The sequence below is a fragment of the Lutjanus erythropterus genome, chromosome 2, assembly GCF_056507025.1.
Source record: "Lutjanus erythropterus isolate fLutEry1 chromosome 2, fLutEry1.hap2, whole genome shotgun sequence".
NCBI lineage: Eukaryota > Metazoa > Chordata > Actinopteri > Lutjaniformes > Lutjanidae > Lutjanus > Lutjanus erythropterus.
This window is the reverse complement of record NC_139318.1, coordinates 5,785,298-5,929,476: the sequence shown is the minus strand read 5'-3', so window position 1 is coordinate 5,929,476 and position 144,179 is coordinate 5,785,298. Positions and strand designations below refer to the sequence as shown.

At 39.7% G+C, this 144,179-nt stretch overlaps 1 protein-coding gene across 1 annotated transcript; it reads left to right on the top strand.

Annotated features, from left to right (window-relative positions):
- Nucleotides 1-27,026: 27,026 nt before the first annotated feature.
- On the top strand, nucleotides 27,027-137,764 carry fbln2 (fibulin 2). Its single transcript, XM_084726864.1, has 17 exons — nucleotides 27,027-27,187; nucleotides 31,624-33,774; nucleotides 75,922-76,051; nucleotides 78,051-78,180; nucleotides 80,378-80,564; nucleotides 91,456-91,665; nucleotides 95,868-96,011; nucleotides 100,111-100,212; nucleotides 115,681-115,815; nucleotides 121,233-121,370; nucleotides 122,952-123,096; nucleotides 124,636-124,763; nucleotides 126,688-126,813; nucleotides 129,173-129,289; nucleotides 131,156-131,284; nucleotides 133,604-133,727; nucleotides 136,989-137,764. The coding sequence occupies exons 2-17, from the start codon at nucleotides 31,731-31,733 to the stop codon at nucleotides 137,347-137,349; spliced, it is 4,350 nt and encodes a 1,449-aa protein (XP_084582990.1). The 5' UTR covers nucleotides 27,027-27,187; nucleotides 31,624-31,730; the 3' UTR covers nucleotides 137,350-137,764.
- The last annotated feature ends 6,415 nt before the right edge of the window (nucleotides 137,765-144,179 follow it).

Below are 144,179 nucleotides of genomic sequence, written 5' to 3'. Positions count from 1 at the left end.
AGTGATGGCATAACACATCCAGATGGTGCCGCCCGGAGTCTCATTCACACTCCTGCTGCTGCTGTTTCACAACTTCCATCTCAGGAATTTTGGCAAGACAGAACAGAGGAACCTGAGCGAGAGAAAGCCCTGTGATGAATTCAAGCTACAAAGTCAGGACTTACAAATGAGCCGGAGCAGGGCTCAGAATTTAATGTTGTTTTACCTTCACAGCAGAATACATGCTGACTATCAGGGGATTATTTGAATTTGTCAAGGATTTTAATCAAAAGTAGGTGTGCACTCGACCGACTCAAAATGTTAATGTGCTGACTAAAGTTGGATGAATAGGATCAAGGACCAAAGTAGAGTCATTTTGTATGTACCTTGCAGAGGATCTTTAATTGCTCTTCTTTGACTACTGACTTGACAGACCTTAGATAGGATGATCAAGAGTGAAATAAAAAGCACAGCTGTCAATATTTGGACTTTTTTATGCAACAAGTGCTCCAAATTAAACATTAAAGAAGCAGCAGTGGACACCAACTGGTTGACACGGCTCTGAATTTTCATGTGTTTTGGAGACCACAGAGAAGAGTTTTACTTTTACTTGATGTGTCCACTATGTAGCGCTAAAGAAACCCAGTAATTATAAGTTATACACACACAAGCCTTACTTCTTGTTGCCAGTAGATGGTACATTGACCATGACTACAAATTAGAGTTTAGATAATCTGGATCTGATCAAAGTGCTATCAGGAGCACATCAAAGTATAAAACATGTCATTTCCTGTTGCCAGCAGGTGGTGCTATGACTGTGTCCTTACGCAGGGATGCTTATCAAACATATGAAAAACATGTTATCAAACTTTTAATAACTTTTCATCACGCTTTCTATATTTCTTTGACCCGATATGAAGTCGATCTGATGAATTCTGTAAGAGGAGTTCCTTAAAGTATAACGCCCATAAATAGCAAAAAAAGATATTCCAACTAAATTCAAAATAGCCGACTTCCTGTTGGAGATAAGCTATGATTTGAAGAGGCGTTTTTGAACATCTGGCCATGATGCATGTGTCTATCGATATTAGTACATGTAGGTAAAACTTGCTGCTGGGGCTTCTCTTTCTTTTTAGTGCTATCGAGCCATATCAGATGTTAATGTCTGCCACTTCTGATGCTTGTGCCCGGTTTCATGTTTAGCATATAAAAGTGCGATTAATTGGGATAAATAATAATAACTACTATTACAGTAGGGTCCTCTGGCCCTAAAAGAAGCACAGTGTTTGTAAATGACATGTAAGTGTCCCAAAATTTTGCTGCAAACATAAAATGGTTTTCTGCTTCAATTGGGTTTAAACACAAAAACAACTTGGTCAGGGTTAGGAAAAGTGTTCTGGGTTAAAATAACTACTTGTTTAAGATCAGGGAATGATTGTGGTCATGCTTAAAAGAACTGGAATGGTCTGACTGTGAATGCTTGGGGTGCCAGTTAGGTCAGCACCTAACAATACTAGTATTTTTTTAAGGTTGTCAACTGCATATAAAGTATCAAAATAAGAGCATGTACACAAAAAATCTTTTTTTTTTTTTTGAAAGATTATACAGCGATCAACAAACAAAACCACAAACAACACGATACCACTGCATTTAGGATTTAGTGCAGTGTATTAACAGTGTATTAAAGAAGAGCAAACCAAAAACAGCAACAGAGAAATCAAACTGTAAGTCCCTTCCAGAAAACTCAAAAAATCCAGTTCATTATTTCCCCACAAGAAATCTCAGTCAGAAAGAAACAATCCACTTGATTTAAAAAAAACAAGAGTTCAGTTCAATATTTTCCACAAAAAGGGCAGAGGAAAAGAAATAAAGAAGAACAAAAATAAACTCACGGCTGCCTGGAGTCACCTCGCAAGAGGTCAAGACGTCTCAGTCAAGTCAGGCGGGAGTCACTCCAGCAGTCGCTGCACCTTGAGGAGGTCAAAGAGGCTGTGATCCACTGCTCCATCTCTCTGGTGATTAAACAACCAGGCTTCAGCAAAATGGCCTCCAGTGAATGCGCGGACTATTGGGGACGAAAAAAAAGATGCACAGCAAATGGCTTATCTTCCGCAGATCGGCCTCACTGCTCCCTCGTCGGGCTGCGCACACGCCATCTTGGAGAATCGTCATCAGTATAAGACGAAGAGGTGTCGGTAGCCATTGGCTCAGGGGCAGAGGTGTGTACATGATGGCAAAGGGGGTGTGTGCGTGTGTGGGGATGAACTTCAGTAACCTCCTGTGGTAGCACTAGCTGATCGCTACAACACCAGCATGCCCTGGTGCCTGGAGATGTTTCCGCCACATGGTACGATTCGACTGTACCTGGTACTTCTTATGGTATCACCCCGGTCGAGGTTCCATGGCAGCTGAGCCAATTCTAAAAGGTGACATTAAAACACTGATTGGTCAGAAAAGTGTTGCGTAGTCAGTGTGTGGTTGAGCTTCAGAGAGAACTAAAGTAAGTGACAGTGACTGCAGCTGAACAAAAGAAAAAGTGAGCAGTGAAGTTGTCAACCTGGCAGTAAAGGTACAGTGTAGATTACAGTTTGTCAGTGAACTAAGGCTGCAGCTTCTTATGACCAAAGTAAAGTGTAAAGGAATAGTGTAACTCTGGCAATCATCTCCGCCCACATTGTGGGAAAACTAACTCCAGTGGAAAATGAAGCAGAAGTACCAAAACCAAAGTAGTGTCGAGGCGAGCTGAGTCATACCATGGAGTGGAAAAACAGTATTAAGGCCTACCATGAACTCTAACATCCCATGTGTCCACATTTCCTTCCCATCTCTCTTTTCCCTTATTTCCTGCCATTGCTCTATTGTGCGAGTGTGAGTGCCCAAAAAACAAAACAAAAAAAAGTTTTCATTCCTGTGGAGGTGCCAAACACTAGAGGTGTTTGTCACTGGAACATAAACTTGTCTTTGGCATTTACTGAAACAACTGATACCCTGATATGATGAGAGGTGAGAGCTAGTATTGTGATGCAAATACGATATCATAGAAATTGACAGCAATTATTGAATCTGCTTTATTTTCTGCATTCAGTTGTTTTCTACTGCATTGCATTAGCAAAGTATTACTTCAAATTTTTTTATGTTTTCAGAGCACATTATCTGCACGTATCTGAATGATGTATATGTATTCAGGTATATCCCTCGTCAGCACTCTGTTATTATAACTAATAGAAACAACTGGAAGAGCAACAAAAATAAAAACCCAAGATGTAACAAAAGTCCAATCTATATTTCAAATAAATATGTCTAAAGGTATTATATTTATGGTCATCACTGCTACTGTCTGCAGCTGCTCCTTCTCATTCAATCATTATTTTCTTTCTCTGCTGTGTCTGTTTCATAACTCCTCGGTGTACCCAAACATTTTTCTGGGAGAAGAGCCTGAAAACTAAAATGAGACTGAATGAAAGCTGCATGAGGCAGCTGATTGTGGCTGCCGTTAAAAAGAAAGATAAGACTTGAAGACAAGAAGGTCAGGAGGTCTTTTTTTATTTTATTTTACTGGACTGTGTCAGTGTTGCTTTTTTCATAGTGATAAATTAATGAAGAAAACTGTGTGTCGCATCTTTAAGAAATGAAAACGAGTTCCCTCCTCGACCATTTGTCCACCTCCCATATAAGAATGGCCAGGGGATTAATCAACAGAATTGGTGAGCTCCTGACTCAGCTGTCTCACTGTCCCTGCAGAGAAACCACAAAAGCACCCTGCTGTTCCTGCCATCTTTGAAAAATCCCTCATATTGGCTGGAACAGAGGGACAGTTGGGGACTTTTGTGGAGGTTATCAAAGTCAGTGCTGATGCCTGAATACCTTTAAGGAAGAGATCAAATGAAAATGAATGCTTCAAGCGCTTTTTGTCATTCTGTAGTGTATCCTCTTGGGTGTTTGAACTTCTTTTTGTGCCTCTTCTCTGATGCATCCCTACTTCTCCTATAACAAAGATAGAGGAGAGGTTAAACATCTATCAAGTTTTAGCTGAATAAAGAGTTGCAGATGGCCTGTGCACTGTCAAGCTTGAGCAGATGTCATCTGGACAAAAGGTATTTCTGCAGGGAAAATAGCACCTTCAGAGGAGAAAAGCCTCCGCAGACTTCCTGTACGTCTCTGCTTTCAACTAGAAACTGAAGAAAGGAAAGCGCTCAGTCTGCGGGAAGTTGTGAGACACTGATTAGCTGCTGAGACAGATGGAGCTGCATTTCCAGCGAAACCCTGCAGACTGCCCACAGCCTCAGCTCCCAGCGGGATTCTGGATCACATGAGATGCACCCTAACAACATGCCAGAGGGCAGTACAGCCAGTTCTGAGGACCACATTTAGGGCCCATGCAATGAGAGAATTGCTGTAATATCTCTCTTGTTCCATACTTTGGAAGTTAACAGAATGTCTGATCAGTGGAATCCAAATGTTTTCTCCATGTTTTCACGCCATTTGCTAGTCAGACATGTGCAAAAACAGCAAGGTGCCTAAACCAATCTGGAATTAGCATTTGTTTTTCGCCGTTGCGGGCAGCTGAGCCAGTGCAGATCAGGAAAGAACCCAGGGCCTAAAGTCTGTGCCATAGAACCTCCCAACTCAGTATTAACCAAAAATACACTCAACACTTCCAGGTGTTGGACTGAACAGGACTCCACTCTTTCATTTATAAAGTGTTCCAGATGCTTCAAACATACTAGTTCTGTCTTTTTAGAGAGCATCATCTGAACGTACCAAAAGCTTTGTACTGACCTCACTTGAAGGTCCAGACAAAGGACGATGTAATGATTCATGTAAATGGGTACAACATCATGAATGTGCATTCATGGGGTTGGACTTGGTTGTGCACATAGAGCTTCAGAGAAAAGTTCAAGCCATGCCTACTGTCTCACCATGACATATCTGGTAAATTGCTGTATGAACAGAGAGTGCAAGGAACCTGTTGTATTTGTAGAGATTATTATTCTGTAGCAGAAACACGTTTTTGCTTGGCTTCAGAAATTTTAGTAAAAATTGGTACAGATGTCAGAAGTGGCGGAAATCGCAAAGTTGTGAAGCAGTGATTGGGCCTGGCTGTTGCCAGTGGGCTCCCCCAACAAAATTTCAAAGTTGAAGCCTCCACATTTCAGTTTCACCTGGGTGTGTTAAAGTTAACAGGCATGTGAATTATATCCAGACATTAAAGTAGGCTCTTACAGTAATCCACTAAACCAGGGCTCTGCAACCTTTACTCTCAAAAGAGCCATTTTTGGCCAAGAGAAAAAGGAAAAAATCATCCTGCAGCTGAAACTCTTAAATTCTCCACTTTTCCTGGGAGACTTTTCTTTTTTGGGTTTTGGCATCCATAGCTAGTTGAGGGAGACTTAAGACTAGCCACTGGTAAAATTTAGAGAAATGGTGCTCAGCCATAAACGTAGGATATGACACATTTTTACAATTTTTTTCCCCCCAAAATATTACTGTTAAAATGATTTTATGGTTTTAAAAACAATTTCATTGATCCTCCAGAGTCTGTCTGTCTGTGAGAACTGTGTCTGTGCTGAACTGTGCTGTAATTGACCAGTCAGAATGGAGTATTTAACAAAGCCATGTAATAAAATATTATAACTGTTATTTATTTTCATATATTTCTTTGTCTAAGCCACAAGGGAGCTTTTGGAAAGGGGCAAAAGAGTCACATGTGGCCCACAGGTCGCAGACCCCTGCCCTAAACTCAATCAAAAAAATCAGATTAAAGAATCAAAATCAAAATAATCTCAGCCATTTTGAAATTACTGTGCAATTTTTGCCATTTTGGCCATTGACAGACATTGTACTTTGACACAGTGTTTCCCAAACCTGGTCCAATGGCACCGTGGCCCTGCATGCTTTAGATGTTTCCCTGCTCACCTGATTCAAATGAACAGGTTGTTATCAGGCTTCTGCAGAGGCTTGATGACGAGTTGATCATTTGAATGAGGTGTGTTGGAGCTGGGAAACATCTAAGACATGCAGGGCAGTGTGCCTCCAGGACCAAAGCTGGGAAACACTGTTTAACAAACTCCAACCAGAAACAACGACTTCAAGTTGCATCAGTGCGTTATAAGGACATTTGTGCTGCTACATTGCAAAGCTATTGAGTTTCTGTTGAATGGTGTGTTTGTGGCAGAGCAGCATTTCCAAGTTGTCAAATATAGATTATAAGTCACCACCCCTCTGCAACTGATACACATGTACACTTTCTTGACTTTTGCCATGTGACTTTCATCTTGCAAACTGCTTCAGTGGCATCACATGATGTATGTAACATAGATATTGTAACCCCAAACATGGTCTTAACTCAAACCACACAGTTATTGTAACTTAAACCTACCCAAACTGCGAGAAACATCTGTACTTGAAAAGTCTTAAGACGCTGATGATGCTTCATAGTGAAACCTGAGTTTTCATTGAACGACGTGAACTCATTCACCATGAAAGTGGAAGCTGTTGTACATTGTCCAGCCTCCTACAAATGTCACCTGTTTGATAAGAGTGAAGTCATTTGGATGCCAATTAGAAATCATGAGGTGCGTTTGAGATAAGCCAGGCCTGTGCAGATTGGATCACCAGCGATCGCTGCACTGACTGTGTCCAACTTGGTCCTGACTCACTCTGACATCCGTCATGCATACATGGGCAACAATAACCTCATGAGATCAAGGCAACCACAAATGCCAGGCTGTCACCTGATCAATGACGTGACTGGTTCCGATCAGCTCTTAATTTTGACAACAAACACCACATGTAAAAAATTTAATTTTCAGTCTAATTGTAATATTTAACGCTAGATATATTAGTCCTATGTTGTGCAATGAAGTTTTAATCTGTTAACAAACCGATATTTTGGGGCTGATAATAATAATAAAAGTTATATACATGAATTATCAAACAAACAGTTACAAAGACCAAAGAACAGAGGACCATGGGACAGTAGGGGGATCTCTTCTACTTCAATCAGCGATCAAGAACAAACTTTATTTCTTCTGTGGTTTGCAGACTACAGGAAGCCTACAGGTGATCTAACAGGATGTTAGTGTCATTTCCTGTAGATTCTCTTTAGTCTGCTAGAAACTGTTTGACTTGACTGCAGCGTTTTGTTTCCACCTCTTGCTGAAGCCTCCTGATCTCTTCTACTTTCAAGGCGATGCACGGTTAATCTTGAATGACCCTGTAGTTATTGCGCCACCTGCTGGCAGCAGGAATTAAACCTCATTTGACAATCATCATTTGATTAATATGACATTTTCATGGTGTGGTCTGCACTTGATATACTGGAACATAATGCATAATTAGTGGCTGTTCTCTAGCACCATGTTGTGGGCACAAGACGGGACATTTAACTCCTTTGTACAATGTTCAATACAAGCTGCAGCTTTAATAACTCTTGTATTTTCTGCTTTGTAACTTCTACACAAATAAAGGTAACTGAGCTGGACTAATACAAACCCCCCCCCCACACACACACACACAAATGTAGATGTCAGTTGTATGTTTAAATAACCTTGGTTACCCCAGTGTTGTCATCAGCCCTCTCCCAGCAGAACAAGCAGCTTCATTAAGACACGAGGCCCTGGAAAGACTTCCACATAATCTGGTGCTGAAATACATCGACGCCGAGACTGCTGGTTTTTCTTTGTGGCCGATGTTCAAGGATCTTTGCCTTTAACAAGAGCAGAGCTCGTTACTCTTGAATTTTATTGGGTGATTCTTTGTACAAATGCAAACTGCGATTTGTAAGGTTTTACAGCCAATCCATAATGTTTTAAATTGTCTCAGATACTCAGCTCTGCCCAGCCAGCCCTGCCAAACTATAGAGTGACATATTATGAGTAATGTATAAAACTCTCCCTATAATGTAACACATGGTTGGCACTTTGCCTGAAGCCTCTTGCCTCCAGCTCAGCAGACACTCAGACCATTCACAGTGACTGAGGCCCAGATGCAGCGCTGGTGTCTTTGCACTTTTAGCAGTGGGTTTGTTCCTGTGTGTGCGCTCCTTGTACACACACAGAGATGATTCCAAGGCATCTTGGTTTCCAAATCCAAAATTGGAACTACTTCCTAATGAAATCAGTCCACAGTGAGATCTGTGATTTTCCAGACTGACTGTTTAAAAAATGACAAGAAAAAACAAAAGGCTTTCAAACTGTTTTCCATGGCAGCCTTTCTGTGTTTGTGTTTTGTCTATGTGCTTGTCACTGGTTTGATGTGGGCTGGTCTCAGTTATTAAAAAAAACAAAGTGATGTCACATATTTTGTTTGCACCAATCAAAATTTAACAATGTGTTAGACAAAATCTGATGACAGTTGTTGGTGAATAAATAGAAAAGAGGGCTCTATTTTCAGCCTCTTCCTCGAGTCACTTTGTGCCAAACCATTCATTTGTGTTTATGGTCCACTGCAATGCAATGTGGGAAATAAGTGGCAGTTAAACAAACTGATGAAGGCCGCTGTCTGACCAAACAGAAAAAAAACAAAACAAAAAAAAAAAAAACAGAAAATTGCATATGCAGCTTCTTTTATTAAAAAAACTTGACTGCAATAATTATATTATATATATTCTTCTTCCTGGACAGTAAGAGAACAATATAATAAGAGTGTAATTTACTGGCCTCTGCCACTGGATAAATGTATTTTATTGAGACAGTTGGAGGGAACAAAAGACACTATAAAATACATATAAATAAATTTTTAAAAAGTAGAATAAAATAGACGATAAACTAGAATAAAACTGATGAAACCAGAGAATAAGAGAATAAGTGAGAGATATGAATAAATGAATAAATTACTTGCGCAGAAATTGAACTCGTTTTTTGAGTCATAACTTGATAAAATCTGAACACACAGACGTGATGCACATTTTTTTAGATTCAGTGTGACAGTGACAGCAGAAATTAGGTTGGCTGAGGAATGATGTGTGTGTGATGTATACAGTGTGTGTGTGTGTGTGTGTTTGTGTGTGTGCATGTTGAGATGTTTAGTAATCTTGGGCAGATCAGGGAATGGCATGTGTGGTGGAGAGAAAGAAAATGTATAGTCACAATGTTATAATGATTATCTAATGATAAAATAATCTAATAATATAATATTGTCATTATCATCATTATGTGCAAGATAATGTAACACAACATAAGATAATGCAATGTGATTCAATACAATATAATATAACACAATATAATATGTTACAATAATGACCATTAGAATTACATTTATACAGCAGTGAGGGGGGAGGCCAACCGGAGAGCCCCCCCCCCACCCGGGACCCCACAGTGCAACTGAGAGCCCCAGGGCTGGGGGGCCCTGCTGTGTCAGACTTTAGTAGTGCTCTGCTGTGATGATAGAAACATTGTGTCTCCAGCAGTGGCGATCACCCTCTGTGCTGTAACACTAGAATCAGAGAAACCACAACACTGTACTGCTGCGGCTCTGGAGAAATGAAACAGACTACGGACAGATTTTCCCCTCAGCCGATCAGAGTTAACTGGAGGTTTTGTAAAGTGTTGGCTGGCTGACTGATTTTAGTGTGTTACTCTCCTAACATTATTAGTATTCACAAATTACTTGACCTTTGATTGACTAAACTAATTATTTGTTCATTAAGTCTGGCCAAACTCTTGCCTTCATTAAAGATTAACTGAAGATAGAGGAGGGTTCCACCTTTTTTGTTCCTTCAACATAGTTTTATTAATGACTTGACTTTTGCAATCTGTGAATCAATCCTTAATTGTAGATTATCATTGCTATGATTATGTGACTATAAAAAGCAGATTGAAGCCTGAACATGCTCCCAAATGGAGACGTATATGGACAACTGTGGACACCACAGATGTGTATTAGTTCTGTTAACACTACTTTCTTAGGTCTGCTTGTAGGAGGACGGGTTCCACACATAGATGGTAGTCTGTAGTTTGTTGTAGCGTAGCAGCCCTGTGGACTAGTCTGCAGTTACGAAAACTGGAGGTGCACAGATGTCCACACAGAGCCTACTGGCACACCCTCTGATGATGATATTTACATTACACAGACCCTAGCACACCCTTGCAGCCATGGAAAGTATGAATTCGGCTTAACTGTCCTAATAAATAATTGAACAAACTTTAACTTTTAATATTTACCATTTAGTGTTGAATATTTAATATTTTACACTACATTTTCAGAGGCGTTAATACTGTTAGTACCACAAACTAGGTGGATTTCTCAAATTATTAGTAATGTTGGTTTTTTTTTGTGTGTGTGTGTGTGTGTGTGTGTGTGTAGTTTTGCTACACACTTTGTTCTCAAAGTTTTGATGTCTGAGTGCCAATTTAGTGACCCAGCACCAGATTGTTAACCTGACAAGCTAGATGGTTTGTTATACAGAAACATCAGGGAAGTCGTCTTTTGAAACAGTTTGGAAAAGGGCAGGCACTTTCAAAAAACCACTTGGCAGGTAACTGGATGAATCATCTGTCTATCACATTTAACACTTCAACCAGTCAGATCAAACTCTTGCTGAAGCCAGTCAGAGAAGAGCGAAACATCTTTTTCTTTCAATGAAGAAACACTCTCCAGTTCTGATATAATTGATGCTGTCACAGTATCTACGCTAACCTCTTCAGGAGCCGCCATTGTTTGTTCGAGACGAGATGCTTTCATAGACACTTCTCGCTGTTGTCTCACGCAAAACCACGCTCATAGCTGCTAGTAGTCCCTCCTAGGATGCTGTTTGGCTGCATCACTTTTGATACAGGCACAAACAGATAACTTGAAGCCTGGCGAGATGGATTCTGTGTCTGACAAAGTAAGAGTTGATTCATTTTTTTTCCTGAAACCTCCGTTTCTCCTCAGTCACACAGTGTTATTTTTTCCATTGTTGGCTTTTCCATCTCACCTCCATGGGAAACTGCCAGTTTGTTCAAAGTAAAGCATGAGGAAAAGAACATAATGCCTGCAAGATGCACAAGGTGCCACTAGCTACACCTTGTTGCTTCATGCAACCAGGAGCTTTCAACAAGTGGTCATTCTTAATCCTAACCTGACAGATGCTTGCTAGGGGACACAGTGGTGCACTGAAACAAACCAATGATTAAAATGCATGCATTTAAAGACATGTCTGGGAGCTGCCGCTGGCCTGCAGGCCACACTTTTAGAGTCCCTGCATAAAACTGTCTTCATCATTGAACTCCCACTAATCACCGGAACAAAACTATCTAATCCTGCTGAGACAACAAAGATGTCCATTTAGAGACACGAGCAGATGTTCCGTGTTTTAATGCCCCACAGCTGAGAACCTCCAATATGGCTGCCTGGGGTTGCATTATGTCATCCAAAAGCCCCTTTTCATCATCATGTTTGAATGTCCCGGAACAAATACATCACATCAACATGTTCTGAACTCACATTAACCAGCAGCAGTCTTTAAATCTGATGGAATCAGTTCAATTGGACAGATGTGTTTGTGCAGGCACCTCACAGCCAGTTTGTCTGCTACGGCACTTTTACTCATCTGGGATGACACGGGACAGCTATGCAAATTTCACACATCATTAAGCCGAACACAGACCTAAGATGGCCTGCGGGACCGGTCAGGCAGAACCGATCTGGCCCATTGGGTTTCATTGTAAGACTCTAAACTTTACGCCATGCATCCTCAAACAGTTTGAGAAACGGGACGCGCAGAATGCCAAGTAAATTCTTCTTTGGGGACTTTGTGTTGTGCTGATGCAACGCAGTCGTCACATGCTGGTGTAATAACACCACTCTGGACGAGAACAACAGCACTTTTAAGAGGATATGTTATTGTTTCTCCCCGGAGTTCCTGCTGGATTCTCTCTGGCAGGCGGAGGTGTAGCGCTCCAGGCTGGCTCATGCAGATCTGCTGACCATATGGGGAAGAGATCCGTTGTCCTGTTTCATACACAATCACTGCTTTTCAAACAGCGTTAGGGGGCTGCATGAAAAAAAATGGTGCACTGTCGACATTCAGCTGATTGGGTTGACATTTGTAGAGTTCAAGGGCTACTCATTTGAATAGCTGTTATAATACTGTTAAATGACGAGAGAAAAAACTCACGCTGGCAAAAGCAAACAGTTCTTTACAAATGAGCCAAAATGGCACAGCCTTATGTTTCCAGTACGAGATAACAACAGGGCTTCAACAGCTCTCAGCAAATCAATGCCACTGCTCTCTGAGAAATACAGGGGCTAACTAGAACCATAAAGGGTTCTGCAGCTTGTCCCCATAGAGGAACCCTTTTTGTATCCTGTTCGAACCTTTTATAAAGGTTCTGTCAGAACCTTTCCACCGTCTAAAAGGTGCCAACAAGAACCCACCCAGGAGATTCTCCGGTGAACCTTTTTTTATTCAAAGGGTTTTATCTAGAACCCACCCGGGAGGTTCTATGAAGAACCTCTTTATATTCTGAGGGCTTAATCTAGAACTCACCTAGAACCTTTTTTAAATTGCAAAGGTTTTATCTAGGACCCACCCATGGAGTTCTACAAAGAACCTTTTTTAATTGCAAGGGTTTTATCTTGAACACAGTTAGGGGGTTCTACCAAGAACCATTTTATAATCTAAAGGTTTTATCAAGAATACTCTGAGGGGTTCTACCATGAACCTTTTTATATTCTAAGGATTTAATCTAGAATCCACCCAGGGAGTTCTATGAAGAATCTTTTTATATGTGAATGGTTTTATCTAGAACACACTCAGGGGGTTCTATGAAGAACATTTTTATATTCTAAAGGTTTAATCTAGAACCCATCCTCGGGTTTCAACTGCGAATCTTTTTGTAATTGCGAGGGTTTTCTCCAGAACACATTGAAGGGGTTCTACAGAGAACATTTTTATATTCCATGGGTTTCATCTAGAACTCATCCAGGTGAATCCATTGAGAACCTTTTATATTATAGTACAAAAAACTCTTGATGAACCCTTGATGAAAGAGATCTTGAAAGATCTAAACAATCATTGAAGAACTCTATCTTCTAAAAAGGGTTCTTTGATGAAAAGGGTTGTTAATGGAATCCTTAGTCTTACAAAGAACCCTTGACAGACTTTTTCATCAAAACAATAGCTCTGCATAGAACCTCAGCCCCTCAGGAAGAACCCTTTTGGAACCCGTATTCTAAGAGGACTCAATACTGTTGATTCTGATTACGTGTGTATTATCTGTAAAATCCATTGATGAGGGTTTTAAAAACTGTGAGGAGGAATTTTCCCGAGCAAACAGGATAATATCTGACATTTACACAACTCATCCACCAGCAATAACTCTCTACTGGTCTCTCTTTTAATTCAAGGTAAAGGTCAGAGTATTGTGACACGACGAACCGCTCCACGCTGCAGCTGCGTTGTTTTTCTGCAGCTGAGAGAAGGAACAGCTGACTCTACTTCAAGTGTTGTTTTTTCATGTTTAAAGGCCGACTTTGTCTACCGGATTAGCGTCGGCTTCTATGAGCACAAAGGGAGATGACAACAGGGGCCGTGGATGTTCACTTTAGCTGAAGGTCCATTCATCAGCTCATGACAGGAATGCATCTCCCTGTCAACACCGGTGGTTGAATCAACTAGCCTTCGCAACCAGCAGAGTTAAAGGGGTGTGGGAACATTCGAGGTCCTGTGTATCACTTGATTTCAGAGTTTCACAGTCTGAAACTTTTGGGCTGTGATGCCATGGCGGAGTTTTTGCAGCGGTGTAGAACACTGAAGACACAGGGAGCCAATTTGAAGCAACGCATAATTTGGATGCCTCCTTCATATCGAGCAACATCCCCTGGAAACCAGAGCTCCCCGCCGAGCGCCTGCTGGTGGCCCATGCATATTTCATGAAATCAGAAGCTGATTAACTGAATGGGTGTGAATAGTTGCATTCAACAAAACAATCACCGATATAAAGAAACATCAATTTTTTTTTAAGTGAAATCCAGGTGGAACAAAGTTTTAGATGAGGCATGACCGCACTCTCCATGACCTCTGCTTTCAGACGTTTAATATGCCTTAAAATCATTTTATGACAGGATAAATGTAACACCAACTTCACACTATAAGAAGTGTATTTCAGTGAAGTAACATAATGTTTTGAATGATTTTTGTGGATTAGAACAACTTGAAATTTCATCCCATTCCTTTAAACCCACTATTCTTCTTTCAGGAAAAGTGCATCAGTTTGGTTTCTCTTAGTATTGTGTTTCTGTCTTTTTCAGACTTTTCACCCCTGCAGCTGAGCCACCATTTTCTCTTGATGCCTTTGCGAGATAAGGTTAAATCTAATTCAGGCCAAAATGATGTTTTGTTATCAAATAATGTGTTATGTTAGACATGAAATTGTCCACCTGAATTGGTCAAAGTTTTTGTAAACTCATATTTGACAAACAGACATAACACACTAAGGTTACTATAAAAATACATTTTTTCTGAAACCTCACTATTAGGTTGTTAACTAGCAGTGTTTTACTTTTGGGTAAAGCAAATGAATGAGTTAATGTTAATGTTAACTTTGCGCCTGCTGGATGTACGTACATGACTGTTAGGAACTGTTTCACCTTCAGAGGTTTTCAGCTTGTTGTGGAGCTCCTTCGCCCCTGATTGGCAAAAAAGATCAACTAATGCAGGTTTAAAGTAGCACTAATCTTTTTGTCTTTGTTTGCTCTGACATATGATGGTCTAATAAAGTTTATTATGTTGTATTATATGAATACTGTATAGATTCCTGTTATATGTTGCACGCATGACCACATGAGCCATGTTCAGTAATTCTAATAATTGTCCAAATATCTTTTCACTTTTTGACGCTTCCCTTCTCACTTTATTTGTTCTTCACTAGTCAACAACATGCTCTTAATCCCAATTAGTGTGCGGAAGAGAAAAGTCTCTCAGCATCCTGTTGACTGGCACAGGCATCAGTCAGAGCACATGTCTGTCAATGGCCAGCTCTTTGTTCACTCTGCTCCGTCCAAACACACCGTGCTGCCAAACAAGACAGGTCAGCCAGCAACTGAGAGAAGCTGACACACTGTAAACACAGACAGAGGCATTATGACGCTCATTTGCCCAATTTGGCAAATTTGGTTCAGCCAAACTGCTTCGGATTTAGTCTGGTGCGTCATTGCTAATTAATCTAAGTGGAAAGTTTCATTCCATTGGTGCACCACAACAGCCCGAGGGGCAAAGAGGTGATCAAGGCATTAGGCTTTTGTTTATCCGCCCAGGTAACTGTTTTGATTTAACTTGGACTTTAATGCTGTTGCATGTGCAGCCAATTCTCAGATAGATGATGAAATACAGTACGTGTGCAGAGGCAAGTACAGATGGAACGCAGCATGGCTCAGGTCTTTTAAAGTCTTGATTTCAGCACATATTATTCTTATAAAACAGACCACTGACAGTGCCTTTTGCATTTGCTTTTTAAAGGGCCCTTGGTTACCTGAGCCAGTGTTAAGAGAATCACTGACACGGGGCCGGGCCACTCTGTCCCCCTGCAGAGCCGAGCTAATGGAGATTCCAGAGCACGACACCACCCACTTCCCTTCTCTCTTCAGAGTTCACTTTTGTCCTGCAAATCACTGCTCTGGATCTCTCAGATAACCCTGTAGACTGAGGCTCATGTGAAGGTCACTCCTTCAAGCATATGGAATGACGCACTTAAGACAATATTTGTTATTTCTGCAGAGGTAGGTATGATTTTGACTGTAGACTCTGTCATTTCAACCATATACAGCAAGTACAGAGTGAAATAAAACAGTGTTCCTCCAGGATCATAGTGCTTCATAGAACAACAAAAGAGGCGGGATAAAACCAACTAAGACTACATAGAATTACATGAGCCTGCATAAACCTACATAAACCTACACAGGACTACATGAAGTGTGTAAGCAACCATGAAAACGTTTGTCTTTGTGTGGTGGGTTTCCTGGGTCTGGCTCATACACTGGGCATAAAGATGTGCAAGGCCATGCAAATTTACTGGTATAGTAGAAAATGATTACTAATACAGTGCAAAGTTAAAAGACTGTTAAAAATAGTTTAAAAAAAGTTTAAATAGCTGCTGTGAATGTAAACAAAATTAAAAGAGGTAGATCAATATGTATAAACTGCTGTAGGTGTAAACATATAGTCTTGTAAATGTAAACACAACTGTTGTTTATGTAAACATTACGGCTGCAAATGTGAAAATACCTGCTAAATGTAAACATAATAGCTGTAATGTAAACACAACACTGTAAACACTGTAAACATAACTGCTGTAAATGTAAACACAGCTGTTATAAATGGAAACATAAGAGCTGAATGTAAACATAACTGTTGTAAATTTAAACACAATTGTTGTAAATGTGTAAACATAAATGGTAAATGTAAACATTAGTGGTAAATGTAAACATAACAGTTGTTATTGGTAAACATAACTCTTGTAATTTTAAACATAACTGCTGTAATTGTAAATATAGGCAAATTGTAAATGTAGACAACAAAGATTAAACATAAAAGAATACAGAAAATAAAGTCTGTGCTGTTGGCAGACAGAATCAGTGATTGTACACTGATGCTTTGACCAGGTATTAACATCTCCTGTACATCATAAACTGCAGAGGATGATATGCAGTCAGTGTCTTGTGTTCTGGAGGGAACAGGGATTTTCACTTGAACCGACGCCAGAAGTTAATTGCAACATGCTGCACACATCATAGTCACAGAAAGGCAGATATTTCCAAACTTTTTAGTCTCCCAGTCAGTCAGCGATGGGAAAAAATGTTTCTAAAATATTCTATTTATACTTTCAATACACATTACTGTCTGAACATAGTTAGTCTGGAAGTAATTTCATGCATTTATCCACCAAAATGTTTTAGGCAGAAACACACTGACTGAATCAAGAACATTCCACAAATTAAATATCTCCATTGTGTTTCACAGAGCTTTATTTCCTCTCACAATTAAATAGTGTCATTCAAGGACAAACCAAAGTGCGTAAGTGGAGGCATCAGCTGTACATTGCATCATGGCACAACTACCTAACACGGTACACCACAAACAGTTTCCTGTGTTTAAACACAATTGTGATACATATGTAAAAGCCAGAATGTGCAAATCATTTGCATGATAATCATGTCAATTGCAGCCAAACAGGATAATGGTGACCTGTGTGTGAACTGCTCAGCAGATGGAGGTGGTATGTTGCATGTGACTTGCCCTGTGTAATGAGGCGCCTGCATCATTAGGTGGCTAATGTGCCCCATCCTGCCTTTTGTGTGTTGTCCTGGCAAAACTTCCACTTTTACAGTCGAAAAACAAACAAAACACGGATATGTTGTAGCACGAGTAACAATAGCTAGTTAGTCCCCTAATAGGACGTCCACAGACATGACAGGACAAAGAGATGTGTATTGCAGTTAAGGCCTGAGAGTGCTTCAAATGAAGTGTTTGTTTGATTGTTAAATGACGTATAACATCTCCTTTCCTGTATGTAACTTTTGTAACTAAGTGCTAAGAATGAACTTAAATGAGAAAAAGTCATTGTGATGAAAGCAGTCAAGTCTATCCTGATCCCTACCATCTTCAGCATAACTGAGGACCTAATCTATAATTTTGAAAGGTGATCTATATATTTTTAGACATGATGAGATCTTGGCCCAGTTTACACCTGGTATTAACAAGCGTCTTGGCTGATCTGATCACACGGGGACAGCTTTAAGTACAGGTGTAAACGCACCAAAGACGTATTAAGATCCAATCGCTGAGACCACATTCAGAGGTGGTCTGGTCTGCATGTGACCACGTTCTTTCAGCGGTGTTGTCCTGGGCCACACTGAAGCACTGCCCACTCAACTGACATCCTGTAAGCACGCACGAAACATCTTTCTGATTTCATTTGGTTCAGTGTGTTTGAGCTCTCCGAACTGCCAAGATAAGCAGCAGATGATTGAAAACACACTGTGACCAATAGGCCACTTGTTAGTCTTCCTTTAAAAAAAAGTGCCATTTTATGAGTTGTTGAATGAGGAGAAACTTTATAGAGTTTGCGAAACACTTCCTTTGACCAATTCTTAATTATTTTGGCAATCTTGTAAAAATCGGCATGTTTACTACGTGATGGTATTTCCTTTTTTGTGTTAAAACGTCGTGTCCATTAGTTTCAGTGTGTTGGCTACTAAAAACAACTGCACATTTGGTCTTTGCAGATGGAAATTATGTAGCTATGTGTTTATTTGTATGTACAGCAGGGAAGTGATCACTTGAGGCGCATGTGGAGAGGCACTGGAACATCTTTTGTAACAGGGTTACACGAGCTGCATGCTAATTCCAGGTGTAAACAGGCAAATTATGATGAAAGCAGTTGAGTCTAATTGAAAAGAGATCATTATGAGTAAAAACTGTGGGTTTTCAGTTCCAGAAAGAGAGGTACATTAAATCTTGGTCAGTTACCAACCGACTCTGTGAACCTAACCTGCTCGCCAACATGTTTTCTTTTTTCTGTCTCCTCCCTCCTACAGAGACAGACACGTTTGTTTCATTTCCTAATTCAGGAAATTCAGTCCGAAGTCCAAATCCAAGAGCATTAATTAGTGGAGGTTTACTGACCATCATAATCAAAATCCTGGTTGGATACTAGTTCAGAGCTGTCTGAAGTTACTGCTTTTATGTGCTGTCAGTCATTTCTTCGGGTGGTTACAAGTCACACTCAGCAGGATAAAATTTCTACATATCCTTCTTTTTTTCTGTAACCCTGTGACTCTGTGCACGCAAGCAGCTGCCAGTTTGTTTGAGCAGTTCCACTAAAATGTTTCAGTCAGACATCTCATGTTTTAAAATGTTTATTTCAGCAGTAAAACATAGTCAGAGTTTGGCATCGAGGCTCCGACTTCATCACTCCCCGCATGTTAAGTTGCACAGAGATATAAGGGGAGGGATGAGCAAATTCGGTGGGGTTAAAAGAACAGGCAGTGACACTAGTGCAGGGCAGCAATGCATTGGCAGGGAGAGGGTGAGATGGGAGGTTTAGCCATTTAAACTGACCACCGGATTAGAAGGGTGTATTTGGTATGTACCACTGAGAGTGAGGCGAGTCACATGTGATTGGCGGTGCAGCTCGAGTTGACTGCCTGAACTAGCTCGCAGGTGTCGCCACATTGATTGCACATAATGCATAAATTTAGAAATAAGAAAAAGCTTTATAGGATCAATGTATAATCATCTTTATCAGTTGTCATGTGATCCTGAAATACTGGAGATTATATGTTGATTTTCCAGATTGTGCAGAACTGAGTTGCAGCTGCAGGATGTAGTTTGAAAATGAGATTTTTAAACTGGCTGTGCATATTCTCATTCTAAGCCACGGTGCTGAGTCCATATCCAAATAGATGTCTAAAATTAAAAATTAATCTCGACAGCGCTTCAAGTGCAAATCACCAAACATAGCTAACAACCAGGTCTCTGTCTTTCATCTAGACAAATATATTAATATATTACACTTTATGTAACACATTTAAAATGTAAAATGATCTGTTAATGGACAAGATTGAATAAAATCTCATTGTGTTAACTTACTGACACTTTCCTCACTTCCTGGATAAAAAATGTGTGCAGTCAGCAAACACATGCATCAATATCTCTTTATCTGTCCACTTGATTTATTTGCCTGTGGACAGGATGAATCATAGCATCGGAGCTCCACTGATGATGCCTCTTTTCATTAACCATGCAGCAGCATAACTTAGAGTGAACGTGAGTTGACTGAACGGACTCTGATCAGCTGTTCTGGAAGCAAACATACATCTCAGAGTTCATCAAGTCAGAGTTCAGGGTTAAACTCAGAGTTTGTTAAACCTGCTTTCTTGATAAATCTGTATCCTGATACCTGCAGTACATCTCAAACTTTGCTCTAAGGACCTAATCTATAATTTGGCCATTTTGAAAGATGATCAGTATACTTTTTTATTGATAAGACATGATGACACCTTGAGGCATAACATAATAACCACATAACCTGTCATTTTTTTCCCCTAAAGTTCTCATACAACAATACAACTGATAAGCTCCTATTTTTCATGCATCTTGTCGATCTTATTATGTTGACTAATGAAGCAGTATCTCATGAGAGGGAGTGCTGTTGTACTAAATAATCAGCACGACTGTGATTATCTTTGAGACTTTGCAAGGACCATTTATTAGTTAACAGTAATAAGTAACAAGAGATTATGACTGATTGATTTATTTACTCATTTATTTAGCTCTGCCCAAACAAATATACTTCCACAACTGGATTGAAAATGGATTGCTGCCGAGCAATACAAACATTTTCCTGCACACAATGTTAGCTTGCTAGCTTCTTGTAGGTCAACATGTTACCACAGTAGAGCTCTCCTTCAGGGGTCCTGATGCACTGTAAAAAAAAAAAAAACACATCTCAAACACAAAATGTTTTGCGGACTGATAATCTTTAGTTGAGACAATTTACTTTTCTTCTTTAGATAAACTTGAATCTTTGAGTTTTAGAAACTGAAAAAAGGTCACAGTGGGCTGTGAACCTAATTTGTCTTATTTTGAGTGCCTGAAAAATTTAATAATTTTAATTGAAAATATCTAAATTTTTCAATAAAAGATCAGTAGTTGGTAAAACTACAATTTGAGTTGGGCTCAAAACTCAAACATCCATTGCAGTCTGTTGCTTTGAAATTTTGAGTTTCCTCAACTTTTTCATTTTTACAGTGTGGATCCATAAAACTGCCTCCAGACTGTCTTCAGCTGGTTCTTTTTGACAGGCTGAATGTTGAAGTTTATATGAACCAAACCAACGAACCGAGGCTGCTTGAAAAGGCTGGACTTGCCGTGCTTTTGAACAGACTCTGGTACAGTTTGTTTGTGGTGTGAAAGCAAATCAACCAACTGCAGATTTGATGACAACAGATGTGTAACTTTAGCGCGATTTCAAAGGCTGAACTTCTAATAAATCCATCTGCTGATTGTGAAATCTGATCAAGAAGTGATCGTATAATTGATCTGTATAAGCCATGCATATATTTATGCAAATCATTTTGTAACAATGGTAAGAGCAGGTATTTGTTGTTGTTTAAACTTGTATCCTACTCTGTGTACTGTCAGATTAAAAAGTGTGACAGTGATCCCACAGTAATGCACCCTGAATCACGAACAAGACGCCTCCTGTCTCCGTCTGTCTCTGTGGTCTCCATCTGTTAGTCATTGCAACGTTAATGTAGACTAACAGTTATTAGAACACCTGTAAAGTGAAGAGACACATGTTGTTAAAAGTCCCAGTGCTGTTGTTCTCTGTATCAGCAATCATGGAACGCCTCTCGTCCAATCAAATGACTCGGTCGGGACTAACTATAGCTTGTGTGCTTTGAGAAGTTTTTCTGTGGGAGCAAACACTCCCTCCAGCTGCTCAAACGACATTAGGTGAATATCATCAGATCCATCTTGCACATATATAACACGATCTCACTTTCCTCAAGCTCCAGCTGCTTTGGAGAAGACAGTGATAGTCATCTCAATTTCCAGCCAAAACTGGAGAGAAGAGTGGTCTGAAGAATGTTCCATTTTCCTGTAGACCTGAATTTTCTTAGAAATGTACTGAACTGATACTCACCCTGAGCTGTCTTTATGTAGGTACAGAATGTGTCACGGTCTTTACTCAGGTAGAAATACAGATAAAAAAACCTCTAGTAAAAGTAGAAGTACTAATTCAACTTCTTCACAGCAGTACAAGTAAAAAGTACAGGCTCTGAAATGTACTCAAAGTATAAAAGTAAAAAGTTGAACTCTGAAGGACTGACTGTTTGTGTGCAAAGTTAACTGACCTCACCTTCTCCATGCTTCATTTTGTTACGTATATTTTGTCTTGTTACATCTTTTATATCTGTTACATCTCTTAGGTTTTGTTACGTCTTTTATGTCTTGTTACATCCTTTCTGTCTTGTTTCCCTATATCTTGTTACCTCTTACAACATTTTTAGTCTTAATAATGTATTTTTTGCCTTGTTATGTCTTGTACATCTTGTTACATCTTTTCTGTCTTGTTACGTTTTGTTCCATTTTTTTGTTTTGTGGGTTAGGGTTTTTTTTTTTTTAATGTCTTTTATGTTTTGCTACATCTCTTATGTCTTGTTACCTCTTTTACATTGTTTTTCATCTTATTATGTATTTTTGTACTTTTTATATCTTCTTTGGCTTGTTATGTCCTGTGGCATCTTTTTAGTCTTGTTACATCTTTTACATCTGTTTTTAAACTTTTTTTTTTTTAATCTCTTTAATGTTATTTTTAATCTGGTTACTTATTTTTTAACTTTTTTTTTCTGTTTTTTATGTAACATCTTTTACATGGTCTTGTTACATCATTTTCATCCTGTTACATCTGTTGTGTGTGATATGCACTGATGGAACCATCTTTTCTATGTGTTACTGCCCCATTAATTTAGGTTAAAATCAGTCTTGATGTTGGGAAAGTGGCACACGATGCAAAATAAACATAATCAATAATTCCCCTCAGATGTATTACAACTAGTAATACATATAGTAAAGTAATAAGCCTATTTTCAAGATATAAGGAGTAGGAAGTGCAGATATTTGTGTTAAAATGTAGGGAGTAAAAATGAGAAAGTACAGGCTCGGTATGTCTGTATAAAAGTAAAAAGTCTCCCTCAGAAGGACATTTCTACTAGCTGTTTCTCTCTGTCTGTTTCATCTTGTTACATCTTTTGTCTTTTTACTTCTTTTCATGTCCTGTTACGTCTTTTTTGTCTTGTCGCATTTTTTATGTCCTTTTACATCTTGTTACCTCTTTTATGTTGTTTTTCATCGTTATGTCTTTTTTGTCAGGTTGTTTTGCTTTTCACATTGTCTTCTTACTTCATTTTTGTCTTGTTACATCTGTCGTGTGTCATATGTACTGATGAATACACAAAGGAATCATCTATTTTGTATTATTGTTCCATCCGTTCATGCTGAAATCTTGATGTTGGTAAGGCAGAATAAAGACAATCAATAATTCTCCTCAGATGCATTAAAACTAAAATAACGAGCCTGTTTTCAAAATGTAGAGTTGAGAAGAAAGTACAGATATTTGTGTTAAAATGTAGGGAGTAAAAGAAAAAAGGTGTTAGAAAAATAAATACTTCAGAAAAATACAGTTACCTGAAAACTAAGTATTTGTACTTCGTTACTTAACACCTCTGTGTTGCTCACATGTTATATCCAGTATTGACAGATCATTTGCAGCTAATTTCCATGTGGGACTCCAAAGTGGCCCCAGACATGATGTCAAAGCCATTTGCGTGGCTCCTGCCAAGCCTCTCTTCACTAAACCATACAAGAAGGAGTCTTGAGCCAGATGCTTCCCACTGACCCCACACATGAAGCCCGAGGCCTCCCCTCCCGTTTCAAAGCCTTGTCTGCGTCTGACGGTTCTCGCACTGGGATTCCACAAATCTCACCCATGCGTTGTCGAGTCCCACTCAGTGTTTTACAGCCGGGCTGAGCCTGATCCTGTTATGCGCATGCAAAAACCGAGTTTGTTCATGACACCATGGCAACCCCACTCTGATCTTGTTATCCTACACTGTGTCATCTGCAGACAAAAAAACTGCACTTAACTCCAGGGAGCTGTGCTGTCACAGACAAGTCTATTTTTATATGTGAAAAATAAGTCAGCTGGGCCGCGGCACAGTGGATTAAATGAAAAATATGGCCCTACAAGCGAGTTTTGACATGTCCTTCCACTGACCCAGCCTCCAACACTGTGAATGCGAGTCCTCTCTATTGTTTTACCTCATCTCTCATCTCTAGTTGGAAGCCGTCCTGCTCCCCCAGCAGCGGTCTTATCTGTGATCAGAGCCGATGTGTTTATCACAGCAGCGACCACCACTTCACCCTGGGCCCCGACAGCTCCTCATTAGGACCTTTAATACAGGCTGCTGGGAGGGGTCCAGACTGCCGATCAGGTCGCTGCGCCCCGACATGATGAGTGAGTCCATTCAAACGTCCAGAATGCCTCATTTTATTCCAAACAACACTCATACTCCCTACGGTCTTTGAACTCTGGGGGTGCCGTGTTGGGTCAAATTTACGATGCCCTCCAAAGGGGCCGCTTCAAATAAAGCGAGACACAAGATTGGTCTCAAGTTGTAAAGTTACTTAGTCTTCAACCATTTGCTGCTGCAGGGTCATGCTCCCTAAAAGTGTATGAAAATGACTGAGGTTGAATTATTTCTTCAGCACATGTGAATTCAAAGACATGCTCTGCTCACTTGAAGGACATACATCTTTATCCCTCCAGGGAGCAGGGCTCAGCGTGGGATCAAACAGGTAATTAAAAACAAGCCTGTTCCTTTCTGAGTGGTTGAGATAGCCTATGGCCTTGTGTCATGCATGGACTGTAACCGGCAGGACACCTACGGACAGCTGCGTGAGTAATGATGTGAGCGCGAGGCTCTTGTTTAGCCAAGGTTATGGCCTTCTATTTAAGAGGTACATGCTAGATCCTCAAAACACAGCAGAGGACAGCGGCGTTCGTTTACTCTGGGGACTAACAACATGGCTCGAAAGGAAATATATGAGAGAGCAGCAGTACAAATCTGGTTGTACAATATAACTATATACAACAAAACACTAAATATAAGAGGAACAGAGTAGAATTACAACACAGATAAACCTTATGTGGAATTTTAAGAAGAAAAACAGATTTTTACAATTTCTTTAAAGGAATGGTTCAACATTTGGGGTAATGAGACTTAGATGAGAAAATAGATACTATTCTCACATCTGTCCATTATGTACAATGCTGGAGCTGGAAACTGATTAGCCTAGCTTAGCATAAAGACTCAAATCAAGGGGAAACTGCTTGAGCACCTCTTAAATTTACTACCAACACGTATCTCATTTGTTTCATCTGTACATTAACACAAATGTAAAAATATTTTTACAGAGGGTTACAAGTGATCCATCCCAATAAATTATTTAGAAATAATTTATGTAACTCAAAATATACATTTAATTGAAACTGACAGCACTTTTGAAACATTTCACAAATAAGCGCAACACTTTTTGAAAGTTTCGTTGATGATGAAAACAAGCGCTGTAGTGCTGGGCCAGTAGTGTATGTTTGTGGCAAACAACAAGATCAAAATGAATCAGAAAAGAGACTTTGTGATGCTGTAAATAAAGTTTTTACTGTGAAAAAATATGGCCCTACCATAAAACATCTGCTTTTAGAATGGAGTTCAGTTTAATAGTCTGCCAACTCTAAAGACCGCTGGAAGCAGTGGGTTTTTAACCTGAATAATTCACATAAACTGACCTGACCTACCTTCTTATAATGAACCTTGTAGACATTGTGAAGTAATGTGGCTTCCTGGTTGGTTCTAGTTCCACACTTAATGGAAAAATAGTCATTGGTGTGACTCATCAACCAAGATAAGACTTGTATTTTTTAAACCAAATGCCGAATCCAAGCTGTTACTGAATTCTTGTGAATGACACTGCAATTTTTTGTTTGTCTCATACTGAGTTATTTCTTCAGTGACACCAAGAACATTGTTTTGTTTGTTCAGACTGTTTTGTATTTTCGTGAACAAATCTTTATTAATTTTTGTGGTAGACTGGGGATGGTAACAACAGGGGACAGTTGCAACAAGTTTTATTACTCCAATCAGAAAAATACTAGAGATGACATACTGCTCACTTAAAACCTCTCCCAACCAAGAAGACAGAAGACACATTCAGCATCTGAAAAAAAAAAAAAAAAAAAATCTTTTTTCATTCTTGTCACACTGACCTCACCTTTTTTTAATGAATTAATCATAATTTACTTAGTTTGAATCATTGTTTTGTTGACTTCTAGGTCGCATGGTTAGGATGTGTTTAGGTCAATGTGTCCAGATAGCACATGATGTTCTGTCATGGCCAATAGAGTGGGAAAATTTGCAACACATTGTTGCAACTGTCCCCAAAATAAGCAGCCATATCAAAACAGACCAAGCAACAGCATTTTTCAACATCAGTTGGGTACATTAAAGGAAAGCTCATCTAAATACAAATGTACATCATTAATAAAAGTTGGTTGCATTGCAAATTGTTTCATTCTTCCTGTCTCAAACTGGAATATAAAGAGAATGAATAACATCTGTAACATCTGCACATTGACTCAAGGTAGACCTGTATTCAGTGTTTAAACAAACAAAACTCAATAACTGTTATTTAGTCAGTAATGCTAAATAAATAATATAATTTTATTGTAAAACTACACATATTTTCAGAATAATGAAAATATAAATATGTAATGTATTTTAATATGTTGCAACCACAGATGATAATGATTAATTCATGATCAAATCAATGGGTTGTTAAGAATTTGATTGATCATGTAAAGTTTAATCGATCACATATAGATATGAAATATGGTGGAGATTATTTTTATTAGCATCCGCATGTTATGATATTCTGTGTTTAATATATGGGCCTTTATATGTTTCATTGGAAATTTAATGTTCTCAGAGAATATGTAATATGTTGCCATGCAAACAATTAATTGATTGTTAATTTTATCACTTATCTGTTTATGAAAGAGCTTACAGTTTGCATCTCCTGATCCTGATGCGGCTGTCTCCAGGGTTGGGGTCAGTTGCAACATCTGACATCTTTCTTTCAAATAAAACATTGTGAACAGTATGTCATATGTAATCATCTTAGCAAACAGATGTAAGTTTAATATGTAAAGAATCGGTCGGTCAAGTCCACTGACAGAAATGCAGAAAGTGTTGCAACTGTCCCCAGTCTCCCCTATTGCATCCATTAAAATGACTTAATTTTCCATCGTTCAACTTCTGTTGATGAGACAAGTCAAATAAAACTCCCCCTTGTCTTCATGCTACCTGTTGTACTGTGTGGGCCGGCTCCTCCGGAGTCTCCAGCAGGGGAAACTTTTCGTACCTCCCCCTCCCTCCGCCTCCCTGCTCGGTCCCAGCAGCGCTGCGATGGTCAAAAGGGTTCACACTCCTGGCGCTCGGAGGACCCGGCAGCCGGCGGCTCTCCAACCGCTCCGTGCGTTACAAGTTAACACAAACCACCGGTGTCTGCAAACTGCTTCAAACCTTCACCAGTGTCCGCAGCTTTTCACGGAGACTCTGTTCGCCTGCTTCAAACTCCCACTTTAAATCCATGGAAGTTGTGGTAAGAACTTTTGAGTCGCTCATTACAGATTAATTGTTTAAAACTTTGTTTTCACTGGGGATTCACTGCACTGTGCAAACTTCTGACTGCAAACTGTAACAAATGGTGAAGTTAGAAGTTGGAAGTTTTTCCAGTTATCAGCTGGAAAGAAAAAAGGCGACAGGTTGCAGATTCAAAGTCTCTACTTAAAAGTATTTTTAGTCTTCTCTGTTACATACAGGTGTGACAAATGCATGACAGCAGCACAGAAACTTCAACATACAACGTTTTGCAGTGTTGTGTTATGACAGATGGTCTGCAATACATAAGCATCATGTTAAAAGAGTTTAGTTAATTGTACCTTTAATACAACATCACTGTATGATCATCCTGTATTTATTTTAGGAAAAGTTTTTCTGTGAGAAGTTTTCCTGTTGCAGCTCTTTGTCATAAGTGTAGCTTTAAAGGGCCAGTTCACCCCAAAATCAAAAATCCATATTTTCCCCTGATGCTATTTTAGGTACCATCCATAGAGGTGTCTGCTGTCTCTCCAATGTAATGTGATTAAATAGCACAAAATACATTTAAAACCTAAAAAACCCCCCAAAAACTAGCATCTCTTTCCAAACATTATGATCTGGTTTCTCAAGATAATCCACAGACCTTGTAAGCAGTTTCATGTATTTTCTCTACAGTAGAAAGAGAGTAGTTTAGGTAGTTTCTAAAATAGTTCCAGTATACTCTACTGCAGAGAGAAAGTAGTTCCTACGTGCAACTGCTCACTACAAGGTCTGTGGATTATCTTGAGAAACTGGTTCATGATTTTTGGAAAGAGACACAGTTTTTAAATTTTTCAAATCAATTTTTTTGGTGCCTTAAGCGCCACAAGCCAAGTGCCATTTAATTCCATTATATTAGACAGACAGCAGACATCTCTACGGCTGCAACTCACAAGAAAAAAACTGTCTAGATGGATAAATAACACTATAACCCAGGGGAAAAATATGTATTTTTGATTTTGCAGTGAACTCTGCTTTGAAGCAGTTTTTCTTTGTTTTACTGTATCTTTAATATGTATCACTGTAGAATATCAGTGTGTGAATTTCAGTAAAAGTTCTAGACTCCTTCCTGCAATGCAAAGGTGCAGAAGAACTTTGTGAGAAGTTGTCCTGTTACAGCTTTTTTTCTTCAGTGAAACTTTTGAACAATCCTCTTATTTGTGTCCATGTTGGCAGAATTGTAGGACATCAGGGACTGTTTAGGCATCAGCTGTGTGCGTGTGTGTGTGTGTGTGTGTGTGTGCGTGTTGTGTGTGTGTATACAGGGAGAAAGAGAGAAAACAGAGGAATCCCCCCATCCCTCACTGCTCTGGGAAACACCAGGCTGGAGACCACTCAGTATGCATTCTTTTGCAGCCTTTCCTTGCCAACTGTTATTATGTCTAGTACAGTAACACCGTGTGTCACGTCCGCCGACAGAGCTGCTGTGATCCTCACTCCTCCAGCTAGAAATACAGTGAGATCAGTTTAGTGACAGAGGTCCTCGGGGGTGGGCTGGGGCTAGTTAAGCTATCCCTCCAGGGAGGCTGGAGCAGAAGCTTCAGCTCTGAAAGTTTAGAGCAAGAAATGCCAATTATTCAGCTCCTTCTTCTTCTCTACTTCATACGATGTATTTTGTGGCTCAAACTGCTTGGCTTTGACGCTGTAAAATATCAAAACCAGCCTTTTTATTAAAATGGTCTGGGGAAACTTCAGAACAAAAGCTTCATAAGCTTGTGAAGGCTTTTGTAACTTGTTTTACATTTACTTTTTGCCATGCCAAGGAAGTTCAGTTTGCTGGATTTAAGAACCTAAACATGAGAAGACTGATAACAAACAAAGGCATTAATTTGGTTTCCAAATGAAATGCTTTCAAGGTTTAGATGTTTTGAAGTGGGGTTGTATGAGGTACTTACCCACAGTCAGTGTATTACCTACAGTAGATGGCGGTCAATGCCCCATTTTGAAGGAGCACCGGTGTAGGAAGTTAAGCAATGTACTGCTGTGGACAGAGTCAGCAGCAAAATGGATTTTAGCCACCTAAAAAAATTCAACATCTGTTCAAGTGTATGCTACATTTTCAGACTTCTCTTACAAAAAAGCCTGTTATACAAGAAAAATGTCTCTCTCTCAAAAGCAACCAAACTCACTTTATTTTGAGCTTTATTTTGACTTGTCACATGAACAGAAACTGAACAAGTTAAATGTAAAGAAAAATATTTTTTTAATTGAAATAGGGGAGACTGGGGATGGCTGCAACATTTTTTGCATTTCTCTTTTACTAAGATTATTCCGACTTCCTCTTCTTCTTCCAACTATCTTTACATATTAAACTTACATATGTCTGTTAATTACACATACCATTTAGTTTGATTCTGTTATTAGTGTTTTAAAAGTTTGTAGTTAGGTTTGGATTCACTTAAGTCCAACAATAACAAAAAAATACATAGTATATAGTATTTGGCTAATAATGTTGATTTCCCATCAGAAAAGCCTGATGAAGAGGTAAAGTGGTGAAAATGTTCCAAACATACACTTTTTAAAAAAAAAATTAGGTGGCAACACTATGTTTTGCTTACTATGGATAAGTAGTAGGTATATAAACTATCTCTTTAAAACAATAGTAACAATTTAGTAACATTTTAGCTCCATTTCCGCAAAGTCAAGGGAAAGTCAAGATGTCAGTTAAGTGTATATTCACAATATTTCCACTATTTTACCTTGCTGTCAGACAGCCTTTTCTGACGAGAAACCACTGTAATATAAGCAACCGAACTCAGTTGGCAAAATCAGTCATTTTACCTCGGAGAGCATGGGAGTTGCTGGTCTAACACTGCCTTGCTCAGTCTGTTCTTTTGTTGCTGTGTGACTTCAGTGAATCCAACCTAATCCTCTAAAACACCAAAGTCACACATGAACACAAATAAACTAACTGATAGAGACAGTGGCAGAAAAGCAACTCTTGTGTTCTGCAAGATAAATTACTGATTTTGCTAATGGAGTTTGCTTGCTTTGGAGAAAGCAATATTTCACTTATATGTCAGTAGTTTCCTGTCAGCAAAGGCTGTTTGACAGCTTGGTTAAGTGGTGAAAAATTTCTAAATATAGCATACACCAATGTGGATTTTTTCAGGTGCTGCTGGATAAATTAGCTAAAATTCGTCTTGCTGCTGACCCTGACCAGAACAGTACTTTGCTTAGTTTCCTACTCCACTAGTGCTTCTCCAAACTGGCAGTGTGCCCGTTGCCATCTACTGTAGGTAATACACTGGCTATGGATAAGTACCTCACACAGCACCACTTCAAAATGTACAAACTATCCCTTTAAAACAATAGCAACAATTTTGTAACATTTTAGCTGCACTTCCAAAGGCATTTTTTAAGATAACACACTTCTGAGTAAAATGTGTTAACTATCCCCAAGCCATCCAGGTCACTCTCTGGTTCCCTCTTTAAATGTGCAGCTCCTGACTGAGATCACAGATGATGATGATGATGATGATGATGTGAGCAGATTTACTGACTTCTGACAGCAGCATTTGTGACAAATCGGTGCTAAATTCAGCACTTCATAGATACTTCATGAATATCAGCCCAGGGATAGAGCAGCTTGAGTTTGATGTTGGGGGATGACCTACAGGCTAGCCAGGATCCACTGCCATGGGAAAATATGCTCAGGGTCTTTGGTGATGTATTAGATCTGTCCAAAAACATTTTGGCAAAGAGACTAACATTAGTTTTTTGGAATTTTCTCAAAGTCAGAACAGAAGAGTGTGGAGCAGAAAGGATATGTTTCAGATTTGCAGCTTTGATTCTTTTGTTGATAATATTCTACAAAGTTAAGAAAATTTAGTTCATTAATGATTATCTTTGATTTCTGTCTTCCACTGAAATGAATTCATGGACAGACTCCAGAGTGGAGCTGTGTGAAAGCAGTCACTTTGAGTCTGAAAGTGTGACTCTTATTAAACACATCATTTAGAACAAGAATCATTAGTCAAAGAAGACTTTGCACTTTGCTCTCTAATTACTTCAGAGAATGTACTTTCCAGAAAGTGTAATCAATTTCCAACACACTCAACTGCTAAAGCATTATGAAGTCTCCGTGTTCGGCAGTTAGACTTTAGGGCTGATTGCAAAACAAGATTGCAATGGCCATTTTTCTTATGGAGATAATCACGGACGGGGTAGAAATGTAAGACTTGGGCTGGTTCCAAGTTTCATCATGACAGCCTGCATAATGACTCCAAAGACTGTGCTGCAGCTGATGTTAATGAGGAGCACGTAGCCTCGATGTTAGGACAACTATGAGGCTGTAAAAATTGGACTCTTGTGAGCTCAACTATGAAGCCAGATGTTGGTCTGCTTTCATTTTGAGAAATAAGCCTCTGTCTGCCTGTCTCTCTCTCTTTCCTGCAGAGTAGAGTTGGTTCTCATGGGCAGAATGTGTCAGAGTCCTTGAAGACGCACTGAAGGCCGAGGACGACACCTGATCTCCTTTGATTGTTGTACACACACCTGGTGCCATGGCTTGTCTTGAAATAGCTGAAGTGACACTGCTGAGGTGTATGTTTCTCTTCCTCTTCTTGAGCGTCTGCTTGTGCCAGCGTGACTGCACCGGTGTGGACTGTCCCCAGCTGGACAACTGTATTGAAGAAGTACTGGACAATGGCGCCTGTTGTGCTTCATGCCTACAAAAAGGATGCACATGCGAGGGTTACCAATACTATGATTGCATCAATGCTGGATTCAAGAATGGCAAGGTGCCTGAGGGAGACTCTTACTTTGTTGACTACGGCAGCACAGAGTGCTCCTGTCCCGCAGGAGGGGGACGGATCAGCTGTCACTTCATCAGCTGTCCGGATATCCCACCGAACTGCATTGAGGTTTCAGAGCCTGCCGATGGTTGCATGCAATGTGAACGGGTAGGATGTATTCATGATGGGCAAAAGTATGAGGCCGGACACTCCTTCCACATTGACTCCTGCCAGGTCTGCCATTGCCCCAACGAAGGCGGAAAACTAATGTGCTACCCTGTTCCAGACTGTGATCCGCACATGGTCGAGAAACCAATGTTACTTGCACCAACAGAGGAGGATAGCAGGGGCAACAGTTACCCCTTCAGGTTTGACCAAGAAGGTCGCATGGATCTATTCCCCTTAACAAAGGAGGACAGCAGGGGCAGCAGCTACCCCTCCAGGTTTGACCAACAAGGTCGTATGGATCTATCCACATCAACAAAGGATGAGAGCAGGGGTAACAGTCACCCCTACAGGCTTGACCAGCAAGGGCGCATGGATCAATCCATGCCAACAAAAGAGGACAGCAGGGGTTACCCCTTCAAATTGGAACACCAAGGCCGCATGGATCAATCCACACCATATCGCCTTCCTCCTAACAGTAATCTACCTCTCTTCAAATTGTCGGATAAGGAGGAGCCAGAAGACTATGATTACAGCCCTACAGACTTTCCAGAGACCTACCCTCAATCTCTGGTCTTCCCCACCCAGTCCTCTTCGTCCAACACAGCCATTTCTGTGTCCCGAGGGTCTGATAGACCCGACAGAACCTCTGGCCTCCCGAGCCTTGGCAGACGCAGCAAGCTGGAGCTGAGAGAGCAATACGGAGTTCGTGACCATCCTGCAGACAGAGAGCAAGTGACAAGAAGTCCCCTGAGAGTAGCTCAGAGCACTGTCAGGCCACATATGCACAAGGATGCCACTACTTCTCGGCCGCCCTCACAGGGTCTAACGAGTGGGCAAAGTGTCACAATCACTGATGTGACTGCACAGATAGATTTTGAAAATCCTTTGCATGCACTGAAAAGTTCAGATAGTGTCATATTTCCTCTAAACCGAGGATTAGGGAGTGAAGAACGCCCCGAGTATACACATATGATTTCAGAGAGTGCAGTTCACCATCAAACAGGCTCTGAGTCTGAGACACATCACCAAAAAGTATCAGATAGTGTGACACCCAGAGATTCAATGAGTCAGATCAACGTTAGTCATCCTGAGAGAGGAACAGACAGTCAAACCAATCAGCAGAGACGATCAGATAGAGTGAACTTTCCACTGTTCGTCCAGAAAGGCCCAGAGAGCCCAGTCCACCCCCAGGCAAGTTCACATGATCAGAAAGAATCACAGGGGACAGTCACACCAGACAGAGAAGAAGAGGTGAATGAAGAAGAAATGGAAGTGGAGGGGGAAGATAAAATAGTAACATTTCATAGTGTCACTGAGCCTGAAGGAGAGGATGTGCCCTACAAAATAAAGCCAGCACAACAGGAGAGAAGCCACGAGGAGTCAGAGAGCAGCAGCTACGAAAAGACCACAGCTGAGCCCAGCACCACCTCCCCCAGGAGGCCCGAGTACCTGACAACCCCCACAGTCCCTTTCATTACGACCACCACCCAGCTGCCAGTAACGTTCACGCCGGATGAGAGTGAGCCCAGCAGAGAGCCGGGTCAGGTGTTTAACCTTCACAGCGAAGACCAAGAAGAGGTGACCAAAGAGGTGACAGAGGAGGAGAGGAAAGACAGTCCTTTTCTGTTCGTCAAACCTGATGGAGGTAAGTCAAAAGGTGCTTTCACAGTTCACAGCACAGACCATCACACTTTGAAGTCTTGTTCATATCTCTTTTTTTTATTTTTGGAAGACAGTGATTTTATTTCAGAATAATAATCAGACAGAAATTTGGAATAATAAATAGTTTTTACATCATAAGTTTCTACATTTGCCTGAGTTTGAAAAGTACAAAAAAGAAGAGATATGATAGTCAAATCAGCTTTTTTTTCTGTTGCATTGCATCTCAGCTTTATTTTCATATGGAGCAAGTCCAGACTGTACTGTTAATATTATATACAAAGACCCAACAATTCCAACAATGAGCAAGGAGGAGTAAAAACTCCATTTTAGTATAGAGATATAGCATATATGTATAGCATATATATGCATCATGGCTGCCTCACATTTCTGTGTCCATTTGGAGTAATAGTTGTGTATATCCTCAGAAATTAATGCTGTGCATATGTTAATGTAAACACAAACGTGTGGTGAAAAAGTAAGTATATCTCCGGCATTGGGAGGCAGAAACCTCAAGCAGAAGCAGGCTCTGGGTGGGCGACCTTCAGCCTCAACTGTTTGAGAAAGGAAGAGAGAGAGAGAGAGAGAGAGAGAGAGAGAGAGAGAGAGAGAGAGAGAGAGAGAGATAAAGACTCATGGAAATTAATTTTTCAAATATACTTCTACATTACAGTACCTGTAACATTTCTTCCTTTTTAATTTAAGCTAGACTCAATAAATTGGCCGGCCCTATCAGAAATTGCAGTATAGAAATTCCAAATTAGGTCTGAAGTAATTTAAAAACAGTGTCATCATTATGAGACAGCGAGTTGAATTTTCGCTCTGGGAAATGATCCACTCAGGATGTATCTTGGTAACAATAAAAGAAAAACCCAGTACCAGGGATCCGTATCAAAATTGTTCTTTTTAAAAGTTATTATGGAGCAATATATCTTTAAATTTCTTAAAGTCCAAAACACCAAATACTGATATTGGCCTAAAAAAATCCAGTATTAATCAGGCTATATATTTTTGTTTTTAGTATTCAGTATTTTACTGTTCTGTTTGTGTTCATTCCCATTACAACATATACAGTTGCTCTAGCTGTGATACTGGGATCTTAAAATGACTGCACCCGCCTCTTTGTTATCATAGTGAAACCACCATCTTTGGTGGGAAGCAGCAATGAAATGCCATATTGTATCAGATTTGCCGCTGCTCGATCAAAGAAAAATTGTGAAAATTGTGTGTGCTGTAGAGCGAAATCTGTTGTTCTTTCTGTATCCAGTGATGTCACAGTGATTGGTGTTAAGGAAGAATTACAGGTTATTTCAGCTTGGATTTTTAATTTCCACCTCTGGGAGGCCATGTGGTTTGGTATAGGTGGAGTGTTTTTGTCATCTAACGCTGTGTTCTGGCCAACAAAGTAATAGCTATAGGCTAGGATGGTGATTCACGGTAACAGGGACAGTTCCAGGGGTGGAAGTAACTAATTACAAATACTCAAATTACTGTAATTAAGTTGGTTTTTTGGTGTACTTGCACTTTTATGAGTAGATTTTCAAGTCTGTACTTTTAATCAGACTGAAGCATGCATTGCAAGATGTAATCTACTTAGTTACTTTTAAATTCATAGTTAAGTACTGAGTACAATTTGAATTAATGTCCAAACCTTTCATCTGCATTTTAGTAGCCAATAAGGTGATCTGATTGAACCGACCAGTGAAAACAAGGATATACAAATGAAAAACAAAACAAAATGCTGCAGCAGCACAGGTTTGAAGTAATAGTCATGGCAGTAACTGCACCTTGTTTGACATTGTTTTGTCTGGTGGAGACATTAGTTGAATAAGGAAAATTACTTAGACTCAAAATGGGGAAAAATGACAAAGAAAAAAAAATCTGTGAAAACATTTTACAGTTAAAAGTAACTAATACTTTTTAAATTAATACTTTGTACTTTTACTTAAGTATATTTCTAATATCAGTACTTGTAATTGAGTATTATTTCAACAGTGTAACGGTACTTGTACTTGAGTGCAGATTTTCAGTACTCCTTCCACCACTGGGTGTTTCAGGCTTGTGCACAATGCATCCTGGTACATGTAGGCACTACCATCACGGCTCTATGAGAAGGAGATCTCAGCTTTCTTCGTCAGTTTAGCAGCACTGAGGAATTTATTGCTTCAGATGACATTTACCATCAGCAGTGACGGGATATCCACATAAAAAATTGTTAATTTTCACATTACAATGATTAAAACAGTGGCCCTTGCTGCAGGGTGGGCAGCAGCAATGAATTGCAATGGTGTATCGGAGTTACTGCAACTTGATAAAGTGTGTAATCTTGTCATCTCCCCCTGGATACATTTCCATGAAGGTAAATTGTGAACATTTTTAATGAAAACAACAAGTACACAAAGTGCTGATGCTGGATACTAAGTTAATGAAAGTAGTGAGACTGAACCAAAACAGCACATTTCTTTTGTAGCACGTCATAAATCTTAATTATAGTGCTTAAGTTCTGAGAAATATTTCTGCAGCCCAGCATTTAGCAAATACAATATAAATCATTTAAAACCTGCTCTTCCTAATTTTAAGCTACACAACGTCGTCCTCACGGAACAATGCTTCCTTTCTCTGCCCTGTTCTAAATACCGAGCCGAACCATATGTCATGAGCGTGAGGGAGGAGTGGAGACGCTCGCCGGTCCCCAGGTATCCGAATAGGAACATAAATAGCGAGCCCAGGGTCTGTCTGGAGCAGGGAGTCAAACACTCCTCCCGCGGTGAACATCCTTACACCAGTCACCACCATCCCTCACCCAGCACACAAGGCCCCAGCCTCTCCCACAGGACACGCACACGGGAGCTCCAGAATCTGGATTTGGTCATAAATTCTCTCTGGCCTCCAGGCTTCAGGTGCTTTTATTTCAGAAGTATGTCTTCGATTTAAAAAAGTTTTCATTTGAAAGGTTTTGAAACTAGTGTATTTTTTAGTATCCAGATGCTTCAGGTGTTTGTGGGCTCCATCAAACGGTGTGGGCTGTACTGCACTTCTTGGATTTTCTGTTGGAAAAAAAGTCTTTTCAGTCATATAGTAAAGGGGAACACACTGCCAAATATACGCTTCTTTTATTTACTTCAAAGAAAGTGGAAAAGTATAACACATCTGTTCCTGTACATTTTCAGCACAGCCAAGCTCTCATGAACCAGCTATAGATTGAATCACAGGTTTAGATTGAAGCATAAAGGATGTTTCTTTAGTTGAAAACGTCATGAACTACTATTTAAACACTTGGTCCAAATAGTTTAGCAGGTCAGTTCACTTTATGTGGGATTGCTGAGTTATTTGATCCGTCGCTGATGCATATGAAAAGGGTTTTAAAAGGTGTGTGTAGCATGAGGCAGCAGCAGATCCAGATGTTGGTGCCCTGGAGGGATTAGATGTACAAACACTTGTAGGTACAGTGCATACTTATACAGGGATTGAGCACAATAACAGAAATACCTGCACAGGATAATGTGATGCAATAAACACATGCCTATATAAATACAGTTTATGGATTCATTAAGGTTTCCATTCAAACGTGGTTAATTTTAGGGCAGAAGTTTCCAAACTTTTCAGGGCCATGCGTCCACTTCTGCATTCTGACTACCCAGGCTCATGTACCCACAATCCCCCACACCATCAAAAAAAAGCAACTAAGCCAATTTATAGCTGTCGCCATGGTGAAGGCGGCACATTCAGATGCTATTAAAGGATATTTCAACAATTTGAAATGAATGCCAGTAAGGTTCATAGGCTCAGAAACAGCAGTTCCCAAACTTTACTCTTAAAAAAAAAAAACATGCGTCCCCACCACAGAATTATTATCAGTCATTAACTGAAACAACTACTACAAAAGGATTTAAGTTGAATTTTAGAGAAGTAAAAGTTAGTATGAGAGCGTAGCATCAGAAAACTCTTGTTTGTTTATTTCCTGATATAAATCATATTAATTTAACTTTATTTCACTGTACATTTCCCAACTGGTCATCCACGCCAAGTCCAAATGGATGAAATTCAGCTAAGAGATGCATGTTACAATATATATATATATATATATATATATATAGTATATTTAACTCATTAGGAACTAAAATACAAAAGAAAATCAAAAGTAATCAGACTTTGCCAGAGTTTGTTTAAATGTTAATGAAATATTGAGTGCATATAAAATATAAGCAAACATGTCCAGCCCCATGTTCATGCCCCTATTAGCATATTATAGTTAATAACCCCATATGTCATAAAAAAGATGGGGAAACAACCTTATTTGAGATGGCATTTAATAGTATGTTGTTACTACTGTGTTATTATTAGCACAGTAACAAAAACTAATAATAGTAAGAAACAAGCAAAAAATATATTCTTGCACCAATCATACCTAAACTATTCACTTTGGCTAACAAACTACATGAAAATATTAAGAAATACAAGCTTGTTCTAATAAAAAAATATAACGTTAGCTAGTTGGTAATTAAGAGAAGTAACATACAGTTACAGTGCAATAATTCATGTGTGCAGTACTAACATGAATTCACAATAACTTGTACAAAAACTCATTTTTGTGCATAGTTTGCATCCATCCTTGTATTTCTTTTCAACTTATAATTTCCATATATTGCAGTTTGCAGTGACTTGCTATTGTATATTACCTTTCACACACCTCTTCTGTAATCTTGTGATTATTGTTATATGATCTCCTTTATATATTGTAGTAGAACACATATATTTTTACACACTTCTTATTTTCTGTTCTTAGAATTCTCTGTGCTTATATGTATTTTCTATTCTTGAACAGGAGCACCTGTAACGTCAGCAGTTTGTGCCTGATTCTGATTACATTCCTTTATCATATAGAGGTGAGCGATAGAGTCATTTCCAGTTTTTTTTAATTAACTGGCTCATTATGTTAATTAATCAAATTGTCCAACATGCAACTGTTAGCAACCAAATTTAATCTCATCTGCTAGGCCTGTATATGACATTGCAATCACAGTTCATAGGAAACAGCAGTACTCTGTACTCTGCTGCTTCTCCTTACTGGGGGCATTTTGACTGCCATCTACTGTAGGTAATATACTGACTATGGATAAGTACCTCATACGGTCCCACTTCAAAAAAATCTGAACTATCCCTTTAAGGGATTAATTAAAAAAAAGATTAATTAAAATAATCATCAGTTACAGCATCTCATTCTGTATAGTCTTCATAGACCTCAGAGTTAAACTGACCTCTCACTGAAATCTCAACAAATACTTATAAGCTTTATAAACTGGGATATACACCTGTTAGGCATAACATTATAACCACTGACAGGTGAAGTGAATAACACTGATCATCTCTTCATCGTGACACCTGTTAGTGGGTGGGATATATTAGGCAGCAAGTGAAAATTTTGTCCTCAAAGTTGATGTGTTAGAAGCAGGAAAAATGAACGAGCGTAAGGATTTGAGTGAGTTTGACAAGGGTCAAATTGTGATGGCTAGACGACTGGATCAGAGCATCTCCAAAACTGCAGCTCTTGTGGGGTGTTCCTGGTCTGCAGTGGTCAGGATCTATCAAAAGTGGTCCAAGGAAGGAACAGTGGTGAACCGGCATCAGGGTCATGGACAACCAAGGCTCATTGATGCATGTGGGGAGTGAAGGCTGGCCTGTGTGGTCTGATCCAACAGACGAGCTACTGCTGTTCAAATATGCTGAAGAAGTTAATGCTGGTTCTGATAGAAAGGTGTCAGAATACACAGTGCATCACAGTTTGTTGTGTATGGAGCTGCATAGCTGCAGACCAGTCAGGGTGTCCATGTTCACCCCTGTGCACCACCAAAAGTGCCAACAATGGACACGTGAGCATTAGAACTGGACCACGGAGCAATGGAAGAAGGTGGCCTGGTCTAATGAATCATGTTTTCTTTTACATCACGTTGATGGTCAGGTGTGTGTGTGTTGCTTACCTGGAGAACACATGGCACCAGGATGCACTATGGGAAGAAGGCAAGCCAGTGGAGGCACTGTGATGCTTTGGGCAATGTTCTGCTAAGGGAAACCTTGGGTTCTGCCATCCATGTGGATGTTACTTTGACACGTACCACCTAACTAAGTATTGTTGCAGACCATGTTCACCCTTTCATGGAAACGGTATTCACTGATGGCTGTGGCTTCTTTCAGCAGGATAATGTACCGTGACACAAAGCAAAAATGGTTCAAGAATGGTTTAAAGGAGCACAACAACGAGTTTGAGGTGTTGACTTGGCCTCCAAATTCCCCAGATCTCAATCCAATTGAGCATCTGTGGGATGTGCTGGACAAACAAGTCTGATCCATGGAGGCCCCACCTCACAACTTACAGGACTTAAAGGATCTGTTGCTAACATCTTGGTGCAGCACACCTTCAGGGGTCTAGTGGAGTCCATGTCTCGACGGATCAGGGCTGTTTTGGCAACAAAAGGGGGACCAACACAATATTAGGCAGGTGGTCATAATGTTATGCCTGATCAGTGTACTGTTGTATTGTATGGGACTAGACTGTACAGGTGTTGCTTTAAGGTGTGTAAAACTCTCCATTAAAATGACATCATGTGAGACACTCAACACATTTAATCAAAGCGCTCTTTAAATAGAGTCTGTGGATGATAAAATGATCCAGCTCTTCATCTATTAGGGGGCTGGTCTTAATCAATTAATCTTTTGATGAGATAATGTAATTACATAATCACTGCGTGCCACGTTTGATTTATTCTCAGGCCATTTGCGCATTGATTCATGATAATAAGGAGGGATTGTGTGCAGTGGACTGGCTGCCGGATCACGACCTGATCCCACAGTTCCTTCCTAAAAAAAATGACACATTGCTGCGTCCTCTGCAGCATATGCAGGAGGATAAGCTGAGGTGGAGTTATCTGTCAGAGTGGCAGTGTGCTCTCATTCCAGATAAACCCGCTCCCTCCAGATAGAAACGCCCTGGACCAAAGACAGGTGTCTGCTCGCAATCTTCCAGTGGAGATAGAGGGGAGGGCCGGGCAGGGCCACTCTCCAGGCTGCTGATAATGAAGTTTATCGTCTCAGGATTGCACCAGCAGAGCACACAGGGTTTGGCAGCTCTTTAACATCTGACACAAGAGGCCCGATTTATTTTATTAAATTGTCTATGTGGTAATCTGTCTGAAGATGAAAGGCAAAGTTTGACGAGCACATTATCAACTAGAAATACATCTGGCTATGTTTTGGCATTTGTGACTCTGTTTTAAGTGCGACCAACTGCTCTATAAGTCACCCCATCGGTTGGTCCAAGAAAATTCCCCAGCTTCTGGCGGCCATAGTTGTCACTAGAGCTGCAACGATTAATCAAGTAATCAATCACTGAATTAATTGTCCACTATTTAAAGTTAAAATTCTGTGATTTCAGATTCTTAAATGTGAGTATTTTCTGGTTTCTTTGAGTTGTGGACAAAACAAGACATTTGAGGAAGTCATCTTGGACTTGAATTGATATCAACTTTTCTTTTAACCATCGTGTGACATTTTATAGGCAAACAACCATTAATCAATTAATCAAGGAAATAATGACCAATTAATCAACAAAACAAAACATTTGAGGACATCATCTTAGGCTTTGGGAAACACTTTTGTCACCCTTTTCTGACATTTTAAAATAAACTATTTTAAAATAAAAAAATTACTGACCGATTAATCGACTATGAAAATAGTAGTTAGTTGCAGCCCTAGTTTTCACCCCAGGAGTGAAGGTGTGTGTTTATGTTCATGTCAGTTGGCCAAAAGGTGTGTGGCAATGTGAGCAGCCTATTACATAAAGGTCCATAACTTCAAATGAATTCACAGGCTCTTACAAGATTTAGTGGAAAAGTTTGTCATTAGGCAAAGAACAACTGGTTAACTATTCATGCCAACTGGCAAAAGGAGTTCAGTACCAGTGATGGGTCAGCTAGCCACATGGCTAACCAAGCTAAGAGCAATTTGCTGTTAGCTACTTAATCAACAAATAAAGCTATCTGTGTCCAGGCTGCATTCAGTCCCAGTCCAACTGTGTTCACTGAGAGCTTGCTGAGCCAGGTTTTGTTGCCTGCTAACAAGCAATTTAGTAGCGGTTAGCGGTTAACTACTTTAGCAATAAGTTAAGATATCTGTCAGACAGGAAACTCTGAAATCACAGGAACTTGAAGACATCAGAGGGAAAACCAGAAAATATTTTCTCTGTAAAATATGATCCACTTCCACCTAAATCAAGTTCTAGAGTTGTAGGTTTGTATAGTGAGGCCCAGAAACACCCTTAGAAAGAAAGTTAGAACATGTTTAACTGGACCCAAAATTATTCGTTTTTTAGTTGTTTTTATATGGAGTAGAAAACCTACAAAATTGCTTTGTAGGGCTGCAACTAGCAACTACTTTCATTATCAGTTAATTTGCTGATTATTTTCAATTGTTTTGTCTAAAAAAAAAAAAAGAAAAATTCAAAAAGTTGTGAAAATGCTCGTTACAATTTCCCAGTAGCTTCTTCTGTCCAAACAAAAGTCCCAAGATTCTTTGTTTACTGTCATAAATGACAAAGAAAAACAAGCAAATCCTCAGATTTCAGCAAATGTTTGATATTTTTGCATGAAAAATGAAAAACATTTTTCACAATAGTTGGTGATACATTTTCTTTTGATTGACTCATCAATTAATTGACTAATCATTGCAGTGCTACTTTTCTTTCATTGCAAGACAGATTAAAAAACTAGTACATTTTGACTTCATGGGAACTTTGACACTGCAGCGTGGAGGAGGTTGGTTGTACACCTGTGGCCATGATGCAAAAACATGTTTTTATAATTTACCAAACTTTAAACATGATAATAATCTTCTTCAGGGGATTCTTCCACACCTGTGCTATTATTGTGGTCGGCCCAACTCTGGTGTGCTTTCCTCTTTCCTCTAATACTCAACTTTTACAGTGAAACTTACAATCAAGCTGATGTTTAGCTGGTGCGACAGGCTGCAAGGTTCAGTTTCCATCTTCGTCGCTGTCCAAGTTCTCTTCAAACTCGAACAAACTGAAACACGTTAAAAAAAATTCCCATGTTACTGCAGGTATTTTTCCCGGGAAAGAAATAAGATTTTATCGACTAAAAGATGAATCGCACTTCCTGGCATTCAACCTCTGTCTGATCTGGTTAGTAAAATGGGATTTTTTTTTTGCAGTTCAGTACATCACCTGTCCCCCCTCCCCGTCCTCAGTGAGTTTTATAAATGACGCTCAGCCAGTCAGACATCCTAAACAGTCTGTCAGGGTGATAGAGCGGCCAGTCAATCAGATGAGAATGATTTATTTGTCAGGTAGCTGCTTCACACTCTCTATCCCTGGACTCAGGTGAGTCAGTCCTGGAGGGGCTTTTCAAAGGTTACTGTCATGATAAATCAGGCAGGACGACAACAGCTGTCAGAGGTGTGCATGTGTGAACATTTCCATCTGTTACATCACCCTGATTTGAACTTTATGAGAGACATTTATGATTGACCTAAACTTAACAAAAAAAGTGATTTTTTGTTTTTTTTGTTGTGGCACTCATTTCTGGTACAGTGATTGCATTCATTTGAGAAAAAAAGACACTAGCATGTACACTTATTTTTACATAATAACAGTGGAAAATTTACCACTCCAAACTCAATCATTTTCTAAATGATTGGTCCTTGATTTCAGACAAGAGGAGTCTTTTAATTATAGCCACTGACCGTCACTTTTACTGGCTGATGTGACAACTGTGGCGAGCAGATTTTATTAGCTTTAGTGAGCTGAGTACCGTTCGCTAAATAAGTGGGGTTAAAACGGCAGGGTGTGTATGTCCCAGATGCCAGCTGATAATCATTGTAGAGGACATGTTGACTGACAATATAATTCCAATTATCACTCATGAAGCTGCCCATCTCATTTTTCCAGTTGAATCATTATACTTTTTTCAGTTATATACAGAATAACACGGGATAGCAGCATCGCAGGCTTTAAAATTTAAAGAGGAACTCCCATTCAGCCATTAGCAAAAAACTGTGATGTGGGTAGACAGTGTGTCAGTGGACAAAAGTCAGGCTGCACACATTATCATTCTGCTTGAGGGTGAAAAAAAAAAAAACGCTCTGGCTTGTTTGTATTTCTTTAAACCAATTACAGTCATCTTAGATGATGCAAAGTCCAGGATGCACAGCTCAGCAAAATAGTGTCAGGGTGACTGCCTTGTTTTGGTGGAAAAATCTGCACAAGGAGGCCGACACAAGCATTAAAATGGCTAAATCCCAGCAAAATAAAAGGTGACAACTGCTAGCTTGTTATGTTCATACCGTTTAGTGATCAGGTTAGCGTAATTTGCCATCTTCAGTCTAATCCATAAGATTAGCTTCTTATTACCATAGCATCAGTGTGCAGCATGTTACTGTAGCTGCTGGTGGAGCTAGTTTGAATTACTTTCTAACTTCATAACTGATACTACTACTTTTTAACAACTTTTAGCTTTTTTTTCTTTGGGTTTTTCTGGCTGCTGCTCCTGTCCTCTTCCATCTCTCCATCTTGACTCCTCACATGTGCTCTCATAGCTCTCTGGCCCGCCCCTGCTACAATCAGATACTAAACCTGTTTGATATCTTTTGGTATTTATGAGGTATTAGCAAGCTCCCAGAGCTCTCACTGATTTGTGAGTACCAACAGTGATTTGCCTCTGATCTGGGCCATCTGTCTTTTAAAAACCAAGAGTCTTTAAAAAACATAAGGTGAAAACTCTGTAACTCTGTCTAAGTCTCAAAATCGTGAAAAAATGAGCAGTTTTCTCTACTCTGAAGAAACTGGGGGCATGTCCACTCTGCTCTCTCAGTGTTGTTCATGTGTCAGTTTGTGGGGCTTATATAGCGTTGGGGGACCATGGCTTCCGGCACATCACCAAGCCATGTTTCAGGTCCGCCCAAAAAATCCTGAATGCAGAAATTGTGAACACCAGTTTAACTGTCAATCTCCACAATTCAGTACTACATAGTCCTCAGTCTTTTCACATATTTTCAGCAACTATTTTCTAAACTTGTGCTGTTGTGATGTTAGATGTGGAAAGACAGCAAAAAGACACCACCCTCCAAACTATTTGTAGAACGGGTTTTGCTGTTGCCAGGTTTGGGTTGCCAAGCTTGATTGGACAAGGGATTAGCAAACAGTCAATCACAGCTAAGATCTAATAGAGACTTGTACTGAAATCAACATGGTGCAATAACAACACTGACTTTTCAGTTGCCTTTTTGGCTTAAGAATAGAGCCTCCCTTCGGAGATGTTTTGCAGCACTGGTTCTGCTGGGAGCATCTTGACACTATAATAGCTGCTGACTATTTGTTCCAGTACACAGTGCAGCCTGAAATCTCAGCTCCCAGTGAAGTAACTGTAGAGTTTTGATAAACAACCCTGCCCACAGATTTATTAGTCATCTACTATAGAGCTGTAAAACATTAGTTAATACACCTACAGAAATACAATGCACAACGGACTACAATTCTCCAAAGCAGAAAACATGTTTTTTCCTCAAGACAAAGCCCCCGTGTGCCTCTATATCCACTGTGTGTGATCCAGATTCAAGGTCCCAGACAGTCCCCAGAGAAAAAGAGCAATCAAAATGCCAGTCACACTCCCAGGCCCTGACAGATAGGATGGTCATGGAATATGGCTCGCACAATCTGGACCGCTCCTGGCTGTCCACGCTGCTACACCACAAAGACAAAAGGAGTTTTCACATCATCATTTCCCAAGAATCTCTCTCGACTCTGAACGGATCTCATCTAGCAGCCTCTCTCGGACCTGCGCCGAGGTAGTCTGCATGTGCTCAGTGAATACGAGACAAAAGTTTCCATCTGTTCACCTATAATCATGCTGCTTCCTCTGGGACGCACAATAGCAAACACTGAGCTTTTAGGCTTTGGAAAAATGTGACTTTGATCTAAAATCTGGAGTGTACCCAAGCAGCAGAGAGCATACACAGAGTTTAACAGACTCTTGTCTATATGTCTGGATTAGTGACAGAAATAATTCAGCTCTTCAAAGGAATTACCAGACTTAAACATTTCAAACTGTAACATATGATGATTAAATGCTGCAGCACGTGATGCTCGCTGAAGTGACTGACTGGATTTCTTGACTTGAGGGGACGTTTATCTTACATCACATCTTGTGTTGAGTCTCGTCTCATACATCAAGGGACTCGAACCACATGGATGTTGTGGACTGACGATATATATGAGGTCTGTCCCGAAAGCCCCACTTGAAGGGTTAATTCATCCAAAAATGAAAATTCAGTCATTATCTACTCACCCTCATGCTGATTGAAGGTCGGGTTTAGTTTTTTTAGTCCATAAAACACTGCTCACAGGAAGACAGTGTTGCAGAATCTCCCAAACAATTGAAGTGACTCGTTGTCAAAAGGAAAAAACAGCCAAAAAAACCCCCCAAAACACTGGAATGCCTCCATACTGCTCGTCTGGTGTAATCCAAGTCTCCTAAAGGTTTTGACATACCATTCACAATATGTACATATTGTTAATAGTTTAGTTAGTGTTCATTTTGGTATATAGATAGTTCTTAGTGACATTAGTAAGCCACAAGCTGACATTTTGTTGCTTTGGCTCTTTTTTACATTTGATGAAGAGCTGACCAAAATGTTAAAACAGTAAAAACATTAATACCACAGTGTAAAAACGGTTGATTACAAACAAAAAAATTTGCATTTTAAGTCTTACATACATAAAGTACTAAAGTAGAGTAACTTTACTTTTATGTAGTACTCTACTTAGTACTTTTTTACTTTACGTTTACTTTAGTACATTACTTAGTATTTTTTTACTTAAAGGGACAGTTTACCCAAAAATCTCAGTCCAATTCAATCATTATTTACTCACCCTCTTGCTGATTGACAGTCAGGTTTATTTTTTCAGTCCACAAAACAGTCTCCATAACAATGGAAGTGAATGGTGACCGGGTTTCAAACATGAAAAAAAATGACAGAAATAACATAAAATGTCTCCACACTGCTCGTCTGGTGTAATCCAAGTCTCTTAAAGCCCCGACATGCCAAGTTGACTTGAAAGATGTAATTTACACCATGTTTTTAGTTGAATTCTTAACTGTAGAGCTTTAGCTTTAGCGTTCATGTGTGTGTACACACCATCTGAACTGGGTGTGTGTGTGGTGTGTGGCTTTGGGAACCTGTATTACACCAGACAAGTAGTATGGAGGTATTTTATGTTTGTTTTCAGTTGTTTTTGTACATTTGAAAACTGGTCACTATTCACTTCCATTGTTTGGGAGATTCTGCAACACTGTTTTCCTGTGAAACTCCAGCAGTGGTTTGTGGACTAACAAAATAAACCCGACCCTCAATTGGCATGAGGGTGAGTAGATAATGACTGAATTTTCATTAACTATCCCTTTCAAGTACTAAGGTAAAAGTAAAAGTAGTAATGTCTGCAGAAAACATATACTATACTTTGCTATTACTCCCTCAGACCCACTTACAGGGGATTGGTTTACAAACCTTTTTCATCTCTGGTTTTAGATACTTTCCATTAAAAAAAGTTTGTGATGGTGTAGGTTTTTCAGATCACACTGAGACACACTCGGTTGATAAGTCTGTCCTGTTGCTGCTGGGATCTTTGGACTTTTTTCCACTTCCGTGATTGGGATTTCACAACAGGGTTCAACCTCTAAATGAAGCTGTCGAGATAGCAAGTGTTATTGTTGGAACAGATTTCATACATTATATGTGACATTACCCAAAGTGAAATTCCAAAATGTCTGTTTGTCAGAGTTTCTTCAGGTCAGCAGTGTTTAGCTTGGCAATCAGATCAGTGACAGCAAAAGGCAGAGGGAGCAGATCTCTTTGTGACACAAACCAAACACTTCATCACTGTAATGGTTCTTAGAAAGACAGTGATTGGTTTTTGGATCAGCTCCACGTCATCAAGACAAACTCATCCAGACTATAAGTCCTCTGTCCCAGCACGGCCCTGCCACCTGGCTCTGTGTGCCTCTGTACGCTTCCAGTTTCTAATTATAAAATCTTCTCATTATCACACTAAAGTCAAAGCAAAGGACTATTTTTACATTTAAAAAAATCAACCAATAGAGGAGAGTTAGAGTCGCAAAAGCCATTTGCAGTTTGTCCTTGGCTCTGCTGCCTGCAATTTAAGCCAAGGCTGGTTTTATCACCCAAACACTTCCTCCAACACCAGCGTTGATTAGGGGCCTTCGCATTTGATTATTTATAATGACTACCTCAAAATGGCAAATTAATTAGCGTTAGGGGTGGAGAGGGAGAAGAGTAATTTTGGGACAGGCACAATATTTTAATGGTTTTCATTCAGAGGTAATTAAAGTAGTAGTCTGTGACTTCATTTCTACAGCTCAGAGTCACTTTTTCTCATTTCTGTCATTAGTTCATGGAAAGCGACGTTGATTCTACAAGTGTTGGGCGCGTAAAAGTTTTCTGTTCTTAACTTAAATAATCTTCTGGGGCACAGAAGGTGATGGATTTTATGTTTCTGACATAAAACTTGTTTGTGATAAGTGGGTAGTTAGCAAAAGACACAAAACAGAGCTTCACTTACAAAAAGACTCAAATAAATCAAACTTAGTCATCCAAAAAATGTGACCTAACATGCTCTTATTTTGAGTACTGTAGAAAACAAAGCAGTCAAAAAGCAGTCTGTTTGGCGTCAGTGGTATGTGTGCTTTCTGCTCCCGGCTTTCAGCAGAATATCTTTCCAAATTGTAATCATGCTTCTTCAATTTGATCAGCGCTTCATACAAAGGTAAGGGGCCTGAATCCTTCAGAATGGTTTTATGGTGTTGGATTTATTAATCACTTGGAGTCAGAAGAGAGTACGGCCGCCTAGTGTAGAGGATACTCTAGAGAAGTCATTCCAAAACTTAAGAACGCCATGGCCCAATCTGTAATCTGAAAATCTTTTGCGGCCCACCCAAACCTTTAATCACAACTCTGATCAACACAGAGATTAATCGTACCAGTGACGAGATATAAGATATGTTCCAGTGTTTATGAGACATGTTACCAAATACGGTGTAACACCTGTTAAACTAGATCAGATAAATAAGCAATAATGCATAATTTAAATACCATGGCTTTGTTTTAATAGTTCTGATTAATCTATTTTATGGATATTTCTGACTTACAAAACTGAAACTTAAAAACAAGTGGGTTTATTCATTTTTCATGACCTCTCAAGGCCCGCCTTCAGGGTTTCCATGGCCCACACTTTGGGAATCACTGCTGTTGGGTGAGCATATTTTCAAATCTCCAATGTAGGACCCTTAAACTCACTATATTCAAAGCAATCTTCAAAGCAATAACAAAAGATGTAGTTTGATGATATCATGAAGTGTATGGATGAAGAAATATTGAAGTTTTATTTGTGTTTTATTTGTGTTTGTCTTACATTAGTTGCCGACTTCCTTCCTCGCTCTGATGTATCTGACCCATCCTGTGTTTTTGCAGAAGTTAATAGCAACTAGCAGTTAGCAAGCAAAAATCATGGCTTTCTCTGGGGGAAAGGTTACATATTATAGCTTTAAGTATACTGTAAGTTCATGCATGTATGTGCACATGTACTGTTTCTGCTTATGCAGGCACCTCAGGGGTTTTCATCAGTTATTTCAGTACTTTCAAGCACAACTACGGACTGGAACTTTCAACACCATAAATGCAGCATTTTGATTTTGCTGAGATAGGATTAAAGGAACAGTTCACCCCAAAATGAAAATTCAGTCATTATCGACTCACCGTCATGCGGATTGAAGGTCCCATTTAGTATTTGAGTCCACAAAACACTGCTGGGGTTTCACAGGAAAATTGCATTGCAGAATCTCTGAAATAATGGAAGCGAATGGTGACCAGTTTTCAAAGGGGAAAAAAACCCCCAAAAACCCAAACAAACAAACAAACAAAAAAAAAAACATGAAATGCCTCCATACTGCTCGTCTGGTGTGATCCAAGTCTCCTACGGGCCTGACATGCTGTATTCATACCGTCACACCACACACACACAGTTCAGATGGTGTGGACACACATTTGAACGTGGCTCCAAGCTAAGGATCTACAGTGAAGATTTAAGCTAAGAACATTATGTAAGTGACGTCTTTCAAGTCAACTTGGCATGTTGAGGCTTTAGGAGACTTGGATTACACCAGACGAGCAATATGGAGACTTTTTTTTAATGTTTTTTTGTGTTTGTTGTTCTATGTTTGAAAACTGGTCACCATTCACTTCAGCTGTTTTCCTGTGAAACAGCAGTGTTTTGCAGACAAAAAACTAAACCGTCAATCGGCACAAGGGTAAGTAAATAATGACTGACTTTTTAATTTTTGGGTGAGCTAACCCTTTAAGCCTCCCTGGAGCTCTTTAGAAAAGACAGACTGTCTGTTCAGCATGACAGCTAACCGTTAGCAAGCGTCACAGCTTATGACACTTGCCTGTGACTCACAGCTTCACAAAAGCCTTGACAATGACATATTGATTGTTTAATTAGTACACACACAGATCAGTGCTGAAACCAGATGCACGGTGCATTGTCATGTTTTTATAATGGGTTTGGTAAGACAGATCATGATAAATAAGTTCTTTAATCAAGTATAATATAATTATGATTTTAATTGTACTACGACAGTCCTGGAAAACTGATCACTGTGTGCTGTTTTGGCTAATGAAGTTGATGGCACATACCAGAATTGAACAAGAATTGCAAAATAATTGAAATTCTGATGAGGACGTTTTGGGTACTCTTCATTCTTTAGGTTGCAGCTAAGTTGGAGATAAGTGTCAGAAGGATTCAGGTTTGGCTGATGTGGTTTTGTCAGAGCCAGTGTTGATAATTCAAACACAGGCCTTAGGTTTGGGACAGGACTTAGATTTGATTCCCTAATATTTGATATTAGGGAATATTTACATGCCATAAAGGACAAGTATCCAATTTACACCAATTTACTCCTAGCACTGTGGGGAAACAAATCTGACCCCATAATTGGACTGGGATTAGGGAATTCATGACTGAATGAAGTGCAGTGTAGTAACAGAAACTGTGTTTTTGTGTGTGAGCCAAAGTAGGAAACAAACTTGGCATTTAGAGGAAAACAACATCATCTGTCTGTTGAAGTGATACATTCTAGGAACAGTCAGTCACTGCAGCAAACTGAGCTGAAACTCACTGTGGCAAACACATCCAAAACAAACACACATCAGTTTCTTCCAGATGGTCGTGTAATCATCTCTCATTATCTGAAATGATTTCAAAACAGCTTTTTTGTTTTGCACTTTGAGATATTTCAGTCACTCTTTCTGCACTTTCAAGTGAGACAGTTTGCTTGTTTTCAGCTTCACTGTATCTACATATCTTCAGATGACTTTGAGGAGTTTCAGATGCAAAGATTATGTGCTCTGGGGGAGGTAAGGATGCTCCACAATTCCATGGGTTTCAGAAATCAATTCTGTTTTGTTCTGTGGCTCAGTGCAGTATCTCATTAGAGGATGGTTTTCTTGTGTTTGTTGTTAGTTATACATATTCCTGGGGTCTAAAAGTACTTCTGTTCATCTCATGTAATCATAATAAGGTCCAATCACAGTGAAATGTAGTCCTGTCAGTCCCTTCAATTTGTGACCTCATTAGGATTCTAGTAGCCTGAGGGTAGAGGCTCTTCCTGATCCTCTCCGTGCTGTCCTGGTGTATCTGGTGCCTTCTTCCTGACCGCAGCAGGGAGAAAAGGTCATTATCTGTGTGGTTGGGATCCTTAATGACTCTCTTAGCCTTATTCTTGCAGCACCTGGTGTAAATATCCTTTAGGCAGGTTGGAGCACGGCCTGTTGTATGTTCAGCCAAATGAACCACTCTTCCCAGGGCCTGGCAGTCTTGTTCGCCACTGTTTCTGTACCAGGCAGTCATGTTCCCTGTCAGGTCCAGGATTAGAAATTCCTCAGTATTGGAGGGGCACCCAGAATTACCTTAAGCTCCTGAAGTGAAACAGTGAGGTGAAACTTGCCTATCTTATCACTGATCACTGATCCTTCAGGTAGACCTTTTTATTGTTACCTGTGATCAGGCCTGTAGCAGTTGTGTTGTTGGCACACTTGATGATGGTGTTGCAGTTAGGGGTGGGTGATATACCCGTGACGACACCGTCAAAGGTGCCACACTAGCCGACAACATGGATTTTGCTATACTGTCATTACTTTGATAAATGTTTTAGCATATTAAAATAGACATGCGTTAGTGTGGCATGCAGGTAGAGGGTAGCGCACTAGGGATGAGATGAAATTAGACAATTTCTACTTCTGAACAGAAGCACACCTTAAGGTAAAACCTCAACAACAGTCAAAACACACTCATATTTCAAGCAACAGTAAATGCAATAAGGAAATATGTGGGTTCCTAACCTGACCTTAAGGGTGTAATTTGGTGGACTTCAGTTGAATTGTTGAGGCAGAAGTTTGACATTTATGTTAATCAGCTTTAGAATGAATATAACCTGTGCAGCACCTTGAACTTCGCTGCGGCTGCCATGTTTATCACCTGTCATCTGTTGCTGTCTGACTGAACAGCCTCGTGGAAGTGATATTTGACAGTTCTTCATATTGTAAACAAATGAAATTCGTTAAAGCAAATCATCTGGAGCAGAGTGCACCAGCTGGGCGTACACCTGGGTGTAAAGTTTGGTTCGACTTAGAACGGAAAGCTGCGAACAGTTTAAGGTTAGACCAGTGCACCAGTTAGAGTTAAGCGCGGTGTGTGTTCTGCCTGTAACTTTTACGCCTAGTGTGGAGCAGGCGTAAGTTGGACTTGTATCCATGGAAATTTTAACAGAATCACACAGCCAGAAAAGAGAAACATGGATAGCAGCGCATGTTGTTTACAGGATGATTAACAAGTGGGCATTCAGAAGAGAAAGAGTCATCCATGACAGGACAAATCCGCTCGATATATATTCAGAAAGTGATAGAGAAGTTTCATTTTAGCAGACAAGCACTGTTTAAGTTCATTAAAGTACTCTCCGCTCAACTGCAGCATCTTTCGGACAGAAACGTGGTACTGTCCTCCACCCTGCAGGTGCTGATTTTGCTCAGTTTTATGCTAACTGGGCCTTTCAAAATACTATGGTAGACATGATGAATGCTTGTTAATGCTTAGCGTGGAAGTGTGTTGCTTGGCAGCAATCATCGATTCTCATGTACTCACTTGGACACGCATTGTAAGACCGGGTGCAGCTATGACCGTTGTCAGTCAGGCTTGGTAAATTCCAATCACAACGTCAGACATAGTTAAGTCCACCGTAAGAGTTAAGACCTTCTTTTTTACGCCCAGCTGGTGCACTTGGCTCCTGGTGTTTTAAGTGTCATTCCATTAAGCTGAGACAGAGTCCATCGTCCTCGTTCAGAACCGACTGGTGGAGTCCAGTAGAAGGCTGGCACCGCGCGTGATGAGTTGGATCCATAATCAATAAAAAAAATAGTCATTTCAAGTCATGTATGAATATGTTTTAGTTGTCTTCACGGTAATTCTTTAAGTATTTTACTCTGAGAACATGCAGGTTGGCATCTGTTGTAATAAGGACAGACAATTACTGGTTTCAAGTGTCAATCAAGTAGTCTTGGACCCCCCCAAGACCCCCAGCTTCACACCGTGCTTCACAGGACTCCATATAAGCAGGGTCTGCACTTGATAGACTGACCTTTGCCAAATCACGCTGCTGAGGTCAGAAGGTCAAGAGGAAAACCTTTAAATGAAGTCAGCCAGACTCAACGGCAGTCACAAATCATCAAGCACTCTTAATAGTGTTGCCGACAGTATTGACCTAACCGAGACAGAGTGTCAGTAACTCGAAGGCAAACAGAGGACAGGGACACATTCCTAGTTATTTACGCTGACAGTTTACTGATTATCAGCTCAAAAATGGACGACCTTCAAGTGTCTCCAAGCCCCGGATCTAGTATACGATGTTCAAATTTGTATTTTCTTCATCTTCTTTTGTGAAGTCTGGGTGTGAAAGCAGCATCACATGATAGATGGGAGGGTTCTGTTATTGCCTTGGCCTCAAAGGGGAGTCAGCATGATCCCCGGAGCCTTCAACACTTCTTGCATCCTGCTGTCCCTGGATAATACCACTGTTATGAAGGTCCACTCCTCTGCACACTGTCGTCCTGGTGTCGGGCCGACCTGCTGCGTGACCCCAATCACCGAAACAACACTGCATCCTCTGCGCTGTAGACTGCACAGATGACTACCTGGAAATATGGGCCCCCGAAGACTTCACATTGCAGTGCGCTGGTGTCAAATCGCACGGGTCCACGAGCCAAAAGGGTGCGCCGATGTTTATGTAGTGGCCCAGAAAAGAACACTGATCCTAAGTTGGACTGATCCCATTTGTGTCACTGGATTGTTCTGTCTGAGCAGAATGTAAGACACACAAAAGAAGACGTATTTCCTTTCCTCCGGCATCTTTCCTTGGCTCTGAATGGAATAAAGCTCAGCTCTTTGTCGACTGTCTGGGTGGAAAATCAGAGACAGACCTTTTTTTATATTGTTATTGTTATTCCCAACAATGGGAAAGCGTCTCTTAAGATGTCGGCATTAAAAGCAACTGGCACAGATACGGTGAATAATGGATGATATTGATTCTCATCTCCCGTTATATTTCTTGCATATAACTCCGCTTGATGGCTTTCTTTTACATATCTTAAGTGGATCTGTGAAAGCTTTCGCCTCTCAGCTCGCTATCTCCTGCTTTGTTCTCAGCTCATGTCAGAGCCATTTCGCTTGTGGGGGCTCGTCGGCAGGAAGCAAATCATCTAAATAAGAACGGATGATGATGTAGAACGGGTCCCTCATCTGTCACTGAGGTCCTTCTCCTTATCTCTGGGTGTGCAGATATAGCTGGGTCATGAGTGGGCTGCCTACTTTTGCTATGACCCCAGTCGTGCTGCTTTCAGTGCAGCCTGCCAGCGGTAAAATAGAGCGTCGAGCTAATCATGCATTTGTTTCTGTGTTTGTAGGACAAGTCAACAAACACTGATCCACTGTCGAGTACAGAAAATATCTTTGTTTCTCCTTTAGGAGGAGTGGAGGTAATTAGGGAAACAGAAATATGTTATTTTTGCTACTAATCAAGGCAACAAACCCTCTTGTAATAACATAGTTTTTCTGGAAGAGCATCTGAAACAGTTGAAACTTGAAGCTTAAGAACTGGAGCGCTGGAGTCAGAACTGAACAGTGGAAGCACAAATAAGACATCTTGTGCCTTTTCCAAACAATCTCATATATAATGTGTCATCTTTAAAGGCTCAATCGCCAAAAAAAAAAAAAAATGCTCTCAGTGCGATGGAGAGTAATTTTTTAGTGACTTCACAGCTTTAAAAAATCTCCTGAAAAAAACCCAGCAGCAATATGTCTCAGCAGAAACTATGTTCTCATTACACAGCAGATGTGAAAGGGTTTCATAGGGACTATTCATTTAGTGTGAAGCAGTTACAGAAAGAACTGTTCACAGCAAGATTTCACAGCAGTGGATTTTCCAAAGGCCTTCCATTACCTCCAACATACTGGCAGTAACCAAAACTACAATATCTGCATCACTACACACCAGAGGTGAGACCAAATCATTGTTTTGCTTTCAGAACTTTGACCTCAAGTCCCTACTCAAGACAGGCATGTCTGGAGTCAAGTCCCAAGTCATTAACTTTGATTTTCCACTCCTAAACAAGTCATAATGCACTCTTAACCAAATGTAATGCCATTTTAACAACAGAGCCTCAACTTACCGTTCTTTGTCCAACTTCCGATATCAAATTAAATCAGAAGTTGCATTTCTGTTAGTAATTTTTGACCCGCACATTTTGTGAACTGCAAGTTGTTTCTTGTCGACCAGTGCATAGTTTTTGTACGAAGATGAAATTATCTTTAGAATATTTTTTCCCAGCTAGAGCTCAATAACCTAACGTTAGTTGTTCAAGGTTCATTCCTGCAACTGGATGCTGTCAGATTGGTTAAAAAAAGCAGTGGATCTGGGGTATGAAGTCTCAACTTGATGAGAATAAATAGTGTTGCAGTTAGTTGATTCAGAAAATGTACTGATTCATGGCACACCTTTTAAATAACCTACTTTTTAATTATTGGGCTTGGGGGAAGATATCAGGAATTTTCAAATTAAAAGGCTCAGAGAGTCTTTTTTTAATTTTGTTGAGTCTAAAATCATCAAATCTGTGACTCAACTAACTGAAGTCCACACCTCTTCTGCATACCATTACAGATAATGGTAAAAATTATCTCTTTCTTTGTACTTTGACTGAGCAAACTCTTGAAACCTTCATAATCAAGATATTATAGTTGTACATATCTGATTCCATAAGGTTAGGGACTCAAGCCTGATCCGTCTTTAAATATGAATTCTATACTGTGCATACAGCATTTCACAGAAATTTACTGTCCTAGGGAGAATTTAACAGATACATAAAGTACAGACAGTGAATGGACGGCAGTAAGGAATTTGGCCTTGCATCAAATAGACTCAAAACTCCATGAAATGTGAAATGTGAGTTATATTAAAGTGCAAATGTTATATTAAAGCTGCTGTGAAAAGTGTTTTGTATGGATATTATTATTTTATGGCAGGAACTGTATGCAAGTTGTATTGAAGTAGAATGTACTTGAATTGGTACTTTGAAGTATTCTGATGAAAGAACATGTATTTAAATGAATATATTACAAGGTATCAAAGGACAGTGTGAAAACAATGTTGTTAAGCAGTGCTGTCCAGCAGACAACTTTACTGTTTCAGAAAAAAAGTGTTGGAAACCATCTGGTGAACATAATGAAACTGCATTTAACAGCTACACGGGCAGATATTTCTGTATGGAATTGGTAGAGACCAAAACAGAGCTAAAAGAGAGTGAATATTGGATTTAAATCAGTCAAGTGGTCAGAAACTAAACTGGTGGTTGTGTAAATAAACAGCTGTTTGCTAACAGGTTTGCAGTATCAACTTATAAGGTGGTGATAAGTCAGTTTGATGTTAACAGCTTGTTTCTGCTGCCAACAAGTGACCAAAAAAATCTGTTACTTCATATTAAAGAATATACACAACAGAGCATACTATCAACTGAAAAATTAATTTAGATGTTTGTCACAGGCCTATAAAAGACAGGGCATGGTGAGTAGTCTAATAATGCAATAGCTGGTTCCACATTTCAGGAGTTATGGTAGTCTAAAGAGACTATTTGCAAGTAGAAACAGTTAGCCTGGCCCTTTGCAGAGCAAAAAAGATGCCTACACCTACCTATACCGATCTCTGAAGCTGACAAATTAGCATTGCATCTTGTTTGCTGAATAAATTCACAATGTAAATGAGAATTTATGATAGAACTTGCAGGAACTATTTTCTGACAAACAGCGTCTTAAGGGCGGGTTCACACCAATCTTGTGTATTCCAGTTGAACTGAACTCTGAAGCATTTACTGTCTTGGGTTGGTGTGAACACGGGACTTGGTGCGAACCAAGCAAAGATTCCCTATTCTGCTTCATGTGAACTCTTATGAACACTGTTCAGCCAATCTCAGGAACGAACCATGTGTCATTTCATAGGTTAAAAAATTCTTTCTCATGCTGTTTTGGTGACTGGTGAACTAGTAGCACATTTGGACAAACCTGGACTCAAAATGAGAAATGGCTGCATTATTAAATTATTTATAGCCCACTGTCTTAGGAGACGTCTGCTGATCTGCACTCTAGATCAACAGCAACATGCACAGAACTTTGTGGTCCTCAATGACATACGAGACTGTATGACCAGGAATCAAATGATATTTCCACCACATGAGTTCTGGACCGTTCTTATTTGTGAACACAAACCAGACCAGCTCGAACATCGAAACAATGTATCATCCTCATATTAGTTCAATTCAGGAACTGGACCAGGTGAAGACATTTTCTGATTTTGGTCCAAACGTGGTAACTTTTCTAGGATGTTACATTTCAGGAAATCACTGCCAGCTGCTGTTGTTCACCAAGAAACAGACAAGCTACACCACACAAACCACAAATACATTCTGGGTTAAACAAGCTGTTAGGCAGAGCCAGACTGTTTCCCCTGCTTCATGTCACTGAGCTAAGCTAACCACATTCTGACTCCAGCTTTGTAGATAAAGATAATGCAAAGCAACAATAAATGTGTGTTCTAATTTTGTCACACCACTAAATTGTGTTATTGACCATTCAGCCAAACTTAAATGATTAAAAAAATCACTAAGTGTATAAAATTAGGTCCTAAAATCATGACAAAATGAGCAGTTTTCTCTGCTCTCCACTGTCTCAGTGTCAAATGTCACGACTGAAACATGGATGCTCTGTCTAGCAGCATTATTTGACATGTCCAGACATGTTTGAGCCACCAGAGCCAGAGGACGGTGACAGGATGGTATTTTTTGTCTTCTGTGTCGGGTTGTTGGAACTGAAGTGAGCTGAAGTGAACTGCTGGGCTGATTTGGACGCTCAAGGTACGTTCATAACTGAATGTTTGGGAGGGGGAGGTGGCGTTGTTCGTGTGTCCTTTTGTGGGGCTTACATGGTGTCAGGGGACAACGGCTCCAGCATGCCACCGTGCCATGTTTCAAGTCCACCCCAAAACTTCCTGAATACAGAAATCATGAAAAACAATCGGTCTACAACTATTGATCATTTTCATAGTCGATTAATGGGTTGATTATTTTCTCAATCTCGATTGCTGGTTGTTTGCCTATAAAATGTTGACAGAAAAATGTTGATCAGTGTTTCCCAAAGCCCAAGGTGACATCAAATGTGTTGTTTGCCCACAACCCAAAGATATTCAGTTTACTGTCATAGTGGAGTAAACAAACTAGAAAATATTCACATTAAGGAGGGTGAAGTCAGAGAATTTTCAGTCCAGTCTCTGAAGAATTCGTGACTACATAGTTTTAGCAGTGTTTTTTTTCCCTTTCCAGAAACTTAAACGCACCAGACAAGATTGATATCAGTCTATCTTCTTATCTCTCTCTTGGCAAGAAAGTGAATAAGTGTATTTGGGTGTCTGGAAACTCTGGAGCAGTTGCCTGCTTTGTCTGATTGGTAATCCAGCCTTGTGTACAGTCAGTTTCCCCAAACAGATCTTTCTACATACATATTCTATTCTTTCATTCTCACCTTCTATAAAGGTATTTTGGCAAATTGTAGACGCTATTACCTTTTTCAGAATATAATATTTGGAGCTTGAAGTCTTTTTCTCTCATATACCAGTTTGTTTTCCTGTTTGAAAAACGTTCGGAATGGATTTATTTCACTTTTTAAACATTGGGACCAGAACCGTCTGCAGTGGGGTTTGCTCCGGCTGGCAGATGTGAGAGGTGGATTTTGAAAGAGAGTCTGGCATTTTGTTGCCAGGAGGGCCGCTCCTTCAAACTCTGCTTTCAAGGCTGCGTCTGGTCCACAGCTCAGATCTCATCCAGACTGCTGCCGCTGCTGCTGGATTCCTACCAGAACGATCCTACCTGATGCTGGCAGCACTGAGCATAATGAAGTCTGACAGAGAGAGGATGTCCCAGAATATGAAGGAAATCGGTCATTACTCACTTAGGTATGAATAAGTTTAAAGTTTATGAACCCACCTATCATATTTATGCACAGCGGTGTGAAGGTAGCATTTTGTCGACCTTGCTTGACCATCCTCATCAAAAAGTGAAGTAAAGTTTTGAGCCCAAATTTTAGAACATGGACTTGGAGTTAGAGCTGCCCTGCTGTCTCATATTTAGAGGCAAGCAGCAGCAGACATTTCTCACGAGGCAGCTGCAGCTGGGCCCAGGGTGCCGCTGTGGACAGGCTGCTGTTGACGGGTGTCTGGGGCTGATAGATTGCCAGACATGAAAAGGGCTGACCGGTGGTGGGAGGCCGGATGGGCATGCTGGGCATTGCAGGAGATTAGCATTTCTGGGCAAAGAGGAGTAACAACAAGCCCCGCTAGCTCTGTTGTTTCATAAACAAGAGGCAAAGGGTGAGTGGAAAATACTGTACTTCTGTTTTTGTCCCAGAGTATGTGAGACAAAGTACTGTACAGGCGTCTCTTTTTCTATTTCAGTGAAACCATATATTTCAGGGACGGCCCTGACTCAGGGTAAGGACAGTCCTTTCAAGGCTACAGTCCATTATATTCCCATCTGCTTTACAGATGAGGCCCTGGGGGGCTGAGTGAGAAGAAAGGCAGAGAGAAATGGAGATGATACTTTATAATTGCTGTGGTCATGGTTAAACCTCATATGGATTTGGGGAAACTCAACAATCCTTGGACTGACCTCACGGAAGTGTGACTTAAAACAAGGCTATTTTGCGCCAGGTGACATTGTAGAGTTACAGAAACTGCACCTGAGACTACAATCCACTGAAAGACAGGCTGTTTATACAGTAAATGAAATGGTAAAAATGAATATATGATGTCAAAGTTGAGCAGAGGTGGGAAGTAACTAAGTACAAATACTTTGTTACTGTACTTAAGTGGATTTCTCAGGTTTCTGTATGTTATGAGTATTGACAACCTTTTACGTTTACTCCCTACATTTTAACACAAATATCTGTACTTGTACTGTACTGTACTACTCCTGACATTTTCAAAACAAGTTTACTTTAGTTTTAATGCATTTCAGGGTGATCATTGATATTTTTATTTTGCATCATTGTGTGCCGCCTTCCCAACATCAAGACTAATTTCAACCTAAATGGATAGAACAGTAAAAGTTAGAAACTGCAGTAAAAAAATTGCATCAGTATTTCTACTAATACCAGGATCTTGTTTTTAAACAAGTATTGTAACTTCTACTTGATTAACAAATGTGTGGACTTTAGCCACATCAGAAGCAGAGTGTGAAAATAAACATTCATAACTATTAGAAAACGTATTAAAAAAAATCACGTAACAAAAAGTAATTTTGCTGTTTAGATTAGATTTCTCAAGACTATGACGTGGCAGCAGATCACATTTTGATTGAGCACCTGAGTCAAGCAGTGTACTAAAAGATCAATATTAGTGTTACCTATTTATGTTGCTGTCAGACCACCTTTTCCAGTGGGAAACTGAAGCTGCCAACTATGCTGCCCTCACAGCCATCAGACTCCTTTGACGAAAACAATCATTTAAACCTCACAGAACACGGGAGCTGCTGAAATACCGCTGCCTCAATCAGTTAGTTAATTAGTTTATTGTCACTTTGGTGTTTTAACAAGTCACTTGATCTGATTTTGATTTGAACTGATTTTACAGACAGTTGCCTAAGTCGCTGTGGTCAGTAGTGGATAATATTGAGGACAACGAGCTTCTCGCTGATAATGACGGTGCGACCAAAAAAAAGAGGGTAGGTCTACGTCATGTTCTTTAGATATTTGAATGAATGTAGCGACGCCCGCAAGCTAGTTCAGGTAGTCACCACAATCACATGTGACACACCTCACACTGTAGTACATAGCAAACGGACCACCACCCCAGCATCCACCTACAGGCTCCGGGTCCAAGACGTTTTCATCACGCCTCTATATCTCTATCTAAATATAATCTGTGAGGAGTGATGAGGTCGGAGCCTAGACGCCAAACTCTGTAACTCTGTTCTGCTGCTGCAATAAACGGTCTGTAACATGAGTTGTCTGACTGATCTGTTTTTGTAGAAGGAGACTGGAGCCAAATAGTGGCTTCAGTTCCGTGTTGTTGAGTTGGCTCAGACTCAAAGAGGCAGATGAAGTGGGAGCACCGAGGTTTTGTTGCACCCTCTTGTTTTGAGAATTAATGTTGATTTTTTTAATGACTGTTCACGATTGGTTTTGTGTGTGAGCACTCCCAATTCAGACCCAATATCAGGAAAGTGTACAAGAACGTAATGATGAATGATACTATTATGTTGTGCAGGGAAGGAGCTACATAAGATCATTGGTTATAATTCATAATTAATAATATTAATTATGGATTATTAAAGAGAAAATTGATTAATTAATTAATAATTAATTAATTATTAGGTAAGCATAATATTCTAATTAGCTTATAACGGGGCACCACCGGGAAAAACCCGGACCAATGATCAGACGTAATTCAGTCTCAGAATATTCAGAAGAAGGAGTAAAGCTCGAGCACTGACCTTGTCAACCAGCTTTTATCACAATATGTACGAAAAACCAGGACAACTTCTCTTTATAGCATAACAGGATTTATTCACACTGATGATATTAATTTACAATCAACATCAACATTGCTATATAAACCCTATTAACTATAACATGTTACACAAACAAGCATCAAGAAAGGGTGTGTGTGTGTGTGTGTGTGTGTGTGTGTGTGTGTGTGTGTGTGTGTGTGTGTGTGTGTGAGGGAACGAGGTGTGTGTGAGAGAGGGGGGGGGGGGGGGGGGTTGAGCCCGAGCGGGGTAAGACGTGGCAAGATGGCGGCGGTGACGCTGCGGACTACGTCGCGCGAGGGCCACTGACTACACCCGCAATGGCGTCTCGCCAAGAACTCACGTGACTCACAATAAAGGAGGAGAGAAGGTAGCGAGGGAGATTCAAGTTACTCAACTCCAAGTGTAGGTTAGTAGGAAAGAGGGAGAGAAAGGAGAGCACTCAAGGGTGTCGTCACGCAGGCGGTATTGAGGTGCGGTAACCCGTCTGTGTTACGCAGAGACGCGCTCGGCTCAGCTGGTGAGCGGCGTGAATCTGGACATTGAACCAACACAGCCGAAGTACTGACCAATCCCGAGTGCGAGGCGACACAATAGCGGTCCGATGAGGTCGGATCACAAGCAGACACAAATGAGCGGAAACAGAATAACAAATGCAGTAACACAGACAATGTCTTTACACATTAAAAATTGCAGCATATAGCCGGACGCAGCGGTCCGTATTCACAAGTCCTTACAGCTGATATAAAGGAAAGCACACACTATCTGACATCTGCCCAGAGCTAAAGCCTCTTACTTTTGCAGAAGGTGAAGTGATGTGTTGTTGTTCCTTGTGCGTCCTGGCTGCGGCAGAGGTAACGGGGTTAGCAGCTCTCAGCGGCTAACGGGTCCTCGGCGAGGCGAGTCGATTCCGGCTCGTAGCGGGGAATCACTCGGAAAGAAGGCGTCCTGGTCCTTCTTCTTGAAGCGGGCAGTTCTGGTTATCTGCCAGGCTTCGCATCCGCGGGCATCCAGCTCTGCGATCCTCGGCGAGGGGCAGGTCTCTGGCGAGGTGAGCTGATTCCGGCTCGTAGCAGGGAATCACTCAGGGAAAGAAGGTGTACTTATCCTTCTTTTCGAAGCGGGCAGTCCTAGTTATCTGCCAGGCTTCGCATCCGCGGGCATCCGGTCGAGAGGGTCAGTCCGTGGTCTCGTACCGGGCGGCTCTGCGTTCCTCGGCGCACAGGGTGGAGGAGAGGAGAGGAGGTCAGCTGGACCAGCGGGGGAAGTCCGGAGGCCTAACGCGTCTAATGGTGTACTGCAGTAGTAACTCTTGCTAAAGCGTCGCCACGGGGGGGCGAGTTTCTAACTTTAGGAGCAGTTACTGGTCACCTCCATTGACTATGGGGTCACAGTCGGAAGCGCTGTCTTGGGGTGCGCTTCGCGTTATTATAGTGGTGCGTGACGTCATTGGCCATGGCGGATTTCACCCAATGGGAGCTGTGGGTTCCCTGGGGACCACTGCTGGTCAGCGGTGGTTCTGCAGGGGTTTGACTCTGCTGAGTCATCCAAAAAGAGGGTGGTCGACTCTGTCCTTTGTTCTCTTGGAAGCCACATGTGGTCTCAGGCTTTTATGGTTACATGCAGGCCCCAAAAGTGAACAAAGAAAGTGTGGGCCTTTTGTTGGTAATCCTTGTACGGCACAACAATTATTAGGCCAACATGAGAGCCTAAATAACTTAGTGAGGACATTGTGGATTTTGCTTTTCAGTGTCTTTAAAGCAACAACAAAAGCAATCTTTTATGTAAAAAATACACCTGTCTGCACAGCTTAATTCAAAAAGTGGCCTGTCTGCCAAATCGAAATTGCTGCAGTGGGTGTGATTCCGGGCTGGAAATGTTTTCCTCTCACAGGAAACGGCAAATTAAAACTTAGTGAGTGAAATACACCCCGTGTGTGAACATACAGAGACGTCTGAACTTAGCTGCATTTTTTTGTTCTTGTGATCTTTGGAATAACGACAAACGTGAACAAGATTTGTATAGTTTTCTAGATACTGGTTGGGAATTCGGCATTAAACTGAGACCTGGACCTGAGTCAGCATAGCTTGGCTGGTACTGCCAAATTCGAGACAGAAACCCCTAAGCTATATTTCTGCTTTATTTCATTCATTGCTAACTGGTCTCCAGGCTAATACTGTGCTTTGGCTATGCTGTATCCTGTCTCCCTCCTGCCCCTGGGCATTTTTAGGTCCACCTGCAACACATGACATGAATAAATCCGTCCATTCATAGAGACAAAGAGAGAAATGTATTAAAGTCCTTAAAATATGTTTCAAAGCTTAAGTATTTTTCCAGCAAATAAAAAAAAATCCAAGTTAAAAATACATTCTAAGAAGAAACTGATTATTTATAAGAGGTTAACTCTCAAAAACTAACTAATCATCTCGATCAGGACTCTGAGGGTGTGGTGTGGTTTGATAAGATCAGAGGTGATTGACAGTCGGCTGCCAACATAAGCAAACAACCAGTTTAAACAAATCAGCAGTGGCTGGAATAAAATGTGTTCCTCAGCTGCCACTGAATGAACAAACTGGGTATATTCTGCTTGTATATGTTATAGGTTGGACATTATTATCATTATTATCATATCATATTGGACTGGGCAGAAGAACTGTGACTAGGCTGTAGTGACTTAGTATCATCAATATCATCATTACCAGAGATGAGGCAGCGTCTGAGTGTCCTGCTTTCTGACACAGTGTTGATGTTTTATAATTGGTCTGCACATGGACACACAGTGTGCTGCCAAACTGTAAGTTCACAATTTTAGGTACTTTTTAAAGCTTTAAACTTAAATCTTTCACTGCTACTCTGAGTAAACACCGCATGCCTTACCTACTTCATTTGAGCAACTTTATTGTGAGGTCATGAAAGCTGGTCAGTGGGGACCCTCCAAGTTAGGGTTGTGTCTCGCTAGAGTGACTATTTTAACCCAAACCAAAGTGGGGTTTTTTGCTCCTATCCTTAAGCAGATCTTAACCAGATTGTTGTCATGTTAAGACACAATTAGTTTTTGCAGCGTGCCCAATGAAGGAACAATGCATGGAGTTTCATAGGGGGTGTAGAAGCATAGGGTTACTATCTAGACACAACTTTGGTTGGAGCTCAGAGTTGCCAGATTGGAAAAAATATGGAAAAAGTATCCCAATCAGAGCCTAGAACCTACGTCATGGTGACACACAACGTTATGTCACCTAAAATTTAGATAACATTGAGTTTTGGTTTCACACTGACACAAACCTTGTCTCTTGGGTGAGAATCCTGTGTTTGTTTGACCCATCCATCACCACACCTCCTCCATAGACAGACCTTTTCTTTATACTATGTACATTAACTATGTACTCTGTATGTAAGGTACTGAAAGCCTAGTGTGGTGCTAAATGGTACCTGTTGCAACTGTATTAGTCGCTGTGGGGGACATGACAAAATGTCGGTACTTGGCAACCTAGTTTTACCAAATTAAAGGTAAAAAGCAGTGGATTTTCACACTTCAGGAAATACATTTTGGAGGAATTAAACACCTTGAATGATTGGGCAAAATTTTGGATATGACTTATAAAAAGCGAAGTGTTTTTTTTTTTGTTCCTAAACCTAAGCAGATCTAAACCACACAATGAAGAAACAATGTGTAGAGTTTCTATCTACACATGACCTTGGCTGGTGTTCAGGGTTGCCAGCTTGGAAAAACTATGGAAAAAGTTGCCCAATCAGAGCCGAGAACCCTTCCAATAATCATCAATTTAGCCCAATAAGAGCCGGGAACACATCCATTCATCATCAAATTAGTCCAGTCAGAGCCTAGAATCTGCTCAGTCACCATCTAAGTAGCTGAATCAGAACCTAGAACTTGTCCAGTCATCACAAAATAGCCCATTCAGAGCCTGGAAACGGACCAGAGATAATCAGACTAGCTTAATTAGAGGATAGACCCCACCCAGTCATCATCAAAGTAGTTCAATTTTTATTTTTCACTTAGGAAAGGGTTTTAGGCTTTGACAAGTCTTTTACCACAGCTATGACAGAATAATTTGGTTTTGATGGTCATCATCAGTCAATTTCAGCTGAGCCGTTGCACTGATCTGTCAAGCTCAACCTTTCAGCAGTACTTTTTATTTGCTCTCCTACATGTCAAAAGCAGAACTTAGGCACCAACTTTATGGCAACTCCAAGGGGACGAACTACCTCAGATACACAGGCTTTAAAATCACGATGGTAGATTGCTCAGCGGTCAATGACTTCCAGATGATGCCACCTTCCCTTGGCCCAACCATCATACAATCCCAAGATCTGGGTCCAGTGCAACAAATGTTATGTGTGATGAACAATCAAGACTTTTCTGAAGCTCATGAACCCAGCAAGAGACAGAACGGAGCAGTGAGACAAGCATTAAAGACTCAAATAGAAGACAGGACATAAGTAGAAGGTAGGGTTAACACAGCTTGCTGAAATGCCTGTTCTTTTGTGGGTGTGTTTTTCACACATCTCACAAGAATTCCTGACACTCACCAGAACTCATTCTATTGTGGTCACACTGGGCTTAAAAGGTCAAAGTCACAATACTTTGAAATTGTTCATTTTCCTTTTCTAGAACTGTGTATTTCAGAGACTTTGAAGAGACTAAATATTGAAGAATATTCCTGCCAATCAGCTGCATTGTACATAGTGTATAATTTTGACAGCCTCCTCATCGTGTTGTATAGAAGGAGTAAGTCTGCCTGCACTGTTTGTTTAGGAAACATATTGATGAATGAGCGTCGCAGTGTGTTTCAAGGCAGGAAGAGCTTGTGACTGTGCCAGAGCGGCAGGAGCCGAGGCAGTTAGCATCCTCGCATTGTTCTAAGCCATTACCCGCTCTGGTCCGCTCGTATCATTACGTCGTAAAAACGACACTCCTGAGTGCCTCATCAGTCCATTCACCCCCCCGGCTGCACAAATAAACACCCCGGAACAGAGAGCACTCAGAGGTGAGGAAGATGGAATCCATCATGTTTGAGGCTACGGCTGTGAAAGTTCACCAGGAACGATGTTGTTTTGTCTTGGTTCAGCTGGTGTGTTTGTCAGGGTTTTAAGAACATGCAAATGAACTTCATTTTATACCTTCACTGTAAAAAAAAAAAAAGTAGCTGAGACAACTTAAACTTTCAAGGCAACACACTGCAATAGTTTTGAGCTCAGTGTTTTTAGTTTCTAAAATTTAAAGCTTCACATTTATCTAAAGAACAAAATAAATATAATTATCTCAACAAAAGTTCAGTAGTTGGTAAAACTTTTTCTAAACTCAAAAATCTATTGCAGCCCATCAGGATTTTTTTAAATTCAGCTACCAGTCAGGGCTGGGCAATATATCTATATTATTTCAATATCATGATATAAGACTATATCTTCTTATATTTTGTATATTTTTATATCATGATATGGCACCAGTGTCTTTTCCTGGTTTTAAAGGCTGCATTACAGTAAAACTGTCATTTTCTGAACTTACCAGACTGTCCAAGCTGTTTTATTATTTTCCTTCACCAACTTCATTAACAGTCATCCCTACATGAGAGTTACAATATCATTAAATATCTATATCACAGAATTTGATTTTGTCTGTATCACCCAGCCCTAATGGTGAGCTATTTTAGAGAAAATATGTATATCAAGATATGTGTTGGTTAGATTGCAGGCTCTTATTGGGCTTCTTTGATGAAGACTGAGTGGTCCCTAGGTTCAGACTGGGCTACTTTGATGGTGACTGAACAGATTCTAGGCTGTGATCAGACTAATGTGATGATGAATGGGTGTGTTCTTGGCTACTCTTATTGGGTAAAATTGATGATTATTGGAAGGATTCTAGACTCGGACTGGGCAACTTTTTCCATAGTTTTTCCAAGGCCATGTCTGTAAAAACTCAACACATTGTTTCTTCAGAGTGCATGTTAGAAAAACTAATTATGCTTTGATGTGACAACAATGTAGTTAAGCTGAGGTTAGGCTTAGGTTTAGAAATGAAAAAAACACTGGCAATGTCGAGAAGCATTTTATACGGCATACCCAAAGTTTTGCCCAAGTCTTAAAAGTTGTTCAATTCCTACAAACAGTGAGAATAGTGTGAAAAATTGACTGCATTTTACCTTCACCTAGTAAAACCAGGTCATCAAATACAAATACTCCCCAAAAAGGTGGGAAAAAATCTGTCTGGAGCCGCGACGTTTAAATTCTCTCTTTTCCTTGAAGACTTTTTTTTGGCAGCCATATGTTGTGGAGACTCAAGAAGATGAGCCACAACACACACAACATACTGCAATAGATTTTTGAGTTTTGTGCCCAACTCAAACTTTTACAAACTTTCTGCTGACCTTATCATAGTTGAGATAATTTACTATTTTTCTTCTTTGGATGGGTCAAACAAACGCAGCACTTTTACCCAGGAGACCAGGGTTTGTGTCCATGTGAAACCAAAAGCCAAAAGCAAAAACAGAGCTAGAGGGAGACTGTACATTAAATGTACATTTATCAGTTGGACAGAGACATGATGACAACGTTACTGCAAATCTGCTTGATATTTCAATTGGCAACTGTTCACTAACATGTTTGCCATATCAACTTGATACTGTGTCAGTGTGTTTACAGCTCATTCTGCTGCCCTAAGTGTCCAAAAATATCTATCAGTGGTGCAAACTTCAGGAAATAATTTGTTTGGACTCTCCAGGGCGTTGGTGCTCTACCACAAGCTCTAAGTACAACATATGACACTTTTGATGGTGAACATGTTGGCTAAAACTCAGATAAAAAGCTAAATTTAGCTAATCTGAAGTAGTTAGAGGTGATAAACATCTCATCACAGGTGTGGGTGCAGGGGTCAACAATAAGGCTTGTCCACTTGCCTGAGGCAAGTAAAATGAGTAAGAATTAAAAATTAAAAATTAAAAAACTAAAAATTGGGCAAGCAGATTTCTGGTCCACATGCCCAACGGCTATTTGATCCACTGCTGATATAAAAAAATTTTTATTAGTGCAGCTTTAAAGGTCCAGTATGTAAGATTAAAGGGGATCTATTGACAGAATGTGGTAGAAATGGAATATAATATTCAAAATTGTTGTTTTCATCAGGGCATAATCACCTTAAATTAAGAAGTGTTGTGGTTTTGTTACTGAACCAACATGTTTCTAGAGTAGCACAGAAGAAACAAACTAAACATTGGCTCTAGAAAGGGCCTTTCAGGTTTTTCACAAGTTTTGCATCACCGTTTCACCTACAGGCTTGGAAGGAGAGGGTGAGGCAAGATATTTTAGATTTGTTGCAGTCTGCAATCTCACTGCTAGATGCCCCTAAGTCCTGCACACTGGTCCTTTAATATGAAGTCCATTCAGTCCATTTATGTCAGGAAAACTCCAAATGTGTATATGTCACTGTCTTAAATTGAATAATTGATTTAAACGTTATCAAATAGGTAAATCCAGTTTATACAATGCAGGTTCTGTTTTCTGTGAGTTCATTCAGAGAAGAACCTCAGTCATATCCATAGTGGTCAACAGCAACTGGCTGATACATCTGCACAGACCTATATCAGCCTAATAAATCAACAAATGGATATATCATCACCTCATTAACACCAAGAGCATCCATACCACAGAGACATTAGTGGCTGCAAACATTAATTACATTACATGCTGCAGTCAGTGTCTGGATGTTGTCATAGATTCTCAGGTGGCGCAGATGTGTCTGCCATGTGTCTCAGCGTGCTGTGAGACAGGTCTGTGTTTGGCCAGACAGAGTAATGATGGGTGAGCAGTGTGAGGCCGGTCTAATCAGTCCAGACAAACCCCATGGGAGCTCCTGAAGTGAGCGGGTGCCTCTTATTTTGGTCTATCTGCTACATAACAAGCCAGTCTGGAGAAGAGGCAGCGCTGCCATCCCAGCAACCATGTTGACTCGTTCAACAATAGCTATTTACCAAAGTGAGGTGTCTGAGCTATAAATATACAGCATGCGCTTGTTTCTATTGTTTCTCTGCTAATTAGTGGGCTACTCCTGAGTGTAAAGCTGCATCTGACCCTCCGGTTGAACCTCGTGTTTGGCATTTGGCAGGCTCTCCTGGAACATGCCTCACAGAACAGTGGGAAATTACACAGCTTCCAACTTCCATTTAGTGTCATTGTAACTTCAAATACAGTCGGACAGTTTCTTAAGCCTCAAAATCAGACTGGATGATGTTCTTGTTTCCTGAAAACAGAGGTGTGGACTAGAGTCACAAATTTGATGACTGAAGGCTTGCAACTCCACTTGAACTTTAATACCAACGAGTCATGATGTTAACATTAAAACTAGTCATTCCCAGCAAATTGAAATTTAATTCCCCAGACTGACTTTGTTTGAACCAATCCAACAGCATCCAATCAAATTGAAGGAGAGAACCATCAAGAAGTAGTATTACGTTTCTGAGGTCCTGTTGGAAAAAATTATGTTTGCATGCAAAATTTACGGCGGTCAACAAAAGACAAATTATGTACAATGTGTGGTTTGGAAAGTCCAGATGGAGACGCAACAACTTCCAACTTTGTCAGCTTGCACAAAATCTGTCAAGGCTAATATTAACATAGTTAGCGATCTGAAGATTTGCTAGTCTTGTATAGTCCGACCCGTCTTCACAGCTCTAAGAAATGGAGAAAGATCTGGCTCAACACATTATCATTTTACTATCGGGGAAAAATCGCTCTGGCATGTTTGTATTTCACCAAACCAGTGATTCCCAAAGAGTGGGCCGTGGTCCACTGGTGGCCTGTGAAAGCCCTGTGGGTGGCCCTTGAGAGGTGATGAATAATAAACCTTTTTATGTGTCATTTTTATGAGTCTGAAATTAGCATAAAATATTCATGATTACCTTTTTTTAAGTTATTCTTTATTTATCTAAATTCAACAGGTGATACATAATATTTGGTAACTTGTCATATTAACACCAGAACATATCCTGTATCTCATTATTGTATCGATTAGTCTTGTTGATTAGTTGATCAGAGTTGTGATTAAAGGTTTGGGTGGGCTGCAGAAGTTTTTCAGCTTTTAAATTGGTCCATGGCATTCTTAAGTTTGGGGATGGCTGCTCTAAACCAATCACAATCATCATGAGCAGCACTTAGCCCAAGATGCAGTGATGGTGCCCCTGAAAAATAGTGTCTGAGTAACTTGTGCTGGTGGAACATTTGCACGTTAGGAAGCAAGCCTTGGCATTAAAATGACAGCTGCTAGCTTGTTTAGGTTCATACCGTTAGTGACCCAGGTGCTAATTTGCCATTGTCAGTGTGTAGTAGATGTTGTTTACCATAGCGATGGGGGACTTTGAGAATGCATGTGGTGATATGGCCTTTGCCACCTGGAACAGGTGCCCATTGTCAGACGTGTCAGGCTGGAAACTCAGTGTTACATTATGACTTTTTTAGGACACAAAGTTTAGGACTTGGGACTTGACCTGAGACTTGTCAGTCTTGACACTGGACTTGCAAAGATGTGCAAAGACTTGTGACTTACAAAGCACTGGGCCTCATACGGAGACAGATTTGTTCTTAAGTGGTGTGTACGAGTGATTTAGGAGAACTCGTCGCAATCACCAGTTTTCTTGTAGTCTGAATTTTCTTTCAGATATGAACACAGTCTGTGAGGTCCAGACCTGTCGTAGAGTCATGTGCAGTCAGTCTGCTGTTATTCAAACTGCAGTTTTTCACTTATGATGGCATATGTCATTACTTTGAAGACATTTTGAGTTTGAAAAATAAATTACACTTCATAATTATGTCGATATTAACCTGTTTGACTACATTTCAAATTATAATATATTTGTGGATTTAAAAAGCCTCTCATCATTCATTCAGTGATCTATTATGACCTGCTGTCAGATGTATTGGCTGTATATCTACACATGCACGGTTTATGAAGACTCTGTCCAGGTGAACATCCTCACTTATTCTGTCCTCTGTCTCCGTGATGAAAACTTCCCTTTAAAGCCCTCCTCCCGCTGCAGTCATCGATTGTTCCTTTCTGTGGCTGTCTATTTCAGTGACAGTCTGACTCTCAGGTAACATAACATTACACCATTTGCTTTTCCAGTTTCTTTGCTTTAGCAGGCCTTTTAATTCCACTGCTGACGCTGTTAAAATGACAGATTTTCCTTTATGGATCTCTGAAAGCAGAACATCAAACCCCAAACTCGTAAAGATCTTTTTTCTCTTTGATTCCAATTTCATAAATAAACACTTCCTGATATGTGGGGCAGGAAGTGCAGCCATATATGATATTATTGGGGCTTTAATTTAAAAGTGTCATGTACATGCAGTCAAATACACACAGATGGATCATTTACACAGTTTTCTGAAGTTGCGAGTGTTTGTTGAATCAGGCGTGGTGTGTTCATATGAGCCCATCATGTGAAAAAAGTAAGAGAAATTTAAGACAAGAATACAAAAATGATCATGCATGAGGCCACTGATTTGGTCCCACCGCTCTACATGAAAACATTGAGACGATCTATGAAAAGCAAACCAGTGGAAATGTGTGTTCTTCTGTCCTCAGAGTTACTGTGCTGAAGAAAGGCAACACACCTTAAACATCATCATGTTGCTTGTTGGGATTAGAGACAAATCCCTCGGATTGCGTTGGGACTCATTAATAAAACATGGATACGTCATCTTCAGACATGACTGCGTCTGAGACGAAAGTGTCTTTTTTTAAAGATGGCTCTCAGCGAGGACATCAGCTCTACAATAACAATGTTTCACGTGGTGCAACACAAATGTTTTGGGGTGGGGGATAAGAAGTTGCGTTAACTTTCAAGCGTCTTTCTCTCTCAATTCGACACCGTTTTCTGAAGACAGCGCTTATAAATTATACACAGTGAGCTGCAGACAGCCTTTTGCTTTAAATGATTGTTTACTGAGCTTTAAAGGAACTGGGATGGACCGGGATGAAACTGACGGCAGCGCGGGGAAATAAAAGGAGTTTCAAAGTGAAGCTCAAAGCGGAGCTATTTAAGGCATTCATGGCTCTACACTTCTTTCTTATTTGAACCTAAACTGGTATTAGCATAGTTTAGACGTATTATACTTGGAGGTGAATACAATAGATATTACATCAAGGAAATAACACATGCTATATCTGATCAGAGTGCTTTATTTGACGCCCTGTGGAGCAAATTCTCGAATATTGCTGTTTTTAATGACAAGAAATAAGCTTCAACTGGAATTCTCACAATGTACAATGAAGTGTAATGAACTCTGCTGTAGCATAAGTGTATTTATGCATGAGAACAGTGTAAGAATTTTTGTATTTACTGTGTTTTTGTTGACATAAATTAGGTTCATGTCCTCAAAGTTATAAAGCAAAGCTTTATTTCACAGCAGTGTGAATATGAAGACTATGCAAATGTTCTGTACTGTATATAAGCCAGCGAAGGTTTATTGAGTTGAAAAACAAAAGCTCTTTGTCAGTGGCTTTTCTTCAAAGGGCACGGAGAGGAGTTCGGCGTGTGTGTGTGTGTGTGTGTGTGTGTGTGTGTGTGTGTGTGTGTGTGTGTGTGTGTGTGTGTGTGTGAGAATGTGTGTGCGCCCGAGCACTCATGCTAATATGTGGATAAAAGCAGCAGGGTGAGACGGCTTTGGGTCTGACGTGGATGCGATGGGGAGGCTGGCGAGCTCTTGGCGCTGTGTAGTGCCAGGCAGCAGCAGAAACGGCAGCAGCAGCTTGCCTCACGGTGTGTTCATCCACCGACTGAGCTCCATGCAGAGCAGCTGCTACGCGCTCAGCAGTGGGGGGGCATTTCAGTCTCTGTGGGACCCGCAGTGTGGCGAAGAATGTCGGTGACGGCTGCTGCGTCAGCAGCCTCGTGACGCAGGCAAGGTTCGCTGCAAATCATCTAATTGGAATTTTAAAAAAAAAGTAGGGCTGATTTTTTTTTCTCCAGAAATGTGAGGTTTAGAAAAATGAAACGCATTCATCCAATTATGGGGATTTAATGGGTTCCTGGTTTAACACATGTTTTATGCTCATTTCCTTCAGTTGATGATATTGAAATGAAGCCATTTTTCCTCTGACTAAGTGGATGGCAGAATGCAGATGGTTTTGAAGAGGAGCCATTACTGGAATTTTATTTCGGTATTCTTTCACTGAATGACTAAAATGGCCAGTTAATGATGACAACTGGTTTAATTTACAGAGCCATTCATACAGTCATCTGATGTCAGCTTCATTAACCAATATTACTGTCATAGTGATGCACAATCAGCTCCGTGTCAGTGAATGGAATAATGTCTCCACACGGTATCTTTCCCAGGAGTCTGGTTTCAACCATCAACTGTGTGTAAAGATGGATGACAGGGCAGCTCTTTGACAGTGCAGCCGAAACATCTTGGTGACCCCCCTGGTGGCTGGTTGCAGTACGGGTCACAAGTCCTGTCCTCAGATGGGACACGGGCCAAACTCAATCATGAAAGTACACGTCTAATTGTGTTTTATAAAAGACGGCTTTTGTCATTTTAGGTAGTTCTCATCACGCTGATTTTTCTGATCAGCTTTGTTTAATTAGTTATCCTCGAATTTTGAATTTTCTTTCTGATGCGAACACCATCTACGAGGTCCTATTGTAGAGAAGAGGCTAATATCTATAAACAGATATTTGTACATACACTCAGATTATTAATAAAGACAAATAAATAAATCATAGTAAATCGGCATCAGATTGTAGAGTCATGCTGTTATCCAAACTAAAGTTTTTCATTAATGACTGTATATTTCATTAGTTTGAATACATTCTGAGTTTAGAAAATAAATTACACTTCATAATTATGTCGACATTATCATGTTTGAATGAAATTCAAATTATAATCTAATTGTGAATTTACACTAAAGGCTCTCATCATCAATTTAATGATCTTTTATTCTGATCTTATTCTGTCCTCTGTCTCTGTGATTGAAACTTCCCCCTGACCCCCTCCTCCTGTTGCAGTTACCATATCGGGCTGGTGTGTGAGGAGTTTTTTTTTTTTGTTTTCTTTGAAGCCATTTTCACATCGAGGCACATTTTTATTTCAGCGACAGTCTGACCCTCAGGTAACACGGTATTAGCAGCACTCATTTTCACATTTCTTTGCTTTAGCAGGTCTTTTACTTCCACTGCTGACGCTGTTAAAATGATAGATTTTCCTTGATGGATCTCTGAAAGCAAAACTTAAAACCCAAAACTCGTTAAGTTCTTCTTTTTACAATTTGATGCCGTTTTCATGCACGAACACTTCCTGACATATGGGGCAGGAAGCGCAGCCTTATATGGTTTATCATTAATTATGCAAATTCGCAAGTCTAAAATAAGAGGAAGAAAATGCTCTTACATGAGGCTCAGTGTCTTTGCAGAAGATGGATGGGGATCCCTCCACCTTGCTGTTCCATTGTAGCTCCTGGCAGCCTGGACGTTCATATATGCTGACCCTGTCAGTCTGTCACGCTTCTTGTTCTCAAACCTATCAGTGGACTGCCGCTCTACTCATGAGAACTATATATAGAACAAACTGTAACTTTCCGCAGACCGGAGTAAAAAAGAAGTTTCCAATCATAAAATGGGCTACTGTATTCTGGTAACGTGACTGCGCCTCTTTAGTCAGCTGTAGAAATGTTAAAGGCGCCTCTGAGACCTGGTGCAGTCTACCATCTGTTTCTGTCTGACTGCTCGCTGTGTTCACTGCACTCCTCAGGCCTCTGTCTGCTCCATACAGTGTAGCCGAGCAGACAGAGGATTTACTGCACCGCTGTTTTTATTCCATCAGTCTTGTGTGTGCTGATGTATGCATACCTGCGTGTGTCTGGCTGCAGGTCCGGGTCCAGGTGTCTCTGCTGAAGACCTGCTGCAGAGCTGCTGTGCTGCAGGCCAGAAGTGGGCCTCAGATAACCTTCACTGCAACCCCATGCCACTGCTCAGCACTGACAGTAACTCCATATGCAGGTAAGTCACCTGGCCTGAGGTGTGTCAGAACATAGATTTAGTCTTACCACATAACATTTTGTAAGACATTTATATAACATTTGTATAACATTTGTGGAATGAAACATCAGTGGGTGGAGTCAACAAAACAAACAATTCCAGTTGTTAGACAAACATTAGGTCTATTTACCTTTTCACTGAACTACAGCTTAAAATGACAACTATTTAAAGGTTCACAAACCCTTTTTATAAATTGAAGCTTAAGTTTTCATACATTTCATGCATTTTTCTTCAGTAATACCAGTTGGATTCTGATTTAAACTGTGACCAGCAGCTCTATAGGTCGCTCTGTTTGTCGTTACATCAGTCACTCCATCAGTTTCTGCATTAGATGCACCATCGGTTGTTCTGTCGGTCATTCCAAAAAACATTTGCCACACGTCAGTACCTTTGGTGCCACCCTAGGAGGCTGAAATTTGGCAGGGCGGTAAAGTGTGCTAGTGTGTGTGAGGGTGTGCTTTTTTGTTCATGGCATAAATAAATAAGATAATTTTTTTTGTGTGTGAATGCATACACACATTGATGCATCAAGTATCATCTAATGAGGATGTTGCCTCTGGGGGCAACTGCCAGTGTTTTGGGTTTCTGGTGTATCCAGTGGATGAAGTCTTGATGATGGTTAACAGATATCCAGGTTACTTCCTCTCCTGTGTGCTGGTCATTGTTCACAGATGACCAACTTGAGAAGTGAGAACTGAGCAAGAGGCTAATATCTATAAACAGATATTTGTACATACACTCAGATAATTAATAAAGACAAATAAATAAATCATAGTAAATCAGCATCAGATTGATGGGTTGCATTTCGGCCAATGTGTTTCGCTTCTTTTGCCAACAACAAGAACTGTTTACCTGCATGCAGCTAACTATTGTTATGTTCCATTTGAAGTGTGAAGTCGGAAATTCCCAGTTCCCAATTGGAAATTTCAACAGGAGTGCCCCCTGATGTCAGATTTCTGGATCGGAAAGTCAGGGGACCCTCAAAAACCCTGACCTCAAAATCCAATATGGCTGCTGCAGGCATTAACAGAAGTAAAGCTGTTTATTAGCATGTGTGTTTCATCAAGTCCATTGTGCACACAGTACTGTCTGTGGACACGTTGCGTTATGCGTTATTATCAACTTATCAACTATTTTTTTTCTGACCTGCTGTACTGGAACATGGTCATCTCGGTTGTCACCCTGAGGTAAATGGAACGCTTCATATAAACTTGTCCCAACTGGACAGATGTTGTTTCATGTTTCATTACAGAATTAAATCCCAGGACTTGTTATTAAAACGTGCCAGTGCAACCAGTAAAAAATTGTCATCAAATCAACCAGGGCTAATCAGATGGTCAAATTGGAATCAAGGTGGAATCTTCCCTGTATGAATTACACAGCAAAGTATTTTAGTAGCTGTAAACAACAAAATTGAATCATGGGTAACTGTTGTTTAAGCAATTTCCATCTGTTTGTCCTGTAACCATGACACCAGGCAATACAATATTTCAGATTCCACTGGCGTGATGTTTGTTAAACTTTGTGAAGGTGAATCAGAACATTTTAAGACTTCTATTTAATTGTTGAATTAAAAGCCATAAACACAGTTTTAGATTACAGCTGGTCAGTGTTTGTGGTGTGAAATATCAAGCCCGTCAGCCCAACGACAAACACAATGCAGATGCAAGATGAAACGTCATTATAATCTGTCATTACAGATTTGACTTGTTTGATTAAACTTCACTTACTTTTATTCTTAGGTCTCTTTCCCTTCACTTCAGTCACCATCAAACGAGTCTCTCCTCTGCCACTGCATGTTTACCAGCTGTCTGTCTTGGGCTCAGAAAAATCTGTTTGTTTGGCTCCACCTTTTGAATTTTAAATCTACCAGTCTGGTCTTGTGCGTACGTTTGTTTTAACATTTCAGTCCGTGTAGAATAGATATATATGTGTACATGTGTGTATGTGTTTGTGTCAGTGTTGCACAGAAGCAGTGCTGCCTCAGCTCGGTGAAGGAGAGCCGGTGTGACTCGGGTATGATTTCAGCCAGAGGAGGGAACACCTGTGAAGTGGATGAGAAGAATCAGTGTGCAGATGACTCCTACCAGGTACAGTAGTGTCTGTCTCACCACCACGAGAACTCTTACAGCAGTGTTGTTTTTCAAAAGGTAAAATGATAGTTTGGATCAGGGGGTCAGCAGCAAAATGTATTTTATTCACCTAAGTATCAGTTCAAGAGTACAGTAGGGAATACCACTTTACCTTCATGTCAGACAGCATTTTCTCACTGGAAACTGCTGTTATAAAAGCCAAATATTGCTCTCTTCAAAGCAACCAGACTCCATTGGAAAAATTAGTCATTTTATTTTGCAGAATGCAGGAGTTGCTGATCTACTGCTGCCTCATACAACAAAACAAACAAGCTTACAGATTGAGGCAGGAACTTCTGTGTTCTGTGAGGTAAAATTACTGGTTTTATCAATGGAGTCTGGTTGGTTTGGAAAGAGTCGTATTTAATATTATAACAGCAGTTTTCCATCAGAAAAGGATTTCTAACAGCAGTGCAAAATGGTAAAATCACCCAAAATCAAATTTTTCCTCTGGCCTACAGTGCTATATATTCATCTCGATGTTTTTGGTGTAAGTTGCAGAGTTTTGGAAATCTAAGCTGTAGAGATGTCTGCCTTCTCTCCAGTATAATGGGACTAAATGGCACTCAGCTTGTGGTGCTCAAAGCACCAAAATATATATTTGAAAAAAATCAAAACCAGTGTCTCTTGCTAAAAATCATGACCTGGTTATTCAAGATAATCCACACACCTTGTTGTGAGTAGTTTTGTGTAGGAACTACTTTCCTTCTATTGAAACTAAGTTAATTCCTGTAGTTTCTAAAGTAGATAATACTGCAAAAAGAAATTAGTTCTGATATAAAACTGCTTGCAACACAGTCTGTGGATTAACTTGAGTAACCAGGTCATGATTTCTGGACAGAGACACTGGTTTTGAATTTTTCAAATGTATTTTTTGGGGGCCTTGAGCACCACAAGCTCAGTGCCATTTAGTCCCATTATACTTGAGAGGAAGCAGACATCTCTACACCTGATATCTCCAAAACTCTGCAACTCACATTGAAAGAATCCAGGGGGAAATATGAATTTTTCATTTTGGGTTGAACTGTCCCTTTAAACTGATACTGACTTTTTTTAGGTGTCTCAAATACATTTTGCTGCTGATCCTGCTGCTTCTCCAAACTGGGGGGGGGGGGGCGTGCCACCCTTTCTACTGTAGGTAATACACTGACTACTTCATGCAAATAATCCGAGCTATCCCTTTAAGACATCCTCCGTATATGTTCTTTATTAGATAGAAGCACACAATGGGAAGCGACAAGAACCCAAAGGAAGACGGCTGAGTCATGACTGAAAGACATGATGTCATGGGTGGATGGCGTGCACAAGTTCTCCATAAAACAAACAGTCAATTGATTAAAGGGAGTTACATCTTCCTCCAGAACAGACTGTGAAGTGTTGTTGTGAGTCAGGTAGGGTATGACTCACCGCTCCGTGTGGTTTAAGGCGACAAAACTGGACAGCGTCAACAGTTTGAACCATAGGCAGCAGGCTCGTACTGTGAAACCGCTGGAAGTGGCACAAAAACATGGTGAAAACTGAGAGTGCCCGTGTGTTTCAGACTTTAAACAGTTTAAACATCGCCTGGAACGCGTCGTTGTTTTGGCCAGAGTGAGATTTCAATTTCAGATACCCACGCCAGCAGAGAGGCTTTTCTAAAGGTCAGACAGTTTATTTGTGTTTATTGGCAAACAGGTTGAGATGTATTAGTGAGGAGCTGCCAAAGTCTCCCATTTCTGCATGCATCCTTCAGACCTGTGAATACTTCCATATGGAAATGGGAATCATGCCTCCGCTCTGAGTCGGCTCAAATAGCATTGTCTGTTTCTCCGAGAGGAAACCCGGTGGTTTTGGCCCCTGAGCCAACTGTTCATGTGTCGAGGCAGCCGAGCCAAAGCGCCATGCCAGGTCCTAGTTTTAGGGGAAAGTAAAAAAGAGGTGAAAGTCTGGTTTTCTTTGCATGACATGTGGTTCAGCTCGAGGCGAGAGGCAGTTGAAATCCTTTGCCGTGTGTTCACAGGGATGAGTCGGCCTGCTCGCCCGTGTGGCGGTTATGCCCCCCCCTTCCTCTGCTGTTTACTAAACAGGGTCATAAAGAGAGGCGGTGATTAGGGATGTGAGGGCACCCCGTTGACACGCTCCTAATAAGGCTCTGCTGTTTTGTCTGGACGGGCAGGTGTGCTGCAGCTGCTGTGCCCTCGGCTTGCGGGTGCGCGCGGAAGGGCGGGGCTGCGATGGCCATGAGCACCTGAGCTACCCGTGCGGTCACGTCTTCCTCACCTGCTGCGAGGAAGAGGAAGGTCTGAGCCAGATCACCCTGAGGAGGAAGCAGATGCCCAGACCGACTTCTCTGCCCAGAAAAGGTATCTGTTACCCAGCTCACAGCAGTGTTCCACTGCCACGAAGCTTTCAACATGGAAAACACATCCATCATGAACACTGGTAGAGTCAGGATTTACTGTAGGTGTAACAACTGTCTCAAACACTCCAAAACTGCTCTGGTGAAAAAAAAGGAAGTGAAGAAGGAGCTTGTGGGCCTAGCTAACAAATACAAATACATAATTCATGACGCATTTAGTAGGAATTCTGGAGCTTCCAGTCATATCACATGATCTTCATAACCAGATAGCCAGACAGCCTAAAACTGCCCCACACTACAGGATTCTCTTCTCTCTAATCTCAAACACCTCACACACTACAAGATTTGGAAATGATGGCACACCACACTAAACAGTGGGGATGGACGTAGCGGAACAAGTTACTGTAGTAACAGTGAGAAAAGTCTAGATGAGAGAATGTTTTGGGACACCCCTCAACAGGGCATGTCTATTCTTCAGAGAGAGCTGGAGGTAAGATTTTAACTTCAGTTAGTTAGTATCAGGTGGACAGAACCTGAGAAAAATCAGCCTGAAAATTTTGTGGTGAGGAGCATTCATTTGTTAGTTTTAGTTTAATTGAGTTTAGTTTGCTTAATTCATTGAGTACTCTCTGAAATTCATTTTACAAAAACAAATAATACACTGTGACCAAAAACACTCACACATACCATGACTGAAAAAGGAGCTGGAAGAAAATAAAACTCTTATATTATCAGCAACTTTCTGAGCATCATGTAAACACAGCTGGCCTTTTTACATTTCACAGATCACATAAAAATTCAACAATACGACACTTTAAATCATTGTCCGGAGAATTCCACAGTTTCACTTCAGATTCTAAAATACAACTTTAACTTTGAAGCCACATGGGTGAGAAGTCCTTAAAGGAGAAATCCGTAACATATTTACTGTAATAAATCAGAAAATGACCATCATGTGTCTGAAATAATTGTCTCTCTGACAACAACCTTCCTCCTTTGAAATTTCTCTTCTGAGACAAAAGACAGTGGCAGACAGTGAGACAGGCAGCCACTTAACTTGTCATCCAGTGTGTATTTTCAGAACAGTGGGGTTTTGTTTAAGGATAACAGGCTTAACGTTACATTGACAGACACCTGACAGTTAAAAACAGCTGATCAACCAATAGTGGGGTGAAGTCTATGGATGCAACTGACTATTTGGACTGCTGCACTCATTTTTGCCTTATGTGATGGCTACATGTTGCTCCTTTAAGTTGCTAAAAATATGTAATTCAACATCTTCAATTCCATGAGAACTGGGGAAACTCTATCTGCTGAGGAAGATGTTTGATATGATCTAAATTATAATTAGAGATTACATTGTCAGCTGCTGTTTCCAAGCTAAGAATGAACTTTGAACCATCAAGATTGTAATTAACTAGATTAGCGATCTATTTACAGTGTGCATACAACATCCCAACTGTATGTGCAACTGCACACATTATATTGTTTTCAAAATAGAAATAAATTGACAGACAGCTGGAGAAGTGACAAAACACTGCTGTTAGATTGGACAGTCTCCAGCTGCCATCCGGTCTATACAGGAAAAAACACTGATTGGATCCCGATCGAGTAATTTATTCATTATCCTGATTTATACAACTTAGTCACCATGACTTGTTTTGTGTAAATGGTGCTCTGTGAGGTAGGATATTAAAATGCAATACATCCGTCTAATCAGAACCTTTATGTTAATTAAATTGTTTCATATAAAAATGTTACATAAAGACAAAAGGTGTCCACCTGAAACACATCCACAAATGATCAAATTTAAAATGTCCAATTAAATGTCAAAATATATTCACAATTACATGCGTAAACAGAGAGAGAAGAAGCAGAAATACGACACACGTCTCCTTAATTGATATGTCAAGCATAATTAGACTGTCAGGGCCCAACATCTGTTTGTACAGATGTGGAAAATCCTCATGCTAGTTTGAAAACTTTTGTGTTGCTTCATATTTACTAGAATAAATACCAATGAGGTTCTGTTATTGTATCTGGAATATTTGTAATGAATTCATCCAGCGTCCCTGGACTCATAAAAGTTATCAATCACACAACATTTATTCTTTAAACAGAGTGAAAGTCTGCACTGAGGTGTTGGTGGAGAGCAAATAAAACCTGCAGCTGCCTTGATCTTGTGATGTTATCATGTCTAATGTTAACATGTTTGTTTGTTGTTGGTGGTGATGGATTCTGCACAGGCCTGATCCATTTCAAACAAGCCCCATACACCTAATAAAATAATGTGGGGGAGAGTGGGGTAAGATGAGCCAGTTTTTGCTAATGTTGTCCTCTAAGCAAGGGAAAATGAGACAGAAGTATGATGAAAGCATTTATTTTTATTTCAGGCCATCGCCTATCAAATGAAATGATCAGAATGCATGTATGACAAATGGACTTGAAAATATGACTTTGAAAAAAAAGGTGTTCTTGTGGCTCAACTTGCCCCAGGTCAGGTTTAAACCTCAGCATAATAAAAAAAAAAATCACTTAAAGCATTTTAATAATTGATCTTCCCTTTCCAGACAGTCATATTTCTTTTCTTAAAGTTAACTTTAACAGCCAAAAACAACTAAATAATTTTGATTTATTTATTTATCTATCTATCACATTAATGAGCATCAGTGTATAATACATAATGTAAATATGCCAGAGTTAGCAAAAATGCTGATTTACACCTGCTGCTCCTAGGCAGAGAAAAAATGAAACAAATGACCAACACACTACAAAACAGGACACAACATGTTAAATTGGGACATATAAAGCAACATTATGTCAGAATTGGTACTTTTTGCGATTTACTACCCCTAGTGTCAGGGTACAATTCATTTCTATGTAAATATGGACACAGCTGAGCTGGCCATATTTACACCTGAATTTGTTATGTTATATTACTTATGATCAAAACCTAGCAAATTGAAAACTTTGCTAACACAGTTACTAACTGCTTCCGCTGCCGACGTCTTCATCAGGCTCTTCCCCTCGACCGTGACTTGCCCAGCCCATTCAACAATTCAGCATTCCCATTCCCGCCCACCCTGGGGCCTGAAAACCTCCTCCTTCCAGTAACCGACAGCTCCTCTTCTAGTGGTGTAAACACCGACATTCTTATGGTGCTTGAGCTCCCAGCACTGCTAGCTAAGCTACAGTTAGCAGCAGTTACCCGTTACTTTATTGCACATCTGGAAATTCAGTAAATCACAGAGATCTGAGGTAGGCTAGAGTGCTGTTATTCTCAGGTTGTAGTTACATAATGTTGCTTTAATATGTTTGACACTGGCCAAACAAAATCAAATTTCTAATTGCTAATACTAATGAGGAAAAAAGGGTGTTGATGCTAGTTTTTTGTAGGTTCTTGGTATAATAGCTTTACCACAGTGTTTGACATATGATAAACCAAACCAGTTATGTCATACTACTCTGAAATACCATCTTATTTTTCAGAGACTTGACTGAACTTTGGCGCCTTGTAGTATTCAAGTCACTGGTTCAATTTCCCCCCAGAACAGCCTAGCTTAGAAATGCAGACTGTAATATTTAGTAAAATAGTTCACATGGTTTTATGCATTAGCATACCACCAACATGTATAATACACATTTTAAGACCTGGAAAAATTTGCTTTGGCATAACCATGATTAAACATGATACAAAGAAAATTTACTTTCCAAAAAAAAAAAAAAAAGGTTTTGGAGTAAATAAATACTTTCCATTCTCCTATGTGCTTCTCACCATCACAGCCTGATAAATATGATGGCTACCTGCTGAATTGATAGTCACATGACCACAAATGTGCACTGCTCCCTAAAAACAGGGGTGGTTCAACTTGCCCACTGGCTCACCTGACGTGGCTCTCCCCTACTAACTGGAAATGATGGCATACATTGATGAATGCCAATTACATGGCAACTCTGGATTGTTTCTCCCGATCAAAGAGAAAAAGAATGCAACATTTTGTTTTAAAAAAAAAAAGATAAAAAGTAAAAGATTTAATACTTTGTTTTCCAAGATCTTTCTCAGGCTGGCTTACCACAGTTGGCAATTTGTTAATGTGTTGCAGCTGTGAATAGCTTCCCCATTTTCTTAATGTGGGCCAATAGACATTTTGAGTGTACTTAATGTTGTCAGTTTTTAGTGTGAATGCACCACAAACACAAATCCTGCTTAGAATCAGTGTGTTGTCTGGATTAGGAGACAACACAGGGGTCTTTAAACTCGATGTTGTACCGCTGCAAAGAAAAACTAGTTAGAACTTCCTTTTCTCACTCAGCAGTTAGTTAGCATGCACACAAAACATTCGGTTAATTCTGCTACCTCGACAATCTTTGCACTGGACCGGGCCGTCGCCGTTTTGTCCTCATTGAGGTTTGTGTCAGAGGTAGAGTATGGGCCGAGTTTGATCTTCCAAAAGACAGATGCTGCGGGTTGATTGGTCAGGAGTCACGTTACCGTTCAGAGTAATGGGGAAAGATGTATGCAAGCTGTGATGAATCAGGACCAGATGGCAGCTCAGGCTGTTGTCTCTTTACTCGTGCCAGCAAAGTTTTCCTCAGTCTCTGATCCATCAAGTACCTAATGCCACTGACATTTACATCAATGAGTTCTCAAGCAGCCGAGGTTCAGGATAAACATGCCTCAATGCAAAAGCTCTCCAATAATCATTTGTATGTACTTATCCTGACAAAAGGGCGCTCCAACCAGTTTGTTTGTGAACACTTGTGCTTCTGTTCGGTGCGCTGGCCTCTGGATGTGACCTGTTTGTTTGCAGCTCTGAGCTCCATGTTTTCCATTGATGACATCAGAGGCGTGATGGGTGAAGTAAGACGATGATTAAGAGATGATTACAGTCTGTCACCACATTTGTTAGAGTGTTAGACTGTTTGTTCTCCCGTCCAATTGATCCTTCCAAAGTCCCACCCCCTTTTCACTCTGCGCTCCAGCAGTTGAGTAAGCTAAGTTCTCCTTTCCTGTACACTCTTAGAAATAAGAGTTATTCCTGAAAGGCTGAGGTTCTACACAGAGCCATTTGTTTCTGAAGAACCTTTTTCTGAAGAAAGTGTGTGTCAAGGGGTTCTTTGATAAACTAAAGCAGGGTCCTGCAACCTGAGGCTCCAGGGCCATATGCGGCTCTTTAGCTCCTCTCCAGTTGCTCCCTGACTTTGGCATAATTTTTGTCAGCCTATGAAATAGTTGAGATGACTCAAAATTTCAAGTCGCGATGACTCAAAATTTCAAGTTGAGATGACTCAAAATTTCAAGGCAAAATACTGCAATACATTTATGAGTCAACTCAAACTCAAGTTTTGAAAAGGTTTTCCCACTACTTATCTTTAGTTGAGATAATTATTTTTTCTTCTTCACATAAACTTTAATCTTTGAGTTTTAGATACCCCCAAAAATTATATATATATTTTCAGTTACAACCATTTAATATTCAGGTTTCAAAAAAATGACAATCAGGTTCACAGCTCACTGTGACAACATTTTAAAATACATTTTTTTTGAGTTTGTATAACTCAAATATTCAAGTGTATCTAAGGAAGAAAAGTAAATTATCTCAGCTAAAGATTATAGGTTAGTGAAACTTGTTTCAAAGCATAAAAGTTTGAGTTGACCTCAAAACTCAAAAGTGATGCTTGCATTTACTACTTGTAAAATATGTAGCCTAGACACCAATTTAAAAAAAAAAGTATAAATATTTCGACAACTAAAATGTGCATCATAGCCTGCATCCATGGTTCAGTGCCTTTTCCTCTAAATTTTGATGATGGTTTGTCTTCTTGAGTCTCTATGGATGCCAAAAAAGTCTTCAGGGCAAAGAGAGTTGCAGCTGCAGACAGATTTCTTTTTTTTCTTTTGGCCCAAAATGGCTCTTGTGGTCGTAAAGGTTGCAGACCCCTGGACTAAAGGGTCCATTTAGAACCTTTTTCATGCAAAGAACCTTTTTTTTAGAAGAAAGAGTTCTTCAAATATTGTTGAAATCTTTGATAGACTCTTTCATCAAGGGTTCATCAAGAGTTTTTTGCACCATAATATAAAAGGTTCTCAGTAGAACCCACAGGGTGGGTTTTAGAGGAAACACTCGAATATAAAAAGGTTCTCTGCTGAAACCCCCAGTATGTTGTAGATAAAACCCTTGGAATATAAAAAGGTTGTTAGTAGAACCCCTGGAGGGGTTCTATATTAAACCCTTAAAATATAAAAACGTTCTTCGCAGATCTTCGCAGAGTGTTTTCTAGATAAAAATCCTTGGAAATTAAAAAGGCTCTCAGTAGAACCCCCTGGGTGGGTTCATGTTGGCACCTTACTAGGTGTAAAAGTTCTGGATAGGGGTCAAATGCTTACACAATTGAATGGTTGTCTGTAGAACCCCTCATAGGGGGTTCTGGGTGGAACCTTTCACAGATGATTCTAGGTATTATCCTTTTTGTTGGGTTCAAGGTAGAACTCCAAGTGAAACCTTTACAAAAGGTTCAAAAAGGAACCACAAAAGAGTTCTCCTATGGGGACAAGCTCAAGGACTCTTTAGGGTTCTAGTTAGCACTTTTATTTCTAAGAGTGCACTATGCTATGTGCTGGGCTCATCTATTTTGAAAAGAAAACCACATGTCGAAGATGGTTAAATGATGCTGCTGAGGGAGCTGTAAAATAGATTTTTGTCCTAGTTTTCATCAGCGACATTCTTTCAGTAATGGAAAGAGGAGGACAACTAAATAGCAATTAAATTATGATGCCAAAAGCCAGGATGAAATCTGTTAACACTTTCGTCAACAAATAAAAACAAGATGAAAATGTTAGGGAGAGAAAAGATGAGAAGAGATCCAATTTCTTTGTGTGGTTTGAAGGAAAGATGTATATAGTACTGATCTACCTGGGAAGTCAACTATCATGCTCCTGCTGCACGTCTCATAAACTCTGCAGGAATGTCAACATTTGGGACAAATGGGATAAATTTTACACATTTAAATGGGCTCATAACATATTACCTTTGTCTTATCAGAAAATAGTGGACAACTGCAGGGACGCCAGTGGTGCAAGACAGTTCAGGCAATGTGAGCTTACTACTTCAGAGTATATATACAAACGTGTGTGTGTGTGTGTGTGTGTGTGTGTGTGTGTGTGTATGTGTATTCACCAGCCATTTCATTAGGTACACCTGTTCAACTGCTTGTTAACACAACTATCTAATCAGCCAATGACAGGGCAGCAACTCAATACATTTAGTCATGTAGACATGGTCAAGACGACCTGCTGAAGTTCAAACTGAGCATCAGAATGAGGAAGAAAGGTGATTTAAGAGAAAATATCCAGTGAGTGATGGGTCTCTGGGTGAAAATGCCTTGTTGATGCCAGAGATCAGAGGAGAACGGCCAGACTGGTTCGAGATGATAGATTGGCAACAGTAACTCAAAAAACCACTCGTTACAACCAAGGTGTTTAGAAGACCATCTCTGAACACAGAACATGTTGAACCTTGGAGCAGATGGACTACAGCAGCAGAAGATCACACCGAGTGCCGCTCCTGTCAGCTAAGAACAGGAAACTGAGGCTTCAATTCACACAGGCTCAACAAAATTGGACAATAGAAGATTGGAAAACGTTGCCTGGTCTGATGAGTCTTGTCTGATTTCTTCTGCCACATTCAGGGTCAGAATTTGGAGTAAACAACATGAAAGCATGGATCCATCCTGCCTTGTATCAACAGTTCAGGCTGCTGCTGGTGGTGTGATGGTGTGGGGGATATTTTCTTAACACACTTTGGGCCCCTTAGTAAAAACTGAGCATCATTGAAACACCACAGCCTGCCTGAGTATTGTTGCTGACCATGTCCATCCCTTTATGACCACAGTGTATCCATCCTCTGATGACTACTTCCAGCAGGATAAGACAACATGTCACAAAGCTCAAATCGTCTCAAATCATCTCAAACTGGTTTCTTGAACATGACACTGTACTCCAGTGGCCTCCACAGTCACCAGATCTCAGTCCAACAGAGAACCTTTGGGATGTGGTAGACTGGGAGATTCGCATCATGGATGTACAGCTGACAAATCTGCAGCAACTACATGATGCTATCATGTCAATGTGGACCAAATTCTCTGAGGAATGTTTCCAGCACCTATGCCATGAAATATGCCACAAAGAATTAAGATAGTTATGAAGGTAAAAGGGGGTCCAACTTAGCATTTTGCAAACATTAGCTAACTTAAAGGTCCAATGTGAAAGAATTTTGGGCATTTATCATCTGAATATGGCAGAAATTAAATACAATATTTGTAAGTATGTTTTCATTACCTCAGAAAGAGCCCTTTATAATTACAGAGGGGGCGGGTCCTCTTCCATGGAGTCTACCATGTTATGCTGTTCTACAGTACCCTCGAATGGACCAAACAATGGCTCCAGATATGGCTTTTCACATTTTGCACAAGTTTTGCAGCCACCGTAGGGTCTCCTTTGCCCTTGGAAGGGGAGGGTGGGAGAAGATGTTTGTCATGTGCAAGCTCACCACTAGATGGCTCTAAATCCCACACACTGGTCCTTTAGATGTGACTGTAGCATATCTATGTACAGAAAACAGGAAAGGAGAAAACTGCCTGAGCTTTTGCCCTTCACCAAGCTTGCTCAGTTGTTATTGGAGGACAGAGCAAAAAGGGGTGGGGCTTAGAAGGAGAGCATTAAATCTCTCTTATAAAGCACAAGAAAGGTCCTAAGTTGAGAGCTAAGACCTTTTTCATAAAATCATTTATTGGGGCTTTGGTAGACCTTTGTTCAGCTCTTTAGTTCATATACTGGGAGCAGACACACAGCATGGAGTTGCGTCTCATTATTAGTCAGACTTCGTGGTCGTCCTTTAATGTGAACAGTCGTGTCCAAGTATGATGGTGAGGTAAGGTCAGCCTCCTCATCGCCTCACTTAGCCTGTTATTTCATTCACTACATCAGAGGCATTCCTCCTAATCCCGCCCTTTAATAGGCTCTGTTCTAACCATCGACTGCAGCTCATTTCCTACAGCTTTAAAGGGGAAATTTGAATGATGTCATTCTGAAGTGGGAATCAATTAACCTGCTGAAAGCTGTGAAAGGTTTAAGAGCCACAAAAACTGTTCGAGCTCTCAGTCAGTGCGTGTGTAACTCACTCACGCACACACTCATATTCTCACAGGATTCATGAAGGATGCCTTTACTTTGTGAGCGTTTTATGGATGAAAATATGGATGAGATGCACTGTAATTATTTCCATGGGGGATATGTTTTCAGTCTTATGACTCACTGCCTTTTAATTAAAACGGGAAACATTTAATCGCCTCACTCCTCTGAATTTAAACCTCAGGTAATGACTGTGAGAAATGTTTACTTAAACCTACAACTGGACCCATCACCCCTTGGTGTCCATATAAAGGTGTCTATTATGAACTGATATGTTCATGCACAGTGTGTCTTTGGTGAAGTATAGATCAGGAAACAGTCCCAATAACAGCAAACATGAAACAAAAAAATGGGACTTATTAGCATTTTTAAGATTACAATTTTACATTTAAAGAATACAATTAAAAATGGACATGATACACTACCATGTGCAGTGAGCAACACTTAACGAGTCTCAAAATCACTCTGGTCTGAGCAGAACCAGCTGATCTTGACAGTTGCAAATATATTATACCTTGAAAAAAATTATTTCACTAAGTGAAAATTTTGCCATTATCTTGTTTCAACATCCAACTGAATTTTTACATTTAAAGGTAAGACCAACTGCTAACATTAGCCACACATACCAACCACTAATGTTAGCTACACAGACCAACTCTTAATGTTACCTACACAGACAAACTAATGGCTACAAAGACCAACCACTAGTGTTAGCTACACAGAAAAATTGCCAACATTAGCAATATTAGCCAACCACTAACAGTGGCTTCACAGACCAATTAATAGCTACAGAGACCAACTGCTAACATTAGCTACACTAAAATTACCTATACAGAACAACCGATAACCTTAGCTACACAGAGCAACAGTTAATATTAGCTACACAGAACGACCGCTAACATTAGCTTCACAGACCAAGCACTAACATTAGCTACACAGAACAGTTTCTAATGCTAGCTACATTGACCAAATGCTAACTTTAGCTACACAGACCAGCATCTAACATCACCCTACATAGAACAACAGTAAACACTAGCTACACAGAACAACCACTAACATTTGCTTCACAGACGAACCGCTAACATCACCTATACAGAACAACTGCTTGACTTCTCGTGATCAGTGAACAAGACATTGTATCCATACAGAAAGAGTGATTGAAACATGTAGTGTGAGGCAATGCATTAGTTATATAGTACATTCTCCTGACCAGAGTCCAAGCGAACAGCTGTGATAGAGACAGTATGATATGTGCAGTAATAGAGGCAGTAAACTTAAAAACATGTTTTCTGTAAGAGCCTCATGTCACTCCATTTCTGCTAAATGATTTTCCTGCTCTACTCTATTACTCTATCTAATTGCTCTGTAGAAATGCTTTGCATTTCATGCATTTCTTCTCCCAGCACTTCACTTTCACATTAGCGTCCTGTGGTCAGAGTTCCACCACTGCGGCCCTGACCTTTGCACTTGTTCTTGGTGGTTTCTTGTAATGATAGTAATTTCAGGAATTGAAACTCGGGATAAAAGCATCAGTTAAATGCTCTGAATGTAAATGTATGGAAGGAGCAGATGTTGTTTTGTGTCTTCAAGTCAGTTTCATGAGGTAAGAGTGTGGGATAAATTATACAGGCAATCTGGTGCTGTATCTAATTTGAGAGCCCCCCTCTCCTCCTCCTCCCCCTGTTCTTTCTCTCGCCCCTTCCAGTCTCAGACAGCAAGTTCCCCAAGGAGGCCTTCTCCATCAGTGCCACAGATGAAGCTGCCAACGCCGTTGAGGAGCAGGAGGACGTGGATGAGTGTCAGCTCTACCTGGGCCAGCTGTGCCAGCACACATGCACCAACATCTGGGGCTCGTACCGCTGCGGCTGCCACCAGGGCTACATCCTGCAGCAGGACGGACACTCATGTGCACCAGGTACAGCAACTCTCTGACTGAAGCCATCTGGTTTTGGTTGTATGTTTGAGAATTTGGCCAAAAAATAATCAGGTAAGCTCTTATTCCACCAAGAAAGAAGCCTGGCTTGCTCCGATGATAAACAGGATTATGCAACATGCAAACATCCCCCTCCCTTAAATTTTGGTTTTTACCATCTGTGCAAACTCATCATAAATGCCTGCAGATGCCAACAAAAACATGGCAGCGAGCACTGCTTCTCTTTACTGTTTATACTGAGATTATACACTAACTGAAAGAGTTGAAGTACCTGCAGGTGGCTGCACATTTTAAACATTTTCCCATTGAGCTATTAAAGGGACAGTTCACACTAGAATCAAAAATACATATTTACCACTGGCCGTAGCGCTGTTTATCCATCTAGATAGTTTTGGAGTGTGCTGCAGAGTTTTGGAGATTTCAGCCATCAAGATGTCTGCCTTCTCTCCAATATATTGGAGCTGAATGGTGCAAATCAGCGTCTCTTTCCAAAAATCATGACGTGGTTGCTCAAGATAATCCACAGACCTTGTTGTGAGCAGTTTCATGTAGGAACTACTTTCTTTCTGAGGTAGAATCTCCCAGAACTACTTGAGAATTTAGCAGAACAATTTTCTGTCCTCTATGAAACTGCTCACAAGGCCAGCACCATTTAGTCCCATTTAGGGCTGCAAAATTAATCACAATATTATTGAAATCATGGTATGGCCATTGAAGAATCACAACCAAATTGCAAGTGCTATAAGGAAGCACTGTAGTGCTGCAGAGATGCCTTGGCCTAAAAATCTTGTTCTCCAGATGAAAGAAGACGTTTGATTGGTACAGACCCCAACAAACACCACATAGTCATGGTTTATAGCAGAATAGTAGAAAAAAATGAAAATAGTAATGCAAAAGTGATCCTTCCCACTAATCACACCTCATATCTCAATCACAATTTCAGTCAAAATAGTATGGCTTTTTTCCCATATTGTGCAGTCCTTGTCCAGTCATATTGTAGAGAGGGCAGACATCTCTACAGCTGATGTGTCCAAAACTCTGCAACTCACACCAAAACTATCTAGACTGTATTGGACTTTCATAAAGTTGGGGGTTTCTTTTGAGTGAATGAAAGAAAGATAAAGCTCCTGCATATCCGATAATGCAACTTGATAGTGTATTTCATTAAACCCTCCTTGTCTGATAAACATCCAGTTTGTTATGGAGCCTTTCGCAATCTGAAAATAATTACTTTTTTAGGCTTGACAAAGCTCTCCAAGAGAGACAGAAAAAATTATTTAACTGTTTTTACAGGCTTACACTAACTATCTGTCCTTAACTGTGCAAGCTGTGACAGTGTTGGTAGAGTTTTTTTTATTTTTTAAAGGTCCAGTGTGTAGGATTTAGTGGCATACAGCAGTGAGGTTGCAGACTGCAGCCAACTGCATACACCTCCCCTCATCCCTCCACTGTGTAGGGGAACTTACAGTTGCCTTCAGGTGCACTTAAATTCAAGCTGCCTTTTCAATGTGGAGGCCCTCTGTGGAGCCAGTGTTTGGTTTGTCTGTTCTGGGCCACTGTAGGAACATGACGGTGCAACATGATGGTCTCTGTAGAAGAGGATCTGCTCATTCTAAGGTGACGAAAACACAACAATTCTTATTTTCAGGTGATTAGTGAAAACAGTCATGAATGTTATCTAACATATCAGCCAATAGATCCCTATAAAGCCTATAAAGAGTTGTACCCAACCTCATTATCTGATATATTTCCAGACAAATATTCTGGACAGAACTGGAGAAAATAAATATGATTTATTTGAAAGTTACAGTATGTTGATGTTCTTGAAGTTAAAATGTCATAGTGTACAATTAAAATGTGAAATTGCACATGTCAGAGTGTCCCCCTGACCTGGGGTTCCCCCCTGACCCCTGCTGATGCACAAGCTGGTGCATCCCTAACTGCTGGTCCCTCGCCTGGATGAATGGGGAGGAAGGAAGGGCATCCGGCGTTAAGAGGCTATGCCAAATCAAATATGCGGATCGTAGAATCAATTCTCATGCTGGGTTAGGCGGGACCAGCGGGAAGATCTGCTGTGGACAGATGATCCACTGTGGCGACCTCTAATTAGGGTACAAGAAGAAGATATTTGAATCATAATGACATAACCTTCTTTATCAAAACTAAATAGAATAGAAGAAGAAGATAAACCTCAGTAGAATGATTAACAAGCTTTTTCTCTCTGCTTTTCAGAGATGGACATTGTGTGCTTTTTCACTGCTTACCTACTTTACACTTACCTATTTTTTGGTGTTGCACAAAATGGCGATTTTCTGTCATTTACAACATGTGCTCATTCCCAACCCATCAAATACAGCAGCTCAGTCAGTGGCCCTTATGACTCAGTTCAATTCAGTTCAATTCAATACATGTTGTCCAATAGTATTTTTCTATTATGTCTCATATATTCTCAGATATTGTGTGCAATACTACTATATAATGGGTTATATAATGTTCATTATCATGTGCAATATTACTTGTCAATATCACAGAATATATAATGTTTCTTGTTGTGCGCAGTATTCAATATCATGGGCTATATGTGCAATGACATTTTTTCTGTAACATTTAATATGTTTTAATACACTGTGCAATGTAACTGTCACTATCACCATCTTTCATATTATCATGCACAATTACATTCGACATCATGTGCCATCTTACATTGATTATCTGTGTAATATAACTTTTTTTTTTTTTATCTCTCAATCCATTTTATGTTCATATATGACTTTATTTGTTGCTCAATAGTTGTTATTATGTTACTGTAATTTTGGAACAATCTGGCACAAAAAATTCCTTCAGGATTAATAAAGTACATGAATGTTTTATATTGCCAATATTGCCAAAGCGTGAATAAAAAAATAAAAAGGAGCAGTACACATTAATTCAATTTGATAACCATATTTAAAAAAAAAATAAAAACACAATTCCTAAGAAAATGATTCAATAACTAAAATGAGATAAATATACAAATATATAAATAAATAAATATAGCAATCATGTGTTCCTCATTTTGTAACATGCAGTCACATATCATGCATAAATGTGCTGCATGTCTCTTTCCTAATAGAACCTGGTTTTACTCTGTCATTTGTTTCTCTGAAATGAGGGATTTATAAATTAAATTTCTTACAGTTTTATGCTCTGATTTTATTGTATTTGTCACATTTAAAGAAGAAGTGTGTTTCATCACGACTCACTATGTGCCCTTCTAGCATCAGTTTTGTACGTGCAGGGCTCTGCAGTCAAGTTAGTAATAAAATACATTGGCAAAAGGTTACCCATGATTCCTTGTGCAATTGTGTGAGGCAGCTAGCCTACTAAATCACTGTGTGGTACCTATCCAGATTGGTGAAGTAGTTAGCTGTGTTTTATTAGCTGTGTTATTATCCCAAGTGTAGAGACACAACTCATCATTTTGTAATTTCATGAGTAAGAGACTGACATACTCATCCACCTCAGAAACCACAGGCAAAAGTGACACAGCTAACGTTGAGCAGCTATGGGTAAGTGCAAACAAGAAAAGACCCCAAAATATTTAACACAGTATATGTAGCAGGGGTTCCTGCTCCGTCTCTTTAAACACTGAAGACCTATAACATTTTTTGAAATGCTCTTCATGTTGGCTCCTATTTGACCTTTTGTTTGTTTGTTATACTAAGATTCAAACGCCTGACTGGAATTTTCTGACATGGAGATGAGGGCATTGCTGGACGATAAACTTTAAGTATTTCACTTCCATTAAATACAGGAATCTTAATTTGTATTATTGGACGTGTATTTACGATCATTATGCTGCGGTTAAACCAACAACAGATTTCATCATCATACTTATGGCACTTGAGCAAATAGGCTCATCAAAATTCCCCACAACCTCAAATGAAAGATAATTTATTCACAGAACTCTCTCTGCTCTATAAGAGTTTAATGACAAAAACATCCAGCGAGGGTCAAATTGTGTCTTGTCATTAGGAAAGAGATATTATGTGGAATATTACTCTTTTCAAAATTGGTTTCATATATCAGGAACATATGAGTCAACCTTCATTCATTCCACGCTATCTTCAGCTCAAGTGTTTTTCTTTTCGTAATTTAACCCTGAAGTGCCTCATGGTCTCTGCTGCTGTGTGTCCAATGTGCAGTGAGTCCTGACGAGGACAACAGAGTCAGAGAGGACAGTCCTGCTTTGGTCCCAACGCAGACTACCACTGCCACTGCTACAACCACGACGACCAGTACAACCAGTACAACCACCACCAACCCTGTGCGCCTCAATCCTTGTGCAGGTAATGCCAACTTCACATAGGTACACTGTAACAAAAAAAAAAAAAAAAATAGTTGAGATGACTTAAAATTTCAAGGCAAGTCACTGCAGCAGAGCTCAGCCCAGCTCAAACTTGGAAGTTTTGAAATAAGTTTTAAAAAGTTTTGCTGACCTACAATCTTTTTTTTTTTTAGATAATTTACTTTCCTTCTTTCCTTCACACTGAGCTGTGAAGCTGGTTTATATTTTTTTTGAGTGAGAAATGTGAAAGATTAAATAGTTGTAATTGAAAATATTACAATTTTGACATTTACTTTCACTTCAATGAATTTACTCTTTAAAAAACAAAAAAAATGAGGTTTTGAGTTTCTAAAATTTAAATCTTTAAGTTTATCTAAAGAAAAAAAGTGAATTATCTCAACAAAAGGTCAGCAGTTGGTAAAACTTTTTCAAACTTTTGAGTTTTGAGTTGGACCCAAAACTCAAAAATCCACTGCAGCCTGTTGCCCTGAGCTTTCAATTTTTCTCAGCTTTTTCGTTTCTACAGTGTACACAGACATTCTGTCATATTTGATGTGTAGAAATATTCAGGCACAGGTTCTTAAAGATTGCTAAAGGCAGAAAAGGCAAGAAAATGTTTCCTCTCAGGATGATGGACATCCTGGAGCCATTTCCAGGTAAAAATCATACCTTATATTCCTGGATTAGCCCATGGAAAATGAATTTGCCCTCCCTGCTGTTTATGCCTTTAGGTTTTTGTTCAGGACAACACTTTTACCTCTGTGTTGAAGTGAGGTACATATATGTCAGAATATGCATTATGGATTGTGATGGCCTTTAGTCTTCCAGGTGTTTTTTGTTTGTTTCTTTTTCTCCTTGGTGGTGAGGTGCACCAACCACATGACAAAAGTCATGATTAAGACCGTCTTGTGTGAAAGAAACCTCACCAGACTCTGTGTACTTCACTTAGTGAGTTCATGAGCAGCCAGCTTATGTAATTATACTTACACTATACTTATGTATAGTTAACTAAAATGATCTACTTAAAGTATAGCTCATATTTTTTCTTTATTATTCAAGTAAGGGATAGTGTACAGGATGATTCAAGACCCCAGGACCCCCTCTGCTTCATGTGGGGGTCCTGCATCATCCTGTTGAGGTTTATTTCACAATAGTGACCTGCTCACTGTACATTATCCTGCGTATTACATGGTTATGTACCAAAAAATATCAATAAATTGATACAAAATATTAATTTTGCAATGATTTGACAGTAATTCTACAGTTAACAGTTAACTGTTGACAGTTTGTTCTTCATAACAACAGCCTGTTATACATAGTGATGGTCTGCTATAAAAAAAATAACACACCTTAGAATTCTGAAATTGACCAATCAGTATTGAGTGAGCAACAAAGCCATGTAATAAGCGGGATAATGTACAGTGAGCAGGTCATTATTGTGAAATAACCCCAGTACCCCAACTTGACAGTTGTAACACTTTTTGTCTCTGCACCTTTATCTCACTGATTTTTTGTTTTAAAGCTCTTTAATTTTGAAACAAAGTACCCTTACTTATTATAAATGTCAGTGTTGCCAACTTTTAGTTTTGTAGTCATCTTCAGCCTTTTCCCATAGGCGATGATTATTTTTTGCAATGGTTCTAGCTGGAACTTTATTATTATCAGTGTTAAAATAACACGTGTATAATCTTATGAAACACAATTAATAATTTCTCGCTCTGAGTAATTCTCTGCTGGCTAAAAACTCACAACACACAGGGCCGGCTCTAGACAACAGAGGGCTCTATGCAAGATTTTCACTGGGGGCCTCCATACTTTGCCTGGAGCAGAGAACTATGAAATAAAACTACAGACTATATATATATAAATATTTAAAATTCTTATTATATCGTACTCCCAGTGTGGCAAGATCGTTCAGAATAATTCTTATTACAAGACTTTGTTAAATACTCTATTCTGATTAGTCAATGACAGCATTCTAAGGTCAAGGTAGATTTTGGGCTCTGACATGCACTTCCAGCTGTGAGACTCCTCCCTCAGCTAAAGTCGCAGCTTTGTGTGTAATGGGTGTTTGGGGGTTTAAAGAGTGTTTCATACGGAGGCAGTGACGTGTGCGAGCAGTGGTTGGTGTCTCCAGCAGCGTGGAGCCCAGTAGGCCGGATACATCTGCTCAGCACATCAGCTCCACTCTCCTTGAAACAAAGCAGGTGGGTCGAGCTGAAAGGGGCTGACACGATGCGTCCAAGTGCCGTCTGACTACCCCGAGGTGAGCAACTCCCATATCAACAGGAGTAAAAACTGGTACAGTTGCCTGCCTGCATGCAGTCACACTGATAAACCGTTCAGTCGTAGTTTGATGTGTGTGTTTACACCACTGCCGCTTCATGAGCTGAATTTCAATCATGTCAGGAGGAGACGAGCGGTGAGAACCCTCGAGCTGCTGGAGTCTCTACTTCAGCTCCAACAAAGGCCCCGCTCCTTCAAAGTGTCTCTGATTGTTGCTTATAAGAATGTCCTGATCAATGTATCGACTGGCCTGCTGACACTCCTCCACCGCAGAGCTTCACTGTTGGTGAGAAACTGTTCCTGGGCCATGCCTCTTTCACTCTGACAAATAAGGGTTCTTAAAGGGTTCTTCCTGAAGGGCTGAGGTTCTACCCAGGACCATCTACATCTTAAGAAGCTTTTTTTGAAGTAAGGATTGGTTCAGGGGTTCTTTGTAAGATTGAGGGTTGCATTAAGAATTTTTTTTTGGAAAGAATGAATCCTTCAAGGAGTGTTGAAGTGTTCTTTCTAACATTATGTAATAGGCTTCTCAGTAGAACTGCCTTTGGTGGGTTCTAGATAAAGCCCTTGAAATATAAAAGAGTTCTCAGTAGAACCCCCCGGGTGACTTCTAAATAAAACCTTTAAAATATAATACAATACTCAGTAGAATCCCCGTAGCTGAGTTCTAGAAACAACCCTTGGAGTAGAAATGGGTTTTTGAGAGAACCCACTCAGTGTGTTCTAGATAAAAACCTTGGCATACAAAGGGATTCTCAGTAGAACCCGCTGGCTGAGGTCTAGATAAAACCTTTGGAATATAAATGGGTTCTCAGTAGTACTCCCTGGCTGAGTTCTAGAGAAAACCCTTGCAATATGAAAGGGTTGTCAGTAGAACCCCCTCTGTGTGTTTTAAGTAAATATAAAAGGGTTCTTGGTAGAACTTCTGTGGGTGGGTTCTAGGTACAACCCTTGGAAAATAAATGGGTTCTTGGTAGAACCTCCCTGACTGGCTTCTAGATACAATCCTTGGAATATAAAAGGGTTCTTGATAGAACCCCTCTTGCAGGGTTTGAGATAAATCCCTTGTAATATAAAAGGCTTCTTCAGTAGAACCCCCTCGGTGTGTTTTACATATACACACATAAATATAAAAGGGTTCTCTGTACAACCTTTGGAGTAGAAAACTGTTCTTGGTAGAACCCTCTAGGGTAGAGTCCAGATACATCCCTTGGAATATAAATGGGCTCTTGGTAGAACCTCCCTGAGAGGATTCTAGATAAAACCCTTGGAACAGAAAATGGGTCTTGGTGGTTTCTTGTTAGCACCCATGGAAGATCGAAAGGTTCTATAACCCACAGAGAGAGTTCTGGGTGGAACCGTTACACCATAGTTGGGTTTTCTGGAGAACCTCTCATAAGAGGTTCAGGGTGAAACCTTTCACAGATGGTCCCAGGTATAACAAATAGGGTTCTCCTCTGGGGACAAGCTGAAGAACCCTTTATGTTTCCAGTTAGCACCTTTCTTCCTCAGAGTGTGTTGACAGGACTATCGAGCTGTTAAATAGGTTGAATTGATCCCATAGTGTTGTAGTGCGACAGCTCATGAGAGGCTCCTTCCTGCAGGGACTGATGATCAGTGCGAGGGTGTGAAGGCGGGGCCCTCAGGGGCCTCGGGGAGCAGGACGACAGGGCGATGAATTGGCGGGACAGCAGAGAACCAGCACCAGAATGAGGGATTTAAGACATTATGAGTGAATGAGTGTCCTGGAGGCGTAGCTGTGTGGAACCCGAAGATGATTGTGATCACGCTGCTCATATTTTTCTCTCTTGCAGAAAATGGCCCTTGCAGCCAGCAGTGTACGGTGGTGGCGGGCCGGGCTCGCTGCTCCTGCTTCCCAGGGTTCTCGCTGATGACAGATGGACGCACGTGTGAAGGTAAGAGCCGCCGCCGCTCCTGCTTCCTGTCGTGGTACCGTTGCGGTAATTGGAGCGATTCACAGCACTCTCATGTATCCCTTAAGCTGTCTCCGTGAAGCAAACATCCCAACACCATCAACAATAGCAGTCACTGCTGGGTAAATGAACAACAACAAACACACGCAGCCCTGACAACAGAACAAATGTGCGATGGAGCAGTTTGTCCAGAGATCGGGACACTTTTTAATTGGATGCAGTCACTCATGAAGGAGGAAAATGCAGGTCTTGTGATACTAAACAATGCATCGACTGATTGGGCTCCCACTTCCTGGTGGTGGAGGCTGTTGCCTGGAGCATTAGTCAACCATAGCCAATTACTGTGTGGCAGCTATAGCTGCAATAACAAACGCTACACATGGCATCTGTGTGCTTAGATACCTTCCTTCCATAAAGCTCTGTGTAATAACTCCTGACAGGTGAAGGTCACAATTGACATCTGCAGTTTGTTGTAGTGTAAATGACTATAATCAGTCATGTGCTGCCTGCTGCTTGCAAATGTGTGAAGAAACACATTAACACAACTGTTTGGATCATATCTTTGGATCATATACAATTCATATAAACATATATTCAAGTACTGTTCTATAGCTTTCTTTTTATAAACAAATCACATCAAATGATCCACACCAGCAGTGTGTACAAGCAGCAAGTTTGTTTTGTTACATATACTCTGTACATCCACTAGTCAACATAGGGCAAATCATATGACTCAAGTCCACACCTCCAGTATTTACAATTCACATAGTTTGTGTAGTTAAAAGATACTTTGCAGATTAAATTTGTCACAGACTCACCATGAGGTCTGGTGCAGAGAGGCAAAGCACAGCGCTACAACCACTACATTGTGTCTGCCCGATAAACAAACAGCTGAGCTACCTTTAGCTCTAGATTTAGTTAAATTCATAAACTGTATGATTCACAAATCTTATAGCCCGACCTGACTGTTCACATTTCACCAGGCATTATTTTTACTAGCAAGATTGTAGTTTTTTTTTTTAATGTTTTACATTATAGAGGTTGGGGGAACCTTCTTAAGTCATGTGTGGAAGGGAACCCTTGATTTGTGAAACTCTAGTGAGATTTCTGTAGGTTGTTCCTTCATTGTGACGTTGCACAAATGTTAAAAAGATCACTCTCGTGGATTAGCCATCAGTTTTTCCCTCCTCTGCTTGTGCCACTTCCACACATCTGTGGTCTCCTCTGGCTGCGTCCTCACATAGAGCTGTTATCTCATTGGTTGTGCTTTGAAAGGTCACCACCACTCTCATGAGTTGGAGGAGACCAAAACAGAGCTAGAAGGAGAGTGAATATTGTTATTGTTGTTATATAAGTTACATTTATTGGGTGTCCAGAAACAAAACTCCAGTGAATGCTAATGTTATTCTGTGTCTACTGGATGTGTAAATAGGCAACTGTTTGCTAATAGGTTAGCCATTACAAATTTATGAGGTGATAATAAACACAGTTTGCAGTAAATTAGGTACATTTAGCTAAAACTAACACAACAGTCCTACAGTAAATCCCACATTCATGAAGGCCTAATCAGTTTTTGTTCAAGCTGTTTTAGAGAGGTGTTGATTCAACTTTATGGTCATTTTGGGGGCTGTAGTTTGTGCTGCAATCGAAGACTTGTGTACTACTGAGAGTTTCTGTGTGTATTTGTTATTCAGGCTTCCCTTATTGATATGAATTATTAAAAAGACATTACTGCTATCCAATATATCATCAGAAGAATTACCACGCATGTACATGTACCTTTCATTTCAGTAAAATCTTAACTCATGAGAGCCTTTCACTTGTGTATGAGTGTAATTTTTCAGTTGTTTGTGTGAGTGTTTTAGTTGTGTATGTAAAAAGCATTCCACTTGTATTTGTGAGGCTTTCAGTACAGTATATGAATGTGGGTTTTTTTGTTTATAATTTGAATGTGAGAGAAAAGTACATGTATATACATTGTAATTCTGAATAATGGGCCTCATGCAAGAACAGATTTACTCTTAGGTGATTTATATGAGTGATTTAGGGGAACTTTGTAAAGAAAATTCACAATTTTTGTTGTCCAGGCCTGTTGTAGAGTCATGTGCAGACAGTCTGCTGTGATCCAAACCAAAGTTTTTCTCTAATGATGCACATTTCATTACTTCGCAGCAACTCTGAATTTGAAAATCATTAATTACGCTTCATTATGTCGACGTTGTCCTGTTTGAGTCCACACTCTTGAATAACATTAATTCTAAATCTAAATTCATCAAAGCAGCTGAACGATATCATCATTAATTTAAACTGGAGATCACATCCTGTCAGATCATATCTTCACAAGCAGGTTTATGAAACTCTGTCCAGCTGAACATCCTCTGTTGCAAATTTATCTAGAACTATTATGGTATTTGAATGAGATGAACCATTTTGTCTATATTTCATGTTTTACAGTATGAGCCTCAGGTAACATGGCATTAAAAGCACTCGTTTTTTCCCGTTTCTTTGCTTTAGCAAGCCACTCAATTCCACTGCTGACGCTGCTAAAATGACATGTTTTCTTTGATGGATCTCTGAAAGCAGGACTTCAAACTCCACACTCATAAAGTTCTTTTTACTCTTTAATCCCATCTTTCATAAATGAACACCATTTGATATATGGGACTGGACATGAAGCCTTACACGGTGTTATTAGGGTGCACTGTAAAAAAAAAAAAAATAAAAAAATAGTTGAGATGACTTCAAATTTCAAGGCAACACACTGCAATAGATTTTTGAGTTTTGAACTTAAAAAGGTTTTGCTGACCTATAATCTTTAGTTGAGATCATTTACTTTTCCTCTTCAGATAAACATGAATCTTGGAGTTTAAAGGCGTTTTCACACCTGCCTTGTTAGGTTCTTTTAAAACGGACCCTGGTCCATTTGCCAGGTTCTTTTAGGCTGGCGTGAAAGCTGTCAGTCGAACCCTGATGCGGACCAAAGAACCAGACCGAGTCCAGTTGAAAAGACGAATCTCGGTGTGGTTTTTGTTTGCATTTTATTTGTGGTGTGAAAGCAAACAAACCAACCACAGGATTTTATGATAGCAGATGTGACTTTAGCACAATTTCAAAAGCTTAACTGCTAATAAATCCAACTGCTGATCACTGACTCTCTCAGGAAGCGATCATGCAATTGATAAGACACGTATAACTATATTTATGAAATACATTTACTAACAGGTGAGTTCTTCAGTGCAGGTATTTTTCCTGTATCTTACTCTGTGTGTAATCGTGATCTAACAGTAATACATCTGTATGTCACACACATGAAAAAGTCAGGTGTAGGGTGATGCACTCCCTCTCTCCCTCTCTCCCTCTCTGAACAGAGGAAAACAAAAACCCTGGTGCTTCCTTCTTATTCTTTTCTTCTCCACCCAGTGCTGCAGCATGCTGTCTCTGTCTCTGTGTGGACATCACGCACATATGAGCCACAGCAGGTCAGCAAGGTACGCACAGGTGCTCAGTGTCCTGTTGGCTACAAAACACCTCCTTTTCATCCTGTTTCTAAATCTCTGGCATTATTCATAACATGCTGCTATTTGCTAAATAATGCTTATAACTGGTTATTTCTTTGTGAGCTTAAATATACACATCTGAAGCACTAAAGTGCTGCATAAACCTCTGTTTTCCAATGTGGGTCCTGATGATGCACCGATGATGCAGGATGACAATCACCAAAACTGTCCAATCAACATGCTACCTGTCAGTCTGTAAAAGTGCATGTTTCCTCCTCTTAGTTTGTTTGTAAAAAGTTAATGTGAACACAAACTGCACCAGGACTTTTGGTCCAAAACTTTTTTCAAAAAACTTGGTCACAGTGAGCTGCAAACCTGATTTATCTTTTTTATAGTGCCTGAAAAATTAAATACTCTTAACTGAAAATATTTCAACATTTACTTTCACTTCAATGACGTACTCAGTATTTTGTTTTAAATACAATGTTTTCAGTTTCTAAAATTCAAAGCTTTAACTTCAGTTAAAGTAGAAAAGTAAATTATCTCAACAAAAGATCAGTAGTTAGTAAAACTTTTTGAGTTGGGCTGAAAACTCAACACTCTGTTCCAGTCCTTTGCCTTGAAATTTTAAGTTTTCTCATTTTTTTTGTTTTTACAGTGGATGAACGGTGGATCATTCACACAGTTTTCTGAAGTCAAGAGCATTTGCTGAATCTGACATAGCATGATCATACATGAGGCCCAGTGTTCCTAACAAGCCTTCATATATTCACTGTTCACCAATTAAAGGTGCAGAGCTGAGAATTAATGTGAAATGACAGGAAAAGCATGTTACATACAAGTTTTACTGTGGAAAAAGTCATCACACAGATAGTCCATCAGCATTAAACCTCTCCTGAGCACAGAATGTAATTGTTACAGTTCTGTGCCAAAGAGCATTTTCCATGAGTGGCCCTACAGTAATACATTTGCTGCAGTAGTTAGTAAATTGATCCATGAATTTGAAGCAGGGCGAAAACTTGGCAGCAATTTGTCTTTGTGAAAAAAAAGTGATGTATGGTCCACCTCTGGAATCCAATATACACCAGCTCAATACTGTACACCACATGTACTATTCAGCTTACAAGATGTACTTACAGGAATGGATAAGCAGGAAATGAGTGGTATTAGCATGAAAATAGTTTGCTTGTATGAATGCCTTTTCTCGGATCATGTGCTGGTTAAATACTGAAGGCCTGGATGTATAGACTGGAAGTGCCATCCTGGCTGGCTTTATTTAATGTGTCAGTCAGCAGACAGGATAATACCTCTGGATGCATAAGCACTACATGAGAGTTGGTGTTTCCCCTCCTATCAGTCTATTCAGTGAACGGAGTGGAGCGGAGCAGGGACTTTCTCTCCGAAAGTGTTCCCACATGTGAGGATGTGGGTGGGCAGCTCAGGGTTTGGACTGGAATGAGACAAAGCAAATAGCACTACAAGATGTGAGTGTGAGGGGGGTAGATGAGGAACTGACGGAGTTATAAGTCAACTGTGAAATAAACTATGGAGGACTTGCAGATATATCATGTAGACTGTGAAAACACTGTGGAGCTTTAACACCTTGGATGTGTGCAGCAGAATGATCTGACATTTGTTCAGCAATGTAAGCACTTCTATCACAAACATGGATGTGATTAATCCAATATGGAGACTGTGGGATATTTTGATTCACAAGTTTACAGGGTAAATAAAGCCGCTCCTCTCCCCTCTCCTCTCCTCTCTGTGGTGTTTTGAGCAGCACGCGAATGTGAATGAATGGAAGATTTTAACTCTGGTGATGTGAGTGTGTGTGTGTGTGTGTGTGTATGAGTAAGGAAGGACGCTTCCAATGTCAACCATGCACTAAAAAAAAAAAAAACTTCACACACACAGATTAAGTTTTTCAAAAAGTTAAAGGAGCAATATGTAGCAACTGCCTGCCCAAAAATGAGTACAGAAGTCCAAACAGCAAGTTGGAGCCACAGACTGTATATTAAATACGTTGAAATCCTATTTAATATACAGTCTATGCTTGAAGAAAGTTCCCCCCCCCCCCGCCCCCTCCTCCCTAGACATGGGGGAAGCTTGGGCAGGATGCAGGAGCTCTGCAGGAACACAGGACACTCACAACCTTGTAAATTGTCAATAACAAATGATGACAAGTCCTCCACTGTAAGTTAATCAGCTGTTAATAACTGTCAGTTGTCCGTTATTCTGAAAACAAAAGCCCACTGCTATGAAAATACACACTGGACACTTAGAGTGGTTGCCTGTCTCACTGCCTGCCAAACTCCATTAACATTTTGCTAAATTTAACCATTATAAACATCTACACCTTTAACAAGATCATCAATGATTTCTTATGACTCATAAACGGACACTTACTCATTCTGCAAACATTCTGCATTAATTTGAATTCTAATTAACATGAAACAGGTAAATAAAAACAGTTTTTCCAGCCCGGAAAATTAATTTCAATTGAGGCAACTGTGGCTGTAGCGATGTATTTCAACTTAACATGTTTCCTTAAACTCTGATGGCATATCATGATCATTTTATGATTTATTACAGCAAATATATTATAGATTTCTTCTTTAACAAGTTAGATGAACACAGTTACTTTAAGTCATATGTACTAAATAATCTGATTGCTTTCAAATCAACTATACAACAATATAATTTAAATTTAAATCTAGTCAGCTTTAAAGGTTCCAATTTTCCAACTTTTCCAACAATTATTTACTCAACAGTAAATACTATAAATAAAATAACTTTTCAAATCACAATTTGCCTCAGAGGGTTTACACTCTGTAGTGTGTGACACTCCCTGTCCTGTAAACCCCGTAAAGAATAAGGAAAAACTTCCCCCCAAAATCCTCCAACTAGGAAAAAAATGAATTAAACCTTAAGGAGAGCCCGGCCTGACAAACAAGACAGTTTAACCAATTCAGGTGGACCATTTGATATGTAATATAATACATTATTTGATCACAAAATATATTTTTGACTTGCATTAGACTTACTTTGATTCTGAGTCACCAAGAGAAGAGAAAAGATTCAGTTTATTACATCACTTTAACCACTAGTGAAATACACTTGTTACAGTGCAGGACAGAGTGCGTGGGCTCTGTACTCAGCCTGAATAGTAAATGTGTGGGTTAGACAGTTAATCAGTGCTCTGACACTATCTCTGCTCATCACCAGGCTGTGAATTTAAATTAATTAAGTTTCCCATGCAAACACACACACACACACACACACACACACACACACACACACACTGACCATCCAGATTCACACATCCCAGTGGTTTCTAGTTTCAACACGTGTGTTTGCCACTTTCACCCATTTATGAAATTCACTCTGAGGACTAAACAAACTGTTGCTGGCAGTGTTGTGTTTGTTTTGCAATCTTTAAAAGAGTCCTCTGACATCGGATTTCAGAGTTATTACATGGATGATACTATGGCCTGCAATAAATGGTTATTAAGGCCTCACTGTGGTAGCCCCTCTGGTCACATGGCTAACACCATCTTTAGGTTTACATGTCTGGAGACTGGAGAACATATTCAATCTGCTCTGCCAAACCCTGTGGAAGATATTACCTCTGATCGAACCATATTGGTTTCAGATGGGTGGATCTGCCCAGTCAAACTAAGAGAAGCCCTGTGGTCTGATTCAGGTTAAAGGTCATCTCTTTAATTGTTGCACCTAAAATGTAAAATCATTAAACTTGATATTATCTCCCTGTAGAGAGTCTCCATATAGGAGCTGTGTTTGTAAAAACTGTGCTCTAGTTTTATAGATGCCAGCGTTTTCATTTCCTGGAAGATTTGAATGTCCCAGACAGGGACAAATTCCAGGTTTATTGAGCTTAAAGCAACATTATGTAACAATTAGGTTGTCTTTTTGGGGTTTTTTTTTGTTTTTTATTTGGTGCCCCTATAGTTTCAGAGTGAAATTCATTTGTATGGACAGCAGTACACATGCAATTGTAAAAGTTACGTTACTAGTGATCAAAAACTAACCATTCGACAACTTTGCTAACACAGCTAAATATTTAGTGCAACAACACAAGACATAGCAATCAGCTAATATTACTCGCCAGTCTAACAGCAAGAAGGCCAGCTCGCCGTCTGTCTGTCAGACTTTTATTTCACGTCCATTTTTAATTACTAGTTTTGAAAGAGGTGACAGAATTTAAAATGAGGTAATGGAAATGAAAAGATGGAGAGACAGACGCTCTAATAATTCCCATGTTCCAGCACCTGTACAAATAGCAAAAAGTGAGGATCGCTGTGATGAAAGGTTTTGAAAGGGATTTTATTAGAGTATAGCACTTGCCTCTGTATTGGAAAATGAGCGTGTAAACTGATCTAGTAAATTAAACACTAATTCATGACTTTTTGCATAGTATGCTGCAATAATAATGTCACAAAATCCCAAGGCACACCTTTTAGGAACCACTGCCACAGAGGCTGCTGAGCCTGGCTCCACTGCCTGCTCTCGATCTGGCACGACACTGTCGTCACAGCGATGGCATCTCTTTTCCCTGGACATTATGACCGGAGAGATTTTAAGATTTTCTCTGGGAAAAAAAAACTGTAATTACTGGGTAAGGGAAAATCTGATAGAAGCAAGACTACTGAAAGCAGCACTGTTGCAGCATAATGGTGTTTTCAGGGTGGAGTTGCTCACTTGTTTTACAGATGGTTTAGTTGTAATCCAGGGTTTCACCCAGAAAATTAATTACATTTTCTAAGAATGAGTTAAACCTCAGAGCTGTTCTTGTATGGTGATATAAACAGGATCACTGTTGAGAACTGATGAACTGTGATAAACTGTGGCTTCACTCACTCTTTTGTAGGGTTGTTCTGATATCAATATCAGTAATTAAATGTCTCTAACACACCCTAAACTGCTGGACTGAGTACTGGAGAGTATGCAAGTCTATACACTGGTCCAGTATCACAGAATTTATTCATCCAAAGCTGCCCTTTACTGTACGAAAAGCTTCTCCTTTAGTTCATGAAATCTGTGCAGCACCTGAATGTAGCACGTCTGATGTGGATAAATGCGAAGCCTCTGAAGTGCTGCACCAGAGCGCAGCGCTGTTACACATGGCCGCGCACCGTGTTAACATTCATTAAATCTGCTGAAACCAACACCAGGCTGCTACAGTATAACCATACACACATCTACACACATCATACCTGATGTTCTGATTTAAGATAAAAGAGATGGCAGGGCTCAGCTATTTTTCAGCCTTGACACACCCTGGAGTGCAAACGCTTTTGTGTAACAATAAATAATAAGTATTAATAATAATAATTTATTAATCACACCTTCTGATCTCCTGCTGATCTATATTCACTTTCACCCAGCCGTTTCACACATTGCGCTGCTGCACATACATGAACCATGGAGACCCACATTTTGTGCATCCCACCAACTTGTGCTTGGCATTTATTATTCAAATTTCAACTGTGGATGGAAAAACAGTGGGTGTGCGAGCTTTCCACCCTCACAGCCTGTTTAACTGTTGTAAAAACCGGGACTTGTTAGTGAATGTTAAAAACGGCCGCATTTTAGAGTTACGGTCATTTGTCAGGACTCTGGTCACCCTGTCAGGCCATACGACAATTATATCAATCTTTTTACATGGCAGATAAATACTCGATTCTGATTGGTCAATTACAGCATTCTAAGGTCTGTTATTTCTGTATAACCGACTGTTGCTATGAAGAGCAGACCATTGCTGCATACACAGTTCTGATAATAGACACTGAAGGAATAATAATATCGTTGTTAAATAATTTAAATAATTTTAAAATTAACATTTTGTGTCAAAGTCTTGACATTTTTTGTACATAACCATGTAACAAGCAGGATAACGTACAATGAACAGGTCATTATTGTGATATAAATGTTGACATTGACATTATCTCTTACATATATTACATCAGAACAGGATTAGTAGTATATGATATCAGATCAGTTTTAAAGCTCAGTATCAGGGAGGAAAAATGGTATCAGAACATCTCTTTTCTTTTTGCAGCAGTGACTTTATTGTCACATGTAAACATAACTAAATCTAATTAATTGCAACTTAATTAATCAGTCCAATTAAACTTATTCACTGTTATTGTACTAATTGCACCGTGGCCTGACATTGCTTGCACTGACAGTTATTATGTGCATCATTGTTCTGCAAAAAAAAAATTAAGCACCATATTGGAACAGCTGTTTAAAAGACATGAAATGGTTAATTTGGCGGAGAGGTTAGTAATTAATCACCGCACCCTCTTGTTAATATCACGCGTCACCCATGGTGCACTTGCACAGAGCATTCTGCATGAACAAAACCTGCAGGTGCAATCATCAGTGACCCTGCGAACTTCTGCTTTGTCCTGGCCTTCGGGATTAAAACAGAGTCCTAGATCTGTTTTTATGGACAGAGCGAGAAAACATGTTACACACAGTGCAGCTTAACTGCCCCCTTTGTGAGGCACGTCCTCCTGACTTTATCCCCCATCACTGTGACTGTCATTGTGAAATCACGCTCCCAGCTTGTGATCCTCGCAGTCCCCCCAGTCTGCATCTGTGTAACCCTAACCCTCCTGTCTCCAACCAAATCTGCAAATAAGCCAAGGCTGACTTCATCCACCTCAGCTTGAACTTTTCAAAAAATCACTCTGTCTGCGGGGTCCAGTGTGAAAGAACAAGAGGGTGTGTGTTTGCTTCTGTGCCTAATAGCGCTGCCTCTCAGACATCCCCCAGTGCACAGCCTCCACCGCTGTCTTGATGGAATTCTTCTAAAACTGCTATCTCCCCTCTCCGTTCGACTGAGCATTTGTATTTTTCAAAAAATAGACTCTTTGTATCCACCTTGTGTTGGATCACTTCACTCCTCACAACTGTGTAATGTGGCTGCTCCTGGGGACCAGTCAGGGAAGGTAGGGGCCTTGAGGCAATAGGCACTTTTTCCTTTTCTTTTTCTTTTTCCCCTCTTCGAATGACGCACTGGAAATAATGCTGGCCACCAGAGTGGAAGGCGACTTTCTGCACCACTGGCAATACGCAAACATTGGAAACAGGCCCGTCCGTCCCTGGGCTTGACAGAGAGCAGGGCTCAGACCTCACTGTGATTTGCCCCTGGAAATATCCAGAGATGGGAAGTAACTAAGTACAAATACTTAGCTACTGTACTTAAGTGGATTCTTCAGGTGTACATTACTTGAACATTTATTTTTTTGACAATTTTTCACTTTCACTCCCTACATTATAACACAAATGTCTGTACATTATACTCCTTATATTTTCAAAACAGGATTGTTACTTGCATTTGTGCGGAAAAGATGTTACAAGACAAAAAACAATGTGAAAGACATAACAACAAAACAATGTAAAAAAGACATAAGACAAAAACAATATAACAAGACAAAACTACGTAAAAGACACAGCAAGATAAAAATGGTGTAAAATGTGTAGGACGTACAAGATGAAAATTACGTAAAATACGTAACTAGACGAAAACAACAAAAGATGTGACAAGAAGAAAATGACAAAAATGACAGAAAAGACAAAACTATGTAGAAAATACTGTAAGAAAAAAGTGGCAAAAAGGCGTAACAAGACGAAAACCACGTAAGACAAAACTATGTAAATGACAAAACCTTAATAAGATGAAAATGATGTAAAGGTTGTAACAACATGAAAACAACATAACAAGGCAAAAACAATGTAATAGTCAAAACACCAAAAATGTAATGTAATTCAAAAAGACATAACAAGACAAAAATGACAAAAGATGTGAAAAGGCCAAAATGACATAAAAGATTTAAGACCAAAGCAACCTAACAAGACTAGACTAGTTAAAAGACACAGCAAGATGAAAATGACGTAAAACATGTAACAAGACAAAAATGGCAAAAGATATGACATGACGAAAATGACGGAAAAAACTATGGAACAAGACAAAACTATATAAAACTCACAGCAAGACCAAAATAACGTAAACAAGACAAACTATGTAAATGATGCAGCAAGACGAAAATGACATAAAACATAGAAGAAGATGAAAATGATGTAAAAGACACAACAAGACAAAAACAACGTAATGAGATAAAAAGAGGCATGAATGTCAAAAACAACAAAAACTTTGAGAATATCACAATGAGACGAAACAGATGGAGAGGGAGACATGACAGAAAAGTTGACATCTTTGCACAGAAACAGCTGGTAGAAATGTCCTTGAGAGGGTGACATTTTATTTTTATGCTTTGAGTACATTTCAGAGCCTGTACTTTTTCACTTTTACTTGAGTAAAGAAGTTGAATCAGTACTTCTACTTTTACCAGAGTATTTTCTACACACTTCTACTTTAGTACAGAATGTTTGTACGTTTGCCACCTCTGGAAATATCCTCCCTACAACGAAGACAAACAGATGTCTCTCGGTCGAGGAACAAACAGGGACATTAGTTAAGGCAGGTCCCAAAACAAGAGTATGTCACCACTGCATGTACAGCAAAGTCCTGCAGACTCTCCGGAGTGTTACACAATGTCAGGAGGAGAAATTGGTAATTTTAGTGAGTAAGATGAATGTGTGCTGCAGCTCCACAGAGGCTTCATATAATACAATAAGGTCTGTTCTGTGCTGCAAGAGGTGATGTCTGTGTAGTTTTTGGAGGTGAAAAAGCTTACGGGAAAAGAGCTGCAGGATGTTACTCACACACACCAGGTAAAGGCTCAGATCAGTGTTTTTCCTCCCCCTGCTCTCTGTGGGAAGGTGTTGTAATGCACACAGTTCATTCAAATTCCCCGTAGCAAAGGCTTTGAAAGTCGAGAAAGGCATTTCAGCAAGGGACCGCCAACAGATACACAGGCAGCACGGGAGAATATGTTCCCCTCTTGTTCCTGCCTTTTGTTTTCCAGCCCCGGCTCCTTCATGCAGATTTTGTGCGAGACCTTTTCGTCAGGCTCCCCGCGGTATTCGCCATATTTTCGGGGGGTGATCTTCAAATCTGGATGACTGCCACACTGCCGCGCACGCGCTAACACGCAGACGCACGCACAAAAATCCCAGTCCAATGCTATCAGCGCATCCAGCTAATCGGCCATGCACTGCGATGCATGATAAGGGAATGCTGCAGTTTGATAAAGATGAGCCACAACAGAGCGACGATCCGCCGTCTCGGCATGAGCCCACCAGTGTCATAAATCAACAGCGCCTGTTTGCTGGCTGCAGAGCTGTTTGACTGATAAAGATTTAAAGGTTTGCAACTGTGTGTTTTATTTCCTACAAACAAGCATAACAAGCAGAATATCATTTAGCTTTCGCCAAGACCTGAGGTTTTAAATTTGACTTGGGATTTACAAAGCAGTCACTGTGCAAAGTTGGGATAATGGCCCGCCAAAGAGCACTCCAGGACACATTTTGTGGGGCTGATGTGTGCTGTGTCAGTGAGACTAAGAACAAATCTTCATTTAGTCCAGCTAAAATTAAACTGCCACCACTTTCTACGTCAGCTTTTTAAAAACCTCTCCTGTGCTTCGTTTGGAGGAAAAAATGAAACCAAAGGGGAGAAACATAGTTTTCAAACTTTTTGGTTTAATGATAGCACTTCCTGTCTGTGGATAAACCAGTAGGACTGCCGTTGTTTCTTTGTCTGTGGTGAATGAAATCATTTCATTTTGAAAATATAAAGTTTTTGTACCAAGTTTAAATCAACAGTCGAGCAACTGCGGGTTTTGGCACTTCTGCAATGGCTTCATTTGCCGGCCCCAGAGGTTGCTGTTTGACTACCAAAAATTATTTATTGATGACAGTTTGCAGGCTAGATTTGCTGCTCATTAGAAAGTCAGCTGTAGCACTGCGCAGCTTAAATACTTAAAAATGTCCATTTAGATTCTGTTCGTGTCAGTGTAGATGCTAAATAATGTGGTCCTTTATAGGAATTAATGGTTTTGAAGAACCTAAAAAACACACCATTGATGGACTGTCACTGTATAAAGGCGTTATGACAAAAGTGAGAGCAAACTATTGTCTAATTACAACATTACACAGTGATGTGTTTTTGGCCATGTATCTCTGATATTTGCCTTTTTTTTTTAACTCTTTTTTGGTCAGCTTGGCTTCAGCTGCTGAATGAAGCCTTTGTTGTGGTTGTTTTCCAGTACATTAACATGTTAACTTTATGTAGTTAGCATGCAAAAGATCACAACGTTATTCATTTTCTGCACACTAGACTTATATTTACATTTTGTGTAATAATCGTGGGATATTTAAGAATGGTGGAAAAGAGAAAGAAATCATCCTTTGCATTAAGATTATTTGGTTTCAAACAGGAAATGAACCGTTATCATGCTACTCTGTAGCTCTATATGACATTCATCCTGTGATTACTGGTATTGAACACTTAAACCCATTTTAACCCAAAACATCTTCTCGTAAACCTAACCAAGTAACTTAGGTGCCTAAACCAGCCAAACTGCACCTGTTTTACAACGTTAAATAAATATTTTACATCCTTGATTCTCAAACTGTGGTATATGTACCACTGGTGGTGCGCAAGCTCCCCCTACTGGTGCTTGGAGAAATGTCAGAATTTTATTTTATTTTTTTAATGAAGTAAATAAATTTAAGAACATATAATATTATCAAAATAATATAAAATTTTAATGAAAATACATAAAATATAAGATGACTGAAATGTAATTTCAGTAAGTTTTGTTATTCCTGTATTTTTGTTTCAATATCAGCCTGATACTGTACGTAGTCTCATGAACACATTGTTTACGTCATCCACGATTACCTGTAGTCACGAGCTAAACTGACCATCTAAAGAAAATAAAACATGTTTTAAAAGTTATTGTAAGAATTTTAATGGCATTATTAAGTACTCATATCGGTACATGGTATCGGCAAGCACCCAAATGTAAGTACTTGTACTTGTACTCAGTCTGAAAAAGGGTGGTATCGGTGCATCCCTAATTTTAACCCTTAGTCATGATGGTGGTACTTGGAAAGGCTAATATTTTCAGAAGTGGCACATGGTGTAAAAAGTTTGAGAAATGCTGTTGTACATAACATACTTAACTTCTGTCACATAGCAACAGTACACAGGTGCAAACAGTGCACCAATGAACAGGCTCCATTCTTTGCATGTTCTCAGTACCGTGTTCTTGGCAGCAGACATGTGTTCCACTAAGTTCACAAGCTAGTTCCTGACTTTGTTTGCTAACCCGGAGCATCACATTAAAGGCACATGCCATAAAACACCAGAACAATGAGCTGAAACAGGCTGAAATGTTGCAAAGGGAGCTACAGAGTCAGGTAATGATTCTCTGTGTGTTCTTTACTGCTAGTGACCCGTTTCACATTATACAGTACATAGTCATTTGATATCGTCATTATAAAATGAATGATTGGTGCAGCTTTAATCTTCAAAACACTCCAGTCCTTGGTTAGCAGAGCTCAGTACCACTGCTGCTCAGAGCCTTTGATGCTGATCACCAAATACACTTTTTTTCCTTTTAGTCATAGAAAAAATATTCGCAATGAATTTGAAAGCCACTCTCACATGATTCTGCTGCACAAATGGATGTGTTTTCAGTTTAAGTGTGCCAGTCTCAGACTCTCTGACAGCTCCCCAGCTTGTCATTTTCATGCAGGCAAAAGCAAACATGTAATTTCCTGGTATGCCTCGGATGTAAAAATGACTTCCTTTGTTAGTTCCTTCAGTATACTTGACATCCATCTGCTGCTGACTCACTGAGCTCCATCGTGGTGACAGAGTTAGTCGGGGGGGGGGTGTACAGGTCCTGTCCATCAACTACCTTACACGGTGTTCTTCACCTCCACCTCATGGTCACACACCCTCTCGCTCCCCATCACCTCACACACTGCCCCCCTTGTTCTTCTTCTGCAGATGTGGACGAGTGCGCGACCAGCACCCACAGCTGTCGGCCCAGCGAGCACTGTGTGAACACCGTGGGCTCATTTGTATGCGAGCTGCAGGTCACTTGTCCTGCAGGCTACCAGCTGAGGAACAGTGTTTGCCAGGGTGAGTTCATTGTTCCTGATGTATTTCATTAAGCCAATTTACCCAGCAGTCATTTCCAGAGCCACTAAAGTAGTCGGTGGAAACGCTGATGATGTCTTTGTCGATATGCAGGACTGCAATCTGGACTTCTTTTTAGTGGCAAGAGACAAGAAGTAAGACAGTAAAGCAAAACCGCAGCCCTATCGCCAGACAATAACGTCACTTTTGGATGATTCAGCAACACCGTTCTTCTTCTTTTTTCATACAATTAGAATGCCAATGGTTTTTAAAAAGAAGATATTTTAAAAAGAAAAATATGGAGTCATAGGAGTGCCATCAAGAAAAGAATACATCTGTAAAAGAGTAAATAAGTAAATAAAAATGTAAAATATAAAGAGAAATAAAAAGCTATATATATTTATATAAAAAAAAGGGAAATATCCATCCATCCATCTTCAACAGTATATCTGAAATTGGGGTGCAGAGGTAACAGTTCCAGCAGGGGACACCAGACAACCCTTTCCCTGGCTACATAACCAGCCCTGACTGGGGGATCCTGAGGCAGAGAGGCCAGGGTGGAGATATAATCCCTCCACCTAGTCCTCAGTCTGTCCCGTGGCCTCCTCTCAGCTGGACGTGCCTGGAACACCTCAACTGGCTCCTTTCTACACAAAAGAGCAGCGGCTCTACTCCAGTTCCTCACTGATGACTGAGCTTCTCACCCTGTCCCTAGGGGAGATGCCAGCCACCCTCCTGAAAAAACCCATTTCTGTCAGTTGTATCCACAATCTCATTCTTTCAGTCACGACCCACTCTTCATGACTATAAAGATAATTAGGAAATATGAGGAAATATAAATATAAAAACAAATACAAAAATATAAAAGAACATTTATTTGTTCATTTATTTTTGTAATTTTATTCACTCTTTATAATTTAGTGTTATCCCTTTATTTTCCTTATTCTTTTCCTTATTGCTTTTGCTGTTCCTTAACGTGCCAAGCCGTCAATCAAAGGGCTTTGGGAGGGCCTTCCTGCTCAGGCTAGGTAGTCCTAAATACATGAATCCTGACAGGAAAATAAAATATAATAAAATAAAATAAAATTTCTAAAAGATATTAACAACAATTTAAAATATATACAGAAGAAAATAGAGTAAAAAAAATAAACATATACTTTAAAATACGTAAATAAACATATACAGAAATAATTTAACCATAAAACATATATTTACATCTTTATTTTCTTGTTCTTTTTCAGTTGTATTGTTTTTAATGGCACTGCTATAACTCCATAAAAAACACTGTGATTACAGTTTAAAAATTAAAGTTAACATTAAGTTAATGGCAGCGTTGTGACAAGATGAAAACACCATTCATCTACATTAAAGTCAAAAGTACTACATGCCCATCTACCGCCGTGACCCACACTTTTACTTTTCACCTCACATGTAGGAAAATTCCTTCATTGGCACCGAACGTCGGCCCTGGACTTAAATGATTAACTGCAGATTAGTGTGGAAATGGAGGGGGAAAATACTTAGAGAATAAACACTAATCCAATCTTCATCCTTCAGAAAAAACAGCTATAAGTGTAAACAAAACCACTTAGTAAAGAACCAACAAACCCACTCTGTCAGTAAAAAGCACACAAATTTGAAGATGTGGTTGATTACAAACCAAGTTAATTAATCATATATGTAGAAGGCAAAAAACAGTTATCACCCAATAATATCCAAGAACCAAAGGAGTAACAAGTGTACTTCATGGAGCAATTTACAAATGAAAAGATGTACAACATCTAATAAGATTCATGAAATGTAAAAATAACATATTGAACAGATATGGGATGGATGATCAGAGGGGAGCTGGCACAGTAAGATGTGTACATTGATTTTGATTTGTGTTGTTTATTCTGATTATTTGCTCTTGCTGTATTTTGAATATTTACTTTTGCTTGGATTAATTTGAAAAGTTGGAATATTCATGTTTAACACAGACCGTTGATGAAATGTAAAAATGGGGTAGGACTGGATAATTATTCACTTTTTCCTCCTTCTTCCTTTTTGGACATGAATTATTTATTATGAGATTGCTGAATGATTGCCGTTAAGTTCATTGGTTATTCTTGTTTTGTTTTTCTTGCTTGTATTTTTATTCTATTTTTTTTTTCACATGTTCCAAATAAAATCTAATCTAATAAATCAAATCAAGTCCAATTTGGACATAATAGCGAGGAACACTGGGCTGCTGAAACCCCAAACCCTCATTCATATGTAGTTGCAGCCTTCATGTTGTGAAACATTACCTTCAGTGTTATTTCCACTTCATAACACAACTTGGCACTTGTGTTTGGCTGGAGCTCATGTTTGTGTTGGAGTGTGTTACTCAGCGTTGCCAGTTTCTCTGCAATTTAAAGAGGATCCAGCAACCAGCAGCACACAGGTCCAACACCCCTGGCTCAGAGCGAGCCAGCCGCTGTGTAATGGATGCTCCTGCACGCACACGCAGGCTATTCTGGTCCTGAAGTTTGTCATCACATCCCCTCTAATGCTCCTTGTAATTGTATCGCCGAAAACCAAGAATAATTTGTCCTTAAAGGGCCCCTTGAGCACCAACAAATCCCCGAATACAGGACTGCGGTGTAGTACATCATGGATCGGTGTTGAGGCTGTTGGAGTGTCCTGGCTTTATTGATGGCAGACAGAAGCTCTTTAACAGTACACGATATATTTAGACAGCTCACGTTCACCTTCAATCACAGTTTACATGAATACAATCAACATTAGTGACAGAAAAATGTACTCAAACCCTCACAAAACTTCTCTACTTGAACAGTGTAGTGTGATGTACCCGTTGTATGAGCTGCATATCTGTTAACTTCTTTTCAACACATTACCTTCACCTAAAAACTAAAAATCTCTACTCTATCCTTAAAGCTTGAATATGTACCATCACTGCACAAAATGTCTAAAAATACCAGACATATGTTATATATTTTAAGCTTTGTACTTCCATTATCCAAACTGTTTCCAGCAATATTCAAACACAAAGAAATCCAGAATTTGGTCAAGGTTACAGTGCGTTTCCTGTTAGTTGTTACTAGCTGGTCGCTAGTTGCTCTAGTTCTGTGAAAACACCAAGCTGTGAAAATGACATAACTCAAAGTGAAGGTAACATTAGCACTGACAGGAAGTAACAGACCTGCAGCTTATAAAATGGATATACGTCACACTACACTGCACAAGTTGAGAATGTCTGTTAACTTTCAGTCAAAACTTGTAAAGTTACCTTTACCTACAAACTTTCATCCTTAAATCTACAACACATAATATTTCCACATCAAAATGTCCAAAAGAAGTTGTGTACTGACATTATTCCATATGTTTCCAACAATGTCCAAATGCAGAGTAATGGTGTGTCTCCTGCTCGCTGCTCTAACTCCAGGAAAACACAAGATATGTCGGCTACATCAGAAAGTGGGAAAGAAAGTCGCAAACATGACCAAACATGATGTGAAAAAAACCTTAATATCACTTCATCCATGAACATGATGTGTAACAACTTTACAACATCATCAAACTGCATTTTTAGTTATTATTTTAATATTAAAAACACCCCTAGTGGCAGAATTTCCATATTGTGTGTTTGGTTAGTACTTAACTTTTCACATTTAACAAGGTACATATTGTTAATAGTTCTTGCTGCTCATTTTGTCTTTAGTGTTTTTCAGTATTTTGATGATCATTTTGTTTCACTATAGGCCTTCTCAATAAATTCTGATTTAATTTGTGCTTAAATGAACTTTCCCAACCATTTTACTGGCATTTCCATATCACACTATATTATCTTGATGCTTTGTTGAAAATGTTAAAACTTAAGAAATGAGAAATAAATTAATTTAGACTGACTTCACAGGTGATGTCATTGTTTTATTTCCACTTATCAGGAAAACAATATAGGACATCTTAGCCTCCTTCATAAGTGAAACAAAATGCAGAATTAACAAGTTCTTGTTTTTTCCTCTCATCTCTTCTCCGTTGTTTTAATAGACACATTTTAAATGCTTTATAAAAGCTGTACTGCAGATATAACTTTTTACATTTGCTGAATTTCTTCCATAGTCGTTTATTTATTTGGGGATAATATAAATATAATCTCCTGTCTGAGATAACTGTTAGCGATGTTTGCTAGGTAGCTAGCATCTGTATCTTCTTTCAAACCCAATAGACACAAAATAAAACTTACCAAAAAATGTTTTAGCTCATCTTTACACTGTTCTAACAATCGCCAGCTCTGGTTTGATTGAAATAAACCCTCAATTCACTACATTAGATGTGAAAATGTAAGGGTCAAGGGTTTACTTCAACCAAACCAGGGTTGATGATTGTTGGAACAGTGGAGAGACAAGCTACGATGTTTTTGGTGAGTTTTATTTTGTTTCTATGTATTTGAATGGAGATGACAATGCTAGCTAGGTAGCTAATGTTGCTACCGGTTATCTATGACACTGAGGTGATTATCATAAACACTCTACAAAACTAGTGATAAGTACTGTTAACAATATACACCAAGCTCCACTCGACAGGGTAATTCTGAGTACTGCTGGTTAATAAACAGGTCAAACTTGCCGATTTTCATTCCCACATTCCAAACACACTGTGAGTGTGTGTCTGTGGTCATGACTTTGACTCATCATTAAGATTTCTGCTAACGTTTTTCTGGCCCCAGTAGTATTTGTGTTTCAGCAGATGCCCAGGTTCACCATGTGACAAGATAATCACCCAGAGAGGCGGTACTGCGTGGGCGTCAAGGCACTTTTAAGCTCTGTGACTCGTGTCATCAGCACTTGGCACAAGGGAGGACTAATCAATGTAGCTAGATAATGAAGGTAATATTTAGTCGACCATCCAAGAGGGAGAAAACTAATTAGCTGCATTAAAGGAAGGCGAGATCTGTGTTGTGACGTTTGGAATCCCTCTGATGATGTTTGGTGGAGGAAAAGTCAAATTAAGACCTTCCGCTCGTGCGCCGTGGGACAGGCCTCAGAGGAGGCGATGTGATGCGAACTCCTGAGAGATGCGCTCGCAGCACAAAAGAATGAGTCTTCCAATCAAACGCGGTCCATCACTCATGAGATTCAACTGTCATTTAACAAGTTTTGTTCAGCTCGTGTTAATTGCAGAGTTTGAACAAGTGATATTTTTATGGGAGGGAAGTTAAACACCGACACAGTCAAGAGTTTGAATCTGTGAGATGCTGCACACGTTTGTTCTGTGCTTGAGCCACAGTGCCACCTACTGCACCGTCACAGCTCACACTGAAGCTCACAGAGTCGACAGCAGCACATTTAAAAGTCTTTGCAATTTAAGGGAAAAAAAAGTGTCTTATTTTGTCAAGATGACTCACTGAATGTATGTTTATCTGTTCTTTCCGCCAGACATTGATGAATGTGCTCTGCGGACACATAACTGTGGTTTGGGCTCTGTGTGTGTGAACACAGTGGGATCTTTCCTCTGCAAAACCAAAAGCAAGTGTGTGAGCGGCTTCACACAGGACTCCCATGGCAACTGTATTGGTAAGAGACCATCAGTGCTGCTCTCTGCTGGTTGATAAAAACTCCTAACATACAACAGGGGGCCCTGTGCATGATTTCCATTGGGGGGCCTCGGTATTTTGCCTGGAGTAGAAAACTATGGGATAAAACTGTAGTTGTATTCCATAGTTTTGCAACTTGTCTGCAAACAGTGTTGCTTTGCAGTCCCCTGCACAAACATCATGTCTTAATAAACCAACTCAATGTTTTGTTTTATTATTCACTATTTTTTTGCATTCATTTTTTATGTCATCACGGGTACTGAAAAGAACAAAATATTTGTTACTGTTATTAACATTTTTCAATGCTTTTTGCATTTTTATTTTGTATTTTTGTGTCCCCTTGGTGAACTTCTTCATCTACAAATAAACCAAACCAAGAACACTCAGAACAGAGTGCAATTTTGCCTTTGCCTTTAAAGAGTTACACAAAGAAATTGCATCTTTCTTTTGCAATTTTCACTTGGTTTTGCAATTTCATAAAAAACGCCCTAAACACAATGCATCATGCATTACAATTTTGTTTTAGAAAAGCTGCCACAAAATCAGGCATTGTAGGTGCAACAATCCCCAAAACAGCCAACGAAATCCTGAAGGCACTGATATTCATTTAGTTTAGGTATTGATTTTTTTTAATCACATTACCTTTATTTTTAGAATGTTTATTTTTATCACATTGATTAGTGGACTTATTACAATGAATTTGTTATTTGCTTTTCTATGAAACAATGTTAATTTTTTTAGATACATTGTTAACATTCTCCTCTCTGTAATGTTCCATATGAAAAACTTCAACTTTAGTTGCATAATTGGACAAAAAATCCACAGAAGCCTAATACTTGTTATGTACCTACAATTACCCAAACTAATCTGCCTCCTGATTAGGTCATTTGACAGAACGAAAAAACTGAAAAGTTGCTAAATGCGGAACCATTTCACTAATATCTTTTGCAAATGTATTCCCCTTTACTGTTTATGATAAACACTGTCAGATCATGAGATTTGTCAATCAGTGTTTCCACAGCACAAGATGACGTCCTCATATGTCTTGTTTTGTCCACAACCCAAACACATTTAGTTTAAAGGAGCAAAGAAATAAAAAAATATTCATATTTCAGAGGCTTGAATCAGAGAATTTTCTTTTTTTTTCTTAAAAAATTACTCAAACTGATTAATTGATTATCAAAATAGTTAATTAATTAAATGATTGAATAATAATAGATTAATCATTGCAACTCTAAGTCTGATGTCTTCCAGCAGATGATTGAACATACATCCGTTAGCGTTCTGCAGATGTAAACTCGTGTGCACATGACTACAAGTGCAAGTATCAAATCCACAGCTCATAATCTGCTTCATCAACTCTGCTCCCTGAGTGCTGGATGCACTACATGTCAGGAAGACACGATTACTGCCAACGAGTCAACAAGTAAATACTCGACCACATAATTGTTGTGTTAAAATAACCAGAGGGGGGGTTTGGTCTGTCAATCAGGATTAAACCTCCTAACAATCATCCTCCTGTGTCAGTGTCATTGTTTCGGCTCTCTGTGTGTTTGCGCAGACATAAATGAGTGCAGCAGCCTGAGCGAGCCGTGCAGCTCGGGTTTTAACTGTATCAACACCGTGGGCTCCTTCACGTGCCAGAAGAAGGTCATCATGTGCAGCCACGGCTACCACGCCAGCCCCGACGGAGCCAAGTGTGTCGATGAGATTTACCCCGTCAAACACACCAGGCTGAAAACTTGAACAATGTGAATGGAAGTGGTGATATTTTTTAACTAGGACACAAGTGCTCAAATGCACAGTTATAACACTTCAGAACAGGGAAGAATGAGCCTGAATATCAGCCTGTTATATGGACACCAAATCATACAAAATAAATGAAAAAATAAATGCTAATATGAATAAATACAAACAAAATATACAATGTAACCATGAAATTGTGAAATATCTGATTTAGTTTTTTATTATTATGATTTCTTCACAATAATAGAATTTATTGCAGGTAATTTTTATGAGGTGCTGGAACTCTCTTGGAATTGTCTGGATTATTATTGTGTGAGTGGTGGGAGAGACAGTTATATAACTGGCCAATCACATGCCTGAAGACCTGGAGAAGCAAAGGAGTAAAAAATGTATTTCATGATAGTTTCATCATTATTATGAAATCCATCCATCCATCCATCTTCAGCTGCTTATCTGAAATCGGTTCACGGAGGTAACAGTTCCAGCAGGGGACCACAGACATCCCTTTCCCTGGCTTACATTAACCAGCTCTGACTGGGGGATCCTGAGGCGTTCCCAGGCCAGGGCACAGATATAATCCCTCCACCTAGTCCTCAGTCTGCCCTCTGGCCTCCTCCAAGCTGGATGCTGCAGGAACTCCTCCTTAGGGAGGCGACCAGGTGGCGTCCTTATGAGATGCCTGAACCACCTCAACTGGCTCCTACTCTAGGAAATCATATTTCACAATAAGTAAATTTTATTACATTTAATGTTATTCATTATAGATATTAGGGTTGGGACTGACATAACTAGGCTACAGACGTGGTGCTGAGACAATGTTTGCTTCACAATTGTAAAAACTAAAACTCAAAGATTCATGTTTATCTGAAGAAGAAAATTAAATTATCTCAACTAAAGATTATAGGTCAGCAAAACTTTTTCAGTTTATTTTTTTCTTTTTTTTTTTAATGCAGCATTTAGCCTGGTTCAAAATCGACGCCAGACATTTCCTTTTGGTTGGTCATGATGATCCCACCCCCTGGTACTCTTGGACCAGCAGAGAGTTGGTGCCACCAGTCTTCAAGGCTGGTAACTGGTTCATTGGCAGTCAGAAACTAAAGAACTGGTTCAAAATTAAGCTCTGGCTCCAAACCAGCCCTGGAGCCGCCTCAGTCAAAAAGGGGTGTACATGGACTCTATTGTCAGTTACAGTAGTTTTCTCACTTACTTTTAGCGATGCTAACAACATGGCTTTAGGCTACTTTGGTCCTGCGTAGGAACTAATTCATATGTAAGATCTGTCATCTTCCAGATCTGAAGAGTTTAAGCAGACAATTGACAACAAGGTGTTGTTATTTTTGTGAATGAGACAGCGAGTGAGCATGAGAAAGAAGTGTGTATTTGTGTTTGTTGTGTGTGTGCTAATGTGAGCAGGAGTTGCTGTGTTTAAGCTGTAGAGCCAGTCAGGTACAGAGTGGGTCAGTGCTGAGGTGCTTTATCTTTCTCTCTGCCTGTCTAGACATTGATGAGTGTCAGATGGGGACACACCGCTGTGGAGCAGGCCAGATCTGTCACAACCTCCCTGGCAGCTACCGCTGCGACTGTCAGACGGGCTACCAGTATGACGCCCTCCGCAAAGTCTGCACCGGTACGTATCGCCGTGTCGGGTCTGCGAGATGACGACGAGCAGATTGGAGGTTTAGTGTTTGAAGCCAGAGCTGCTCTGGAGGCAGTAAACATCTCAGCGGCTCAGTTAAAACTCAGCGAGCAGCAGAGCCAAAAAAAAAACAAAGTTTAGATACTAAATGCGGTGTTAGATTTGACTAAATAGGATGGGGGTGGGGGGCACTTCCTGTCAGCCTTTTACTGATAATTAGAGCTAATTATGTGAGGACTTCAAGATGTTTTGGCGCTGCATCACACTGATAAAAGTTTAATGAAGTTAAAACACTGACAGTTCTGTTCCTCTTCATCGAGGTTTCTATGTTTGTACATTTAAAGTATTTCTGAATGTGGGTGTTACATTCCCCATCACAGTTTTTTATTATTCAAAATATGAGAAACAGAATAATTAATATTAGAGAGTCTCTCGCTCCTTCTAACTAAAAATAATGTTACAGTTCAGGGTAGCAGGCAACAGAGAAGAGGACCCAGATTCAAAGTCTTTTCATTCACCTGATTTTATGCACATTTTTTAATATGAGCATGAAAAAACTGAACGGAAAAAACATTACAAAAATGAGGTTGAAAAGTTGGAGCTACACAAACAAACTTAACAAATACAGTCATGACTGCCCTCAGCTGAAGAGACGAAGACATCAGATCTGTGTGGTGCGACGAGACAACGTTCCTCATGTAAATACATAAAACAAATACAAAAGCCCATATTTCCATCATGTTTTCAACAGTGTTGTCCAGGTTTGAGTGGTGAGGAGGACAAGGACAGTATCAAGACAATGATTATAGTTGTTCTGACTGTCCAAAGGTCCTAAATTCCCCACGTCCCATGCTCCTAGGCATCTATTTTTTTAGAGTCCTAATTTCTCAAGGACCTATGTACCCAAGGCTGTTCGTTCCCACGGTCCTAAGTTTCGAAAAGTAAAAATTCAGTCATCTACTCACCTCAAGCCGATTGAAGGTCGGGTTTCATTTTTTCCACAAAACACTGCTGGAGTTTCACAGGAAAACAGCGCTGCAGAGTCTCCCAAACATTAGAAGTGAACTATCCCTTTTTCTCATCATCTTATGTCCCCAAGGTCCTAAGGTACCAGAAAACATCCAGGTCTCAGACAAGAATTCACAGCTTCAAACAATTTAAAAATATGTTAAAAGCCTTCAGGATCAGGAACTAAAAATGGCTACTGATAATATAGACATAAAAATATGCTTTTATAATCATCTTTGTTTTAAAATAAATTTTTAAGGAAAATGTTGGCCTTGTGTCTCAGATATGTTCAGATTTTGTTCATATTTTTTACAAAAACATGATTTAATCAGGCATAAAAAGGGTCAGCTATATCCCAAGAACCCCTGTCTCACTTCCTGGTTTAAAAAAGGCAGGAATACTGCTCAAGCACTGGCAAATTTATTAAATAATATTTCTATCAGATGTATCTCAACCATAACATGTCAACTCTTTAACCCTTCTAAATCAAAGCTAAATCAGAATTATGGTTTAAAAATGTGTATTTTGATTAACATTAAGATAACTCTGAGACACTTTAAAAAAGAAAATGACTGCTCACTAAGACGTTTTGTCATTTCGTTAATAAAAACCTTAAATCACTAAGAAGTTGATCCATTACAAGCTTTAATAACCAAGAGTTTGATCTTTTAAAATATATTTTTCAGCATAATCGAAGAGTAAAAATCAAAACCTCTCAAAATATTATTTTGTCCCAATTTTCAAGAATGAGTGAGGTGTATGAAATATTAATGAAGATGGTTAAAGAGTCACTCTACATATCATTGGAAGGGTGTGTGTGTGTGTGAGATTGAGGGCTGGCGTTGAGTCCTCGGTGGCCTGGAGGAATCTGTCTGTTGTCTAATGGCTCCTACTGCTGCACTGACAGATGTAAATGAGTGCTGGCGCTATCCTGGCAGGCTGTGTGCCCAGACCTGTGAAAACACCCCAGGCTCCTACCAGTGCTCGTGCACAGCCGGCTTCTCACTAGCATTTGATGGCAAGAACTGTGAAGGTAAGCTCGATTGGGGTTTTTTTCCTCTAACATCTGGAGAATTTAAATGGCACTTTGTTTAGACCAACTGTCGTTTTCTTTGAAGAACTGAAAGCCAGAGACGGGAAGTAACTAAGTACAAATACTTTGTTATTGAACTGTTTTTTCAGTATCTTTACTTAAGTATTTATTTTTCTGGCAACGGAACAAAACAAAAGACTTAACATGACAAAAAACAACATAAAAATGATGTAAAAGATGCAACAAGACAAAAACCATGTAACTAGACAAAAAAGATGCAACAAGAAGACAAATGACGTAAAAGACGTAACTAGAAGAAACACTACCTAAAAGACCTAACAAGACAAAAAAGGACATAAAAGACATGAAAAGATGCTAAATTAAATAAAAGATGTAAGAATGACAAAAAAGGTAACAACAAACAAAAAGGACATAAAACATAAAAAGATGCAAAATTATGTAAAACGTAAAAAGAAGAAAAACGACATAAAAGACAAAAAAGTAAAATGATACAAAAGACGGATCAAGACGAAAAACAACGTAAAAGATGGAGCGACTCAAGTCTGGAGAAAAGGTGAGGTTCAGTCAGCTCTCCATGGAAACAGAAGAAATGTCCTTCAGGGAAACAAAAACAAACAAACAGAAAAAAACATAACAAAACCAAAACAAACAAACAAAATAAAAAGCAGATTTAGAAATAAAAAAACAGAAACAATAACAAGACAACAGAGAGACTTAAGAGCATGAGGAGGTTTTTAGTTCACTTTAGTTTACTTTTATACTTTGAGTACATTTCAGAGCCTGTACTTTTTCGCTTGAGTAAAGAAATCAGTACTTGTACTTTTACCAAAGTCTTTTTCCACACAAGTATCTGTACTAATACTTGAGTACAGAATGTGTGTACTCATGTCACCTGTGCTGAAGGCATGAGGTGAGCCTCTGAGGTGAACGCAGCCTTCACACACACTTGAAGATGATATATATTAATAGGGAAGTGTTTATGAGTCTTTTGTAAGTCTTTGTTATCAGCAAAACTGTTTTCTTTTGGAATTTAATTTAGTCTCTGGCAGCTGTCTGTGGTGCATACAGAGTGTTTCCAGGTTCAGGTGGCGTCAGTCATCAGAGCGTCTGTGCTTTAAAGAGCAAAGCTGGCCCTGCAGTGTGATTCACACTACGTTCAGTCTGTCACAGTCATTATTCAGTCAACTTAATCAAGTTGTGAAGGTTCCTGTTCTCGATCCAAAGGTGAAGCTTTGCATTTATCAGGGTTGTTTCATAAAAGCTCGTCTGAGCGACATGATTAGATTTTGATGAGTGCCTTTCACATCCATTCGTTCCACACACTTGAAGCTTGTCTTTCTCTGGGAAGCAGCTTCAGAACAAATAGCATCCAAACCATCAAAACAGCTGAAGTGGTGTTTACACAATGCACTGAACACAGAAACACAACATTAGCTTCTTTTTATGTAACATTTTCTTATTCTCAATCCCTTCCTTCTCTACTCTCCTTCTTCCTAATCCCTTACTTCCCTCCTTCCTTCCATCCTAACCCTTTAGTTCTCTCCTTCCTCTCATCCGAACCCTTTACTTCCCCGCTTCCCTCATTCCTTACATCCTAACTCATTACTTCCCTACATCCCTTCTTCCTAACCTCTTACTTCCCTCCTTCCTTTCATCCTAACCCACTGCTCCTCTACTTCCCTTCTTCCTAACTCCTTATTTCAGTACCTCCCTTTTTCCTAACCCCTTACTTCTATATCTCCCTTTTTCATAACCTTACTTCCCTCCTTCCCTTCGTCCGAACTCCTTACTTCCCTTCTTCCTAACTTCTTACCTCCCTTCTTCCTTTCTTCCTCACTCCTTTCTTCTTTACGTGTCTTCTTCCTAACCCCTCACTTCCCCCCTTCCCTTTTTCCTAACCCCTTACTTCCCTCCTCCCATTCTTCCTAACACCTTACTTCCCTCCTCCCCTTCTTCCTAACACCTTACTTCCCTCCTCCCCTTCTTCCTAACCCCTCACTCCCCCCCTTCCCTTTTTCCTAACCCCTTACTTCCCTCCTCCCCTTCTTCCTAACCCCTTACTTCTAGTGCCCTTTTGGGACTCCATATATTTGTGACTAATTTAAAATTTAAATTAAATTTTAAAGATTTACATCTTCTGTAGGAACAGTGGGTTTGGGGCTGAGGGCCACACAGAGGGCGGCAATGTCAGACAGTATTGAGAGAAGAGCTAACATATTTTAATTTATCTTTTCATTGGATATGTTGACATAATTACAGTAAAAGGCCAGCTTTGTTCTTTGAGAATATGTCAAACAGTGAGATTTCTAACCCTGTCTTTTTGTATGTGTGTGTTCAGATATAAATGAATGTGACAAAAACCCCTGCAGCCAAGAGTGTGCCAACATCTACGGCTCCTATCAGTGCTACTGTCGCCAAGGCTACTTCCTGAAAGAGGATGGACACACCTGTGAAGGTATTTTCTGACAAGGACACTATGTGGAGTCTGGTAGAGCTGGTGGAGACAAAATGAATGTGAAAGCACAGTGAAAATTGAATTATATCGTAAAAAGTCTATTTCAGAAATAGCTGAAGTAATGTCATGTTTTGTTGGCAGTCTATTTTTATGGATTATAGCAAGTTGAAATTACATCATGTCCCCTGAAGCTGATATTTTGATTTTAGTAAAAGCATGTCAGTTGGATTTCTCTTAGTATTGTTCGCCTGACGTCACGACAGCTGCGTCTTTTCCAGATTTTACCCCTGCAGTTGAGACTCGGAAAGAAGGTTTAATCTAATGCAAGATATATAATGTTAGATATAATATGGTCCAACTGAATCTGTTTAATTTAAAGTTTTTGGAAAATCACTGAATGAAAGAGCTATTAATATACGATATTATCTGAAAAAAGATATTATCTGAAAAAATATTTTATTGATTAAAAAAGACTTCACTGCCCCCCTAGACTTTAGTATCAGATCTGTATCCATAGGAACAATCTGTTATTCAAAAATAATAGACCTTAGAATGCCTTAATTGACCAATCAGAATTAAGTATTTAACAAAGCTATGTAATAAACATAAATAAAGAATATTGAGCTGACATATCAATATCTGAATTTTTTTACTCCCTAATATCAATATCTGCCTCAAGAATCCACTACAGCTGGGACCCTATTCACAACTAACTGCATTTAGACTTTATTAAATGATAATTCTAATGATCAAAAAGTTTCCTGAAATGATTCAGACCAACTGCCACAATTACTTATTGTGAAACTGCATTACATGATGAAGAAAGTGTATGTGATTTTCACTTGCTTCTAAGTTGTTCTTGTGCCTCGTGGCCAAAACAAAAACTAAAACAACAGAACGGCTTCAAAGTTTTAGACTTTGGCGCTCCCCAGTGGGAGCAGGCACATACCTCTGCACCGCCTGGATCCAATCAAGTATAGACTTGATTTGGAAGAATTTGTAAGAAAAGATGCTGTAATGACATAAAAAAAAAAAAGATCTACATAAAGGAGCTTGAAATTAACCTTCAACATTAGCTGTGTTTTTTAACATCAAACTACTATAGATATAAAAACATATCAAATATGCAACATCATTCTACACAGAACTGTCATATCTACCATAATATTACTGATTCTGTGTATTATCATTATTTTGTTTGAAAAAGGACAGCTACTGACTGCTGCATTGGTTTTGTTTTGCAGTTGTTTACATGACAGTTTTTTGAACATGTCTATGTCGTGGCTGCTACTTTTAATTATTTAATATTTATTTAAAAAGTAAAGCAGAAGCACTATAAGTTAAAAGGAAAAGGGAATTTTAGAATTCTAGAAAATGTTGTACACGTTGGATTTATTGTTTAATAAAGGACATTTTTTCAAGTCATCGTTTTGCTTAGTTTTTTTAATATCACAATAAACATCATTCTACATTTTATCGTTGTATTATTGTACCTTGAGTTTTTCATATCCCTTCAAAGCGCCAGTATAAACCACATCATGACTTGGTTTTCCATAAAGATTTAAAAAACGTCAATACTAATGTAATGTTTGTAAAAGTAATGCAGGTTGAGCAGTAATGAAGCTTATTATTAATTCTCTTTGTTCCAAATAATATATAATGTTTCCCTGAACGCAGAGAGCAGACTGACAGCAGCATGTCTCTTATTTTGTCCTGGATGACAGAACCTTAACGTTCTCCAGACAGGAAAACACACCCGCAAAGATAAAGAGGAAACACCCTGCTATTTACTATTTATTTGACCCTGCCTTTGACATCCACACGCTGCTCTAATCAGACTGATAAAATGTGTGTTTTTTTAAACAGATATCGACGAGTGCTCTCAGAGCATCGGGAACCTTTGTGCCTTCCAGTGTGTCAACATTCCCGGCAGCTACCAGTGTTCCTGTCCTCCTCACGGATACGTCATGTCCGGCAACGGACGCACCTGCCGAGGTGAGCCTTCAGTCATAGTGTGTCATTTCTGGAGCATTACTTCATATGTTATATTTTGAATTTGTGTTGTCCGCATTATAAATTATTTAAGATGCAAATCAGCTTCAAGCTGTTTTGATTCCCATCATTGAATGTATTTTTTCACAAATTGGAAACTGCAGACAGACAAGACATGCTGTTCAGATCTGGTGTTAAAAACAACTTTAATTGGTCTTAACTAAATTAAAATGAAGCGTAAACTGTGTTGATGTAGACAGTGTGCAGCTGAATTTGTTGGTGCATTGATTTATGATATCAGTTTCTCTGTGGAAGCCATTACTCATTTATTTTACATCTCATTTTGAGGAGAAACTTTTTTTTTAAAAGGAATAAAACAGAAAACTTGTTAAAGATGCAGGAAGATGCAGCACTTTGTGTCTGTCAGAGCGACTCTGACAATATTCAGCCTGTTTCATGTCTCTTGTGTGTAAAAAGAATGAAAAGCGAGATTAAAGCCTGTTTAAATGAATAAATAGAGCGTTGAGAATGAGAGAAACGGCACCATACGGTTCTAAAATCTGTATTTTTAAGTTTGCAAACATTCACAGCTGTGATTATACGCAAAACAGAAATAGAGTCTGTCTTCTGTTTGGATGAAATTCAGAATTCAAAATTTTTCTGAACTCATTAATCTTCAGACAGAAGTTTGATACAGAGGGAGAAAACAGTCAAAACTCAAAATCCACGTAGCTTTTATAAGTATAAGCAGCCACACGAAGCTGGTTATTGACTCGGTCAGTCAACACAGGGTTTCCCAGTCTAGACACGACCACGTTCACACAAACAGGGTGGCTTTTGCAGCACCTGACCAATCAGAGGATGGACAAGACTACTGACAGCACACCGGCATATTTTACAAATGAAGAGCAAACTATAATATTACACAAATAATAAAGAAAAAGGTGATCATAATCATCATAATCCAGACTGAAAGAAAGACTCCTGCAGCTGCCACATGCAGGCAGAGACAGACAGCAAAAGAAAAACAATTGTTTTCACAGGAGTGCCTGATGTTTTCAGCTGGAAAACACTGTGGACACAGAGCCTGATGATATCACTGCTCCATCACTAGAGTACGAGTTGATCTGACCATGACATTTGTGTATTCAGTTAAATGAATGTGCTTCTTATGGTGTGTGAGACAGTTTTAGTGTCATTCTTTCTGCTGCACCCGGTGCTCTCAGACTGACTTGAGAGAGAAATATATCATTTCATATTATTTACTGATCATCTGTGTGTCATCTGATCTGCAGACAGATGATTAAATGTATTCAATTATATACATGTGAGTGTGACTGTCTTTTCTTTACATGGACACATTTAGGATAACGCACCAGTCGGTCAGAGCGCAGCATAAAACAGACCTGGGAGCAAATAAATAGTAAATATATAAACATAATTCAAAGTGCTCAGAAGGCTGACTTTCTTAACTTTTTAAGTACAACAAGTGCAAGGCTTTATGTCTTCAATCAGTCAGTGTTGTTGGATTAAATCGCTGTATAAAAGCACAATGAAAAAGAAGCACAAAGAAAAACTCTTTTCCCTCCTCCGTGTCCTGCACACCGAGCTCCACAGGATCTTGGTGACCCGCTTAATAAAGTGATTTGATTGGTCAGCATGTTGTGCTTTATCCATATTGACCTCTTATCTGGGACACAACCTGCTCCGGAGCAGGTTAGCCATTCAGTTTAAGTTACCATGGCGATCTACCCCGGTAAGAAGTGCATGTTGATAATGATAATTTTTTAGGTTTCTTTTTTTTTTCTTTTTTGATTTGTCTCAATTCTCAAGTATGGGTGATGGCATTCTGAAATATAAAGTTTAAAAAAATGTGTGTTTATTTATATATTCTACATTCTGTATATTATATTCTGTATAAGGAATATCAGCAGCTGCATTTTAATTTTGTTTACTACTTTATATCGGTACAGGCTGTGGCCCCAGGTAAATCCTTGAAGAAAGAAAAGAGCTTAAATTTTCATGTTAATTTAAGTTGAAAGAACAATCACCTTTTTTACCTTTTCAGTAAAACAACAACCGGGATCACATAAAACACTAACACTTCTTACAGTTGGCTCACTGTTCTTTGATTAGGGGACCAACACACACACACAGTGTTTATCCGCTCATTTAACTTCATTTTAAGGCGACACAGACCAGGAGATGATGAATGAGTTGTGGTCAGAATTTAAGTGAAATTCAAACTCAACGCAATGATTGAATATCAGCCAAAGTAAAGTGTGGTTATCTCTCTTATTTATTTTGTTTTTTTTCCCCCAGATGTTGATGAATGCACAACTGGCACCCATAACTGTTCATTTGGACAGACCTGCTATAACCTGCAGGGAGGCTTCAGATGTCTCTCGTTTGACTGTCCTCCAAACTACAAGAAGGTGTCAGACACGTGAGTCACTTTCTTTTTCTCTTGACATCTTTACACTCTTAAAACATTGCCTTTTTCTCATATAACGATCCAGTGAAGTCTTTGCCGAGCATTTTCTAACTTTTATTGGTAAACAGGACCAATTAAATCTGTGTTCACCACCTTATCTTGGTTATTTTGCGGTATCCTGGGAATTCAAAACATGACATACAGCCCCTTTAAGCATTGACCTGTACGTGGTGGCTTTTTCGATAGGTTTCCACTTTTCTCTCTGCCTGTGCTCCTCTAATGAGACATACTGTACATCCATGGCCTGGCGGTGCACTGGGCCTTGTTAGCGGTGAACCTGTGGCAGTTATAGGGCCCAGCTGCTAACCGAACACGACTCCCATCGAGTGGAGCGATGAAGTCAGATGGCTTTGATCAGCCCGGTGCTTCGCGGCGCCGTCTCTGCGGCTCTGCGCTCCAGTGGACAGAAACGGCACGTACACACACACATCCCACACTCGGCCCACAGGAGGAGTCTTATCAATGCTATCAGGAGACACCTTATTAACCTCAGACTGACGTGGCCTGGCTCGGCACGTAAAGACATCTTTCATTCATGAGTGGACTTGGCAGCCGCGCACACACACGACTGAGATTAAAATGTCTCCAGGCCTGCCTTCAGTGCCACCCTGTGATTCATTGGAGCTGCTTCCAAGATGCTCTTGTCTTGGCATGAGCTGCACTAATTTTACGGTGCACTACATCAGGTTTTACTCCGGGCTGTAAATTCTGATGTGTGATGGAGAAGCAGTCACAGAGCAGCAGGATCAGACTGGGAAAGCCCTGCGAGTGGCCACCAGAGGACACACACTCTCTCCTCTGCCACTGTAGTGCATGAGAGCCTTGTTACAGTTAAAAGTGGGGGTGCAAGATTAGTGGCAGGCAAGGAGAGGGATGGCAGGATTTTTTTTTTACTGCAGCGGTGATAGATTGTTTATAAAAAAATATACATATTACCACTTTGACGAAATTAAAACTCCCTGGACTCTCAAGGGAAAGTATTACACTGAACTCCCTTTAAAAAAAAGACATTAACAATTCCTCATGTGTACAGAAAAAGATGTTATTCTAGAGAAACAAGAAAATATGTCACATGTTGACAGTCATCTTGTAAATGCAGTTTTAATATAATCCATAAAGATAAACTGTATTTCCATACAAACTTTACATTTTGGATTTGGATTTTTGTCAACACAAACCACTGTTGTGCGATGATGTGCTCTAACTTTGTAATGCTCAAAGCTGTAAAATCAAGTTAAAACTGAGGGTTATCTTCTCATTTACACACAGTATAAAAACTTCAGTATGGGTTTGAGCTGTGACTTGAGAAAGCATCATGCCAAAAACAAAAGAAACCAGTTTAGACTTCAGAAAAAGAATTGTTGATGCTCACAAAGCAGGAGGAGGATATACAAAGTTATCACAGCGTTTCCAAGTGTCAAGAACTGGAGTGAGAAGTATCATGAAGAAATTCAAAGAGAGCCACACAGTACAGAAGAAGCCTGGCAGAGGGAGGAAAAGAAAGATTTCAAAGACTCTGGAAAGACAACTAGTGAGACATGAGTCTAAAGACATCAGAACAACTGCAGAGACACTAGAGAATGACTTAGCCAAGTTGGGAACTGTAGTTTCAAAGAAGACAGTCACTGGAGTCCTGCACAGGAATGGACTTTGTTAAAGACCAAGAAAAACTTCACTTCTGCAGAAGAGACACCTTCAAGCTAGACTGAAGTATGTTAAGGACAACATGGAGAAAGATTCTGCATACTGGATGCGTGTCCTTTGGTCAGATGAGACGAAACCAGAGCTCTGTGGCCACAGAGACGTTGCTTATGTTTGGAGAAAGAACACTGTCCCCACAGTGAAACACAGTGGTGGGAGTATTATGCTGTGGGGACGCTTCAGTGTGTCTGGACCTAGGAATCTCGTCAAGGTGGAAGGAATCATGAAGAAAGAAGGATATGTGAAGATTTTGAAAGAAAAACTCAAGCAGTCAGCAGCAAAACTGGGTCTGGGTCGTCACTTTGTGTTCCAACATGACAGCGACCCAAAACATCCGTCGCTCCTGGTGAAGAACTTCCTGCAGTTGACCAGAGTGAACGTTACTGACTGACCTGCACAAAGCCCTGACTTGAATCCCATTGAAAATCTGTGAGGTGAACTGAAGATCAAGGTCCATGTCAGAAGATCATCAAACCTGGAGGAGCCTGAGAGATTCATCAAAGAAGAACAGGCTGGGATTCTTCAGGAGACGAGTCTGAGACTTGATGAAAACTACAACAAATGACTGCAGGCTGTTATCCAGCAAAAAGGATACACAACTGACTATTAGCATCAGGGGGGTAATCATTTTGATCCTGGTAGTTTTTGGTTTTTGTGAAATAATTTTGTTTCTGTGTGCAAAGAAATTTTCATAGGGGGGCTAATAATTTTGTCCTCATCTGTAAGTGCTGGTTGGTGGATCAGATAAAGGCCAAATTAAACACTGACTCATAACACTGTTCGCATCATCATCGTTTGAGGAGCTTTTTCTGCTCCAGTTTGCTGATTCATGTTTGGTGCTGGAGAGAGTGCACCTACCGAGCAAACATGGTTGATTTCATTATGATTGTGGACTATTTTTGATCCGTAGCTCAAATGTTTAAAAAGAACTAAGTTACATGATCAAAAAGTGTGGATGCAAAAACATGTTTGCTCCCTCTACTCTAATAATGGTGGTGTTCCACTTGCTCAGGCACCTACAGTACGCTGTAGTGTATTTCATTAAATCCTCATGGTGATGGGGATTAGCACTGCTACATGTAGCGATGCTACTAGCTTAGTTAGGATCTTTTGAAGTGGGGTTTTATTAGGTACTTATCCATAATCAGTGTATTACCAGGGTTCTTAGAGGTCCTGGAAAACATTTGAATTTTAATGTAGTGTTTCTAAGGTTTGAGAAGTGCTTGGATTTTGGATAAAATGCTTGAAACTGTTCAAATTGTAAGTGCACTGTCACAATAAATTGCTCTCTGGCTGTGGTTTGCCTTTTAGTTAAAAAAAATAAAATGAGTCAGAAAAAATCTAACAGGCTAACAGATGACAGCATGCTGGGAGATTGCTGACGGCTTGAAAATTAAGAAAAAAATGGAAAGGTTTCTATTGAGGTTTAAGTTATTTTTTAATTTAATTTTTTATATTGCTTCAGATGGGTTATTTAGGTTTCCAAATCTCTTTACTTGTTGTCCTCTCCAGACGCTGTGAGCGGACCAGCTGTCCCACCAACTCCTTGGAATGTAAGAACTCTCCCGTCCGCATCACCTACTACCAGCTCAGCTTCCAGACCAACATCGTCATTCCCGCCCAGATCTTCCGGATCGGACCGTCTCCCGCCTACTCCGGCGATCAGATTTTCATCAGCATCGTCAAGGGCAACAAGGAGGGCTACTTCAGCACCCGGAAACTCAACAGTTTCACGGGCGCCGTCTACCTGCAGAGACACGTCCGCGAGCCCAAAGACTTTCAGATAGACGTGGAGATGAAGCTGCTGAGGCAGGGGACGTTCACCTCGTTCCTCGCCAGGATCTACGTCTTCATCACGTCCAGCGCCATGTAACAGCAGAGAGGGACAGACAGAGAGAGGGACTGGAAATTTCACATGGTGCTAAACTTGTCTATGTGCAGACTCTTTGTAACGCCACAAGCATCACAATCAAACATTATTCAACAATCTCATCAAATGTTGCCAAAGACTTTACTGTTTGCTTTTTATTGGCAGGTTATCTGCTTGTTTCTGCAAACTTTCTATGACAATCATACAGTATTTCCTGAGAAACATTGTATTTGTATTTACCAAAGTATTTTTCACTTTGAGTCTTTCTAAGGTAAATTAGTTTTAGCTTCAGCCGTTGTTTAGACTGTGGCAAAGTGCCGCACAGGTCGCTGAACAAGTCTGGGTGTGTGGTTTGTGCTCTCTTTAAGAACTGCTCTTTGACCTCTCTTTGTTAAGGTTTTTATAACAACTATTCAACAAAGTCTGAAGAAACTCAAACCTTTGCAGCACTAGAATTTAAGGGCACTTTTCACTGTGGAGGACCAAAACTGACAAAATGTACAAAAAGGTCCAGTGTGCAAGATTTACAGGGATTTATTGGCAGAAGTGTAATATAATATTCATTAGTGTGTTTTCATTAGTGTATAAAAAAAATAAGAATCATTGTGTTTTCATTACTTTAGAATAAGTCCTTTATATCTACAGTTGGAGCGGGTCCTCTTTTACGGAGGCTGCCATGTTAAAGCCGCCAAAACAGAAGCCATGGGTGCCTAGATATAGTTTAACATGGGAATACAGGATTAGTATAACAGGAAATTTTCATTAACACCTGATGTTAACACCGTGCCGTTTCTTGCAATACAGAGCCTTCTATAATGACCAGTAAAGCTGCTCTTTCATTACAAAAGCTCAGTTCATATTGTGTTGTTCTAAAATATAATTTTTCATTGTGTTCTGTACTTTTAGCAGTGAGCAGCAGAAAAATGCACACAAAGGGCAACCATTTACTGCATACTGCTGTTAGAAACTGAGTTATTAGCCTGATCTGTAATCAATGCACATATTATACCATTAATCAAACCAATAACTCATAGCAGTCAACATCAGACAACCTTACATTTTGTAATGACATAATTGTTAAAAAATACATACAGATTAGCAGCATGAATCAACCTTAATCTCCCTGCACTCTCTGAGGGAAATATTACACCAAACTTCACAAAACATTTCATTTTGTTTGCGGTTTTCTTTCCAAGTAATTAATGTCAAAACTAAATGGGATGAATAAAACAGTTGAGAGACTTGTATCTCCAAAAAGCGGAGGCTCTCTAAGGCCCTTCTTATCCCTTACATAGGCACAAAGTGGTTTAGTCCGCCCCTGTCGAGACAAGATTCATCTCTAAACGCAGCTAATCGAGCCGAGTGACTGCTGATGCTGGAGCACCAATGTGCACTGTGATTGATGACTGATGCCGAGCAAATTTCCATTGTGTAAAATAATTTTGTACAGATGAAGAGAGGAAGGGGGCCCACAGAGACTGCTTATGTATAGGCCCCAGAATTTTGTGCTACGCTCCTGTTCAGCTACATTTTTGATTGACTTTTGTCAGTTTTGGTCCTCTGTAGTCACCACCCAAATTTGTTAATGTGATTAGAAAAAAGTAGCAGAAACTTCAAATACAAGTACATGTGGTTCAGTATTTGGTGTATATTATTTTTTAAAGATGTGATCTGATGAAATGTAAGTGTTAAAATTCAGCGTAAATCACACTAGAAACAATTATCAAGTCATGTATGGTAAATCACAGCACTGAGAATATTACTGTTGATCATTGTAAGTGTCATATTCTTTCCTCTATTACTGGACGTATCTCTCTATGTTACTGTGTTGTAATTATCTCAGGGTAAAATTCATGTAATTTTGTATTCACTCGACAAATTCCTGTGTAGTTTGCAGGAATGAATCAGTCTGCTGTTGTTGCTGCAGACTGGCCTCACACACACACACACACACACACACACACACACACATACAGCCTGTACAGTTTCAGTTGCCACATGACATCTATAAACCAATCAATAAATGATGATCAAACCGCTGTCAGTTGCTCAATAAAAGTACAGATCCAACTGTAGAGTGTCGGGGTCAGTTTTTCCACATCAGTGCCGGATAGTGTGAGTGAACAGTGAGCCAACATCCCCATCTACTGGTGAAAGTGTGAACAGACCAAGGCCTCACTGCCTAATGATAATACCACTCTATTATATGCAAGGAAAGTTCATATGTCACCTTTCAACGGACAATTCAACAAATTAACATTAACATTAATATTAAAGTCAGTGATTACTTAGTTATTTTACTGTCATTTTAATTTAAATATTAAATTGCTTTACAGTAACTCTGAGCAGTCCTTATCTTAGCTGTTTTTATCACCTATTCCACTGCTCAACAATGAGCATTCAGTGTGTGTTACACCCTCCAAATTCCCACCCGGAAAGTGTGTGTGCTCTTCTACTGCAGCCTATTAATACGACTCAACAGATAGGCTTTCAAATGGAAAGTAGGGAGGGTGAACCTCTCGCCGTATAAATAAACACTACAGCCTGACTGATACAAGGCTTTAGAGGATCATATCAATGCTGATATTTTTGCTGTTAGGCGACAAATTAATGCACAAATCAACGGAAAGTGTCTCGTTTGGTGTTTTGATGACAGTAGTGGAAAGCTTAGTGTAACAAATTGCTCCCAAATCTACCATAAGCAGTGCTTGAAGCGGAAAAAACATAAGTGTCAGAACTTCCCTTGAAGAATATTTAGGAACTTAGGATAGTCTGGTTTTAGAGCCTTATCAGCTCAATGACATGTCTGTTAGGACAGATGAGTGCATACACTCAGTTCAAACAACTAGAGGGAGGGGTGAGGCATCCATATGAGGACAGAATTTGCCACTGGGAAGCATTTTAACAACAACTCTAATTTGACTGGCAGTCTCTCTATATTTTGAGATCTTTGCCAGTTTAAATGCGTGAAGGAAAACCGTATCGCCATTTCGCTATTAGCCCAAATCCTCTGGCCAGTCGAGTGAAAAATTCTGCTATGTCTTTATCGATCAACAATCTGCATAGTGGCATAGGAAAAAAATTAAGAAATGGGGTCATTTCTGTCTGGACAACCCTGACATTACGGCTGGGCTTAAGTTTAAAAATTAGAACACCAGTACCCTTAAAGTAAAACTGATAGCAATGGAGAACTTCATTTGATACCTTTTTTTTTTTTTTATCTTTTTCGAAGCGATTGGCTGTGAACAAAACCATACAAATAGTTATTTTTTCTAGTTCCAGGTACCAAAAGGTTTAAATGTGGTTTAGAACTTTAAGTGGGCCTGAAAAGTTGAGCCCAAAAAGGCCCAAGCCCAACAAAATACTGTCCCAACCTGACCCGAAGCAATCCCTCATTAGTATATTTCAGCCCAAACCCAATTACAGCCTAACATTTTTCTTCCCTCTATGTACCAAACAGTAGGAGTTAGCAGAGACAGGGACAATACATGAGGGAAATTTAAATTGGCAACGACAAAACTGGGAAGAAAAATGAAAAAAAAAGGATACTACTACTACTGATAACTAGAAAATTTCAAATGAAATTTTGAGTGCGCCTGATACTTGCTGCCAACTAGTATCTCCACCATATTGCCAGAAATATTAATAGCAGTAGATGTATCATTGAGGTTGCACATGTCTGTGTGTGCGCATGTACACACTGTCGCGCACATGTGTGTATGTATGCCAGTGTGTGTGTGTCTGTATGCGCACGCGCTATCGCGTGTTTGTATGTATATGGGTGAGAGTGTGTGTCAGTAAAAGTTCCTTCACACATAGAAAGAACAGCTTTTATGTGTGTGTATATACGAGAAGGTGTGTCAGTAAGTATGACAGAAGAACAATATGGCTGACATTAAAAATGTCAGTAGGCAGCCATGGATATTAGACTTAGAGCTATACATTCAATTAAGCCAATCACAATCAGCCTTGTCAATTTCTGCCCAAACTGTGAGTGGACATGTATCCACTGCGTAGACAAGATGGACATTTCATGAATGAATGAATGAATTTAACATTAACCAGCTCAAACTTTGAATTTATTAACAGTTGAAAAAGGCTGCAGTCTAAAATGTCCAAGTTGGACACAGAAAGACACAGACAGAGACAGACAGACAACTGATACTAACTTCAAACTGATAATAACTTCACACTTTGAGCTGCTTCAGGTGTAATTCTCTCTGTATGAGGTTTGAACTGTCAAAAAACAGGACAGGACCAGCCTCAGGTTGGTGCTGCTGTTGGTTTATTCAGCCAATCGCCTGTGTGCAACGGCACGGTCAATTTTAAATGCTACAAAAAGAGGCAAAAACTGAGACAACATACTTCTCAAACTCCAGCAGTTTAATGAAACACTGTAATTGCTACAGCTAAAAACCGCATATGGTGAGTGAGAGGACAGCTGAACGCGAAGGTGCAAACTTTATTTCTGTGGTGTGAAAAATGAGGCCACCATCACGATGGAAAAAACTGGGGACATGGGAGTGAACGGGGTAGTTGGTTGGACTTGTTGTCCATTTGGACCTCAGCCAGCCAAAACCATTTGTCCGTTTGCTTCGGCAGTCACACCTTTGCAATTGGCACAACTTTTCCTACAATCTGAAAAAAAAATCTGGCAGAAGAAAAATAATAAAATTAAGTATAGTCTGCCTGCACATCAGGCATACTGAACTAACAGATCGGGGTCATGGCAGATGAGCAACAATTATGTTCTCCAAGTTAAAATGACAGATTTTGTCAATGGAGTTTAGTAGCTTTGGAGATAAATATATCTGTCTAATATAACAGCAGTTTCCTGTCAGAAAAAAACTGTCTGGGATCAGGATGTCAGATACAAACAGCTCAGACCTGAAACACTGAAAACAAAAACAGAAGGAGCTTTATACTGCAGACGGGATTGTATTTCTTTAAAAAAAGAAAAAAATCTGTAATGTGCAGTAATGACACTATAATCTGTCATACTTGAAAAGTTGTGCAGATGTGTAGTTTTTCCAGAGGTTTTTGTGTGTTTGTAGCGTGTTGGAAGTTTGGATGTTGTTTCTGTTCAGAGAAACTGACTCATGAAATCAACATGTTGATATCAACAATCCAAATGTAGAGCAGTGGGAAACACTTTTATTCTACAGGTTGGGTTCAGTTCATTCACTTTGGTTGAAATGATTTCAAAGTCTTTATTTAGAAGAGATTAAAAAGAAACACCTAAAAAGTGCAATATCTGAAGAGAGAATTATCAACAGAAATGCAATGATTGTAAGATGAAATCAACAATCTGGATGTGACTTTTCTTTCACATGAAGTGATTCTGACCAGCAGCTCTGCTCACTCAGCTGTTCTACATATGAAGTGGTTTCTGTTTGCAGCTGCGACTGAAGTTTTCTGAATGTAACGTGTTTGGTGTCGTTCTGTTTCTTCTTCATGTATGGTTATGATGCTTCAGCTCGTGGCCGTCGGTTACTGAGTGTCACAAGCACTTCAGATATTTATTCACAGATCAAACATTTAATAAAAGTTATAAAAATCTATTGGATGTCTATATTTTGGGGTGTGGAGCTTCTTTTGTAGGATTCTCTGATTTATTGTCTTCAGAAGTTAGATCAATGTTTGGACTTTGAGGACCCAGGTTTAATCCTTGGTTTGATTTTGAGACCTGTTTCCAAAGGACAGAGTAAAACACTCTAAGAAAGAGCTCGCCAGTGTCTCTGGTTAATTGGTTTAAGAAGTAAAATCACCACTCAGTGGTTTTGAGGCTCCAGGTTTCATCAATACAACAGAAAGATTGAAAGGCTCTCAGAAAGAGGCTTGAAGTATCTGTGATTCATTGCCTTAGGTAGATAGATCACTACTTCAAAGTTCAAGGACCCTGGTTTGATCCTTGGCTTAGTTTTGAGACTAGTTTCTAAAGGAAAGAGTGAAAAGCTCTAAGAAAGAGTCTTCATGTATCTCTGATTCATTGACTTAGGAAGGCAGATCATTGTATTCAAGTTCTGAGGAACCAGGTTCAGTTCTTGGGTGAGTTTTGAGCTGAAGTTGATGCAGAGAGACGCTCAAGAGGACGACCTGCTAAGATTTAACTTCAACTCAGTGTTGGATTGAATCCTGCTTGAGGACATGTGTTGTCTTTAAAGACACCAGCAGAGCAACGTCCCCTACAGGCTGCTCTGGTTCACTGTGTATGTCGAGGATATTAAAAAAGATTCAAGACTGATTTGTAATTTTTATTTTATTTTGAGTGCAAATTGAATATAAAACTTAGTATTCTGATTTTGCTTTGATTTTATTTGTACCTGAATCATCAGTTATTTTTCCACTGTGCTGCCTTCAAAATATCTACAAATTAATATGAAATTGATTGTTTAATGATGGTTTTTAGGTTTATAAGATCAATTAATTGATAAGTTGAATTTTGAACATAGATATGATGATTTTGTGGTAAATCAACTTATTTATTTTACATATGGCCAACAAGAAACAGATGCAAAAAAAAACATCCTATGCTAAAATAATTTTTAATACTTTCCATGAGATAACACATATCAATTGTACTTTTGCATATTGATAAGGGGGAAATAGTGTGGCCATAACAGTTATGCAAATATTATATGCGTTTATTTTCATTTTGCATTTGTGTTAGAATTTTTTTTTAGAATTAATGAATCTAAAATTCAATTTAAATTAAACCTGAAAGCCCTAATTACTATATTTATGGGTTTTTTTTAAATAAAAATATGCATGATGAAACGATTCTTGAAGATCATACAGTTTTCTCCAGTTCCTTTAAAGATCGATAAACTTTT

Coding starts and splice junctions, on each gene's coding strand:
- fbln2 (XM_084726864.1), top strand. CDS start 31,731: ATGGCTTGTCTTGAAATAGCTGAAGTGACACTGCTGAGGTGTATGTTT. Junction 96,012..100,110: donor GCGCCTCAATCCTTGTGCAG/GTAATGCCAACT, acceptor TCTCTCTTGCAG/AAAATGGCCCTTGCAGCCAG. Junction 131,285..133,603: donor CAACGGACGCACCTGCCGAG/GTGAGCCTTCAG, acceptor TTTTTCCCCCAG/ATGTTGATGAATGCACAACT.